General features: G+C 37.4%; 1 protein-coding gene across 5 annotated transcripts; it reads left to right on the top strand.

Annotated features, from left to right (window-relative positions):
* The first annotated feature begins 76,825 nt into the window (after positions 1–76,825).
* eya1 (EYA transcriptional coactivator and phosphatase 1) lies at positions 76,826–139,097 on the top strand. Of its 5 annotated transcripts, none has more exons than XM_036558505.1 (18): positions 76,826–77,334; positions 88,297–88,424; positions 89,717–89,782; positions 92,934–93,011; positions 94,887–94,953; positions 95,303–95,448; positions 98,611–98,733; positions 105,775–105,857; positions 106,290–106,473; positions 110,164–110,306; positions 111,330–111,413; positions 120,633–120,722; positions 134,052–134,110; positions 134,215–134,375; positions 134,567–134,681; positions 134,991–135,112; positions 135,779–135,879; positions 138,474–139,097. In XM_036558505.1, exons 2-18 carry the CDS (start codon positions 88,301–88,303, stop codon positions 138,552–138,554), a joined length of 1,827 nt encoding a protein of 608 aa, XP_036414398.1. In that variant the 5' UTR covers positions 76,826–77,334; positions 88,297–88,300; the 3' UTR covers positions 138,555–139,097. The 5 variants fall into 5 exon arrangements, with proteins under 5 accessions (XP_036414398.1, XP_036414396.1, XP_036414400.1 ...); XM_036558503.1 differs by having other exon boundaries at positions 98,596–98,733; XM_036558504.1 differs by lacking the exon at positions 76,826–77,334 and adding an exon at positions 84,888–85,126 and having other exon boundaries at positions 98,596–98,733.
* The last annotated feature ends 5,082 nt before the right edge of the window (positions 139,098–144,179 follow it).

Raw genomic sequence — 144,179 nt, 5'->3', positions numbered from 1 at the left:
CTGGAGAGTTTACAAAACCCTCTGTTTTCAGTGAATGTGGACAGGAGGCCAAAAGCAGAGAAAAAAACTGTTTTCAAAAATATTGAGATACGTGAGAGTGTTTGTGGGTCTGTTTCAATAGTTAATTTGATAAGTTCGCCACAACTCAGCGATCTGAGTCCAGTTAACACTTTAATATTGAAAAGCTTTTCCAAAAGCTGTTAGTTCACTCAGAACTTTAAAGGTGGAGTTTAATTGTAAGTTGAGGTCACGTAGGGTAAACGTGGCCACTGTTGAAGCTCATCACTGTTGTAAAGATCAGTGACATCAGATAATGAGCGGAACATCCAGACACTGAACCGTGGACACGAAACCTCGCTGATCTTAGAGCTGGAGAGAATGGGGTCAGGACAAAGGTGGACATGGGTTCTCTGTCCTACTGGACCAGAGCATGACCAATCAGCCTGATGGAGCATGATGGTTCTTAATCAATAATCCATATTAGTCAGTCATCACACACTGTCTTAAAACCATGTAGAGTTGGTAAGTAATCTCCAATAGATACATAATCTAAAATATGCTGATAATCTCTATAGACATATAATCTCAAATAGGCTAATAATCTCAAAAGACAAATAATCTCAAGTAGACTAAAACTAAAGAAGCCAACTTTAGACACCAAGCATATCTTGGCTGATTGACTACATTAGGTTTTGGGGGGCACTGGGGGGCACTTTTCTCCTGCCAAACTATCACTTTAAGGAGTTAAAACACATCACTGAGGAATAAAGTCATTAAAGTCAGTACACCCCACATCACAGACTGTTTTATTTACTCCTTGTCCGGAGCAGGAGTATGTTGATAAATGAGGCGGAGCTCGGGGGTCTCCCTCTGTTAGGGAAACGGGGGGCTTTTGGGATATTTATGACCACTCTCTCCAAGCCTTCAGGATGATTAATACAGGTCCTGTGTCCAGCGTAGCCCAGCGGCCGTGGGGCAACACCGGCCAGCATGTTTAGAGAGGCAGATAACATCAAAGCCGCCCGCTGCGAGTGTTAAGAAAATACTGCACTGTGGGTCAGCGCAAATGAATCCACAAGGAGCCTGAAAGTATTCCTGATGACAGCGCCATCTATATATTATCACTTGCGTGCAGATCAGGACAGTTAAAGGGCCCATATCATGGAAATTTGTAGTATGGAGGTAGTATATGAACATTATCACTAGTTTCAAAACGTACCATTCACTCCTCAGTACATAATGTCTATACGTGGAAACTAAACTGCAAAAACAGCTCATTTGGAATTCAGTGTTTTTGTGATGTCACAAAAACCAACTCATTTACATATATCCTAATGTTCAGCCTACAGCAGTTTAGCCTTCATGCTCACTCCATCCCATTGTTATGATGTCAGTCTCATTAGCACTCAGACCTTTCAGGTGTTTAAAAGTTTGGACCAATCCTTTTTCAGTGCACCTTCACACCTGTCCCATTGATTGTGCTCTGACGGCACTGTCCTGGGGTAATGGACTCTCCGTTTGATCTCTCCATGCAGCCCAGAAGCTCCACAGGGCCAGCCTGGGGGTGTTACAGTCAGAAATTTCCATCAAAGCCATAACAACAGCTCCTTCTCCTCCATACTTCTGCTCTTTGAGGTTTCACTGTTATAAATCTAATCAGATTCTTTACGTCTGAGGTGCATTTTGCACAAGTCTCCTACACTACTAAAAGTAAAGCTTCCTATAGGGTTTCTGGCTTGGACATGAGGTTCCAGGAGGAACCTTTGTCTGGAATCAAAGTTTTACATTATGTGGAGTTTTTTAAGAAGGTTTTTTACACTCACAGATCTTATAGAGAACCACAAAAATGGTTCTCTAAAGAAAAATCCATTGAAAAAGAGGTTCTTTCGTGGCATTTCTTCAAAGAGCTCTTTTTGGCACCTTCATTCTCAAGAGTATATTGGCAAAAATGGCAAAAACTCTGTGATGTTACTATTTTATAATGTAATGACAAGATGCTCTAGCTGATCAGTGGATGTTTCCTGAGCAGCTATGTTAGCCAGTGTGTTCTGTCTTTGTGCTCTTACAGTGTAAAATACAGCCAAAAATTTAAAAACATCAGCAACAAGAAGCTGTTCAATGTTAAAGATTTCTCAGTAAACTCACTCCATTCCACTCCATGAAAACACTGCATAACTTACATAATGAGTGACTGTCCAATGCACAACATGTTGTTATCCAATTTGTATTTTTGTAAAGCAGTCATTCAAAGTCTGACTTTTTCCCGTAGGAATGCATGACTGAATGCTCAAAAATGATATTGCAAATGTTTGTACACTCCTTTTATGTAACCATGACACAACACCCCATCAAACCCCTGGGATACTGTAGCAACCACCTAACAATACCCTAGCAAACACCTGGCAACTCCCTAGCAACTATGAGAGATGCCATAGCAAGCACCTAGCAGTGCCATAGCAACCATCCATATTTCACTGTGCAGTGAGACTCACTTCGCTATGCACAGGACACTTAAAGGGGAATTGCATTATTTTTTCAAAACTTCTACATAATTAAATTCTTAAGATGTAAACAAAGTCATTCAGAATGGTTTGAAAATGTTCCATTTTTAGAGAAGCTTACTGAGACAAAATTGTTCACAGTGGTGGTGATAGGAACCAGACATCTGAAGTGTTTAACGCCTCCACAAAGAGTTATTACATGGAATTATTCTGGATACTGATGCCTGAATCATTTTTTATGATCATATTGAGAAGGTTTTGGCCTAAAACATGATTTTTTAAATTTATTCATGATGCAGTGGTACATGGAGAGTGTTATGAGGCAAAATAGTCCCTAAAGAAAAGATGTTTTTTCAACTTTACTATTTTATCATCATTGACATTATATAAATAAAACCTCGAAGAAATGTGTATGCTTTTGTTTTGGATAACAAATAAAATGGCTGTTTGTGTTGTAGACAGTGTGATGTCTGGTTCCTATCACCACCACTGTAAAGGAATCAGAAAGAAAGAGTCGGTAACTTTCTCTAGAACGGACCTTTTCACATCTGACCATTGCAAATGACTTTGTTTACATCTCAAAAACTGAATTACACAGAAATTGTGAAAAATTTATAGAATTTCCCCTTAAAGAACTTATCTTGATTTTTTATACTAAGTAAGTTCTATCAATTTTCCTAAATAAGTCATAACATGACAGCCTACAGCGAGTTTACTCACAGTGAGTATATTCATGCTGTTGTTTTCGGGAGGAAAAGGCCATCCCTTAATGCTTTCACTTAAACTCCGGTGTGTCATTAAGAGTAACCCACACTTCCTGAACCTCCTGATGGCTGAATTCTCCTTTATTTCTCCTCCTTCCTCCACAACTACTTATAGCTTCTACTTAAGTATACCAATTTAGATGAATTCATGACATCAATGGCTCACTGTTAGCAGCCCATTGATGTGGAACTACGGGGCTGAATGGCCTTTCCCATGCCTCCACTGGGGGACCTGCGCAAGTAACAGAGGGAACACCTGTTTCCCAGGTTTCCGAGACCACTGCACCTGAAATCTTAGCAAAGACCCCCACTATTGAAAGCTGGTCACGATAAGGCCGCCCCAGAGATGGACGGCGGAAACCCGATAATGAAAGAAGAGGCCTGATAGACAAATCTAGCAGCATTCACCAAAACGCTTCTACAGGAAATCATCCACACTTACAATAGAGAGGACTTTTGCTGTATGCATATCACAATTAATGGGCCAAATTGTAAAATTATACATGTTGGAAGAAACTATTTGCTATTTTTACTTATTATTTCATTAAACTTCAAATCCAACAGTTCAATTTAGTGTAATGAGGAAAAATGTTGCAGAACTGGTATAAAGTGATGAAATTTTGTATAGTTTTACAAAATACCCATTTGAATTAGTTTGATTACACATTATTTTTGTTTTTTTCACAATTATATAGAAATTTTCTATTGGTTTAGGAAAAAATTCCCTATGCAAAGGAATATATATTTCCATGTATTTTTTAAAATGTGTTATGTTTGTAGTATATTTCCATATAGGTTTGACATATTTGTAAACATAAAAAATAGACCTTATTACATACATTTTCATGAGCATATATTTCAATATATTCACATATATGTGTATGCAGTGGCATATATTTAAATATGCAAAAATGGCACATGTATTCCCTTCAACATGATTAGAAACTCACTTATTAGACATTTTGTTTTTGATCAGTTTGAAAAAATTCTTCAGATTTGTTTTCAGGCTCAGTGAATATTTTTTTCATTTTTTAGACATAATTTCAAAATGCCTGTTGGCATTTACATTGTGTGTAAATTTCTTGAAAGATGGACTAAAAGAAATGGTCAAAAAACTACTTGGTTTTGTCCAGACAGCAGTGATATGAAAATTCAGAAGACAATAGCAGTATGGACATAAAAAGACAGGGCTAGCATCAAGCTTTTTTGCAGCTATTTGGTGGTCAATTAAAAAAAATACAGCCAGTAAATCATTTTCACAGTGCACGGCGCATGCTTCAGAATGCTGTTTATTGAGCTCTATCAATGAAAAAGTGATGGCAGTAAAAGTAAATGTAAAAATATCTTTCCAAAAAACAACTTGAGCAGCTCAAAAAGATACTTAAGTACTAAGTAACTTACAGAATTTCAGTGGAACTTTTTAGACCATACAGCGAAACTACAAGGGTGAAATTGGCTTCTTATTCAAATTTCCATTCCACCTTAAAAGCTGAAAAAAAGCCTACAGCTTTTAAGGTGGAACAGAAAATTCGGAGAAGAAAAAGAATCTGTATAAGAAGTGAAGTTTTTCTGGCTCTATTCTTCTCTTTTTAGATCCTTTTGGTTTAAAACAAAATGCTAAAGCAAAAATACTCCGTTGTAGGCTTTGTCTCGGCTGACTGCTGTCGGCTGTGAAATTAAAACTGTCACTGGAGTAAATCAGCGTTAGTAGATGAAGCAGAGCTGCAGAAAAGTCTTAAGCCTTTACAGAGTAAATCTCTGTTACTCAGACTGCCTGATCCGGCCTTGTGCAGCGTAAGAAACTCGTCGGCTGCAGGAAATTGACTGAGACATTAAAATGTAAAGAGGTTTATTCTATGCCTTGTTTAAGTTGAAGGCAATCTGAAGATCAGAAATCATTTTGAAATGGAAAATCAGCATAAAATATACCCTGTCCTTTCAATACTTTGCATGCACTATATAGAATTTTATAGTGTGATGTACTGTTCCTGTGGAAAGTGAAGTGGTTATGGTTATCAGCATATATATTTGCTGCTGAGCAAAAGAAAACTATAATGAGCCAACAACTCAGTTCACTGTATTTCTTAACAGAATAAAATGGAATAAAAATTGCACTCTAAGCTGAGCTTTAAAGGGCCTGTATTATATTTTTTTAAAGTAATATAACCTCCACTTATACCCTTTGTATTCTTTTTTTTACTAAAAACACTTTAAAGTCATTAATTTTTACATGACCTCTCTTTATCTCTCAGAATTAAACAGGCTGTTTTTGTTATTTGTTATTGTGCCTGTAAGTGACCTTTGTTCTATTTGGCTGCCCTCGGTTATGCCTCTTTCATAAAGCAGTCCAGGCTGAAACACTTCTTGGCTGTGTCTGAAATGTAACAAACACTGCTTACTCAGATAGTGTTCTGAGGCAGGAAGGCACCCAGTCAAGTCCAAACCGACTGTTTGTATAAAATGCTGCCTGCTGAGGTTCCTCAGTTCGGCTGTTTTTTCAAGGCGGTGTAGATGTGTCCTTTGCTGCCTTACATATCCCATAATCCTCTGTATTAGTCGACGCAGTTAGAAAAAATGGCAGAAACCAGCACTGACATAGAGGTTTGTGTACAAATACAATGCTTTTCATTTTGGTTATACAAAGTTCAGCATGCTTGCCTTCTTAAATAGACATTTTTCTGGGTAAAAGATGCTAACGTCTAATGCTAACAGCTAGCAGTGAGCTGTCATATCTTGACAACAAAGTGACGTATAACTGCCTTTAAAGTGTGTCTCAAATGCGATTCAGTTGCAGCCAACACAACGTCACCTTTTAAAGAAACATTATGTAACTATTTTACCTTATAATAACAGCTACAAAATCATTTTCATGGTACACTGGCTTATAATAGGGAGAATGGCATCTGTGTCATTGCCACTCCGGGCCCAGAATGCTTGCTATAAAGCTATGTAGCTTCGGAGGAGTGGTCATGAGACCTAAACTGTTGTAGAGTGAATGGGTGGGGCTCAACTGCTATTGGCTCAGTGGGTGGGGCTAAACTGCTGTACACTGAATGGGTGGGGCTAAACTGCTATACACTGAATAGGCAGGGCTAAACTATTATAGACTGAATGGGTGGGGCTAAACTGCTGTACACTGAATGGGCAGGACTAAACTGTTGTAGACTGAATGGGTGGGGCTAAATTGCTGTAAGCTGATTGAGCAGAACTAAACTGCTATAGGCTAAATGGGTGGAGCTGAACTGCTAAAGGCTGAATGGGCAGGGCTAAAATGCTGTAGGCTGAATGGGCGTGGCTAAACTTCTGTTGGCTGAATGGGGGGCTAGACTGCTGTAGGCTGAATGGGCCGGGCTTAACTTCTGTAGGCTGAATGGTATAAGGTTATAAGAAATTGTGTTTGTTCTCATCACAAAAAGAGTGAACTCAGAATGGGCCATAGTTTCCATATATGGACTGTATGGACTGGAGAGTGAAGCTTATGTTTTGAAACTTTAACAGAGTTTACATTAGGAGTCACAAAAGTGATGAACACTTTGTTTTGGCCTTTTTATTTTCCAAACTTGAGGATTTAATAAGGAAATAGTTTATAATTAAGCCTCATTTGTGTCATTTTATATTTTATTCAGTCATTTTTTTTTACTTTAGATATTATTCTAGACCTCATATTTATAATTTTTTAACTGAATAAGGTAATATTCTGTCGTTAGGCTTCATGTTAATGATCTTATCTTTAATCAACACCTTTAACTGAATAAAGTAATATTCAATACTTAAGCCTCATTTTTATCATTTTATTTGCTGTTGTTTTCTACTGAATATTCTGTTTTCAAGCCTTGTATTTACGTTTAGTTCATACAGCTAAAATAATATAGTTCCCCTTCCTTTACTTTTACATTGTGATGATTATTGCTGTAGCAACACCGCAGTTGGCCTGTGAATACTCTCATATTGTCTCTGTGTATTTTCTCTGCTGGTCATATATCAATTGCACCCTTCTGAGGGTCAGTAACCTCCTCTGTAAGGCCTTTGATGTTGGCGGGATGTTGAAGCACTATCAGTGATCTCCACTGAGTGCAGCTCCGCCGGGACAGCGGCCTCCGAGCAGAACGGCCGTCAAATGCAGGACCTTTAGGGGAAGTTTTACACCCGTCACCCATTTGTTATTGTACGGTCAGAGATGGCGACACCCTCGCAGACGCGAGCTGCATAAATTACAGTTTAAAAACGTCTCTGTCTTCATGATCGCTCCTCCAGCTTTGCTCACCGGTGGGTGGTTAAAGAAGAACAGCTACTGAGGGGCTCATCACTCACACAAACTTCAAGGGGCCTCGGTTCCTGAATGCTCTCAGTGTCTCAGAGACAAGGCCTAAAGACTGGGAGATACAGTTTATGTGGACAGAGGTGAGTTGCTATGGCAACCGTTTTTCAAAATTGCCTGGATCCATTTAAAAGCAGATTTGGTAGTAAAAATGACTGAGGACTGATGTTATGATGAAACTAAACTGTTGATTGTAATGGTTGTATACTGTGTGGGTAAGAAGCAGCCCAAGCTAGTTTGAGAAACGTTAGCTACACAGATACACATTGAAGGAATCTTTCAGCTAAAACAGCTAATGCTGCTAATAGCGAATGAAAGTGAATAGCCATGAATTAGCATGGTGCAAATAGTGTGATGCTAAAGTAGGTGATGGCTTGCATTCTGATTTGTAGGGGCTATTTTTTTTTTTCCAAAACTGTTTTCTTTAACACTGACTTACTGACGAATCGCATGCGTAAGCATAAATGTGAGTAAAGCTCTTGATTTTGGCCTGAAATTCCCACAGTGTATTTTTTAACACTGTGAATTTGGAGCTGTTTGTTATAGATAGTATTCGATTGATGTCACACTTGTCGTTGCCACTATATTGTTAACATATCAGCGGTCAATGCAGCGTTGACAGTTAAGAAAGCATGACCAATAAAATCTATCAATGGTGGTCTGTGTGGTTCATGGTTGCACTAACAACAGCAATAGAAAATGAAATAGTATAAGCTTTTTTAGCATCCCGGCTTTCCAACCTCGTGAGGGGAAAGAGGCTGAAGACTTGAGCCAGCGAAGGAGAAATCTTCAATAGCAAGAATGAACGAGAAAATTAAGGCCGCCTTTCTACACCAAAGTCTGCTCTTCTGCTCTCTTCAGTTTGTCACAGGTAGACAGTAAGGTGGTGGATGAATTCTGTAGTTGATCATTTTTGAGAATTATTACAATTAACTGCTGACACTGATTGATAATTGACTGTTGCAGTCTAACTATTTGTGTCTAGAGCTCTTTGCTTAGCTAGACAGTGAATGCAGTTAAATACAAAGTTGTTACTTTCTTTTGCCATCACGATGAGATTTGATAGTGTAGTTGGTGGACAGAATATCTCTAGTCCCCAGACGGAATAATGACTTGTAGTGATTTGTATGCTTTTAGCTCCTGTGAAGGGTAGACTGATGCAGTATTCAAGGTGATTATACCTGTCTGGATATGTTATCACAAGCAATAATGCATAAACGAGACTCAAATATAACGTTTTGATTTGGTGCAGATCAACACTTCAGATCAAACTGAATTTTTCCTCTTGATTTGGAAGCCTTAGCTGGCACTGACTCCTTGTACATAGTATGCTGACGGGATGTCAACAGTGTGACTGCAGGACGCTTGTTCTGGGTTTTACAAGTGCTAGCTATGTTATAACAGTAGCTACGTTTCTATCCCAAGGAATTTCAACGAAAAATATTTTAACGCTTCAAAAATTTCGGCCATGTAGACTATGAAAACAGAAATCGCTACTAACTTTATGAATGCTGACAAAACGTTTTTATGTTCAACTTAGTGGAAAAAGTGTTTGTTGATAACCAAAATGTTGTGAAAACCTACATTTGGGAACTTACATACATACATCATCTAAACCGCTTATCCTTCTGGGTCGCGGTGGGCGAAAGGCAGGATACACCCTGGACAGGTCGCCAGTCCATCGCAGGGCAGACAGACAGAGAGACATACACAGTCACACCTAGGGGCAATTTAACATGTCCAATCAGCCTGACTGCATGTTTTTTTTGGACTGTGGGAGGAAACCGGAGTACCCGGAGGAAACCCATGCAGACACGGGGAGAACATGCAAACTCCAGACAGAAATGACCCTAGTCGCCCAGCCGGGAACCGAACCCAGGCCATTCTTGCTGTGAGGCGACAGCACTACCCACTGCGCCACCGTGCCGCCCTCATTTGGGAACTTTTTTTAAAAAAAAATATCTATATATTTTATGCATAAATTTAGTGTTGTGTGACAGATTTCCCCTCACATGTCTTTTAGACCAAATGCAAACAAACCTAAATCATGTGGTGGAGAGGTGGAGCTGGACTGAAGAGATGGCCACTTTTCAGCTCTTATGGAGAAAGATGAGAGGAAAAGACTACAGCCTTTCTTAGTGGAAAGAGCTCAAGCAGCTCTATACAGCAGAGAAAGAGCATCTCTCACAGAACAGATCTGATAGAAGAGTAAAAAGAAGGATAATAGAATAAAGAGAATGTCCTTATAAGTAGGTTGTGGGGGAATCAAACGTACACAAGTTGCAACAGATATGAGATTAGAGACTTTTTGATTGATAAACCAGAACATACACTGATCAGACAACCACCTCCTTGTTTCTACGCTCATTGTCCATTTCATCAGCTCCACTTACTATATAGGTGCACTTTGTAATTCTACAATTACAGACTGTAGTCCATCTGTTTCTCTGCATACTTTATTAGCCCCCTTTTACCCTGTTCTTCAGTGGTCAGGACCCCCATGGACCCTTTTAGAGCAGGTACTATTTGGGTGGTGGATCATTCTCAGCACTGCAGTAACACTGACGTGGTGGTGGTGTGTTAGTGTGTGTTGCGCTGGTCTGAGTGGATCAGACACAGCAATGCTGCTGGACTTTTTAAACACCTCAGTGTCACTGCTGGACTGAGAATAGTCCACCAACCAAAAATATCCAGCCAACAGCGTCCTGTGGGCAGCATCCTGTGACCAGCATCCTATGACCACTGATGAAGGACCAGAGGATGACCAACACAAACTGTGCAGCAGCAGATGAGCTATCATCTCTGACTTTACATCTACAAAGTGGACTGACAAGGTAGGAGTGTCTAATAGAGTGGAGAGAGAGTGGACACAGTGTTTAAAAACTCCAGAAGCACTGCTGTGTCTGATCCACTTGTATCAGCACAACACACACTAACACACCACCACATCAGTGTTACTGCAGTGCTGAGAATGATCCACCACCCAAATAGTACCTGCTCTAAAAGGGTCCATGGGGGTCCTGACCACTGAAGAACAGGGTAAAAGGGGCTAACAAAGTATGCAGAGAAACAGATGGACTACAGTCTGTAACTGTAGAACTACAAAGTGCACCTATATAGTAAGTGGAGCTGATAAAATGGACAAAAAGCATAGAAACAAGGAAGTGGTCATAATGTTATGCCTGATCGGTGTGTACGACAACAGTTTCTTACAGGTCTTTATTGCTAAAGTAGTCATCTGTCTGTCTATCTGCTGCCCACACTCATTCAATTCTTTTGAAACAAAGTATACAAGTTTTAAGTGCTAAATCTATAATCTTGTAACCCAGGGCTTAACTCTTTGTCTTTGGGGGCCAAAGTATAATGTGTGTTATGGGCCGTGCTTAAAAGACTGCAGTTCTCTAAGTAACGCAGTACCTCTGTAGAGTTTTAAGCTGCTATTTTTGTACTTGTACTGAAGCTGTTCTTTGGAAAGTGTACTTTTACTTTTATTCCAGTCATTATTTTGCTGTAGTAACAATACCTTCACAGTGCTTATACTAACGGATGGGTTTAGGATACTCTACACCTCTCTGGACTTAATGTTATCGTTTAAAAGTGTATTAAACTGTCCTCACCTTTGAGGTTTGTTGTAGGGGTGAAAAGTTTTTCTGTCTTATAGTCTCTGGGGTGTCCTTCCTCTTCCTCCTTCCTCCTGCACTGACTGTGGGGCTGATTTATGTGCTGATGTGTTGAAGAGGAAATTTTAAGAGCAAGGTATTGATCCGCAGAATCAATTAGAGAGAGAGAGAGAAAGAGAGAGAGACAGAGAGAGAGAGAGACAGAGAGAGAGAGATTTTTACCCTTCCTGCAGACACTAAACCTTGATGGACACTCACCAAGAACACAGAGGTATAATAAGATAACCTCTCTCTCTCTCTCTCTCTCTCCCTCCCTCCTTCCCTCCCTCTCTGTCTCTCTTTCTGTCATTGCCTTTTCTCTCTCTTACTCTTTGCCTCTCTATCTTCCTTTCTCTCCTCCATTAATCTCTCTTGCTGTCTTTTTTGTCTTTCTCTTTTTCCACTTTCTTTTCTCTCTCTTGCGCTTTGTATCTCACTTTCTTTTATCTCTCTCTTTCTTTCTCTCACTATCTTTGTCTCTTTCTCTTTTTTCTCACTTTCTGTTTCCCTTTCTTTTGTTCTTTATTTTCTGTCCATCTTTTTCTCTGTCTTCTTGCGCTCTCTCTCTCCCTCTCTTCCTCTCTCTCTGTATATATACTCTTCCCCTCTCCTCTCTCTCTCTCCACTCTGTAATCCTTACTCTCTCTCTCTCTCTCTCTCCCTCTCTCTCAGGGGATCTTTTAAAGATGCTATCAGTGAGTTCAGTCTCCATCTAATGCTGCCGTCCTGTCGCCCTCAGTCTGCTCTTAATCACGTTTGTGGATCTTATGCGTTTGCAATATATATATATATATATATAATATACAATACAACACAAGTCTTGAATCTTATTTAAAATAGATTTAATCATCTTAAATCTTCACTTTTTTGCTTCTATTTATTTATACATTATTTGAAATAATGCTTACATGCTTGTTGCTCTTTATATTGTGTGAACATTTCATGACGAATGGACCTTTGGGTCCAGATGTTTTCTCATAATGGGAACATCTGGAGACATCCATGAGAATTTTTGTGGTAAATGAGTTGGAACTTAGACTTTTTAGGGGGGGAACAAACTGAGAGTGAAATTTCTAAACCAGTCGAACACCTTGTGAAGGCGGAGCTGTAAGTGTGGCCGAAAAGTCACACAGAAAGTTGCATTTGCGGAGAACACATTACATGCAATATAAATAAACATTCACAGATATTCACAGTCATGATTTGATGTTAAATAAACATTGAATAGACTACATTAAAAGTATAGGGAAAAAAAATTAACACCAACACTATCTCAGTCATTTTTCAACCCTTGGAAAATCATATTACTACAGTGATCACCGTGAAAGTTCTCCTGCATTATCTACAGCAAGATCACTTTAAAGGCCTAAAAAACACTTGCCATTAGTTTTTTTTTACTCAGAGTGGGTAACAATAACAACAAACTCACAACAACAACAACTCATAAACGTCATAGGACTGTCATAGTTCACAACATCTTTCTCCTCGGGTGCTTTGAAAAATAAAAGCAAGACAATGTGCTTTAAACCAGAATATTAGGAATTAATTCTCTTCCTTTCTCTTTTATTTCAAAAGTAAATGGTCGCATTTCTCAGCTCAACAAATGACCATTAAATAGTTAATGCTCACTAGTTAGCATAGCTAATGTAAACCGTCACAAGTGGGGATTTTGTGCATTATTACCCCTAATAACATTTCCAAACATCTACAGTTACCTTACCTGCATTAGTGTGCACATCGCAAGAGCTAAAATCATACAAATCACTAGAATCATAACAATTTGGCTCTAAGAGCGCCATTGCCATTACCATGTTGGCTGGTGATTTGTCAACAATACGGTGCAGGCAACAAGTGTGATATTAAATGAATGGCATTTATACTGTGTGAAACATTATTGTACAGTAAAATTACTGTGGCAATATTAAAAAAAAACTACAGTATCATCAGCTTTACTGTAAAACTAGGCACCAGAAGTATTTTCTGAAGCAGCAATGAAGCACTGTCTTCACTTATTTGTTTTTCCTTTATTTAGTTGTAGTGGTAAAGTTAGTAATCATTAGCCTAACTATCTACCACAAGCTAGCTATCTAATAGGCTGCTAGCTTATATAACACAACCTGTAAGTGTACCTTTTTGTTCTTTATAAGTATCTGATTACCACTGCTACAGTAATGCTTATTTTAGCTAGCTATGGGATTCAGTTTCGATGGGATTTGCGGTGTCATGTTAGTATCAGGCTAACGGTGGTGTACATTCACTTCCCCATAGCCTATTTAATGCTATACAGCTTGAACAAGGGATGCAAGAAGTGGTGGTGCTGATTTAAGTTTACAAATGCAGATTTAAGGGTTGGTAACATTTTACTGTTTATATTAATGTATTTTCTGTGCAAGCTATTTGTAGGCTATTTCTTAGCCCAAAAGCTGCCTAATATTGTTTTTTTTTTTTTTAACTACAAAAAGGTAAAGATGTTCAGCGCTTTGTATACATTCTTTTTTATTTTTTTAAATTAACAGTTATATCTCCCGCTCAGAGTGTGCAGATACACAGGTGATTACCGCGCCACACTTCAATAATCTAACTGGGCGTCACTCAGCTTATTTGCATAAAGTTTGTTCGGAAGGAGAGAGAGCAGAGAAGGGTGTGCATTAGTTGTTTGATTTGTCAGTTATGTGGGTATATTTTGGTCTTCGTCATATTACGGCATGTCACGACATGCTCTGTTTGATGTATATTAACAAAAAAATTGTAATAAAAAAGGCAAATCATTTCATGCATGATGTCATCGTTAACGTCACAAACATGATGCTTAAAATTTCAATACCCCCAACTTAAAACACCGTCCAGCATCCCTGCTCAAGCTGGAACACTGACTTTTGGAGCTTGTAAGACAGATAAGCAACATAATTGTACTTTGTATATTACAGATTTTCAGTGAATCCTTTAGTAAACACTTCAACTTAAAGCCAAACTGTGAGTGTTATTAGAGGAGCCTGTTAGCCTGTTAGCTAGAAAGAATAGCTGTTTGTATTATTGAAGGACTTTTGACTCTTCAAAAAGTATTTAAGATGCAATTTAGCTTTAAATCTTTCATTTCCTAACATGTGCATGCATATATATATAAAATATTCAAAAAAAGATATTGCTGATTACAGTAGAATATGGCATTACTGTAAATAGACATTACAGTAAAATTACTGTAAGTATTATATTATATATATAATTATAGTAACTAAATATTTTTTACAGTGCAGTTTCTGTATTTAGCAAATATTGCAGGACTTGTTAGGTGCATCCACACAGAGAAAAGGCTGGCAGTAATGCTTTAATGTAAATGAAAGTTCTCACTGTGTGGTCTTGTGCATATAGCTAACTGTGCCCAAAACACCTCATACAAGAACACAATATCCGTGCTCACTAAAGATGGCGCAACTCGCCCCTGCCGCCGAACATATTTGCGGTTCACTCACATGCACCGCACGTCTGTTTTGCAGAGCATTCACTCCGCATTGATTGCGCTCATTTTAAGAAAGCTGAGAGCGCAGGCGAGAGCTGTGCAGAGCGCTAGCCGCTTCCACTGTACTAACCGCCAAGGTCATGTCCCTTTCGTTTAGTCAAAAACAACGGCACCTACACATCCATCCGTCCAAATGGCTCGGAGCCCGGTCAGCTCTGAACCAGAGCCATTGTTCAGGAGACAAATACGATGCACAGCGTTCTCCAGACGGCCTGAGTGGATAACCATATGCTGTCACTGTAGACCAACATAGTCCTGTATTGAGTGTTGAGTTGAGCTGGGACTGTGTGGGAGTTGTTTTGGGGGGGTTGGTGGGGGGAACTTGTGGGATTCTGGGGGAGAGTAAGGTACAAATCAACGTTTTAAGGCCAGCCATCCTCCTGTGTTCACTTTCTGGGCTGGACGTTAGCATGTGTGAAGCGGTAGCTCTGCTGCCATTCTGGTTGAACATAAGTGTATAAAATGTTAGCTCCGAATAACTTCGTTCTAATAAAATTAATTTCCAGAATTCATATTTTAAATATTTTAGTTATTGCTGCACATGAAAGAACTAAATGTTAATATGGCAAGTAATTCCAAACTAAACAAATGTTTTAACATTTAAAAGTAAGTATGCAGGCTGCCTTTAAAACGTTCATTGAATATCACATAGTAAGTTCTTATAAAATAACATTACATAGTGTTTTCTGTGCGCTTATTATGAGAATAATTAGAATAATTAGAGAAATTATGAGAAATATTAGAATAATATTTGGTTCAGCACCGACCTAACTGTAACATCTAATGCTAATGCAAGCATCTGTATCTGACAACAGAAATGTGAGTCAAACTTTTGTTCAGATTTCTAAAAGCTGAACGATATTTCCTTTTTTTAAAAGCTGATTTGAAGCTATTTCACATAGCATTGTTGTCGCTAATAGTTGCCATGCTAACAAGCAGGAGCCAGGTTTGTGGAGGGCTGAGTCAGTTGGGGGGTCTTGTACAGGTGCTGTCGTCCTGTATTCCCTTTCTGGGGTGGATGTTAGTGTGTGTTAGAGGGCTTGAACTAGTAGCACTGGTGGACTGTTGGAGTTAAAGCTGCACTATGTGTATTTTATGCTAAAAACATAGGAGGTAGCAAGATGTCTTTGCGCTGCTCTAAGGACATTTGTGCTTGTGCAGTGGCTTCATTGTGATTCGTCCCTGATTTTCTACTAATACGAAAATTAGCTTGATTGGTTTAACTGGCTATTTAGTCAGCTGACATTAACACAAGCTGTCTGAATGGCTCTGTGTCCTCCTTTGTTGGCCTTTTGCTCTTTGCATGACATAAAAATGACACAAAAATGCAAATTTATCCTAAATGCCACATTTATGTAACTTTCATGATGTTTCTTTTGCTCACAGCTTGGATTTTGTAGAAGCAACTTCACAAACAGGTCAAACGAAACCTTTTTTTAATATACATATATATTTTGGAGGGATTTTTTCCAATTTAGTCATATCCAATTCCATCCTCAATCACACGATACCACCACTAGCAAACACAAGCTTCGTCCAAGTGATATGACGCCACTGCGTCTTTTCAAACTGCCACTAATGCAACACCACTGAACAGCTGAATGAGCTTGGAGGAGAATGCTAACATGCTGGGTGATGAGGAGGGCCATCCAACTCACTGAGAGAGCGAGAACAATTGTGCTGTCCTGGACTCACTTGGACAGGTGGCTGTAGCATTACTGGGGATCAGACTCATGATTTCCTGATGAGAGGGCCAACACTTAGATGGTTGCACCACTTAGGAGCACCTAAACGAAGCCTTTTAACATTTGTCAAAGAGTTGCGGTGGCTGGAAAGGCAGAGACAGCAGTGATCACTCAGATGATTTCAATCACTTGTGAAAGTTTACAAAAATCGTACAGACAGTGGATAAAATAATGCTGCCTTTTCACTTTCTGAAAAAATCATGTTTGGTGTGAAAGATATCATCAGTTATACATGTGTTCCAATTGATTTATTAATGTCCAAATAAACCGCATGAATAAATCGTGTTTGGTGTGTAAAGGTTTATAAAGACTTGCTTGTAATTACAAGTTTCCACCAGAGGGGTCTCCAAATCCCCAAAATATGTGCCGTGTTTAGTAGCTTTAAATATATTTCATATGCTGAGAGTGACTTTATCTCAGAGCTGTTGGTGTCTCTGCTGTTCTTTCTTCAGCTTTCGCCAGACAGTCTAAACCACAGCACACTGAACACCTCCAGGCCAGGAAACAAACCATCTGTGTGCTGTTCTGCAGAAATCTCAGGATTTCTGTAATGTGTTATGGATTTGCTATGGAGAGCAGAAACAGTGCAGTTTATCACAGTCATAAAAACACTTGAAATATGAATATTTGCTGCGGGACTTTTACTTTGAGAGATTCTAGTATATGTCTGCCTTTATAAGGTTTTGTGTTCTTTATATCAATTTATGTAATTTATTACAGGTTATTGTGAATAAATTTATTATTACATACTTAAAATATGTTTTAAAATGCATATGTATCAATATTATGCAAATGATGTGAAGCATATTGTTTAATTTTATTATATATATTTGCCTTTATAAGCTGGCATTATGCAGCATTATGAGACTTTATGCTGTGTTTCTGACTCTTGTGAAAAAATGTATTATTACTTTATCCTTTACTGTAGTTTTGAGAAGCAGATGTACTTGGATTGAGAGGCAGATTATAAATCCGATTTTATTCATTTTTCTTCAACTCTAGATTAGATCTTCAGGTACGACAGCCCCTGATTTGAGCTGGTTAGGATGATTATTTCTTTAATTACGTAAAGCAGATTTTTTGTATTCCTATATTGAGCACCGGTGAGTTTAATGGTGTCCAATTAGTTCCACCAGGTTCTGCGCAATGGAACCTCCAGTCTGATTACTGTGAATGGAGGCTGTTTCCTGTCTGTGAGTTCACATATGGATTCAGTCAGTCAGCGGCAGATAGACTACTGTTCTCTCTACATCTTCATCCAGTTCTGAAAAAACACCTCTCTCTCTCTCTCTCTTTCTCTGTTCTCTTTCTCTCTCTCTCTCTCTCATTTATAATCTCTCTTTATCTCTTTCCTCTTTCTCCCTCCTCTGTCTCGCTCTCTCCCTCTTTTCTTTCTCACTTTCTCATTTACACACTTTTCTCTCTTCCTCTTTTCTTTCCCACTTACTCATACTCTGTCTTTTCTTTTTCTCTTCTCTTTCACTCACTCATACTATCCCCCCTCTTTCTTTATCTGTCTCACTCACTCATACTATCTCTTCCACTTCTCTCTTTCTCCTCTCTCTCTCTCTGTCTCATTCATACTTTCTCTGTTTATCTCTTTCCTCTCTCTCACTCTTCTCTCTCGCTATCTCTCCCTCTTTTCTTTCTTACTTTCTCACTCATACTCTCTCTCTCTTACTCACTTACTCATATTCTGTCTCTCTTTCTTCTCTCTCTCTCTCTCTCTCTTTTCTCACTTAAACTCTCTCCTCTTTGTCTTACTCATTTACTCATACTGTGTCTCTTTCTTCTCTCTCTCTCTCTCTCTCTCTCTCTCTCTCTTTCTCACTTATACTATCTCTCTCTCTCTCGCTTATACTCTCTCCTCTATCTCCCCCTCTCTCTTTCTCTCTCTCTTCTTCTGACTCACTCACTCATACTCGCTTCTCTTTTCCTCTCTCAATCTTATCTTCCCTCCCCCCTCCTTCTCTCTCTCTTTTCTCTCTTTTCTTTTCTCTCCCTCTATTCTTTCCCTCTGTTCTCTCTCTTCTCACTCTCGCTCACTCACTCTTTCTCTCTTTTTTCTCTCTCTCTCTCCTCATGTCTCTCTCTTACTCACACTCTCATACTCTCTTCTCTTTTCTCTCTCTCTATGTGTGTGTCGTCCCTGTAGACGGCCATGAGTAAATGGACTGCAATCCACATGACCACACCTACTGACCACTCATTCACAGTCTTTTATTCATCAGTCATTTATTCTTATTTGTTTGTTTGGCTCTAAACAAGAAGCTGTTTAAAGTGACAGTTTATCATAAACTCAGAGTGTAGAGTTTGATGTGTGTTTACTTCGGTTCAGTCTGTTAGTTATCACACCACTTCTTCAGTGTGTTTATTATAGCATTTTACAGAGATCTTTATTTTAATAAATGTTGGTGACAAATAGAGAGAGAAAGAGAGAGGGAGAGAGAATAGAGGAAGAGTAAAGGGAGTGAAAAGAGGGAGGAAAACAGTGTTCTGGCAGTTTACCCTAATGTTGCCTCACTGGTGACACTTCATTCTCAGGTTGTTTGTCCTCCATAAATCATATTTGCTCCAGTCTGAAGCCAAACACTCATGATGCAAAGAAACAAACAGAACAAGACGAGACGTTGATTCGACAGGAAGTGAAAGTGATACAAGTATGTAATCTAAAGGTAAAAATCGGCACGTACGCTGCGGAGCAACAGGTGATTTACATAGCCAACTTCACATTAATACAGTACTGTCTGATAAAATCTGCTCCGGTGTTTGATTACAGTACCAAATAAACTGTTGCAACAGCAAGGACAGTCCCTCCGACATATTCAGTTTCTGCACTGAAAAATGATTAGTGTGACTTTTTGAACCACTAAGAGCAGATAATCATTTCATATCTGAGCAGTAGTCAAGGTCAACTTGTGACAAGTTTTATGCACCATAAACATTTTTCAGCCTCTCTTTATCAGTGAAAATTAAACAGCCTGTTTTAAAATATGTAAATGAGGTCTGTTCTGATTGGCTGTGCCTTGATCAGAAGGCAGTCCAGGCTGAAACGCATTTTATAACTTCTGTGTGAATGGACGGGGCTTAACTGCTGTAGGCTGACTAGGTGGGTAAATGTAAACACGTTGTTGTTTTGTGAAAAACAACAAAAACTAAATTCAAAACTGTTTTTGCAGTTCCAAGTATGGACTGGAGTGAATGTTACTTTTTGAAACTGAAACGCTTGCACACTACATCAAAGTCTTATTTCATAGAAATGAGGACGATTTGGTTTTCCATGATCAGGGCCCTTTAATGTTTATTAAAAGTTGATTTTTTTTTTCACATTAGCCCTTTAAATGCATGGATGTATAAAAAGTGATTTAGACAAAGCAAAATCTGTGATAGCTTATTTTTTTAAGTTTAAAATGATATAGCATGCATTTACAGTGTCATATTTCTTTGCTAGATAATGTAAAGAAGATTTTTTTTCTATTATTTCATTTGCTCCTATACAATAAAGGAATTTTATTCTGCTTTGTAATATAATGAGTTTTTTTATTCACTGTTTGTCAAGTCAACCTAAAACATCAGCACAAGCTTCCAAAACACTTCAAATCAACTTCTGCCCTGTTCCACTTTCTTTAGTGTTGTTCTAGAGTTCTTGTGTTAATGTTGTGAAGGAATAAATGTATTTTTAGAAGGTTCTACAGTATTTTTATAGCTTTAGAGCATTTTGGGTATAAAATTAACTGTTATGCCGAGCTGCGTGTGTCTGTAGAGAGGGGAGTGAATAGTTTTGAAAAAGTGAAATCGGCATTGAAAAATGCTTCTCAGTGATTGTAAAAGGCTGTATTGACAAAAATTAGAACACAATTTGTTATGTTTTAATATTTTGTTTGCATAGGAAGGGAATGGATGAATTAAGGAGGGAGAAATTAGGTCACCTTGAGGAATGAGCTTAGTGCTTCAGGAATACGGTTCATTCAGTTTTATCATTTTCTTGAAACCACTTCAAACTCTGACTCTTGAGAAAAGACCCCAGGGCTTTAGGCAACTTAAAGGGGATCATATCCTACTTTTGTCTTATATTTTATTTTTTCTCTCTGAGCTCCGCTTATAACGTTTCTGTGGTGTTTTGTACCAAAATTCATTTTATGACCTTTTTTCAACCTCTCTGTTTTTGTTACTGTGCCTGTAAGACTGATATATTTGAATGAGCCCTGTTCTGATTGGCTGTCCTGTGTTGTGTCTCTATTAAAATGCAGTACAGGCTGAAACACTCCTTGTAACTTCAGTGTGAGGGGGCAGGGCTAAACTGCTGTAAGCTGAGTGGGCAGAAACCTGTAAATACATTGTTTTTGTCACATCACAAAGCATGTATGGTCTATACAGCCTGGAGAGTGAACAGTACCTTTTAAAACAGTATTTACATACTACATCAAACTCTTTTATTCCATGAAAGTGAGGAAGATTTGATTTTCCATGATGTGGGGCTCTTTAAATAAAAGATGTACCTTTTATTACATAGTAACCAGTGCAAAAACCTTATTATTGATCATCGCATGTCTGTTTGGTGATGATGTTGCGGTGCTTTAAAGTTCCCTTAACCCACAGTGTGGGAAATACAAGGTTAGAAACCCTAAGGAATGGAACACAACTCCTGTCTTGTTTATGCTGCTGCTGCATGAACTAAACTAATCAAATTAATCATTTGCTCCACCTGTTTTCCCCGTTTTTGTACTAACAATGTTTACTATCCGGTGTCGACCAGAGAAGGATGGGTTCCCCTTCTGAGTCTTGGTTCCTCTCAAGGTTTCTTCCTGTCTCTTAGGGAGTTTTTCCTTGCCACTGTCGCCACTGGCTTGCTCATGGGGGTTTGGACCCGGATTTCTTTCTGTAATGCTGATTTTTTTTGTTTTGTAAAGCTGCTTTGTGACAACACCTGTTGTAAAAAGCGCTATATAAATAAACATTGCTTTGCTTTGCCTTTATAGCTCCGCCTCCTCGTTATCACTATCACCCGTGTTTAGTTTGTAGCCCTTCCCAGTAGTTAATGGTTCCCAAGTGCTTCTAATCTGTGTATTCATAGCCTTCATGCTTCTGTGTGCTGTAAGCTGTGTTCCAGAAGCTAGTTTGCGGCCTCAGTGAGCTGCGCTTCTAGATTGCTACTTCATCAAATCTGTTCTAATGAGAAACATCCTTCAAATACAGCCAAGAAATTTGGTTTGCATTCTGGTACAAGGCATTTTCCTCTGAGAGAAATGCTGGCAGATGAGACCACCACATCAGCAGAACTCCTGTTCAAATGTAAGTTTGTTTATGTAAACTGTGTTCCAAACATTGGTACAGGCTGAGGAGTTTAATGTATTTTGTCAGCCGTCTAAAATGTTTAATGATGGATTATGAAAAATGCTGTGTTTGTAAGAAGTTCTAAACTTCAGCGATGGGAAAAACAAAACTTTCTGAAGCTATGAACCAATCGTTTCGAAAAATTTTCAAAGCGCTCACACACTGGTGCCACCTGGTGGTCAGAATGGTGTATGAGCACTGGCACTTTATCAGGGTATAATATTATATATTATTATGATTATTGTTGTGATACTGAATGTGTTTACATGATGTAGGCCCAAATAAAAAGAATTAGCTCAAAATACAAAATAAAATATTGTTTTTTTTACTTACTTTTACAGAAAAAGTGGCGTCATGGTACGCAGTCCTTGAAGACATTGTATTTGATGGTATCTTTATTTTATTGTTTATGGAAGATGAGCTTTGCAGCTTGCTAACTGCTAGGTTAGCTTCTTGGTTAAATGCTGCATTAGGGTTGCTAGATTTCATCCATGGCAAAACTGGCAGTCTCAGTGAGCTGCGCTGCTACATCACTGCGTCATTGAATCAGTTTCAATCAGAAACATCCTTTAAATACTGTCAATTCAGCCAATGTTCTGGTAGTTTGCAAGGAGTTATCTTTGGACACCTTCAAGATGAAGAGCACCACTTCAGCAGAATTCCTGTACAGATGTAAGTTTTTTCATCTAAACTCAGTTCCAAAACAAAGTCAGAGTGATTTAGTGTGAAATAGTTCATTGTAGAGACTCAGATTGCTTTACAGTGGTAATAGGAACCAGGGGTCTCAATGTCTACAATGCAAAAATAGCCTTTTTTATTCACTATCCAAACCCACCAGTGAACCTACACGTGTCTTCTGAGTTTTATATGTAATGTTGATGATGGTAAAATAGTGGAATATCCCAAAAATGAGTTTTCTTTGGGGACTATTTTGCCTCACAACACCCTGCATATACCCCTCCACCATGAATGGATTTTTAAAAAGAAAATACCGTAAAATAATGTCTCAGATGTCCAGTTCAGTCACACAGTCCATCTAGAGTACTGTGCAGAAGTCTTAGGCACCCAAGGCAATTATATTTAAAAAGTTATTGATCTAGGCAGTAAGCATTTCTTTGCTCAGGAAAACAGTAATATTAGAATAAATCTAATACATTTAATACAGTAAGTAGTGATTGACTGTCAGTGTGTTTAAACATTTCCTAACAGATTTCTACTCGAGGAAGCCCAGTATTAAAGATAATCATGATCCAATACTTGCTTTATCTAATCAATACTTAATAATGTTAAAATGTAGAAACAAACTTTGTACTGCAAACTAGCTCAGGAGATATCAGCTAATTCTAATTCAGCTAAATTCTTGTTACTTTTTCCTGTGTTTCCAACACACATAGTGCTGAAATGGCTTCAAACTCAATGTCTAAGACTTTTGCGCAGGGCAGAATGTTTCTGTGATGTCACAAAAAACAGTGTATTGCATATATCTTCATATTCAGCCTACAGTAGTTTAGCCTTGCCCATTAATGCTGAAATTATAAGGAGTGTTACAGCCTGGACTGCTTTTTGAATGAGGCACAAAACAGGATAGCCAATCAGAACAGAGCTCATTTATATATATCGGTCTGAAAGGCATAGTAACAAAAACAGCCTGTTTAAAACTGAGGGATAAAGAGAGGCTGGGAAAGCATGTAAAAGTTCATTATAACTATTTTTGGTACATAAAAGCAGACAAATAGTCAAAGTGGAGTGCAGTGAAAAATAAAATCCTTGTAAATATATGAGGCAAGTCAATATTTTATGGGGGTTTAGTTATTAATTATTTTTTTATAATTGACAATCTTTGTTTTTGAGTTGTGTCCCTAAAAGAGAGTTTTGCATGCCAACAGTTCTGGGTTCTTTTGTGTTCTGAGGTTTCTCGCGGTTCTGGATAAAGTGAGATGTTTTCAGCGGTGATGTATTGGCTGGTTGTTTGGCCTCGGCCTGCGGAACGCGCTCCGTGTGAAAGCGTAACCGAAAGGTGCGCCGGCTCTCACCTCCTCGGGTTACCCTGGCAGGTATCCAGGTATGATAAATGTCCCTGTCTGACGAAAAGAAAAGAGGGAAGGGAGGGACACAAATGACGAGAAGCAACAACAAAAAAATGACATTAATATCTCCCCTCCTGCTTTTGTGTTTTTAAAGAAAAATCTGCACTTTTCTCCAGGTGCGTGTTATTTCACATTGGCAGTAACACGATCGGACACTAACACAGAACACCTGCTCTGGAAATGAAATACAGCATAAAAATGTTATGAGTGTTTTCTGATTGGTTATGGTAATCACTCTGTTTAGCCCAATAACTGCAGAGGTCCAAATAAAATCACAAAAAACAGATGTTTCCTTTATGGCCCAGATAAGAAAAGGTTGTAATGTAAAGTATGAAGGACGCTTTAAAACAAATGCTGAGAACTTGACGGAGGAGCTGAGATTAAAACAAGACCTATCTGTGTGTCTCAGACTCATTTTCAATCATTTTTCTCTGTAAAACATATCGGCCTAAAAAAGTCTCATCAAATCAACATTTATAATTAAAATCGTGAAGAAAAAGAATAAAAAAGGGAAAAAAACAAATAAAGCTATAACGGCACATTAATGACAAAAAAAAGGACAGAAAGTAGTAAAAAATAGTTTTTAAAAAAATCTTTAAAAGTCTGGGGGGTGGGGCCTCAGCAACATACAAGAAAACACAAACAAACACACCTAAATAAACTGTAAATAAATAAATAAATTTGAATTCAACAAAGTGCACTTTCAAAATTCCTCTCCATTTTTCTCTCTGTTCTTCTCTTTTTTGCCACTCTTCTTTCTTTCTCTCCACCTTTCTCTTTTCATTCTTCTCTCTTCCATTCTTTTAATTTTTTTCTTTCTTTTTCTCCATTTTTATCTTTTTCTCCATCTTTCTCTTTCTCTCCATCTTTCTCTTTTCATTCTTATATCTTCTTTCTTTTCTTTCTTTTCTCCATACTCATTTTTCTCTCCGTTCTTCTTTTTTGCCATTACTTCTTTTTCTCCATCTTTCTATTCTTCTCTCTTCTTCTCCATTCCTTTCTTGCTTTTTCTCCATTCTTTTTTCCATTCTTTTTTTTCTCATCTTTCTATTTCCATTTTTCTCTTTTTCTCAGTTATTTTCATTTCTTTTCATTCTTTTCTCCATTCTTCTTTTTTCTCAATCTTTCTTTCTCTCTGTCTTTCTCTTTCCATTCTTCTGTCTTCTTCTCCATTCTTTTCATTTGTTTTCTTTCCTTACTCTTCATTTTCTCTTCATCCTTTTTTCTTTCTCTCTACATTCTTCTTTCTCTTCATCCTTTTTTCTTTCTCTCTACATTCCTCTTTCTCTTCATCTTTTTATTCTTCTTTCATTTTCTCTCCACTCTTCATTTCTTTTCTTTCTTTTCCTACTTTCTCTTAGTGTTTCTCTTTCTCTCCATTATTCTCTTTCTATCATTCTTCTGTGTCTTTCCATTTATCCATGAATCCTTTTCTCTATTCTTTTTTTCTCTCTATTTTTTCTGTCCATTCTTCTTTCTCTCTCCATTTATCTCTTAAATCTTTTTTCATTCTTTTAATTTTTTCTCTTTCTTCTCTTTCTCTCCAGTCTTCTCTCTCTCTTCATTCTACTTTCTTTCTCTGTCTCTTTGTCTCTCAGTCTATCCTGAATTAAAGTTGCGTGCGTGTTCATAACTCTAATATGAGGTGCTGATATACTGTTTCAGACTCTGTATCTGAGGAGTGTTCGTCTGACCGTTAGTCCAGTGGAGCAATCTGATCTCTGGACATCACCATGACCATGAAAACATCTCCATTGATCACATCAATAACACATTTATTGATCACAGAGAGTCCAGGCTAATCCAATCGGCCATTGGTTTGTTTGAAGTTAAAAATGGTGTTGACCCGTTCCGCTTTTGGACTTTTGCTCTGGCCGCCCACTCAAACGCACACGCAGGCAGGGAAAGTGTTATTTGTATTGTTACATTTACATTAAGTCCATTTTAATTGCATCAGCCACTAAACAGATCTCACAGTAATGGCCCTCACTGAGAAAATTGCAATCATCTGTTGGCTGGCTGGCAGTGTAATGGACAAACCTAATTAATCTAATCTTGTTGTGTTCCATTATAGCAGCACTTTATCATTTCAACAGATGGAGCATGAAGAAGTGAAGAACGTGCTCCAGCTCCAGACAAACAGCTCCTGCTTCCTCTCGGCTGCTGCTGCAGCGTTACTGTCAGCCTTTACGCATCATAAACACACACTTTAACCCGAACAGTGTGCAGGAAAAGCAGTAAATAAACTGCATCATTAATATCCGTTTAGGACACTCAGTCAGTGTCATTTGTTATAAAAACATGGCAGTAGACACGACCCGATTTACCTCCTACACTTAAAACTGCTGCTGCTGCTGCAATAATGCTTATATGCTGTTAAAATAGTGCTATGTTAATTCATACTGTAGTTCTCTCACTTTAAGCTTGGCAACTTGGCGCACGTAGTTTATATATATGTACATTTGGACAAATATACAGTATACCGTATATTTATAGCCTTTATTTTACTGTCTATGATTATTTTCAGCAATAAGCATCAATCCAGTACTAATAAATCTGTTCTATTCTCTTCTGTCATAATATTTTTATTCTATTCTATTTAATCAGTTTTAGTCTATTCTACGTACTTTGTTCTACTTTAGGCTCTTCTACTTTGTTTTGTTATATTATGTTATATACTATTGTATTATAGTAAATTTTGTTCTAGTCTCTTGTATTTTAGTCCATTCTGTTCTTGTCTAGATCATTCTACCATGTCTTATTGTATTCAATCCCATTATGTTCTGTTATATTCTATTAAGTTGTAGTCTAGATGATTCTACCTTATCTGTTTATATTCTATGCTGTTCTATGATGTTCTGTTACATTTTATTCCACTGTAGACTATTCTATTCTATTCTATTCTATTCTATTCTACAACATCTTGTTCTGTTCTATTCTACTATACTGTTCTACTATATTTTGTTCTAGTATATTCAGTTCTAGTCTATTCTATTTTTGGATAGTCTATTAGACTTTATTTTGTTCTATTCTTTTGTAGTCTAGACTATTCTACTATATCTTGTTCTATTCTACTGTATTCAATCATATTGTAGTCTAGACTATTCTATCTCATTCTGTTGTATTCTATTATAGTCTAGACTTTTCTACAATATCTCATTCTATTCTTTTCTATTTGATTCTATTCTATCATGTACTCTTTTGTTCTGTTCTAATCTTTTCTAGTCTAGGCTATTCTATTATATGTTGTTCTATTCTATTCTGTTCTATTCTATTCTATACATTTCTAGTCTAGACTAGTCTTATCTATGCTATTCTATCATGTCTCGTTCTGTTCTGTTCCAGTCTGTTCTAGTCTGGACTAGTGTACTATACCTTGTTCTATTCTATTCTATTCTATTCTATTCTATTCTATTCTGGTATATTTTGTTCTATTCTATATTTTGTTCTATTCTATTTATTCTATTCTCTATTCCATTGTAGTATTTTTGGTTGTATTCTGTTTATTTATATTCTGTTCTATTCCATTAACTGAACTGGAGCAAAATATGCCCACTGGAAACTCTGTATCCTTGTTTCAGTCAATGCCTGGTCTTTTGGGTAGTATTTGTGAAGTTAAATTGGTGAATAATATTTAATAGTATAAGATACTGTAAGTGTATAATATCTGTTACAGTGTGTTATGGAGAGCCTCTAGGGGGCACATTATGTCCAATATGAAACTGTGAATACAGTCTGCATGAGGAGTTTGGCCATTAAAATGCTACTAAGCTGCTGTCCAGTGGCACCACTGTATGTGATGTAAATCAGATCTTTCAAAATCAGTCTTTGGGCCTAAAACAGATGTGTGTACAGCACTATACTGGCACATGTCTGTATATTCATCATAATCACTGGCTTCAACAGCAGCAACAGTACATTTTTGCACTACTGTTTGTTTTCAGATAAACAGACGAGGGAATTCAGTTCAGTCACATAATAGCAATTGAGTTTGTAAATTTAACCGTTACTTCATAAATTATATAGAGATCCTCTCATATAGAGACTAGTAAAATGTTCTGTCAGGTCATCTACTGCTGAAAAACAAGCTTTATAAAGATCTGTAAGTGGAGAAAGAACCTGCAGTTTGTGCAGAATAGCATGGTACTAACTGCATACTTAAATCATGACATGCTTGTCTCAAACCATGTGGAGTTGTTTATTAATCTTTAATAGACTTGATTAGGTGGTTTCTGACACTGTATGACACACTGTTGTCTATAAACATGGACTGAAGTGCATTAGCTAAGTTAAAAACAGAGGAAGCTGGAATCACTTTCTCAGCAAACAGTTTGGTATTAGTGGCAAGCGGTAGGTATATGGTAGGTTACAAGTGATTTGTAATTATATGTATTGGACAGTATAGTTCCAACTGAATTTTTATATTCAAATTTTGGTATTTACATCATATATATATATATATATATATATATATATATATATATATATATATATATATATATATATCAATATACATTTTTAAAAATTAATATATTCTGCTATTTTATGAAACTGTTTCCATACAAATGGTAATATTTAGCCATTTTTGAAGCAAGTTTCTGATGACATAGACATGCAGTTAGCACCATGCTAATTGCTGATGTTGTTTCCAGAAGCAATTTGAAAGTCTTTAATGAGTTATTCAAAAGAGAATTGGCACTGTTTGCTTCAGCACTCGGCGACTCCACTCGTGTTTGAGTTTGCGTGGTCTACCACATCGTTGCTAGGCTGTTGTTGCTCCTAGGTGCTTCCATTTCACAATAATAGCACTTACAGCTGACCGGGGCAGATGTAGCAGGACAGAAATTTCACAAAGTGACTTGTGGCAGAGGTGGCATCCTATGACAGAGTGCCATGTTTTCAATGCAAAAGTCCCTGAGCTCATATATATATATGGAGTTTGAACCAAGGTTGGAAAAGTTGTGGATGTGTTGGCAGCTGTATCTTCCTAAAAAGGAACTAAGAGTAGTATACATTCGTTAAAATATAAAAAAATAAATAAATCTGTACACAGTTTATCACTGCAGCACTCCCAATTCCTCCAAAACGACTGGCTATATATAAGCCATCCAACCAATCAACAAACACAGTTAATCTGATTAAGAGTAAGAAAAGTGAGAAAATCATAGTATTATCCTTACCATCATTTGCAGAGCTGGATTAAGACAAATTGATAATAATATTTATTGGTATCTGTCACATATAATAATTGCAAAATGAACTACAAACAAATATCTTTTTTTTCTGCATATTTAATCGACCATGACACTATTCAAAACAAACACTGTCCATTATGCTTGTTTGTACAGAATATTGTAAAAAATGCTCTCAATTTTAAGTTGACATGTTTTTTCAAGTACTTCTGTTCTATTTCATTCTACTCAGTTGTTCAATTCATCACAGAAAGTAATGGACAACTAAAGCTTTCAAATAGTTAAAAAACAAACAAAAAAAGTGGGTTTTGTTCAGGGAGTGGTGATATGTAAATATTACAGCCTCTGCTGCTGAACCTTATAGGAACCTTAGTTTTAAGGGTGAAGACCATGCACTAGCACTGATTTAAATTAATTAAAAGATGTGTTAACGACACTTTTCAACTGAACATTGTCTAGTCTTAGGAACTGGTGTAGAAGAACCCTTCTGTGACGTAGAAGTTCTTTAAACTTTAAAAACTTCTTCACACTTGCACATCTCAGCAGTGGTTCTTTTAAAGTACTTTTGCAGCTTCTTTAGGGAACCAAAAGTGGTTCTGTTATGACATCACTACATAGAAGGAGCTTTATTTTCAAGGCTTCAGCCCTTTATCAGGGTTTTGGTCCATTACTTTAGTGCTGTAGAGTCTTTAACTGCCACTGTTTCACATCCAAGAGCCACTAAACATTTCATCAAATGAATTATTCTAAATCAAAATGTGTTTTTCTTACTACTTTGATGTCGCTTTTTCTCCCCCGTCTTTTCCTGGCGCCCTGCTCTCTCTGCTGTAGCTCTGTGTCCTTGGACAGCCTTTCATGTGCTGTGAAAATAGCATGCTCCATTTATCTGGAATTGTCTTCATGTGCTGGTTTGGGATTATTCATCCCCCTAGCTCAGACTCCATGTGTGGTTTAGAGTCTCTGGGTCTCAGGCTTAGTTGGCCGATTTTATTCTGTTGAGTTCTACTGAAGTGATTACATTGACATTGAACATATCCTTCCCGAGCCATGGTACTCTACATGTCCAAAAGTATCCAGACAGCTACTTTTAGCTGCACCCATTGCTGACACCTTGTATAAACTCCATAGTAAAGCACTGACCAGTAGAATGGGATACTCTGAAGCAGCCGAACATGACCTAATGTCACAATGCCCGGTGCCAGGTGAAGGCTAGAGGGGTATAAAGCCTTGAGCACTGGGCTGTGGAGCAGTGGATGTGTTCTCTGGAGTGATGAAGCTCCATCCAGTACCTTTGGGATGAGTTGGAGTGGTGTTTGTGATCTAGAACTAATCATCCAGCATCAGTACCTGACCTCACTAATGCTCTTGTTGGTTAATGCAATCAAATCCTCACAGCAATGTTCCACCATCTGGTGTAAAGCCTTCCCAGACAAGTGGTGTAATAGTGTAATTGATCAAAATAACTCTTAGCACTAACAACACTGGATACCAGTGCCTATACCTATAATTACGGTAAAATACAGTAAAATTCAGTAATAACACAGTACTTACTGCAAAATTGCTCCATATTCACTCTTGAAAAAAGGCCCCACAAATGGTACCTTGAGTAATACAGTTCTGCGGTTTAAGAACACGTCATGAATCTGACGTAGACATTTTCTTAGGATCTTTCTCAAGAACAAATTTAAGAAAAAAACTTGGGAAGGTGTTGGTGAATGAGGCCCTATGTTCTTAGATGATATGTGTGAGGTTGACGAACCTTTAAAAGGTTCAAAGAACCAATTTTATAGGTTCTTACTAAAATCACTAGATTATTTTAAACTTTAAAGAAGGTTCTTTGTGCTCAAACATCTCATTTACAAAAATGGTTTCAGAAATAACTATCCATTAGAAGGTTCTTTAGGGAACCAAAGTAGTTCTTTTATGACATTGTGCAAAGGTCTCTTTTTTGCACCTTAAAAAAAAGGTTCTTTGGAGGGATCCCATAGAAGAACCACTAGTGCACGTTCCAATGGATGAACCATTTTTGCATAGCTCATGTGCAAGTGTGAGGAACCTTGTTTAAAGTTTAAGAGACCTCAGTGTAATAAAAATGTTTTATCCCAGGAAGAGTTTTTCCTATAACTCCAAGAACCTTATAGGAACCTTAGTTTTAAGGGTGAAGACCGTGCGTTAGCTCTGAATTAGTTGAATTAAAAGATGTGTTAATGAACCTCCTGAAGTGAGGGTTTCATGAACTCCTGCATATATCTTACAATAGATTGTCACGTGGGCTCTCTTGGTCTGTGTTTATTAATTGATCTGATTCAGCACAAACTCAGCTTTACAGTTCCACAGTTTAAATAACCTCCATGTAATGAACAGGTTGTACATCAATAAATGGTTCTTAGAGCCAAGAACCATGTAGGAAGGTTTATTGTTAAGAGGTAACTCATATGTATATGTACGTTCTGTTAAACCTTTAATACGGACTCCATAGTTATTATAACATCTAGATTCAAATTTAGAGAAAGTTTTTCTGGCTCTCTCTGTTGAGCAGTACTGGAACCAAACACGCCTAGCTTCCAAGTGGCTAATTCAGTTAGCATTGCTGTCCCTCTGGTGTTTTCCTTCCTGCGCTCTTCAAGTTTCGGTGTTTTTCGCTGAGACTAATTTGCTGTCAGACGTGGGGTGCTTTCACAAAAGCAGGCAGACTCCAGAAATTAATTTATCCAAATAACCGAGCCCATGGGCGAGCGAGGCAGGGACGCTGGAGCGGCCGGAGCGGGCAAAGCCTCCTTTTGAAGTCTGGAATGTTTTGACTGACTTAAAACAGGCAACTGGACTGAGCGGATCGCTTTCACTGACCCGCGGGATTTTTAACCATTTTCATACACGAGGAAGAAAACAAAGAATAAATGCCTTGGCTGATACGGGCTGACTTGACAATCAGAAAAGAGGGGAAAAAAGCATGAAAAGGAAAATAAATGTGCAGCCGGTGGGTTTTTTGGTGGGTTTCGTCAACAAGGCTGCAGTGAGATGTTAAGGGGAAATTCCTGTGTTTCAGCAGCAGAGACTGTAATATTTACATATTGTCGCTGTCTGAACAAAACCACCAACTTTTTTTTTTTTGTTTGTTTTTTAACTCTATTTGAAAGCTTTAGCTGTCCTTTACTTTCTGTGAACACTCTGTGATGAATGAAGGATTGAATAGAATGAAATAGAACAGAAGTACTCGGAAAACATGTCAAATTAACTTAAAATTGAGAACATTTTTTACAATATTCTGTACAAACAAGCATAATGGACAGTGTTTGCTTTGAATATTGTTGTGGTCAATTACATATACAGAAAAAAACTGATATTTGTTTGAAGTTCATTTTGCTATTATCATATGTGATAGATACCAATAAATAATATTATCAATTTGTCTTAATCTAGCTCTGCAAATGATGGTAAGGATAAAATGTTTTTCTCACTTTTCTTAGTCTTAATCAGATTAACTGTGTTTGTTGATTGGACTCTGGTTGGATGGCTTATATCTGGGCATTGAACTCACTTAGTCAGACTTTAGCTACTGTATGCATGCAGTACTAAACATAAAATAGAAGACAGCACAAATTAAGCTAATACTGGTCTCACAGAGCCAGATGTGATGTTGTGATGAGGAATTTTGGGGTAAATATGGGTGGAAACATAGATTTATTAGGGCAGAAACAAACCTTGTAAACCAATCCAACACTTTGTGAAGGCAGGCTTACAGTAGGGAGCGCTGTTAAGCTCATCTGTGTTGTCCAAAGAACATGCCTGTTGTTAGCACATGTATGTAGTGTAAGTTGGCTGAAAAGTCCCCTGAAGACTCCAAATAAGCATGTAGATGTGAGTTGCATGTGTGAAGAACATATTACATGCAGTAAACATAAACAATAGAAAAACAGTTCTGTTAGCTTACAATAGCATTTTTGCTAGCTGGCTTGTTTTTGTGCATGTAAACTCTTACTCTGATTTCTTTCAGATTTCTCAGTCTGCGCATGTTTAAAACAGAGAGATGGCAGCAAAACACTTTTGGAGCGACGCTGAAACCAACTACATTCTTGAGCAAGTGATTGATTTAAATATTCTTCATCTTCTAGATAATGTATGTTCATATATTCAGGTAAAGTGGTGCTATGTGTTTTAAAAAAAGCCGCGACATAAAGTTTGAGTTTACGTTATGTTTACGTATGTTACGTCTTCTTCAGTGAGTTTATTGGCTGGTTGCAAAGCAGAAATCCGATTACTGCCTGACTCATGTAGACCCAGAGTTTCCCCATTATCTGATTACTCAAGAGCATGTAAACGCATTGATCGGATTACTGACAAAATCTGATTTTTTTTAGTCATTGGATTAAGTGCATGTAAACATGCTCGTTGTTTGATGTAATATAGCCAGATTTTTTTTTTTTAAGGGAAATAATTTAGCATAATATGCAGCATACATGACACTTGACAAATATTTATGAGATACACATTGTAGTGCAGAGCATTTCCACATTATTCCTCATTTTGTTTAGTTTTATGGATTCTTGTAAGCAATGGTCAAAAGTAACAGCTTGTCCTGCTCGCTGCCCATTTTTTTTTTTTTACCCAGGTAGGCAAGTACACGGCTCCAAGGGAACACACGCTCAGTTAATCAACACCTATGCTTTATTAACTGGAGTTATGTTTTGAATGACACACTCAGTTGGCTTTAATAAAGCAGCAGTAAAAATCTTGCGTTATTAAATCAGCCATATTAAACCTCCAGGGTGATAATTAAGGCTGGTGTAGTTTAAAGAGGCCAGCACAAGTAACCCAGAGAAACAGGCCGGCCTGAGTAAGGGCCACTTAAGTTTCCACCTCAATAAATAATTCAGCGCTCTACTGTCCTGTTACAGCGCGCTGAAATCCCCAATGACAGCTTTTTATAACCTATGACTCAGAGAGCCATTATAATCCTGACATCTCTACACAAACCACACCCCCCCGCTCTCTCTCTCTCTTTTCTTGATCTATCTATCCTTTCTTTATCTCTTTATATTTTTTGCTTCTTTCTTTTTTCTCTCTACCTCTTTTTGCTCTTTCACTCTCCATTCTTTTTTTCTCTTCTCTTTCCCTCTTTCATTGCCATCTCTCTTTTTTCTCTCTTCATCTCCTTTTGCACACACTCTCCTTTATCTCTCTCTCGATCTCTCTTTCTCTTCTTTTCTCTCTCTTCTTTCTCCCTCTTCTCTTTACCTCGCTCTTTTTCTCTCCTTTCTTAATCTCTCTCCCATTTCTCTGTCTCGTGTCGTTCTATCTTTGCTTTTTCTTTCTTTTTTCTCACTTCTTCTTCATCTCTCTCTTTCTCTTCTCTCTCTCTCTCTCTCGCTCTCTCTCTCTCTCTCTCTCTCTCTCTCTCTCTCTCTCTCTGTCAGATTTGTTTGTTCAGGACTTCAGCCTGTGTTTTGTCTGAAACTGTAATTAAATCCTAATTTTAGGAAAATTGATGAACTTGTCCTACATACACCATAATGCTGTAACTATGGTAAACATTTTGACTGTTCTTATATCGTCACTCTCAGTTCAAAACCTTGTATCAGTTTTTTTTATCATTTAATATATTTTCACCACAAATGGACCAATAAAATGGACGAAAATGACTTGGAATAAAATCTCATTACATTAACTGAAATTGAAAGTTTAAAACATTGTTTTTCTTCTTTAATGATGGAAATAAAGCAAATCAGTGGAAGCTGTGGTGAAATACAGCTCGGACTGCAGTACATTAGCGGTTGTTTAGGCTGAGAGAACATCAGACCACATTCAACCCCATTAAACTGAAGGCTTATTGTGCAATTATTACTCATTACTTATTTTTCAACCACCAGACTTTTAAAAATAAGGGTCCATGAAGGGTTGATGCAACAGAAGAACCCTTCTCATTGCTGGTTCTTTGGAGAACAATTGGGTTTTCTGCAAGATATATTTATTGCTCATCAAGTTACAATGTAAATGTGCTCTCAAAGGTTCAACAGTGGTTTTGAGGTCCAGCGGTGTGTCTTACGTGAGTTTTCCCCAGGTAAAAGGAAGTGTGAAGTGTCCCCAGTGTCCAGTGTCTCCAGGGCCACAGAAGAACCACTTTTGGTTCCCTACATAAACCCAATGGAAGGTTCTTTAGAGAACCATTTTTGTAAATAAGATGTCTGCATATGAAGGACCATTTTCAAGTTTCACCTCTTTAAAACCTGCTTTAGAAAGAACCCGGTAAAGAACATTTACATAAACTGGTACATTTTCTAAAGGTTCTCATACATCACATTTTAAAAGTGGTTCTTTACGAGTATATGTGCAGGTGCTTGAAACATTTTAAAGGGCTCTTCACATTCACAAATCTCTTTTCATTTTTAACATGGTTCTTTAGAGAACCAAAAGTGGTTCTTCTATGACAATTCATCAAACAGCCATTTGTGGCACCTTTTTATGAGTGTATGTGAAGGTTCTTCACATGAGGTTCTTGAAACATTTTAAAGGGTTCTTCACACTCACTAATTTCTTTTCATTTTTAAACATGGTTCTTTAGGGCACTAAAAGTGGTTCATCTATGACAGTTCATCAAAGAGTCATTTGTAGCAACTTTTTAAAGGTGTATTTGAACGTTCTTCACATGAGGTTCTTGAAACATTTTAAAGCATTCTTCAGACTCTCAATTCTTTTCTTTCTAAACATGGTTCTTTAGGGGACCAAAAGTGGTTCTTCTACAACAATTCATCTGAGAACCATTTGTGGCACCTTGTTACAAGTGTATGTGAAGGTTCTTAAGATATGTTAAAGGGTTCTTCACACTCACAAATCTCTCTTTTTTAAAACATGGTTCTTTAAGGAACCAAAAGTGGTTCTGCAATGGCTTCAAGTGGCAACTTTATGTGAAACTGATATGCAGGTTATATACAGACTCTCAGAGCTGATTATCTGATGGGCTGCAGTTTTTTGTATAATTTTGATATCACTAATATTGACACAAGTGAGAAAACCTCCACTCAGTAATAAAAGTGAGCAGAAAAGAGCTCATGACTCACAGCCGTACTGAAGTCATTGCGGAGGGGAATAAATCTCCCTCCGGTGATTAAGTGGTTGATGGTGGAGTTAGCGCAGAGCTAGTGGTAGTGCACCAGTGGAATTGGCCTGGGGAATGCTGGGAAATAATTTAATGTCCCATATGCAGGTGTGGCCTCCTACTGAGCGAGAGACCACCTCAGAAACGAACCAAACTATTAGCTATTAACAGTTCTTTTTACAAATCTACAGCACAGTAATTAAAGCCCCCGGCCTCCCAACACCTATACATCACACTGGAGCTTATTATTGATTTTCTTTCCCCAGTTCATAATTATCCTGCATTATTTATAACGAGAGATTGATGGCTTTTATATGTTGTTGACCCTTTTACGTCACCTCAGACCCCCTTTCCTTCCCTCCCTGCTACCTATTAATTATGAAATACTGTGGGGTTTTTCGGCCGTTTGCTTTTATGGGCTCTTCCTGTTGAACTTGGTGCTGTTTTTAAACGGCTGCAGAAAGTAAACGTGGACAAAGTCCCAGCAGTCTTAAGTCATTCGCATATTATGTCATAAGTGAGTGTCAAAGCGGCTGTGCTCCTTTGCCGTGCTGGGTTTTGTGAGTCGAACTGTTTAGTAGTGTAAATTTAACGTCACTTTCTGCAGCATTAATAGTTTTTCTCTATTGCTAAAACACATTTAACAGCACTGGGGTCGACTTAATCTCTCTGTCACTTTCTTAGCAAAGGAGAGGTGTCTTTTTGCAAATGTGTTAACACATTCTCATTGATTTCAGCCATTTTTTACATACGTTTTACTTTTTTTTTACATACAGAAAAACACAAAACTTCATTGGATGACAGTGTGAAAACGTCATGAAAACGTGTAGTGACAGCTTATAGAAAATACTGTCATAGTTACCGCTGCATGCAAACACCCCCCAGTCAAAATTTCTGTTACTGTGAATAGCTAAGTGAGAAAAAGATGACTTGATTTCCAAAAGGCATAAAGTTAAAGATGTTAAATTTCTTTAATATGTTAAGCAAGATTACTTTTTTATTTCCATCTGTTACAGTTTCAAAATAGCAAAAAAGGAAAAGGGCCCAAAGCAAAAAAGACATCCTCTTCATCCATCTTCAGCTTTTTTACAGACAGTGTGATGTTTGCTTCCTGAATTTGCTGGTGTTTAATTGAATCAAGTCTCACTCTACCAGTGAAATATTCCCTGTGATGTTGGCTGCAAGCCCAAAGCATGATCAATCCACCCTCATCCTTAACAGTTGGAGAGATGTTCTTTTCATGAAATTCTGTGCCCTTTGTTCTCCAAACATACCCTTGCTATTTAAACTTCATCAGTCCACAGGACCTGTTTTCAAAATGCATCAGGCTAGTTCATATGTTCCTTGGCAAATGTCTGATGACTCTTCCATGAAGGTCATATTTGTGCAGTTGTAAACTCTATAATCAGTACACCACCACTCTAGAATCGACTAAATCTTCCCGAAGGGCTTTTTGGGGTTTTAATTTGCCTTTCTAGCCATCGTACAAGCAGTTCTTGGTCGTCTAGACCTCAACTTGACCTCCACATTTCCTTTTAACTGCTAACTAACTAAATTTCATACACAGTGCATACAACAATAAAGGATTCTCATGCATCTGTTATACAATGGTGGAAAACACAGTAGTTCACAGAAAGTTCCAGTTCTAAACACTGACACTGATAAAATGATGCTATTGTTGCAAATGGGGACACCATAACTCCTCTGGCAGCAGATTTAAGTGAAAGGCTTTCTTTTTTTTTCTTCTCACTCACATGGTTAACTAGTCACACTGACACAATAAACAGTAACAAACAATATTACAGTTACTTAATGTGAATCAGTAATAAAATGATAATAAAACGGTCAGTAATGAATAACAAACAGTGGTAAGTATTAGAGCCCACAGTGCCACCTTCTGCTGGGTGCTCTGATGAATATACTGCCGGAGGTTGAGAGAGATGTTCCAGGCTTATCGGCTCTTGTTGAGGTCATATAACCGGGTGCCCTGCTGTGACCCCTGGAATAACTTACACACTCGTACACACTCCTGATCCTCACTGTCAGCGCCTCCCGCCGTGTGTGCGTGAGGTGATTTCATCAACTGCTCGCTCAGCTGGAAACTGCTGCTTTCCTCTATTCACTTTGGGCTAATAAAACAGAAACTCACTGCAAAAAAAGTCATTTTCCGCCTACAGAGGTGCAGATAGCTTTTTCAGCAAGTACTGATCAAACAGCTTTGTGGGTGGACCGAGTTTAGAGGCCGTTGAACTTTGGTTGTACTCCTGAAATTGGTACATTTTTAAAGGAGCATTGATTTTTCTCTCGAAGTTTCTATTAAAATTTGTACATTAAAATGTAAATAAAGTCATTCAGAGTGGCTTTTGCAGTGGTGGTGATAGGAATCAGGGGTCACAATGTCCTTAACACAAAAATAGCCATTTTATTTACTAACCAAAACAAGTGAAACTATACATGTCTTATGAGTTTGTATTTGCAATGCTGATGATAATAAAATAGTCATGAAATTGACAAAAATGAGTTTTCTTTAGCGACTATTTTGTCTCACAATGCCCCACGTGTACCCGTCCAACATGAATGGACTATTGTAAAATAATGACTTGTCATGTAAAAACTTTCTGTGAGGGAGCTTTTAGAGGTGGATGTTTTTTACTATCACAAACAAAATAAAGAAAAAGGCAAACTTTGCATCAACTTGCAGGTGATAAATTGTAAATGCATAAAAAAGCTGCTTAGCAGATTGCTTCAATCAGACTCACTTTTAGCAACAAAAATGGCTTACATAATGACATCATTTCCTACAGAAACTGTTGTCGTAAAAGTTTATTGATTAAAAGGTTGCATATGTAATGTTTCCAACTCTAATTTCATGTTTGTTGTAGTTTTGGCCTCCCCAACATCCTCAATACCTAGTGATAAGAACCAGTTACAAGAGGTATATCTCTGCCATATAGACCTGTTTGAGCTCTTTCCATTTAGAAAGGCTGTGGTCTTCTCCCTCTCTGTAAAGCCCATTTCTCACCACATGTGATGCCATGCTTGGTAATCTAGAACCACTCTAGCATCACTTGTTATTTCTCACTGGATATGACACACATGCATCATGAAGTGAAATTGGTTTCTGTTTGCTTTGCATTTTTATGTAATACAAACGTCTGTATTGTTCATTCATTGCTTAAATAAACTGTAGATGATATAAAAGGATCAACAATAAAACAACTGTCTTACTGCCGTGCCTGTTGCTAGCTTTCTCAGACTGTGGTGTATAGCTATATGAAGAAGACGAGATGCATGACATATCAACCTACTCAAGGGATTTCTGTCACCTCATCAAGAGTAAAAACTACATTTGTTGATTTGATTTATTAGACCAGATTTTGTATTATAGCATAAACACTGCATTTCTTAATGATTTCTGCCTAGAAACTGCTAGCATGCTGCATGTGTCAAAAATAGACCCAGAGCGTATTTTTTGTGTCCCGTGGTGTGAAAGGCTATGTTGATTAGCATAAGAGCGCACTGCTTGCAACATGTCATGCAGCGTGGTTACTGCGTGTTTCACCCTGTGGTGTGAAATAGGAGTTGAAAAAGTGAAACTTTGATGCATTATTGCATGTTGTTAATTAATGCTCATTGCATGTTGTGAGTTGCCTGCAACATAATTTCCATGCAACTTGACATTCACATGAAGCAATTAAATTAAATCATGTTGCACGCAACACATTCAGTCACTCCGTTCTGTTGATTTGGCTAGTTACAAATTAGCAGCTCATGTTTTATACAACGTGTTGTTCTCGCTATAAAATAATCCGCAAGGTGTCGTTTTAATAAATTAACAGCATTTTTAGCATCTTCCATTTTTTCCACCTGTCATTGCCATCCATTCTTTCTCTTTCTATACCTATATATCTGTTTTTAATCTATCTATCCAGAGATTTTTAATATACATTTAAGTTTCTTTCAAGTTAACCTTTAAAATTGGGAAGAAAAAGAATCTAGCTATGTAAATCACGACAACAGCATCTAAAGAAGCATAAACAGTGAAACAGATAGCTGTTTAAACAGCTATTAGTATTAGCTGGCTAGTAAAGCGAGCTTTTTAAAGAAACTTTAGCTTTAAGAAATTCTCATTTGTTGTAATGGCTCAGAAAACTAACCAATAGAAAAAGTACCAACCTTGAGTCGGCTCAACCATCCAATAAACCAACTGTTTTATGCTCTTGTCAATAGATCTGGTATATCCAGTATGTTGGTTGATGTGATCACGTGATGCATTATCAGCGATTTGATTGGCTGTTGTGTGAAACTCATTTCACAAAGATAAGACAGGTGCAGCACACTTTAGAATATTCAAATCAAGTGCAATTTAGTTTCATGTAAGTTTCAGGCAAATGAAGTTTTATGAAAGTTAATTGTGTAAAGCCAGGCTAAGAGCTGGAAAATGGCAGCATTCTTTTAAAAATGCTTCTCAGTATAACACTACCTCTCAGCCAGGAGCGTAACTAGAGGATGGTGGGGCTAAGCTTTTACTAAGAGGATCTGGGGGCATGTTCCCCAAAATGATTGTTCACTGTCAACTTTTATAGTAGCAATTGACAGAAAATTGATCACAAAATGGCTATTTGGTCAATTTGGCACAAAGTAGATCTGTCTCTTTGTAGTTTTTATTAAGCACAGATCTAGGTCTACTTAAAGGGTAATTCCACCATTTCAAAATTTCTGAATATTTCAGTTCTTGAGATGTAAAAAAGAGTCATCAGGAGTGGTTTGAGGTGAAATGGTTCATTGTAGACAAACTTAATGGCTCAGATGTCTTTACAGTGGTGGTGATAGGACCCCAGGGTCACAATGTCTACAACACAAATATAGCCATTTTATTTACTATCCGAAAGCACCAATTAGCCTACCTAGGAGTTTTATATGCATTGAATTAAAATAAATGGATTCAAATACATTTTAAGTCAAATCTATTTCACAAAGCTATCATAAAACAATGTGTCAGACATCACTCAACATATTCATAACCATTTCTGTGGGGAGCTTTTAAAGGTGGACATCTGGTTCCTATCACCTCCAGTGTGAACAATTGGCAAGTTTCTATAGAACGGAGCATTTCACACCAAACTGCTCTAAATGACTTCGTTTACATCTAAGCAGTTTAATTGTGTAGGATTTTTTGAAAAATCGGTGGAGTTCCCCTTTAAATACTACCACTTAGAATGTGTACTGATCAAACAAAGGTATTACGCCTAGCAGTGCTATTAGCTGCATGTTCTATGTTATTCAACTACACAGATTATAGATCGGTACAGTCTCAGCTTGTGCAAGCTAATAGAGTGTGATTTTGTTCTGTTGTTTAATAGTTTATTCTCACCTGAGTGGCCTTCTATGGAGCTGCCACCTCTTAACTATCATCTACAGATTGAACATGACATGAAAACATGAAAACAAAAAACACTGAGAGCTGTCAATGATGTTTTTTGTATCTCTTCCGCTCATTCACACGCTCACTGCGAAGGTTCTTAAAATCCTTAAAATATTTGCCTCTTCAGCTAGTGAACGTTTGTGCTTTATGACCTATCTCCTTTTCTTTACCTCACATAAACCTCAGGCTATCTAGCTAGCTAACAAGCAACTGGGTAAAAACTTGATAGCCAGCTATACTGACCACAGTTTGCACAAATCCATATTGTAATAGATATCTTCACTCCATCTACTTGCTGATTCAGACTGTATTGTACTGTGTTCAAGAAATGTGTTTTCATGTTTATTCTGGGTTGTTTGCTGTTATTCTCTGGGTTTATTCTGACAAGGACTCTTATTGTGAAGCTTTCCTTTACTGTGTTTTTGTGTTAGAACAGGAAAAACTAGTGAGTTGGAGCTTGGAAGTGAGAGTGTGGAGCTAGCTGTTAGCCTAAAGCCTTGCTTATTGTATGGCGTGGCTGTGGCCAACTACAGCCCGCCAGTAAAGCACACTGACTTATGCATAAGCTTTGGGTCTTTTTTCCCAGTGGAAAGCGCTACATTATATTATATATTTTGAATAAGGCCTAATCTTTACTTTAGTATGCTTTTACATAAAATCCTGTCACAGCATCAGCGGGCTGCTGACTGATGTTACTCCGCAGAAGGAATAGCAGCAGAGCCCCCCTCCCCCAGCTCTGATATGATTGGCTTACAACTTATAAAGTCTGAAATGATTGGCTTAGAACTTACGAGGTCTGATATGATAGGCTTAGCTGCTGTTTCCCCAGTGCTAAACAGCAGAGGACTGACTTCAGTGGTGGATTAGAGCAGCAGAACCACCTCCTCCAGTTTGTACCCTGTTATCTGACTATATTGTAAATTTGGAGACATGATGGCAAAGTTTAATAATGAAGAATCAATGAAAAATACTGATGATGATTTGAATTAATAATGTGCCTTCATTTGGAGGGTTAAATCATATTTAAGGGTCTAGCAATGCGCCTGCTTTCAGCCATGTTGTTGCGTTTATTGTAAGAGGCATGTGAGGGAAATCTGCCACATGACACTAAAGTCACATATAAATGCATTATTTGTCTAATGTAAGTTATCTGAAAATTTCAGGTGTCTACAGTTTTTCAGCTAAAGCTGAATGGAGAAAAGCTTTGTTGACATTTGTAAAGTATTACCCACACTTCTCGTTTCCGTAGCCTACATCGCTAAACTTATTAAGATAAAAACATTATTCGTAAAAATCCTTTGGATGGAAATAATGGCTAATGAATAGCTAATGATTGCTCTTCAGTTGCATAAAGAGGTTTAGACTCAGTTCAGTTAGAAGATCTGTTCCTCACTAAGGCCTCATATGTGCTGGTCTTATTTTAACACTTATCTAAAGAGAGAAATACATGGTGTATTTGTGGAGCAGATGCAGCATGACTTCATCCTGAAGACAGATCCTGTACGTCCACAAACATTTTGCATTCTGATTGACAAAGGATTAGGGCTATTATTCTTGCGACGCACAGCGGATATTATTACTGTACAGGACGCAGCATTAATGCTCTTATTTTGGAGGTGATTATGATTTCTATTTTAATGGCTTACATAACCACGCTGTGGTAGAACAATCACCATGTTAAATGTTATCTGCACTACCAAACTCATCCTGCATTAGAAGTTCTGAGTGCCTTTATGTTGTTGTGGCTGTTACGTTTAGTAGGGCTGCACAGTATATTGTTTGTTAATTGATATGGCGATAGACTTTTGCAGTACTGATTTGGAAATGAGAAATTTAATAAAGCACATAATTTTATTTCATACTATGAGCAACTTTGGATGTTCAAGTGAATGTTTGGAAGGAATCAAAGAATTTTTTGAGATTCAAGCGTAAAAACAGTATAAAGTAAAAGAGACCAATCTTTAATCTTGTAATATCTAGGTGAATGAACATCACATTAGTGATAGTGGTCATAGACCACCTTCATTTATTTAATTTTCTGTCAAAACAGCCATCAAGTGGCCATTTTTCAGTGTCAGGAAAAAAGCCAAAAATACATATTTATCAAAATATTGCACAGAAGTATAAACAACTAAATACAATATCAGGTTTTCAGTATTTAGTGTGTCCACTCTTTACCTTTACTACAGCTTCCATTTTATGTCAGTAGACTAACTTTCAGTTTTTCAAAGAAATCTGCAGGGACATTTCTCACACCTTCCAAGTTCAGTCTTAGAACTCATTCAGTGATGTTTAGGTCTGGGTGGTCAGTCCATCGATCTGAGAACAACAGCAGCTTCTTTTTTGGTTTGCCAATGTCTTTTCTCAGTAAGAGCTTCTAGATCAGCTTCACATCCTTTCAGACCCAAAGCGCTGAGTTGTCGTCTTACAGTGGGTGGATGGACAGAAACATCTGTGGAGCTTGATTTTCTCTCAAAGATGACAGCTCTAAGTGCTGTTTATCTGATAGGGACAGTTTTGGAGGGCTACCTGGTCTTGCAGGTGGTTGTTAGGAGTCCCATTTTCATCCGTTTTTGAATTTCAGTTTTGGAAAATCTTGTTTTTTCAATTAACTTTCTTCTTCCTTATGCAAGCGATTTGTTTTCTATCTAACTTCCTCAGATATATCTTGTGAAAAATGAAGAACTTATGTTTAATGATCACTTTGACTGGAAATGAATTGGTCTCTGACTTCTGCACAGTCCTGAGTATCTATATATTGTTCATATATTTCCTTCTACTTTGTAGACAAAAAAATTGCCAGTCTCTTTTAACTTATAATATGTTTATATTTTTACATATTATTTTATGTATTTAGGTTTAGTTTAATATTGAAATAATTGTGTTTGTGTTGATTTACCAGACCTTTCTAGTGACTGTTGCATCAAGCCCCTCAGTCTATTCCAGTTAACCTCACTATGTGGTAAGTTGTCACATTTACACTTGCACCACTTTCAGTCTACGCTTTTGTTTGCAGCGGAGATGCGTAGGTTACTATTGTAATTATTAATCTTTCACAAACATTTAAAAAATGACCAAACAAAAGCTTCATTTCTTTTACTGCAGTCATTATTTCACTGAAATAACAATGCTTTAACTGGCAGACGCTTTTAGGCTACTCTGCCTCTGTTAACCGCAAGCTTTAGGGATCTCTACAGCTTTTAAATAGGCTGAGTCTGTCGCAGTGGGCCGTTTACTGTGGCCTGACATTGAGTGACATGTGCAAAGGCTGTTTATCCTTCATGTAACCCCCCTGACCGCCCAACTCGCTAAATTAGAGTGGCTGTTGCTACAGCCTTGCTTTTCCTTCTGCTTACTCACAGAAGAGCGGAGTAAAGGCAGCGGTTCAGGAGTTCACTGTTTGGACGCCAGCCGGAACTACTTAAGGGTGGTGACGTCTTTCAGGGACAGGTGCTGGCGAGAGTGACATAATATTGGCCGGAGCCGAGACGCTGACATATTACAATGCGATGGGCTGCCAGAAAAGTAATTATCCTGTCAATATACGTGAATGCTCTGTGACGGGAACATTTGCTAATACGTGCTTAAAATGCAGATGAAATAACCTTTTCTGCTCTTTATTAGATTACTGCATTTAATATTATTATTCTGATTGTTAGTGTTTTAACGGCAGTTCTCTCTCCTTGGGCGTCTCGTTCCTGAAAATGCTTTGGCTGAGGAAGCTATTTATGCCCATACACTGTTAACTACTGGCACGTATGCCTTGGAAGCGGAATGCCGTTCAGAATGCAGAAAATATATTTAGTTCTCGCCAACAGACAGCAGAAGGCACCAGTGGGTCTGGCCCAGTAGGGCAGCAGATACTTTTTTTGTCACAGGATGGACTTTCAATTACGGTAATGTGCAGCGTAGCTCCTTCAAGAACTCTCAGGCCAATTAAGGTCTTGCGTTTAAATTAAATTGAATAACTAGTGTGGGGCAAGTTTCCACAGATTCAAAGAACAGTGATGGATGGAAATGTGTCATGTTTGTTTCCATCCAGTCAGGATATTTGTACTTTAGTTGGTGCACATGGTATACAATTTGTTCTAGCATTCAGGCGGTTTATTACTGTTATCATTATGATTATTATTAGAAATATGAGCATTCATTATTCCTTCATAGCAGAGATTTTGATTCCATTACCATTTACAACAAGAAAATATATGAATAGGAAGATAAATCACACATCAGTCAGGTTTTATTGTTACTCTGATTAAACAAATCAATAATAAAAGCTCTTGCTGATCTGAACTGTGCTCTGAATGAGCTCAGATGCATCTTTTCATACAATTAAATTGTCCAACTAGTGTTTGATTTATAGTCCAATGAGAAAGAAATCCCTGTGCAGGTTTAGTTTGTCATAAAGCAGCTCTGTGCTAATGCTAATTATATAAATCTTCAACACTAAATATCATGTTCATCAAGGTGTCTTAATTGGTGACAATTCATAATAGCTAATAAATATTGCATCATACAAACTGAATAATTCACTGTTGATATGGAATAATTCATAGTATGTAATGAATAATTCACCATGAATACAAAATAATTCATAGTAGTTAATGGGTAATTCACCATAGATATGGAATAATTCATAGTAGGTACTGAATAATTCATTATAGATACGGAATAGTAGTAGATATTGAATAATATGTACTCAATATGGAATCATTTGTAGTTGAAATGGCATAATTAATAACAGATATTAAATAATTCATTGTAGCTACTCAATATTTAACAGTAGATACTGAATAATTCACAACATACTAAATAATTCACTGAAGAACTGCACAATTTGTCACAGATACCGAATAATTCATGGTAGATATGGAATCATTCTTAGTTGAAACAGCATAATTAATAGCAGATATTGAATAATTCATTTTAGCTACTGAATAATTCATAGCAGATACTAAATTATCATTCATGTCCAACTAAATTTAGTATAATGAGAAATAAATGCCACTGAACTTGCTCTGATTGCTTTAAAATGTTAATGTTGACATGTATATAGTCATCTAATATAAACACCTAACAGAACTCATTTGATTTCTTATTCAATTATTGATTTATTTCTCTACTGTTTTGTGAAACATCAGGCACCTCATATGACCAGAACGTTGAATTTAATATGATATGAACTTTTTAGTCATTTCTTCTTAGAGAGAAATTATGGACCAAAGAATGTTTGGGAAAAAAAAATTCAGTTGACATTTAGTGGGTTAAGATGAACAGAAATAAACCTGCAGTGTACAAGTTTCATTAACTATAATTCAGCATCTCTAACTGCAAGTGTAGCTAAATCATGTTCATCACAGGGGAACTGTGTTGAATGGACTGACCGCAGTCTCCTGCAGCGTACGGCTTGTTTAAGCAGCAGCTGTATTCACGTTCAGGCCCAGAACTCACGCTGGGAGGCTTTTGTGGCCCCAACAAGCCTCAGCAAATCGTCCAGCAAATCCAGCAGCTCAAACAGGAATGAAGTAAGAACAATAGTCAGATAAATGAATTACCTGCATGGGAGGAACACACAGGAGCATTCGCTTCAGCCACGGGCAGCTGAGCTCAGAGTGTTTGTACTGGAGACGTTAAAGCTGCTTTACAGACGCTCTTCATCCAGCCTGATCGGTAGGGAATTGTTCGGAGCTGCTGTTTACTCTGGAGCTGTTTGAGTCACAAAGCCAGTCTGGATGTGACTGTTAAGACAGAACAGCCAACTTCCCCCTTGAGGTGATCAAATAAATGAAAGTTGTAATTATAAAAAGTAGATTTTTTTGGTTTGTGTGCTAGAACGCTTTTCCTGTATATATTTAGTTGCTAGACAGTTGCTATATGTATCTCTTATCTTTGCATGTGTACATGCATGCATAAGACTAAGCTAAATGTATATTCGAATTTCCGCTAGGAAGGTCATGGTGTCTACTGTGTACTCTCCAACAGCCTTGAAGAAGCTCTATGCTTTAGAAAAACAAATTTGTTGGCATGGCTGCTAACAACATGAGCGCTTTTTTACCCATATGCAGAATGTCAGGTGGATGCGTTGCCATTTATGTATATATTAGGGCTCTCAAAGTTAATATGGTAACAAATTATTTACACCACTGATCCTTTAATAGCATTCTTAACTCATTTTCATTGTAGACTAGAAGGACTTTCTTTCTACAGTAGATCTATAGCAGTGCAGGCTGAAGCCCAACTGCAGCGTGCTCTGTGTTGCTCTGATAGAATCCTTGATTGTAGCTCTCACACAAACACAGTTTCTAAAGCAATACCTTCAGTCCCTTCAGCGGATTACACTGGCATTGCTTGCAGGACAACTTGGATAAATCAATGAGCAGCAAACTAACAAAAGAAGCAGTAATGTGTAGCTCTGGTTCCCTGCAGTATCTCCAAAATGGCAGCTTTACAGAAGGAAGCAACCACATTCTTTACTTTAATGAAAGTTTTGTAAATATATAGCAAGAAGTTTTGCAGCATTTTTATTCATCCATTCATCATGAAATTATGTAAAAGGTAGAAGTATCAGGAATACCAAGAACTTTTTTAAAAATGAAAAATTTGTTCTTTTTATTGTATTTATGTTTCTTCACAAACAAAAACTCGCTCATTTGCCAGTTGTTTAAAATGCTTTTAAACAATGTGCTAAGGTGTGACTTTTGCCCAGTACCACCAAAATAATCTCTGGTCAGGGATACCCTATGGAGGTCCCTTTCCATTGATGGATGGGATAGAGGGGGGCCTGATAAAGTGTGCAGCAACAGATGAGCCTGTTTGCTGTATATACATATATAATGCACTTAGCATATTGACAAAACACCAAGACAAGTTCCTAATACAGGATAATGTATATAATAAACGAGGAGGATTCTAAGTCAATAAATGTAAACAAATAAAAACTCTCAATGACAGATTTCAGACAAAACAGTCCCTAAAGCAAATCAGCTTTTATAATGCAGTCTTTTACCACAAAGTCTGAGCTTCATATATTAAATGTTGGCATTTTCACCCGAGTTTCCATCACTCCTGTTAGCCAAAGATTTATTTTACACCTCTTTTTTTTTTTTATTTTATTTTTAATCATCTCTGGCAAGTCGTCCTTATTAGAGTTCCACAGCCATTGAGATAATAAAGCATTTCCCCTGCAGGCAGGCATCTTTTTCCCTATGACAGTAATTTACATATGATTTATTTAGAGAACAAGAGGCTGGGCTAATTTTATTTGGAGATTTTCCTTTGTTTTAGGAGTCATTAGCAGCTTAGCCTAATCCAATTTGGACAATTTCATCAGGCCATTTTGGAAAACCTCTCCGAGCTCATCAGAAAGATGCATTTATTGCTAAGTGTGCTCTATTGCATTAACACACAATAAAGCGAGCGGGGAGCGCTGCAGACGTTTGAGTGGAATCCAGTTAACACTCTGACAATTCGCTTTTTATTGGGATGCAATCAATTCTTATTCATTTTAAAACCTAAAGGCTTTCTTTCATTGTGTGCCGTCTCCAGCTTATTATGAGGATAAATAAATTAGACAGTTGTTTGCGCAAAATGCTAATGTTTATGGTCGTGATTTCCTTTTTTAAATGCCTGCATTTGCATTATGGATAAATATGATTCCGGGGCAGATTGTCCTTCGCCCTTCATATTCTGACAAAGACGTTTCTATCATGAAGAGTTTGCGCACGTTTGCGTACTTCTGTTCAAAATGCCTGAATATAAATATAAAACCAGTTTTGTTGAGGATATATGTTCAAAAATTAAGAACTGTTTATTAACAAACAGAGCTGTAGATGATTACATAATAATGCACTTATTAAAATGAATATCCAGAATAGGCTGCTAGGCTGTTATTCCCTTTTTCTTTATCTCTTTACTTACTTTCTTTACTTCCTTCTGGCTTTCTCCTTTTCTGTCTCTTTTCCTTGCTTCCTTCTCTGCTTCCTCTCTTCATTTCTTCCTTTCTTCTTTCCTTCCTTTATTGCTGCCTTCCTTCCTTTCCTTACTCCTTTTTTTCTTTTTCCCCTTCCTTCCTTCCTATATTTCTTCCTTTTTTGCTTCTTTCCTTCCTTCCTTCCTTCCTTCCTCTCTTCTTTCTTTTCTTCTTTGCTTCCTTCCTTTCTTATTATTCCTTCCTTCCTTCCTTCCTTCTTTCCCTTCTCTTCTTCCTTCCTTCTCTCCTTCTGTCCTTCCTTTTTCATCTTTCCTTTCTTTTGTTTTCCTTCTTTCTTCCTTCCTTTCTGTCTTCCTTCCTTGCTTCTTTCCTTTCTTTTTTTGTTTGCTTACTTCCTTCCTTCCGGCCTCCCTTCCTTTCTTTCTTTTTCTTCCTTCCTTCCTTTTCTTCCTTCTTTCTCTCCATCTGTCCTTTGCTTTTCTTTCAGCTTTTCTTCCCTTCTATTTCCTCCTTCTTTCCTTCCTTCCTTCCTTCCTTTTCTTGCTTCCTTCCATCCTTCCTTCCTTTTTGTTTCTTCCTTCCTTTCTTTTTCTTCCCTTCTTCTTTCCTTCTATCCCTTCTTTTTCTTCCATCTTACATTTCTTTTTCTTTCCTCTTTCCTTTCTTTCTTTCTTTCTTTCTTTCTTTCTTTCTTTCTTTCTTTCTTTCTTTCTTTCCCATTTTACTATTTTTGAATTATAACTCATTCCTTACAAATATTATGATATTTTCTTCTGGAAATGCTAGTTTCTAGCACAACAGATCTTGTTCCCAAAATACTTTAAATTGTGAATAAACAGTTTGTTTAGTACACAGTCTGTAACATTTCAGTCTGCATTGTTTACATTTTTGGTTAAGATATTATTGAAAATTAATATGACAAGTGACTCCAAATGTTTTAAAGGCAGTGTATTTATTTTTTCATCTTTTTTCATGTTTTGTTATTTTCTTAGTTGTATACTTTTATAAATGGCATCTTTATGTATTTATAAGGTGTTCTGTAACCTGATACGAGCTGGTCATGTTTATATATGAATATGTAACAGTTTGAAGACAGTAATGTTATCCGTCCTGGTTTAATAACACAGTCACTCCTCTAACTGTGGACACAACATTCTTCAGCTCGGTTCTCCTTAAAGCAACCTGTGTTCCCTCTAATTTAGTTACAGTAAGTGCGTGAAAAACTCTTAGCACTCGATCTGTGGCTGCCACAAAGTGTGTTGAGAAGAGCATTACCTCGATCTGTATCAGAGACTCGGAGGAACACTTCAGCTGCTTAAGTGCTTCTGAAGACAAGACACGCAAAAAGCTCCTCTCAAAGAAAGCTTCCTAATGGCTCCCACAGGAACGTGATATCATTTATATTTCAGATCAAATATACAAGTTCTAGCCTTCACTGTTCTCAGTGAGGAACTTCTGACCGCAGTTAGAAAAGTGCCCTGAACTTTAACCCCAATCTTTCATCCATCATGCACTGGCTTTTTTCACACTTCGAAATATAAAGGTTTCTCAGCGGTTCCTGGCTCGAATGTTCTATGTTCTAGGAAAAACATTTTCATTGCTATGCACTCTTAGCAAAACTAAATCTATATAGAACCAAGGTTCTTTGACTTCTAATAATTGTAGAATAATTTTTGGTGCATTTTTAAACACAACACGTTCTATCAGATCTGTTTAGAACCTTGAGTTCTATATAGAACCATTTCACACTTAAATGGTTTTTTGCATGGTGCAATGGTTCTTCAGATTGATGGAGAATGTGTTGTATATGGTCCTAAATAGAATCTTTTTGAAAACGGTTCTATATAGCACCCTATACAACACGTTCTCCATCAAGCTGAAGAACGATTTCACCATGTAAAGAACCATTTATGCATTCAAATAGTTCTTTGTTTTTAAACAAGTTTTTTTTTTTAAGAATTTACAAAAGTGGTTCCATCCATTGTAAGGAACCATAAATGGTGCTTCTATGGCTATGGTTCCATTTGGCCCCTGCATTTTTTAAAAGGTTTTAATTGGTATAAAAGTTACATTATGTGAAGATTCTTCAACTGGTAAACAAAAATGGTTTCATCCACTGAAAGGGTAATTAAAAAAAAACCTATTATGGTTCCTCTGTGGCATCGCTTCAAAGAACCCTTTTTGGTTCCATGGCATCTTTATTTTTAAAAAGTTTTAATTGATATAGAACGTTTACATTATGTTTGAAGATACTTTGAAAACGTTGCTCACACTAATATATATCTCTTTTACAAAAATGGTTCCAACCACTGAAAGGTTCTTTAAGGAACATTTAAAGAAGTTGTTCTTTCATGGCATGTGCTTCAGAGTAAACGGCTTTCAGATTGTGCATCTCACGAAAAATGTCACATAAACATATGCAGAGCTTTATATTCTTAGACATGATCTTAACTGCACTTTGAAAAATAAAGGTTCCTAAATTGTTCTTGGCTTGGACATGAGGTTCTAGGAAGAACCTTTAATTACTACAAAACCTTTCCATTATGTGGAGGTTGTGTAAACTTTAAAATTGATATTTACATTCATCTCATTTACAAAATTGTTCTTCAAAGAGCCAACCACTGACTGGTTCTTTAAAGAACCAAACACAGTTCTTTTATGGCATCACTTCAAAGTGACCTACACTCTTAAAAAAACATGGTTCTTCAGGGGTTCTTCAGATTGATGGAGACTGTGCTTTATATGGTTCCATATAGAACCTTTTTGAAAATGGTTCTAGAAAGCACCAAAAAGGGGTTCTGCTATTGTTATGATGTCAAGCTTGTGACAATAGAATAGCTTTTACTAAAGAACCCTTGAAAAATGTAAAATACCAATGTAACACAATTAAAAACAAAAGTTCCTAAATGGACAAAAGGTTTTAGGAAGAATTTTTAATTGGTATAACAGTAACAAAAATGGTTCATCCTCTGAAAGATTCTTTAGGGAACGGAACGTGGTTCTTCTATGGCATTGCTTCAAAGCAAAGTACTTACAGGTTGTGATAACGTCTCATGAAAAATGACATAGAAATGATTAGTAGAACATTGACTTATATGAAGGATATTTAAATAGAACAAAAAGGTTCTTAACCATCATCCATCTCATTTAACAAAATGGTTCTTTAATGGACCATCCATTGAGAGGTTCTTTAGGGAAGAACCTACAAAAACCCCTTTTGGCATCTTTTTACTTTTTTAAGATTGCAAAATATGCATGCATTTTTTTATTTCATGCACTTTATTTCTTTGCTTTTTTACTTTTTTGTCTGTGTGTGTGTGTGTTGGTGGTGGTGTAGAGGGGCTTCGTTGTGATTTTGGATCCTCTGGCTGTGGAATGCTTTCAGCTCATTGATGAGATGACAACTTATCATTGATCTGTCCTTACTTAGAAGGAGCCATTAAATAATGTATGGGCTCGTGTGCATTAACCTCCACTTCCGCATCCTCTCGGCCCATTAGCCCTCGCTAAAGCGCTGCTATCTCTCAGCCCCTCAGGTCCTCCAGCTTTCATTTAATTAAATTATCCCATAATGAAATCCTCCTATAACGAGATTAATTTTAATTATTCATCAGTGGACGGTTTAAGCAAGAGAAGCCGTTAATAATGCATAAGGCCGCTAAACATTTTTCAATTCATCACCTTCTCCTTTTGTAAAAGGTGCAATTTATTAAGAGGACGGCATTTTACAGTGATGGAATCGGTGATGGGGTCAAAGATATCTGCAGGCTAAACTTTAGCAGGGTCAGTAACTGACTGACAGCACTCGAACGCTCATAACGCACATTAATCCCTGTATTTTTTTAACTAGAAGATACTGATACACTGCTAAAAAACATAGATTAACCTTTCTGCATTCATGTTAAACCAACACATCATTTTTTATTGTTTAAAGCAGATTTTTAATCTATACTAGGCCAAAGAAGATGCACAGAGATCACTGTTAAACTGTAGTAAAGGTCAATTCACACAGATTAAGCTGTGGTAAATGTTAATTCATGCAGATTACCCTGTAGTATATGTTAATATATATCAAATGTTCATATGCAGATTATGCTGCAGTCAACTTTATTAATGTCAACATTAATAGATTACCCAATAGTTAATGTTAATATACACACACTACACTACAGTAAATATTAAAATAGACTGATTACGTTGTAGTAAAACTTAATTCATGCAGATTATGCTGAGTAAATGTCAACATATGCAGATTACAATACAGTAAACATTAATTTAGACTAATTATGATGTGGTAATTCATGCAGATTACACTGTAGCAAATGTTAATACTGATACATAGATTATTCTGTAATAAAGATAACACGCACAGATTAAGCATCCATAAATATTAATTCACACAGATTACACTGCAGTAAATGTTAACATGCATTAAAATTCAGATTATGCTGTGGTAAATGATAATTCATACAGATTACAGTATAGTTATGGTAAATTCTGTAAACATAGATTATGCTGTAGTAAATGTTAACGTACTTAGATTATGCTGCAGTAATTGTTAGTATATGCAGTTTATCCTGCAATAAATATGAATTCATGCATATTTTGTTATAGTATATATTAATATATAGTAAATGTTGTTATGTAGATTATGCTACAGTGTCAACATATGCAGACTACACTACAGTAAATGTTAAAAACAGACAGTACAGTGTGGTAAATGTTAATACTGTATACATACACATTACACTGTAGCAAATATTATTGTATGCAGATTATGATGTATATTAATATATAGTAAATGTTAATATGCAGGATATCCTTCTGTAACTGTTAATATTCCACTGCAGAAAACGTCCATATATTTAGATTACTTTGCAGTTATTGTTAACATACAAAGATTACACTGCAGGAAGTGTTAAAATTTTGAAATTGCATTTCGATAAACCTGCAGCACATTATGCTGAAGTAAATGCTAATATACGCAAAATACACTACAGTAAATGTTAATGTATGCAGGTTGTTGTGCAATATTGTTAACATACATGCCGTATTCTGCAGTCAGTGTCAATATGCCCAGATTACCCTGTAGTAAGTGTTAACATAACAACAAAAGACAAAAATCCCTCTTCTGTTAAAGTAGCTCCTGTATGTGTGTATAATGAATGGGCTTGAAGACAAGAAAGTCCAGCAGGGCTCTGTTATGAGAGCTCATCAATAACTGATCAATTATTCAGGCCTGGTTCAGGCATTCAGTGGGACAGAGTTTCAGCTAACTTGTAATTTTGGAAATTGCACCGTCATCATGTGACGGGCCATTCCTCACAGAGCTGAACTGTGGAGGAGCTGAGGCAATGTAAGAGGCTGGAATAGTGAGCATTTCTGTAAATCAGCCTACAGATAAACTAATTATATATATAAAGATGTATACCTCTTACTATATATATATATCTATATATCTATATATATATATATATATATATATATATATATATATATATATATATATAAAGTAAGATATATACATCTGAGTTATTGGATCAAAACCTTTTTTAACACCATTAAAAACACCAGCTTTACATTGTCCTTTACATTGCTCTTTATATGGAAACAGTTACATGAAAACATGAAAAATTAAAAACATTTATTTCATTTTTTACAGTTTCAGTGATATGAGGTTTCATTCCACTAGCAATGACATGTTTCTCATGATGGTAGATAGTAAGAAAATGACACTTTTTGAGTTTTACTGATGGCCATTAATTCATTGCATGAACAGAAGCAAATAATTATGTACCAACAGCAAAGACTACTGTAGTTCTGTAACAGGAAATCTGTTTATCTGGGCTATATATGTGTTTTTGCCAGTATAAATACTTTACCACATTAGAATAAATACAAATAAACAGAAATATAGTAAAATGTAAGAAGAACGGCTGTTTCCAGTAAAAAAAAAAAATATATAGTCATCTTAAATCTTAGAAAAATTTGTTCTTAAAGCTTACTGAATTGATTTGAGAGAGAGTTGCATTATTTGATTAACATAAAAGCATAGTAAACAGAAAAAATATTCATGACATGCTTATAAGTAACAATGATGTAACTTATGTGTGTACGAATGTAATAATAATGTAATTTGTATATATGCAACAATGTTATGTTATGTAACATCTGTATGTAAGAATGTAACAATAATTGAGCTTTTATGTATTTAAAAGTATAAAAATGATGTAATTTATATGTAAGCAATAATGTAACTTATGTGTTACTCTATAGACGCTTCAGTTGTCCAAATCAATTGGTCTTAACTAGCTTTACTTAAGTAACTAAGGCATTATACAAGAAATAGTAGGGGTTACTGAATTTGTATTAATAAGTTTAACAAATGAGTAAACTAAGTTTAACAAATTAGTAAAGTAAACCAAAGTAAACGAAAATGTGCAACTATTCTGGTTCTTGTTTTCTCGCTGCACTCTAGCCGTCGCATAGATTTGTTTGGTCACCTGATTTAACCCCTTAAAATTGCAGGCTTATTACATACTAAGGCTTATTATTCAGTAGCAAAAGGCACTTCAGTGCAAACTGGCTGAGCTATTCTTAGCTTATAGAAGGGTGTAATAAAACGTTGGGCCTGCTGCTGGGCCATCTAAAGGGTTAATTTGGTGAAAGATTGATTAGATAAATTAGGGATTGGTAAATTATAACTGTAAATGTTGGACTTACTTAAGGAGAGATTTGGAAATGGTTAAGCAGGCAAAACTGCTGCCCTTTATGTTGTGTGTAAATTTCATTAAGAATGGACCAAAAGAAATGGCCCAAAATGGCTTGGGAAAAAAGTCTGACTTACACTAAAAGTAAAGTAGTTTTTTTTTTTTCCTGTAAAGTTATTATTATTATTTTTTTTTGAAGAAATAGGCATTTACTACAGGGCCACATTTCCCAAAAGCGTCTAAGTGTTAAGATCATCTTAAATGGTATAGAGAAAGTGTTCAGTGTGATGCTCACTCTACCATTTAAGAACCATCTTGCTGCTAAAATGCTTTTGGGAGACCCAGCCCAGATAAGCAGCTTTATAGAGCATTTTCTCAGAGTTTTACACAGTACTGTATGGTGCAAAACATGAACTGAATGCATTAAAACAAATTTTCCTTACGTTTTGATATGGGCTGTGAAACAAGGAAGTAGAATATTGGGAATTTGTTGGAGAATCAAGGCCTGCATTACACTGAAACATTTTCTAAGGAAAAGAGAACAGCAGTGTTTCTTGAATGCTCGGTTAGGTTCAGTGTGCGTCTCATTGTTGTGGTTGGCGTAACCCAGGTGCAGCCAAGAGGAAGAACAATTCGAGCTCAGTGAATGAACAAACCCCCCAATTACCCCCACCATCTCACTGATAGCTCCCATTCAGCTTAATGGATGCTCTAATTGGCCTGACCAGTCCTACCTGTTTCACATCCAAGACCTGCACTGTTCTCAGCACTGTATCCACAGCAACAGGAAGTTTTGTGACCTATAAAAAGTTGCGAGTCGTATAACTGAAACTTGGCAGGGAGCGTCTGTGCTTTTCTCTATTTATAGACGGATGTAGCTGGGAGAACCGACTTACTGTTCTAAAGCCCTCAGCGGCCTCACTCTACTGAGGAGTAGAGCTTGAATTGGATTTTTGAAAATAGTAGTTTTTGAAGTATTCATCAATCAAGGGTATGATGTGCAAAATAAACGGTTGTATGAACTTAATCAGAAGTGTTAACATTTGTAATGTTGACATAGTTTTGGTTTGAAAGTTAAACAACTTCTTAGATCTTATTTTAGTGTACTGTTAAATTATTTTTCAAAGAAAAAGAAACATCCCTCTTATCTACAGGGTTCCTGAAGATCCTTAGAATGACTGTTTTTTGTGTTTTCATGTATTTACTGTAATGCGCTGTTCTAATAAATTAATTCAAACTTTGGTCTGACAGTTAGAAACAATTAAGTTTTCAGATCTTACATATTTATAAGAACTGTGTTATGATCTATTTAAACTCATGGCATAAATTGAGATAGTAATAAGGTAATATGTAGTAATAAGGTAATATGTAGTGTGCTTTCTATTGGGTGAGTGGCTGTCCCAAACCCTAACCTGCCCTTTTTTAAAGTTTTTCTTAAAGATGTTTTTGATTTCTTTGAAGCCAAAATATTTAGATTTATCATGAGTTAAATTTTTAAGTTAGTGCGTGGGTGGGTTCAGACATCTTTTGAATATCTGGAGCACTTTCACACATCTTTTGAATATCTGGAGCTTCTAAAGGAACATTCACAGCAATGCTAGCTCACTGCTAAAAAACTGAAAGCTTGACTAAGGTAATGGCAGACAGTGTAATGGTTATTAAGCAGTGACTGGAGGAGAAAACAAAGTGGACGCTTAGCAAAGACATGGAGAGCATCAGGAGTATGAATAAACGGCACAACAACAAATTAGTTCATTTTTTCCATTATGCCGCTAGTAAAGTTCCGAGCAATTATGCTAAACAGCCGTTTAGTATAACTGCTTGCTGGGTCCCCCTCAGGGCTCAGGCCCCTGGGCACACGCCTATAAAACCTATGGGATGCAGACCTGATTAAGAATTGTCATTACTGAAACACATATTTTCTGCGATTCATTCATAATTACATAAAAATAATAATAAATTAACAATATATTTTTTAAATAAAAATGATGATTTTATGTGTCTAACTGTTCAAAGCTGTGCTATCTCATTATGTACCAGCTGGCTTTTTTTTAATGCTCAAAATTTGCTGAAGCTGTTACCAGTGAAGCTGTCATACTGAAACCTTTGGTAAAGTTTTATGATCATTTTAGTAGTAACAAAATGAAATGTCAATCATTTATTGTAATAAAATAAACTATAATTAAGGTATAGGGTCACTCAAAGCAAAAGGATTTTAGTCTAAAGCCTTACTCAGTTCAGTAGAAAGATCTATATATTAGTCTTAAAATAGATCAAAAATTAAAGTTCATAAAATTAAAAAGATGAATTAAAGCCTAAGATGATGTCTAAAGACCAGTGAGTGCTTGAATAAATGATCTTTTATGTGTTTATCTTACATTAAATTCCATAAATATCACAACTGCCCTATCAAGAAAGTCCTGTAACTTAAACTTGTGGTCTAAATCTCATTTAACAATCATGTTTTTTTTTCACTTTCCACTTAAACATTTCCCTGAATAGATTTTATACAACTCGCTGAAGGTAAAAGGAAAGCTTAAGGCCACAATTCACTTAAAGTGTTTTATGCAAGTGACCGCAGCATATTAAACTAATTTCAAACAGTACACTAAAAATCTGGAAAAAGAAAGACAGGTTAGTGGATTATTAGAGCTGGAGAGGAGGACTAGTGTGACCACCACATAAATCCTAAATCCTGTATCTGTGTTTGATTTTCAATCAATGTTTGAATAAAATAGGCATAATACAGTGTATCCCAGCAGCATAGGCCAGTTTTTTGGGGTAGGCCAACCAGGAAGTTAGTTTCCAAACATCCCGCAATGTCATAACATCAGGCCATAGCCGATAGCTGACAGCAGTGAGGCCATCACCCTACCTACACTTCCATTCCATAAAGCATAAAGCAGTGGTTCCCAATTTGGTCCTCAGGGCCCCCCAGACAGTTCACATTTTTCCTTCATCCCCATGTGTTGTAAGTTGGGCTGGAGCAAAAATATGGACCGTCTTGGGAGGTCCTGAGCACCAGGTTGTGAACCACTGCCCTATAGTAATTCAAAACAAGAGCAAGACTATGTATATATCAACCAGAATGCTAGATTCACATAAACACAACCAACACTGCATTCCCCTTCACTCAAGAGCATGCGTCTAATGAAGACAACATAACATAAGTTCAAATCAGGCAGCTGAGATGTCGAAAAACAACACAGGAAACAACACTAGTTAGAATCAATATGCATAGAGCCAGGCTTAAACAGGTCTGGTATATACCATTTTTGATTTTGTGTGCATTGTTTCTTGGTGGAAATTGTATTATATTTTTATTTATTGGTCTTATTATGCTATTTTAAAACATTTTGAACTCTTGTTATTTATTTATTTGAAAGTTTTACTATTTATAGCAGCCTCTCTCTCAGCCTCAGTGCGTCTTTAAAGCAGTCGAGTGGAGTAGAGCTGAACTTTGCTGATGTCACCTGAGTCAGGTTTCATCTGTCACCGAGCGCGTTCATCATCAGAGCTTGGCACTCGCTGGCAGGCCAGTTATTTTGATTGGATTTAGATTTTACGACCGCGCTGTGATGCCATTTGAGCTAGACCTCTGTCACTTTAAAGTCTTTCCTGCTTTCTCAAGTCTTTCTGTTTCATACTAACTAAAACTACATTCTTATGTAAAACTACATTCTAACGTAATGGTTCTATTTTGAACCTTGAGTTTTTTATAGAACCATTTCATGCTCAAATGGTTCTTTGCATGGTGAAATCATTCTACAGATTGATGGAGAACGTTCTATATTGAACCTTTTTGAAAATGGTTCTATATTGCACAAAAAGGGTTTGTTCTTCTATTGTTACAATGTCAAGCTTATAACAACAGAAGAACCCTTTTTAGTGCTATATAGATCCATTTTCAAAAAGGATCCATACAAAGCATGTTCAACACATTCCCCATCAATCTGAAGAACCATTTAAGCATGAAATGATTCCATGTAGAACTCATGGTTTTAAATAGAACCATTCCCTTTACTAAAGATCCCTTGAAGAACCATCTTTTTAAGAGTGTACAGTGAACAGCAGAGTCATACCAACATCACTTTAACAGCTTCATCTGTAATCTCAGCACTGAGTTCTCACTTTAAAAAAATAAAAGCGCCAGAAAGGGTTCTGAGGCAGAGCCTTAAAAAACCTTTCTGTTGATGGTTCTTCAGTGAACCATTTTTGTAAATTAAATAAATTTTTAAGAACCTCCACATAATGTATAAAACCTACACATAATGTATTAAATCTTAAAAATATGTGACGGTTCTGGAAGGTTCTCAAGAACCATTCGTTTCAAACATTCCTTCAGGGAAATTTTTGCATCAAAACTCTAGACACCACAGTTTAGAGTCTTATTGGCTATGTGTAAGATTTTCACCAATCTGAATTCATGAAGTTAAAAATGAGGTGTTTACACTACAAGTGATCAAATCCAAAATTACACGCATTTGTAGAGTATTATTATTAATTTACTGACATCTAAAGAAATCACACAAATAAATTGCACTCTGTGTACTTATATGCTTAACAATGCAGATAATTCACCCAGAAATACAAAACTTTTTTATAGCTTGCTTGTATAATAGCACATTCCTCTCAATGGAACTTGTAAACGCTCCGTATCCACTCTGCCCTCATGAACACTTTCTCTGAGGATCTGTTGACATAGTTCTGTGGGCTGATCGTGGCAGAAGGTCAGGAGGCCTGGTGGAGCGGATGCGTCATCAGGTGAACTTCAAATACTGTTTTTGATACAGTTTTCCTCTCTGTCGTCTCCATTACCAGGAATTCCTCATGAACATCCCATTCAGAAACCTGAAGCATTCCAGTGAAGTCATGCAGTGAGTCTACTGTTCATCTGAGAAATCAAAACTTTCACTGGAAACTGTAGTAACTTAAAAGTGGTTCCTACAGAGAATGTATCAGAACCTTCAACGCTCTTAAAAATAAAAGTGTCAAACAGAAACAAAGACTGTTCTGTAGAGCAGGTCTATAGAAATTCTTATTGTGGTTCCCTAAGGAACATTTGGTTATTTAAAGGACCATTTTGGTAAATGGGATAAATGAGGCAGAAGAACTTTTGTACAGGTTGGATACCCATTAAGAGTGTTCCTAGAACCTAAACTATGAACCTTTGGGGAACCTTTGTATTTCAGAATGGTTGTCGTTTCTGTCTTTGAAAAATATAACCATCTATGAAAAGTTTTCACAATGTAGAAATGTGTAGTTTGTAATGATTTTAGAAATTAAGGTTCCAAAAAAGGGCTCTTTCGAAAAATGCTGTAGTTTCCCAAGAGAACCATTCCTTTTAATGGAAAATATGCAAGTGTACAAAATCTTTTTAAAGTTTAAAGAACTATACCAAACAACAACAAAGGTTGTTCCGTGAATAGTCTACTGTTGTTTTGATTATTATTATTATTATTATTATTATTATATAAAATAAAGAGAACATCTTATGACTGTGACTGAGACTGACTGGAAGATTGCTGCAGTTAGCAATCTAGCTAGCTTGTTAACTATAAACATTGATGATAAAGTTATATCAGATAGTTATATACTCACGAGAACACAGCACTGCGTGCTGATATGTAGCAATAAAGTGTAGATAACTGGTATAGTTGGCAACTGTGTGCTGATGCAGTTAGCCATGGAGCTAACATTGCAGTTAATGTAATAATAATAATAATAATAATAATAATAATACAGTTTTCTGACTGACCGTTTGTCATACAGGCTCTCTATATGTGTTTATAGTCAGTGGGGAAGAAGTGTTTAAAGGGTCATTTTTAAATGCTACAAAAATTAGCGTTAGCTCCAGTTTGAAGGTTCAGGGCTGCTATATAATGCCCCTTCACATTCAGGGGTCCACAAAGCCAAAGCAGTAGTGCTGTCAGTATGTGTGTAGTAAGGAAAATTACTGCCAAACCGGTACAAAATGAATAGTTTTTAGAGAATGTTTGTGCAAAATTATAGGGCGTCTTATGCTTAGTCATTTTTTGTGTAGACAAAATATTTTCTTAACACAGAGTAGTGAACTGCTTTACTCAGCCAATGAGCTGATGAGATTGCCAACCAGTCAGCACTCAGTAGCAGTAATGCTAACCAATAAGCACTAAGTAGTAGTATTGCCAACTGGTAGTAATTGGCAGTAATTTTAACCAATCAGCGCTCAGTAGCAGTAATTCTAACCAGTTTGCCCTCAGTAGCAGTAATGCTAACCAATCAGCACTCAGAAGCAGACATTCTAACAGGTCAGCCCTCAGTAGCAGTAACGACAACCAGTCAGCACTCAGTAGCCATAATTCTAACCAGTCTGCCCTCAGTAGCATTAATGCTAACCAATCAGCACTCAGTAGCAGTAATTCTAACAGGTCAGCCCTCAGTAGCAGTAACGGCAACCAGTCAGCGCTCAGTAGCAGTAATGCCAACCAATCAACACTCAGTAGCAGTAATGTTAACATCCTGTCACCGAAAAACCCTGTTTGCTGTAGAAAAACAAAAATACACTGGTGGTTTTAAAGGAAATTCCTGCACAAATGATTAGAAGTTTAATTTTTCATTTTTAGCCATCTCCATTCACTCACATGTAGGGCCCTCTAGCACTTGGCAGTCATTTTTTTAATATAAAAAGAGGAATAGGAAGTGGCCAGGCTTCTCTTAAATTGGCCCTGGCACTATTGATTGAAGACACAAATTCACATTAAAGTTGAACTTGACAGAAAATTTCACACGCAAAATTAATTATGTCATGTATGATGTCGTTTAACATATATTGAAAAGTGGTCCTGCTTACAGAATAGATCACCTTTAGAGCTGCAGCACTGGCGCTGAATTATAAAACGAGTTTCAATTTTACAAAAAAACAAAATTGTAGCTGTGTTGGAGATTTATGCTAAATAAGAATCAATCCAGGTCAAGAACATGGATGAAAAAAATGTACAGTAGTAATATAGGTGTTCTTCAGGCCATGCTGTTAAGATTCTGTATTGGGGTAAAGCTGTATCTTTTGATCCCTGAAGTTATAAAACTTTTGCTGACATCATTAAGAGTATCTTTTGTCTAGTTAGCTAGTTAGTTTCTGTAGCTACCATAGCTAAAAGTCTGCTAATGTGTGCGTAAATGCTCTCCTCTACAGTCTTATTAACCTCTGGTTATTTCTGAACTTCTTGCCATGCCTCAAGTCACTTTATGTGACGCCAGTGTGATGGGAGGTGACCACCAGCTCTGCCCGGACGCTAATAGTCCACAGTCTCTGCAGCTGAGGGAAAATCGTTTGCCTCAGCATCTTCCCATGCCCAGTAAAACGCTCAGCATTCCACACTCGGATAATCCCAGCGTCACTGTTGAAGAGCACACATGAGGAAATCAAGGCAGGAAATTTCAGCTGTTAAAGATCTAACCTAGTTAAAAATGAAACCTGGCAGCACATAGCAACACACCCTGATATTATATATGGTAAACAAAACTCGCTGACTGATTGAATTATGCATCCCAAATAGCCTCCAGCAGAACAAGTGTGGAATATTTTTAGTGCAGATTGTTTCTAGAAGCTTTTTCAAGCCATTCAAACCTTACTAAGTGTCATTACAGCATCAACTGCAGGAAAGCAAACTATTGAAGAGGAATACCACAGAACTTACAAAATTTCTGCACTGAGATGTAAACAGTCGGTTAGAGTGGTTTGATTATAGAGAAATATACAGTGCTGGTGATAGGAACCAGGGGTCGCAAGGTCTGCACACAAATATAGCTATTTTATGTACTATCCAAAGCCAGCAATGAGCCTTTACATGTCCTCTGTGCTTTTATATGTAATCTAGGTTATGCTAAAATAATGATTAAATCTGAAAAATAAGTTTTTTGGGGACGATTTTGCCTCATGCATGTACCCGTCCACCATGAATGGATTTTAGACCAAAGCCTTTGCAAAACAGTAGTAAAACAATGTCTTAGACATCAGGCAATTGGGTAGCACTTTACAGTAAGAAGGGTTTATAAATGTTGTAAAGTTATTTATTAACTAGGACATAAACACCTTAAAACTCATTAAAAAAAGCAGTTATAACACAGGTCAGTAACCAGCAACATCCGAGCTTTAGCAGTACAGATGAATGTAGGCTCACTGTTTGGCAAGCAACAGGTTGCTGTTGCCCTTCTATTGTCTTATAACTGCTTAATAACTGCTTTTAAGCATTTTATAAATGTGGTCTTATTGTTCCCTGTAGATGTTAGTAACTGTTCATTTATTTGCAAATAGAAAATCAACTTGTATTTTTGACCCAAACTTTTTCTGTAAGACTGTCCTGTTGTGTCCTTTCATTCACCTTTTCAGGTATTTTCTCAGCATTTCAAAGCAGCTGAAAGGCTGCAATGTTGCCCACCTTTCCAAGAAGGACGCTTTTTTTTTTTCTAAGCTCCGGTGTCGTCTAGCACATTTGCACCGGCTGCTGCTGAAACGCACTCTAATCCCATTCTCTCTCTCTCACACACACACACAGGGACAGAGAAACTCTCTCCTCCTCTACATTCCTTCCTTTTGGCCTAACCTACCCCCCCACCCCCCAGCTCTAACTAACTGCCCACAGCTATTGTGCAGAATGGCACTGCGCCCCAATCAAAGTGGCTTTCATCTGGCCAATTTAAACAGACATCCCGGACCAGACATTTGCCTAATGTGTTTTTGTTATGTGGGCTCCTGGCTTCGTGAGCGTCCGGCGGCCGGGCCGGGGGGAGTTTGGGGGTTTTCTGGGGCTGGTGGGGAGGTGGTTGGTGGGGTGGGGGGGGGTTGTAACCTCTGCAGTTTCAGTGCTCTATCCCCCGCTGGGAATTGTGCTGGGTTGAAACTAATCCAGACCCCCCCACACTCCCCGGCCTCCCCCTCCCCACCAGGGGGCCGGGGAGTGGCAGCCTGACCACAGCTTTCTGACCCAACTGCGGGAGGCAGCTGCGCAGGCTGGGAATGTCCACATTTCTGGATGTGGATGGCCAGTGAACAGTCCGGCTCCAACAAATGTTCCCCCTGCGTGCTCGTCATTAGAAAAAGGGGCCTGAAAATTTATTGCTGAACATATCGGTATTTTAGGGTGCAGCTGATCTGAATTTAGTGCAGTCAGTTACAGCTCACTCTCTTTTAGGAATTCCAGCTTTAAAAGGCTGCCTTGCTGGAAAGAGTCAACAAAAGATCCTGTTTTATGTCCGTGGGCTGTGCTCCCTGTCTGTGTTAAAGCATATTTCAACCTAATAAGAGCACAGACACTTTTAACTAGCAATGATATGATGTTGCTGGAAGTCTAATTTAATTGTGAGCACTGTGTATTTTGTCTATTTAGCTTTTTTGCTTATTTGCATTATTATCACAGCATTATATACACTATTGCTACACTATTGTTAACGATGCTTGAGTCAATATGTAGTTAAAATTTGAATCTCCAAACAGTTATTTGAATGAAGGTTAATGGCTCAAGATTTTTTTCTATTTAATTTTAAAGCATTAAATAATTTAATGCTTTAAAATTAAATGAATTTAATAAATTTAATTAAAAGCATTAAATAATTTTAAAGATGTATAATGCGATGTATAATGTACCATTTTCTGTTTTTGAAATTTATACTTTATACAGTTAAAATGTATACTTTAAACAGAGGTTAATACAATAAGATTTTTTTCCCAAGTAATTTTGGAGCATTACTATTGGTCCATTCATCATTACATTTTAACCCAATAAAGGGCAATTTCCAAAGTCTGGGAAAAAAAAAAACAATTTTATGAAGAATTTTCATTTTTCATTTTCTTAATGATATATCGTGCTGGGAGTGGACTTTACAAAAAATGTGTTTTCTTTACACATCAGCTATTATTCTTTTCAAAAACTTGCTATATCGAAAAGTGTTACAAATTGCTGTTGTTGGAAGAAAACCTCATATCTCCAAAGTGGTAACTTTACAGGAGAAGGAAAAAACCTACTTTACTGTTAGTGTAAGTCCATGGAACCAGACTTTTTTCCAAGTAATTTTGGGTCATTTCTTTTGGTTCATTCTTCATGAAAATTACACACAATGTAAAGGACAACATGCATTTTCAAATTACGTCAAAAACTGAAAAACGTCAAAAATGGAGATACAAGGTTTTCTTCTGACAGCAGCAAAATGCTTATTTGGAATAAAACTATACATATTAGAGGTGTAATGATTCACAAAATTTGGAATTTGATATGATACGATATGGTAATTGTGTTGAAAATGTTTGTGAAAGTTTTAAATTTCAGTTTATTAGAGCATTCAGCATTATATATATATATATATATATATATATATATATATATATATATATATATATATATAAATCTATGTGTGTGCGTAAACAGAAAGATGCAGATATATATAGATATATTTATTTATTTATTTGATCTTTTTTCTCTTCCCTATATTTTACTAAAGGCAATTTTTACTTGGCTACAGCAAAAATCATGAAATCATGTGACCTGCACCTAACATATACGTCCTCTAGCACTCTTACATATTTCCTGTACTAAATCCAATGTGTCTTACTTTAAAAGTATTTGCTAATGTAGAGTATTTACTATCCACAGCAGAATCCATCACAGAGTTGCTGGGTTACTTGTAGCTTCTTCTTGTTAAGCTCACACATGTCTATTGCTTCAATCTTGCTGTAAGTTTATAATATTTGATTTAATCTAATTTTTATGTTTTTCAACCCCTGCATTAATTTATATCTTACCTCTACTTTTATAACAGATTTTTAAAATCCAACTGAAAATCTGAATTAGTGTGGAATGTAATCTAGACTGTCGCTTTAGCCGAGTCTGCAAACTTCTTCCAAGAAAAAACACTCAGAATATCAACTTAAATGAGTTCATACTGGTGTTTACAGTAGAGACGTATTCACCGCTGAATTGAGTGCCCTCTTTAAGTGAATATTGTCTAGTGGGAGATGTATAAATGCCGCCAGGTTCCTTCCTGATGTCTCATGGTGAGTAATAAGTCTCTGTAGTGTGCTTGTTTTGCTTTTTTTTTAGAGCCATGGGGAGCTGTAAAGTTTCTGCTGTAGGATCATGAGGCCCACAGAGCTTGCCCAGGTATGCTAAAGCGCTAGTAAAGACGAGCCTTCACAGACCGCCAGGCCGTCATGTGGACATATGTCCTCCAAACCTTAACAAAATACTCTTATCTCTGCTCTTCATGTTAGCATTAGCTTGACTGACACACGGTTACTGCTGACTCAGTGATGACAGAGATGCATATTTGAAAATATGATTACAGTGACAAATGTGCTGCATTCAAATATGCACATTATTTTCACATAAAAATATGTTCTACATTAACACTACTTTATGTTTCATGTGGAAATGATGTGCGGATTTGAATCAATATTCATTCTTCAGCTTTAGGGGAAAAAAACAGACACCTATTAAACAGATAATTACTCAGAAACCTTGACAACTAAATATAATATCAGATTTTTTAGTATTTAGTGTGTCTACTTTTTATCTTTTTTACTGCTTCCATTCTTTTCAAGAGACTCACTTTCAGTTTTTCAAAGAAATCTGCAGGGATATATTTACACCTTTCCAAAGTTCAGTCTTAGAAGTTGGTTTAGCATTTTCTGCTTCTCACAATCCAAGATGCTTTCTGTAATGTTGGGATCTGGACTCTCCATCTGGTCCATCTGGGTGGTCAGTCCATTGTTCTGAGAACACCAGCAGCTTCTTTGTTTGATTTATCTATTTCTTTTTCTGAGTAAGAGCAAATCTCATGCAAGAGTGGAGCTTGATTTTCTCCTCTCTCTCAAAGATGCAAGTTTTAAGTGCTGACTATCTGAAGGGGACAGTTTTGGTGCTCTACCAGGTCTTTCAGGTGGTTGTTAGGAATCTTATTTTCTCTGCAGCTTTTAATCACTTTTTGAACTCCAGTTTTGGAAACTCCTTTGACTTTCTCCTTCCTTATGCAAGGGAATTATCTCTAATCTAATCAGAAATATCTCCTAGATGAAGGGTGGTCTCTGAATTTTGCACATTTCCTTAGGCTTGTCATGCCCACAGAATCTGGTCAAAAATATCTTCAAACATTTTCTAATAAGATGTTTATAAAATTTGCATCTAGTAAATATCCAAACATGGTAACGTGCACCTTTCTGTATGGTGTCAATGAGAGCCTCTGAGCTAAAGCTGTAGCAATAGCATTGTAAGAGAACAGTTGCTAAGTTAGCCTAGCTAGCTAAAGTATTCTTAACTGAGTGTTGATGCTGCTATGTGTGTAACTAGGGTTATACATTAGGTTATTAATGGTGCTAAGTGTACAACTAAGTCTATATGCAATGACTATATCTGAAAATATCAATTAAAAGACTTCTTCATTCAAACATGCTAATAATGCTAATTTCAAATAAAAAGTAATAATAGAAGTAGAAGTCGTTTCAAAACCTCCAGTTTCTTTCTGTTTTTTTTACTTGCACATTGTGGAGATGGATTATGTAACATCTAATCTCAGAAACATGTCCTGAAAAATGGAGTTGTACTTAAAAGCTGTTTTGACTGGCTGTTGATTTATTTTCTGATTTCAGCTCTTATGTGGGTTATAAATATATAAATAAATATATAGTGTACATAAATGTAGAAAATGTGGATAATAACTGTGACTACAGCACTGCCTGAGAAGTAACTTTGTTTTTTTTTTGTTTTGTAACTTCTTCACCGTCTCTACTGTGTATATTTCAGGAATGCTAAAGTTCGTCACTGTAGCTTTCGTAAACGTATGTTGTGTCTTCTATAACCAAAGTCTTCATTCCTCCGGTCGTATTTCTGAGTAGGAGGTCCTTAAAATTTTCCTATCAGCCTCACAGGCAGACAAATGTGATGTTTGTTTATAGAGAAATGCGGCTTCGCTGTAACTTTCATTCACCACTTGAAAGCACTTTACTCGCTACTAATTTACCTTAGGGGGCTTTAAAATGATCTGTCTACACTGCTGAAATCTTTTTTGTGGTGATGGCTTGTCATCGTCATCAAAAATTGGCTTGCAGTCACATGCAGCCCGTGCTTGGGTCGAGCGGTTGGAGCTCTGCTGGTTTATTGCTTTACTTTTAGTTTTTTTTCTATTCTTTTGGAGAAAAGTGTTGCAGCAGAAAGGCTGGATCATCAAATGAGGTCATTTGAAACACCAATCAATTCTGTTTCTTTACAGTTACTTTCACTCAGAATCAGAAAAGAGTTCAGTTATTTACAATATGATATGAACTTTATCTCCTCTGACCATCAGTGCTCTGAAGAATTTCCTTCATTTCCAAACACAGAGCAGAATTTGTCAGTTTTCAAAAGAGCTGATAGTATTCTGTTCTATTTTCCAACAGGCATCTCGTCCACTGAAATACGAAGTGCTTCTTATCATTAAACCCTTCAAAAGTTCACCTAACAAGCTATCACATTTAGCTACATATTGCTAACTTTCCCCTATTAGATTTTAAAGTTTGATTTTAAAGCTTGATTTTATTTATACATTGCTATATTAGCCCTACTAGTTTTTACTTTATAATTAGCAACATTAGCATGTTGGGGTAAATCAGTGTTTCAATTTATATTTTAAGACATAATCATTGTATACAGACTGATAGCACTTAGCACAATCAACGATCAGCTAAGAAAACTTTAGCTAACTAAGTTAAATAAGCAATTGTTCTCTTGCTATGCTATTGCTACAGTTTTAGCTCAGAGGCTCTCATTGACACCATACAGTAAGGCGTACGTTACCATGTTAAGATATTTACTGAAAGCTAACTTTAAAAACATCTCATCTTGATTCTGTGGGCATGTCAAGTACTGTGCAAAAGTCAGAGACCACCCTTCTCAGAGACTACTTTCAGATGTTTCTGATTAGACTAGATATAACATAATCTACTTGTATAAAGAAGGAGTCTTCTATGTAGTATTCTGCCAAATCGCTGTTGTTGGATGAAAACCTTATATCTCCAAAATGGCAACTTTACAGGAGAAGAAAAAAACCACTTTACTTTCAATGTAAGTCAATGGAACCAGACTTTTTTCCAAGTCGTTTTGGGCTGTTTCTCTTGGTCCATTCATCATGAAATTAACAAACGATGTAAAGGGCAACAGGCATTTTCAAATTATGTCAAAAACTGAAAAATGACAAAAGTGGAGATACGAGGCTTTCTTCCGACAGCAGCGAAATATAGGTTTTCTGCTTTTTTTCTTGAAATGAACACCTACTGAATGGCCAGTTTGACTGGCAATTAAATAAATGAAGGGCAGTGTCTGACTTTTCACAGTACTGTATGTAGCGGCCACCTAAAATATTTAGCACTGAAAACATAACTCTTCCGGTAATGTCTGCTCTCTCTCTAACTTTAGACAACTTTAAGGCTCTGTAACTCAAAGAAGAGAATATGTCCACTGAGATAACAGGACGGCAACAAAGAAAGGAGAGGATATCCAAGAGAAAATGACCATCCATATGAAAACGGAAGTCCAAAATATAGAAGAAATGACACATAATTTGAGTATGTTAAATTTTTCACTGAGCAGTTAACAGATAAATTACAATTCAGCTTTCACAGAAGTGTCAGAGGCCTGAGTAAAGCGTCGAGGTCACTTCTTTCCTTTTGTGGTCAATAGGGAATCACTTCAGCTGGTGGTGTTTGGATAAATATGTAAAAGTTGTTGTTTTTGTAGGCCCGAGTTCAGATTTCCTGTCCGTGGGGTTTGCAGCATTACGTTCGGGGACTAGTGGCAGAAAAAGAAACTCAATCCCACCGACCCCCACCGCCCAAAGCGTGACGTTATATAAACACTGCAGTGGCCCTAAATAAGCATGCAGCAGTATTTTCAAACTTTACTTTTACTTCTTCTGAAGTACATTAGTGAGAAAATTTTCCTCAGTTCCATTTTAGTCACATTTGCTCCCTGCTGGTGCAGCTGTTACTTTGTGGCACCTCAGGCAGTTATTTAGTCCCTTGAGCTTCTACTTTTATACTTCTTGTACTTGTTTTTTGGAAAAGTGCTTTTACTTTTACTGCAGTCCTTATTTCACTGCAATAACTACTTTTACTGAAGGAAGAGTTTAGGATACTCTACGTAGAGGTCTGTGAACTGGACTGAGCTCAAAGTATCAGGTTTTGGCCAAAATATTGTGTGTTGAGCTGGGTTTGGGCCAAAATATGGTGTTCATATGAAAATATTGGAGTTCAGCCCAAAAATATCAGATTTAGAGCCAGGTTCAGGCTAAAATATTGGGGCTTGGGCCAGGTTCAGGCCAAAATATCAGGGTTCAGACCAGGTTTGGATCAACACATTGCAGTTACGGTCAGGTTCGGGCCAAAATATTGGGGTTTTGGCCAAAATATTTGGCTTTAGGACAAAAATTTGGGTGCCAGGCTGGGTTTAGACCATAAAAAGGGGTTCAGGTCATGTTTGGGCCAAAATATCAAAAAATCAAGATCAGTCCAGTTGTTCACATGTAGCAATAACCTTGGTATTGTTTTGTAATTAGTATTTTTTTTAAAATAGATTTGTTTTTATTTAAAGGAATTTGCCTCTGCAAATTCCACAAACTTTCACACCTTTTCTCTTGTGCCATGTCTCTCAGGTTCAGGTCCTATATGGGTTTCGAATTTAGTGGTACCCATTTGCATCGGGTTTTAAATTTGCGGGTCTGGGTCGGATTCATGCCTGTGCAAACCTCTACTTTGGCAATCTTAAAGAGCCCATATCCTACACTTATAACATTTTGCATTATTTCATGTGCCAAAAACAGTCATAACTCATTTACACCTGACCATTTTCCAGCCTCTCTTTATTTCTTAAATTAAACATGCTGTTTTTGTTACTTTGCCTTAAAGCATATATATATATATATATATATATATATATATATATATATATATATATATATATATATATATGAGCTCTGTTCTGACTCACTGTCCTGTATTATTCCTCATTCAGAAAGCAGTCTGTGCTGAACCACTCTTCATAACTTCAGTATAAATGAGCAGGGCTAAACTGCTGCTGGTTGAGTACTTTGAAATATGTAAATGCACTGTTTTTGATCTGTGTTTGCAGCTTCCTTTCTATATGTGGACTGTATTGCCTGGGCGGAGGGTGAAACTCTATCAACACTTATATTCTACTCTCCAGTGTCAAAAACATGAGAAAAATGAGTTACTCCATGATTTAAGCTCTTTACTTCATATATTGAAGCTGTTTGTTATAAAACTGTAACTTCCACACCATTAACTTTAACTAACTTCTGTGCAGATTAGGCCTACAATTAGAAGTTAACTGCTGCGCTGATATGGAATATAATTAGAGTTATGACTCAGGGCCTTTAGCACAAGCCTCCAGAAAACGTCAATAATAACACTGCACATATTTGCCTTCAATCATCTGATATTTAAAGCTGAATCACTTTAGTGAGCTGTGAGTAGGCAGCTCAGCTGTAGGCAAAGCATGAATCATGCCTTAATTATGCATTTGTGACATAATTTGTCGATAAGCTCCACACAGTGAGGACACAGCAGATCCCCTGTAGCCCCCCACCCTCTACCCCGCCCCCAGCAGCCTCCCGGCAAAGACCGCAGGGTACCATCAGGATAATCCTTAATAAAGAACAGCTTCACTTTTAATCTCACTCCACTTCTCATATTTCTTGCTTGATATAGTTCTTGGCGAGTAGCGTTTTAGCGCTGATGTCAGTCGAACAGCATCAATGCATCTTTGTTGAAGCCCAGCATGGACACATAATGAGCACATTGCAAAGTTGATTGTCTAAATCTCAGATGCACCAGTTTCCAAAGCTTCTTTAAGCTGAGATAAATAGCTAAATAAATAAAAACATGCACTTCTCCAAACCAAGTCAAATGTAGTAAAAGGATGGAAATATATATTTAAATGCATGTATATTTTACTCAGGTATGTTTTGGTTGATGTTCTAGGTTCTAGGCTAAATTTCTAGGCTAAAGTTCCTACTGTAGCATATTACATGTTATAACAGATAACGTTTCATTACTGTAGTACAGTTTTTATGCTGTTATTGCTTGTTTTGTTTACAATTTAGAAGTTATAGCCGAATACGTATAAATAAATTGTTATTAACATATTATTATTGTATTATTAATGTATTATTACAAAATTATTACTTATACACTGTTGATTTTTCTTTAAACATGGATGTAATTTGCCATTTCTATGCCATTCATACTCATACCTATGTAGTTATCAAACTCAAATATTTCTAACTTCCTCTAACTGTGGTGTGAATTAGATTCCTCTCGTTAGCTCTCTAGTTAAGAAAGAGAATATGAGCGTGTTTGCTTGGGAGACATAAACAAACTCCTGGTAATTATGCCGTGCAATTTGAAAATAACTCACTTGCGAAATTACATTGAAAGTTAATTTCATACAGCTGCTGAAGGAGAGCGGGGCGAGCGGCGTAACTCGATTGGCCGGTTTTACCCCACAGCTATCGCGCATAGTTACTTGAGAGTCCCCCAGCATTTATTAGCCTATTGAGTTATCAAGAACCTCTTTAAACTGCAATATATTTAATTTTCTGAGGCTGAAATGTGAAACGGTTGGTTTACCTGTAGGCACAGGCTTTACCCACAGAGACTGCATGCGCATCGTGACCACATCAGCAGCACAACACAGATTAGCAGCAGTGCAGAGCAGCGTATTTATACAGGGAGTGGAGGGGGAGGGGATCACAGAGCTTCAGAACTGTTCTTCATATACTGCATCCTCTGTACCGTAAATATTGATATTTTGCTTCTTTATAAATCAGATTCTGACCAGCAGATGTAAATGTGATCCTGCACTATTAAATATAAAGGACTGTCCTGAGTGATGCCATGGAGAACTCTTTCAATGGACGGTTCTCTAGCAAAACGTGCTTGTAAATGAGATGAGTGTGAAGAAACTTTTTAAATAGCCTTCTAGAAAGAGCTCTTCAATTGATATACATCAACGTGCCTAAAGTGCAATGTTCATGAGTTCTTTGTGCAGTGCCATAGAAGAACCAATTTTGGTTCCCTGAAGAGTGGATTGTTCTTTAGCACACTGTGCATGTAAATGAGATTTTGGGAGTCTTTCTAGAACCCCTAAAATAGTATACAGAAGCAGTGCCCAAACTTTTTGTCAAACTTTTTGCCATAGCAAGACCTTTTATGGTTCCCTCTAAGGAAACTCTTAATGATCCTTGGATGCAAAGGAGACGGGTGAATGTGAAGAACCTTTAAAGTTTACAGAACCTCTTCACAACAATATATTTTCTAGAAAGAACTGTTGAATTGGTAAAGAACCCTTACATTACATGTAGTTTCTTTAAAACTTTGAAAGGTTCTTCACATGCATAAATTTTTTATCAAGCATGGTTTCTTTAGGGAATAAAAAGTCATTTTTCTATGACATCGCTCAAAGAACACTTTGTGGCATATCTTTTTTTTAACCCCTTAAAATCCCAGGCTTATTACTCGCTAAGGTTTATTATTCAGTAACTACAGAGACTCCAATGCAAACTGAGCTATTCTTAGCTTATAGAAGTGTGTAATAAAACTTTGGGTCTGCTGGTGGGCCCTGGCCATTTAAGGGGTTAATAGTATAGGTAGGCTTAAAATTGAGTTTTAAAAATAGATTATATAATATTGTTAAAAAATTTAAAATGTTGTTAAAGCATTTTTATGAATAAAATACTTTAAAAATACCTTATGGGGTGACTTCACCTTGGGCAGCCCTCATATTATAGTCTTTACATTATGTGACCACATGAACCCAATAAGTGCAGTGCCAGCCCCATGTTTAAATCTGTTAGCAGCTACTGTGTTTCCTATCACTGCATAAAAGATGCACAAGAATTATTGTTGGATGCACTGTGACTTTTTCAGAGTTATTTCAGAGGTTGAGTAACAGTGAAGATGACTGATGTGTGACATGTTCACTATTCTTGTTTTTACTTGTTCTAAAAGTTTATTTGTCACTCAAACTTAGTAGAAATCCTGGAATTTCCAGCTTTGTTAGACTGCATTCTGTACAGCAATATAAATGCAGCAACTGGATTCAGAAATCACATTATTAATTGAAAAGAAACACATGAAATGATCAAAAAACCTTGTATCTCTGGTTTTGTCATTATTGTTATTATTATTAATTGAAAGTTCTAACTGTCCTTTATACTAAGTCACACTTAGAATAAAATCTTGTTACATTAACTTATGTACATTTTTTCCTTCTCCTTTAAACATTTTGGTAATCGTTCCATACGTGCTAATGCTATTTTATAGTTAGCATATTGTAGCTTAAAAGCTAAAAATGCTCTAAAGTTTAATGCTGTCCGTTTAGATCTACATTGTTTAATTCTCATTCTTTCAGTGTTTTTCTTTTTTCCTTTATTGTAGACCTTTGTGCCCTTTTTGGATGATCTCTTTCCTTCTTAATTGTCTGCAGTGACAACATACTTAAAAATAAAGTTTCCTAAAAGGTTCCTGCTTGGATGTAAAGTCCTAGGAAAAGCCTTTAATGTGGAACTTTTTGTGGAGGATCTTTAAACCTTAGCTCATTTATCAAAACAATTCTTTAAAGAACCATCCATTGAAGGGTGCCATCCACCCCGGATCTTTGTTCTCTAGCATCTAAAGAACCTTTTGCCAATAATTATAGAGTGCTGATAGTTTATGGCTGATAAATTATTACATTTTAAAACCTTAATGGTATTTTTTGATTTGCATGCAAAACAAAGATAACATAGCAAATTTAGTCATGTTGTGAGATGAGAGAGAAATAAAAGATAAATATCTTAAACAATAACATTGTAATAACCCAGTTTACCTTTAAACAAACTGCAGTGACTGTTTGCTGATGCTGCCGCTGATTAGATAAACCAGCCAGTCCCAATAAAACAACAATAAAAGAAAAAATAATGAATTACGCTCTATATTACACTGATATTTACCTACACAAGTCAAACAAACTGATAAAAAGGACAGTGGGTCCGCGGTAGAAAGAAAAAAACGAAAATAAAAAGAACAGAAGACGAAGAGAAGCCTCACCCAGAGGCCATGAGTGCACGAGTGGATCAGTGATAGAATCTGGAGAACACTCTAGTCCTTAAACCTGTGAGTGAGTGAGTGAGTGACATATGGAGAGTGAAGGAGAGGGAGAGGAACACAAAACAACTCCCTCAGTGCCTCCTCTGGTCTAAAGAGAAAGAGAGGGAGAGAGATAGAGAGCAAAGGGAGAGAGAGCAAAAAGAGAGAGGCAGGAAAAGGAAAAATAAAGAGGAAGAAAGAGAGGAAAGAAACTATAGTGTGAGAGAGAGGGAGGAAAAAAGAACTATAAAGAAGAGAGAGGAAGAGGGAGAGAAGAAAGAAAGAAAAGAGAGAGAGAGAGATAAAGACAAGAAAGAGAAAGAGGGAGAGAGAAACAGAAATAGAGCAAGAGGAGAAAGACTGAGTGAGAGAAAGAGTAGACAGGAAACGAAACAGGAAAAGTGAGAGAGAATGGAAAAAAGAGGGGGACAAAAAGAGGAGAAAGAGGAAAAGACAGATAAAGAAGAGTGAGTGAAAGAGACAGAAGAGAGAGAAACTTTCTGTCTTTTCAAAACTCCAACTTCCCTCCCACTCCCTCTCCCTCTACCAGCTCTCTCTCTCTCTCTCTCTCTCTCTCTCTCTCTCTCTCAGACTCTCTCTGCTCTCTGCCCTGCAGCAGTAAAGAGGACGGCTCTCCTTCACTCACCCACTCTGGGAGTCGGTCTCTAGAGATCCAGTGAGCGAGCGACCGGAGCCCCGGCAAGTGGACCCCATGGCTTTTTCACACTTAAAATGAAAAAGAAAAAGACTCTCTGCCTGCGTGTGTGATCTGCGTGTTTTGAGTCCGAAGCGAAGAGTTTTCTGTGGAACACACTCCCGCGCTCCGTTTGGCTCAGGAAGTCACGGCCGCTCCGAAAAAAACGGCAGGAAAAGACGGATAAAAACGCGTTCGGATTCAACCAGAAGTGCAGTGAGTACCGCTCCAGTTCTGCATCAGCTCTTCTTCAGTTTCTGTATGGGCCACATGGGCTTCCTTCTTTTAAACCAACTTCTGTTATATATTTCAGTCTAGTGGCAAACCACCAAGATTACGAGTTTTGATGAAAGCAAAACATTTATTGAGGCATCGTTACACATTTATAACCTAATAATAACTACAGGGTTTAGATTTTCTTAATTTTTGCTAAATGTTTCCAAAGTAAACCAAAAAAAACAACATGCTTTTTAAATTTACAGATCATCTGCCTCACAGAGAAGTGTAGGACATGATTAGACTTTTATTTACTTATTTTATCAACTTTATAATTACAGAGTATTAAAATTACACCAGTTGGTGCTGATATAGTTATTAGAAATCACTATGTGAAGTATTGCAATAACATATTCAAAATATTTTATGCTAAGCATTATACAGTGAGGACAAAATACAAAGCTGAACAATGTACAATATATAAATATGCAAACTGTATTAATAAAATGAACACAAATTGCAAAAATAATAAAAATGAATAGGAAATATATAAATACTGTAAGTGCTGTGGGCCACTTAGTAAACTATCAGAAATATGAAATTTAGTTGAACCGTTAGGTTGCATAATGTTTTGTGCATGAGTATATATTATATTATATTATATTATCCATTTAAATTAACTAATGCTGTAATGTGAGTCAAGTAACACTTTATTTTGCTTCTCACATATAAACCCCTAATAAGATTTACCTTTACACTTTTAACCGCGTCCACCTTTACCTGCTATACCTTTATACAGGCCTTAATACTTTACTACAGGTGTACAGGTGTAAATTAACAATAGCACTGAAAATAGCAGCTCCTTTAACTGTTCCTGCTTTTCAGTAAGTTTAAATTTTCAGTGCAAACACACTTCAAAAATAATGGTGCTGAAAAAGTTGAAGCGACCATGGAATCTCTTTTGGGTTCCCTAAAGAACCCAAAAGTGTCCATATCCAGTTCTTTACAGAGCTATTTTTGTAAATGAGAGATTACAAAATGTCAAAAAATAAGTTTTGTTTTTTTTACGTTTTTTACATAATGCAAAGATCCTAAAGCAAAGCTTAGAAACGCTGAGGAATCTTCATCTTGTTTTAAGAGTGAAGTTGAGGAGAAAAGTTTCTCCAGTAAACAAAACCGGCTCAGTTCGAGTTCTAGCAGTTTGACGTTCAGTGCCATCTGCTGCAGCAGGAATGTACGGAGAGGAGGAACGGCTTCAGCCAACTGCTAACGGTGCTAACATTGTGCTTATCTGTCCCTCTAGAACACTTTATTCCTACACTTCACTTAAAAAACACAAATTGTTGTGTAAACGTTTAATGCAACTCAATTAATGCCACACATTTCTATTTAATCACATAGAGCCAGCATGCAAATGTCCTGATAAAGTGAAATGACCAATAAAGTTGCAGTATAGCTGAAACAGCCTCCTTTAGTCATTGACGTACTATAGCAGTACTGTAGTTCTAATCAGACTTCATTGTAATTAGATTCAATAAGCATAAGACCAGATACTGGACTTGAATTAGCATTTAACCCTTTGGATCCTTGATTTACTGTGGTTTAAATATGATAACAAAGATTACATATGAATAAAAAATATATGATAAAGTTTATTAGTTGGGTGTACTGGTGTAAAATTAACCAGGTCATTTCAAGCTAACTTAAGTAAGCTGCTCATTCTAAAGTGAAGTATTTCAGGATAAAATATGAATATTTCTGTCATATTAGCTCACATTTGCTGTTTACTTAGATTTGTTTGTTTGTTTTTCATTCATTGTACTTCAAAAGTAATATAGTAAGTATATTATTAGCATTTATTGTCTAAAAATATTTTCATAATTATGATAAAATGTCATTGAGTGAGAAACTAAAGTGCATAAGTTTTATTAAGATCATATTTTTGAATTCATTTCAAACTGAAACACATTTATGTTTAAAAATAAGGTGTCTGACGTGGGAGCCGATGATGAATTCTATTCCTCCGTTCTCTTCACGCAGGCCTGTGTATCGAATTATTTGCTAAAGAGCTGCCTGATTTGGCTTGTTGAGCGGCTGTATTTGCTTTAATAAGGTGAATGTTTGAGCGAGCCGAGCTGGTTGATAAGCTGTCATGGTCAGCGGTGCTGTTTGCTGAAGGCCCAGCGTCCTGCGTCCATCCGAGTGCCGCAAATGGTGCATGGTGAAAGACGTAGAGGGTTAATTGATCCTGTTTGTGAGACGCAGTGAGAGGAACAGAGCTGAAGAGCTGAAGGGCTGCCGAGTCATTAGCCGCTCAGGGCTGTTTGGTAAATACAGCAGGGTGCCATTATATTAACACCGCTCGGACTGTCTCGGGGAAAAAAAAAGGTTGCCACGGGAACAGGAAGTGTCTCCTGCTAGTGTTTGTTGAGGCACTTTGTTTACGTAAACAGAGGCGCAAAATTGTGAATTGACTGGGAATTGCAGGCTAATTCAGTTCAGTTCAGATGTGTAATTGGCTTTAAAAGGAGCTGAATGTACAGTGTGCACTGTTACAATATCGCTGCTACATTTAAAACTGGAGAGGTAAATTGCAAATGAATTGAGAATAATTGTCTTTTTAGCTTCTTTTGAAGTTCACACTAATCGTTGAAGCAAATAAAGGCAACTGGGAATTGAAATCTATTTGCTTGCACTTTATTCAGATTTTAAATTCAGTCTGAGCTTAAAAATAGAAACAGTTTGCATTCAACATCTTTATATTTTTGCAATGTTTCATCTTTTTTTTGGAAAGCAAATCACACTTTAGCATTTATTAATCTTATTATTACTATTATTGTTATTATTATGTTTAATTTGCACTGCGGTAGGGCTTGGAATCTCACTGGAGGTCCGTTCAAAATGAAGCGGCCTTCTGGAAATCATTTCAGAGCCTGAAGAGGTTCAGCATTAACAGATTCTCGTGTAGCTTTTCACTGCTGCATGTCAGAGCGAATAAAACGCAGAGAGACAAATTGCATGTCAACAAAATGAGCCACATCTGCCAGGAATTAACGTTTTAATTACATATTAGGCTTTAATCTGCATTAGAAACAATGGAAAGTGCCCTGCTGCGCCCTTAATGTTCCGACCCTCCGGAACAGTGCCCGTTCTGGTGCGCTCCGGTGAGGATTTTTATTGGGTTGCTTCTATTTAGGCTTGACTTTGAGTCTGATCTATTATCCTGAATGAAGATTTTGTTATATTGAGAAATTCTGATCAGGTTTTACATTGTAACTTCACATTTAATTTGCTTTCAGCACAAAAAAGGACAAGCTGATTTAGTCCTGTCTGATCACTCAAAGCACCTTTTAATTGTTTTTTTTTTTTAAACCTGAGATGTTCATATTCTCCTAAGTTTCCTGAACGACTCAACCGGCCGCCTCTCTTTAGCGTCCGAGCACTCAGAGACAAGTGCAGCGTAGCGTTTTTGTAAACTGTGTCTAATTCCACTCACATCTGTGTCCAATTGTTGTCTACATCGACATTCTCCGCGAGTAGATTTATTTTTCCTGGGCCACCATGTGGATTCAGCTGACCAGCTTAAGTGGGGATTAGTTATTTTAAAGTTATTTTGATTAAAGCATTGTTTTTGCAAACTACACATGGTTTTCGTGAGCTATAAAATTGGAAAGGAATATGCACCCTATGGCCTATAAAATAAAACTGGAGGCTGGTAAACTGGGAGAATTCTGGAGGAACTGGTGCATTTTTGCAGTTATTGATGCGTTAATCTGATGTTTTTTTTTTAATTCAGTGCAGTTTTGCAATTGTTTAAGGTTGAGATGTAAAATTGAAAGGAATATGCAGTCCATGGACCAGAAAATATACATAAAGTGGGAGATTTCTGTCATATTTCTTTATTTATTGTTGTTTTTATTCACCATTTTTTCACTTAAGTCCAATTTGTTTCAATTGTTGTTTTGATTTGTCCCTTTTTTATTTAAATTCAGTCCAATTTCTGAGTTATGTAAGTTTAAAAATAATATATATATATAGCTATAAAACTGCCATCATTTTTCACTTACATGCAATTTTGCATTTGTTCGATGTTAAAGTTATTAAAACAGTTAAGAATGTGGTGTAAAATTGATATTGATATTGATACGCACTTTATCGCTTACAAAATAAAACCAAGTGTGGATAAGATTTCAGGATAAACTGTTACATTTCTTTAGTTATTGTTTGAATTTGCCATTTTTTCATTGAAATGCAATTTTTGCAAATTGAAATGGTCTGTATGGCCTATAAAGGAAAAGTCCTATAAACTGCAGTTGGACTTAAAAAAAAATCCCTTTAATTTCTTCAGTTATTGCTATTTTTTCAATTAAATGCAAATTTGCATTTGATTAAGGCTGAGTTTATTAAAACTTTGAGAAAATGCAGTAAAATAATAATAAAAAAAAAAAACATGCATCTTTAATATAAACCCAGGGAGGGATAAACAGTACGATTTTGGCATAAATGGTTTCATTTTTCAGTTATTGTTGTTTTAATCTGCATGCTTTTCAAATCAATGCAAATTTGCATATGTTTAGGTTTGAGTTTAGTTAAAAATCACTTTCCATCACTTTCTCTGCTCTTATCCGTGAAGAATCAGTGACACATCTCAATCTCTTCTGTTCTTTTTTTTTATGTTGCTCAGAATGAAAGTGTTTGGCATCAGCATGTGTGTGTGTGTGTGTGTGTGTGTAAACGCAGTTCTGGAAACAAGCAAAGCGAGACAAAAACCCGAGCAAACACTCAAGAGTGACGCGCGCTTGGCTTTTTTGCTGAGACGCTTCTCTTTGTTGTGGAGCTTCAAAGCTGCTCTGTTCAGGTTCAATTCAGACCAACATCAAAGATGCTGAATGCACCTCTTCTTCTTCTTCTCTCCTTTTTTTTAAACAGTAAATATTCAGCCGTGTGGGAGAAGAGCTTGTTTTTGCTGTTTTTTAAGCCCCTCCCCCTCCCTCCCCCCACCTCACCTGGAGAGAATCACCTGCTGGTAGAGAGACAGACGTTTCAGGGTGAAGCCAAAAGCAACACGCTCTCTGCTTCATATGCTCACTAATCTCCATCCACCAGTACTTTATTCTCCTGTTTTCACTCTTCGTATCGCTCCTCATCATCTACGGTCATCAGAGTCACCTTCAGTGTCCTTAACCCTTTAAAGTGCAACTGTAGTCAGTTATTCTCAAAAAGTAGAAATTACATTTATTTTACTGCATAGTTGTGGAATAATTCATAGTAGTTACTGAATAATTCATAGTAGTAACTGAATAATCCATAGTAGATAATGAATAATAAGTATCTAAATTAAAATACTGAATAAAGATAATACACTGATTTCACTTAATTTGAATGTGTACATCATTTTCACTTCAATAAAATGTATTACTTCAGTTTATTTATTTTTGTAACAAGTGTGAATTATTCATTAACTACTACAATTTTTTCAGTATCTACTACGAATTATTCAACATAAGCTATGATGGTTAATTTGGTATCTACTATAAATTATTTGGAAACTAGTGTAAATAATTATTTATCCATTATAAATGATTTTCATATATGTTAAGTATGTTTGTGTATGTGTGTATGCCCTATATATGCTCATGCTGTGATTTTTGAGACTTCTCCCTCTTCGTGGTTTAGCAGTGAACCGTGTGAGGAAGGCAGGTCTGGGCTGTACGTGTATAGGGCAGGTTTTTTTTCTTTTTGGACGGTAAAGGTCATGGCTGGAGCAAGAGTGGACAGCAGAATGTATCTGCCAACTGGAAGAGTAATAGCAGATTTTGTGGAGTCATAGGAAACACATGCAGCTCCATATGTTCACCATTGCACTGTTTCTACTGGACTTTATTATCAGAGATACAGCACTGTACTCTAAAGTGCTCTCTCTCTCTCTCTTCTCTCTCTCTCTCTCTCTCTCTCTCTCTCTCCTGCAGCCTCAGGGCTGATGGTCGTTAGTGCCTGTCAGTGTGAAGGGAGGGAGTGCAGATGAATTTCAGATAGGCATCAATTGCAGATGAAAGATGTGCTGAGGATGCTGCAGGGGGTCACACTCCACTGCTTCTGTTCAACACATCTCTCTCTCTCTCTCTCTCTCTTGCTCTCTCTCTCTCTCCGTCTCTCTCTCTCTCTCTCTCTCTCTTTCGCTCCTTCCTCTCTTTCTCTCTGTCTCTTTTGTATCAGTTTAAGCTTGCTATGGTTTATGTAGTTTATATTTAGATACACTATTGTTGCCAAAACATCACTGAAATAGCCAGTATTCACATTTAGAGATTTCAAATGTCTCAGTTTCAATTACATACTAAACTCACTTAAATAGTGTGTCACTGGCATCGATGTTACGAGTCGCTGTTGATACACTGATACATGTGTATGTTATATTATTACTACATAGATGTTACATTATTATTACATTGTCACGCACATACAGCAGTGAAAAAGCCTCAGGCCATTTGGGAAAGCCTTTTTTTTCTGGGCCAGAAGCATGTAGTTGTTAAAAAAATTACAAACAAATAAACAAATGTGTGTGTGCAAGTATGTTAGCTCTCCTGTAGCATTTACACTTTCCATTTACCAGTACATAGTTTATCTAATTAGTACTTCATTAATTATATCAGGTGATGGAATTGAACTGTGTTCTTCTAACTGTGTTGTTCTTTCCTACATATTCTTAACTTTACTCAACACAACACATTCTGACTACTGTGTTTATGATTATTTGTGTTTATTCTAATATGGTGTTTTTACTGGAAAAACTGAATTACTGCTCAATAAATGGTTTAAAACCATTTTCATGGCATATACTTATGTTACACAAGTGTTACATTGTTACATACATATTAGTTACATTATTGTTACATTGTTGCATATAATTGTTACAGCAATTCCAAGGTGTTAAACATTATATTATTACTATGTTGTTACATAGTAACCATTAGTGTTGCTAGATACATGTTACTTTAGTATTACATATTAATTATATGTAATACATTATTATTACATTGTTACAAATGTTTAGGTTGCATTATTGTTATTTACAAGCTTAGTAGTTATTGACAATTCTCCTACCTATAAGTAGATGCTTTTATGTTTATCAAAGAAAACAAAACTCAGTTCAGTCCAGTTAAACTCAGTAAACTGTAAGAACTAATATTTTTCAATTTAAGACATCCAGATTCCAATTACAAGAAAAGCTATATTTACAGATTATCACAGGTTATACGTAGGAATGGCAGTGCATCTCTCTTGCTTTACTACCCTCTCTTGTAGGGGTATTAGCAGTAGTTACCCCACCCCCCCTTCACCAACTTTGCTCCCCTTGCTCCCCGGCCCCTCCCCTTCCTGCTTACCTTGGCTAAGCCGTGTTTGCATGTTGATTGGTTGAGAGCTAATCCAGTCTGCAGCTGTCCTCCTCCAATGATGAATCACCTTTCCGTCCGTCATTCCGCCTCTGGAAGGAGGAGGCAGAACCTGCAGGAGGAAGCAGAGGGGCCGAAAAAAAAACCTGAAAAAAACCCGCTCACAATGTGTCTCTGTTCGTCCGGCTCGGGCTGCTCCACAATAACAATAATGTTTTCTCAGACAACGGCTATTGTGTGACGGATGGGTCTGGACAGTGACACCAGGCTGGAATAACAAGGACGGACATTGTTTCAGAGGGACTGGCAGGTGGAAAAAAAAGTTTTTGGGGAAAATAGAGGGAAGAAAAGGAAAGAAAGAAGCTGTCTGACTCAGATGGTTGAGCTCCATCCAGTTTCAGGTAAGACAGAGAGAGAGAGAGGGAGAGAGAGAGAGAGAGTGGAGCATCACTGAGATGTAGATGGATATTTAGCAAAAAGTTGAGCTTAAACCACAAGTTCTGTCTGTGCTATAGAAGAACCACTTTGGTTCACTAAAGAATCCTTCAATGGATAGTTCTTTAAAAATGTAAAGAACCTGTTTTGTACGACAAATTTGAGTCTTTTTATAGTTTTAAGAACGTTCACATGATGGAAAGGCCCCAAAGTTTTTTGGGGGGTATAGAGGAGAAATGGCGCTCTGAAGGAGAAACTAAACTTTTTACCAAATTGTTTGTGAAAGGCTTAATTAAAACTTAACTAAGGCTTTTTAAATGTTAATTCTTATTAATAAAATTCACACTGAACTGAATTGAGCGAGAGTTAAATTGTTGTTTTTATTTATGTTCCTTGATCATTTCCAGCTAAAACTTTTCCCTTTAACTGAAACGTAGATTTTGTTAAATCTGTAAAAATTTCAGTCTTAGTATTTCAGTGATGCTTTACTGTATCTAACAGTAAATGCAGTCATACCATTGTATTGCACTGAACTGAGAGAGAGACAGAGCAAGAGAGGAAAAAGAGAAAGACATTAGAGTGAAAGAAAGAGGGATGAGAGAAGGAAATGAGAGCGAGGGGAAAAAGAACAAGAAACATAATGTATACTTTGAGAATTATTTGTCATTAGAATTGAATTGACTGAGAGAGAGAGAGAGAGAGAGAGAAAGAGAGAGAGAGAGAGAGAGAGAGAGACAGAGAAATGAGAAAGAATAAGAAAGAGAATAAGAATCAGATGGAGAATAGGAAAGAAACAGAGAGAAAGAAGAGAGAGAGAAAGAGAGAGATGGAGAGATGGTTCTTTTCTGTCGTTCTGTAATAATGTGCGTATTTGAATGCTGCTTTGCCTCTGTTTATTTAAGACTGTGTCATAGCTGAGCTTTTCATCAGAGCATCAAACCGAAACGTCCTTTACACTCTTAACTTCCCCAGCATTGCGTATTGCCGATTTCTTAGATGCTCTATCTGCTAGAATAAAAGTGCATGCAGTAGACTAATGCAGATTAATAACTTTTAACCTGTAAAATGTGAATGCTTTTGTCAGCTGTGCATTCAGAGCTTTATCTAATGGGCTGATTGCTTTAGAGTTTATTAAAAGTACTGCAAGAACACCTACAAATCAATGTATACTGACAGATATTAATTTTTTTTTCCTAATATAAATATTTTTAGCCTTATCTAATCTGCTTTAACCTTGTTAGTGTCCATTCATTTGCTGTGTATAGTGAACCATGTGGTGGAGCATTCAGACAGTAAACAGAGACACAATTAAAGGGTAAACAGCGCAGCGCCACGCTGAACTGTCTGAGCATGTAGGGAGGTTTATGAAGGCTGCCTGTAAATCAGGAGTGGACATAGAGTACGGTGCTCCACCACAGGAGCTGGTGTTTAATTATTAATGCTTAAAATGAGCTTAAAAAAGTCAATCAATCATCACATGTCTCATTAATTGTTAAATTTGGGTCAAATGTCACCGGCTGTGTCTCAGGGGAACGCCCTCGCTAGTTTACTCCTCAGCCAGGCCACTGCGCTCACGCTCACACTCACGCTCAAGATCACTGTGGTAACGAAACAGTTAAACAAAGTAACACTCGATCTGTGTTGATGCTGTGTTCATTTGTGCTGCTGTTTATTGTAGGACAAATTGCTTTAGATTGTAAAGATGGCTTTTATTGCTGTGATTCATTGCTGTTTTTGTCATATTGTAGCGTGAAAGCAACAGGTGGTGTATGGATTTAATTAATAGTGGTAACAACTAAAGAAAACAGAAACTGGCAAATATTCAATATATGCATAAGTGCTGGACTGTTGCGTTTGCATTTACTGTGGTGATGGAACAATTAATTAAAGGGACTTTTTCAATATTTTTTTAGGTTTTCAATATCTATATTCATGCTGGGTTTGTTGTGGAACAGAATGTTTTAGACTATGAAATTGGCTTATATTGTTATAATTCACTATTAGCTTGATAGCCTTATTTGTGGTTAATTACTGATGGTTTGAAAAATCATCAGGAATAGAAACAGTTAAATATTCATTATGTGTATAAATACTGAATGAATGTGTTTGTGTTCACTGTGGTTAAATAAACAGAATATATATTTAAGCTGTGTTAACTTGTTCACTCTTCCTCCTGTTTATTAAATGCATTGCTCTATAATATTGACTCATATTGCTGTAACTCATCATGGTTTTTGTTATATTGTAGCATGAAAACAAACAGTGTTTTGTGGAATCTATTAATAGTGGCAACTGTGGTGACATAAAACAATAGAATCTGTTAAACAGTCATTATATGCATATGCAGCTGTGTTTTAGTGCTTTGTTCACATGCGCCTGTGTGCTGTAGAAGCCTGTAAAAGGGTTTATATAACTGTAATTAATTATTGCTTACATCAAGTTCAGCAGTTTTATGTGAATTTATGAATGGCGTTAAGATTAAAAAACAAAGCTGTCAAATAGTAATATATATAATATATATAGTAATATATATATACAATATATATTCAATAATAAAATGAATTTAGTTTCACATCAGCTTTCAGATGATCAGCCGGACTCCATGAAGCTGTAAATATCCAGAATGCCTCATATTGTAAATCTTAAGAAGCTTAATTTAAAATAATATTGTAAATGAACTAATTACTATATGCTGGAAAAAGAGATGCAGTATAAATAATAATCAGATTTAAATGTGTATGTCATTTCTACCTGGAAAAAATATGTCAACATACCAAGTAAACTGGATACAGTAACTATGAAAAATAACATTGTTGTTAAAAACGGACATTTTCCATTTTTATTTTTCTCAGTCTCACATTGTGTGAAAATAATCATGTTGAAGGGGCCAATAGAAATGCTCCAAAATGACTTGTAATAAAATCTCTTTAGCATTATCTTACATTCAAAGCCTTTTTTGTCATCTCCTGAGTAGGCAAAGTAACTATTTTGTACAGTATTTTATGAAATGATGGACACATGAATATATGCAGTGAATTCAGTGTTTTTACTGTATGCAGAATCAGATAAAGTATATAAGTGTATGTGCAAGGAGATTTACTAGCTCTCCCCTGACAGTGAATGCGTGTGTGTGCAGGTCTATGGAAATGCAGGATCTAGCCAGTCCGCACAGTCGAGTCAGTGGCAGCAGTGAATCCCCCAACGGCCCCAACCTCGATAACACGCACATCAACAACAATTCCATGACACCAAATGGCACTGAAGGTAAGAACACCTTTTCATTTTATTTTATATCTTTCACTGATACAGGTCACAGTTCACTGTTATATATCAGATTTATTCTTATCTGATTAGACTGTCTAACCTGCTTCTACCTGCTGCGTGACCTTCTCCTCTTTAAATCCTACTCTGATGAGAAATCAGCTGCGAGAAAAGCGTCGTACTTTCCTAGAATGGACTGCTGTTCATAGAGCTGTTCCGTCTGTCTGCATAGACCAATACAGCTTCTATAAGAATGTATACTGATTATGACTACTTTACTCATCAAAGGAGGAATGTTTGTGATAGTTTTCACTCCCTGTCTGCTTTAAATAATCAGAAAAGTGCTCAATAGGCCTGTTATATTTTAATGTAAAGAGACAATTGGGGGAATTAGCATTGGTTTTTATTTTAAAGGGAGACTTAATGTTACATTTCATTATATAGAAAGAATTAACATTACATTTTATTGTATTGGGACAACTGATGTTACATTCTTGTATAAAGACAATTAACATACATACATTTAATTATGTGGACCTATCATATGGACAAATGATTTTACATTTTATTGTATAGAGACAAACTTGCATTATATAGAAAGAATTAACATTACATTTTATTGTATGGGGACAAGTAATGTTACATTTCATTATATAGAAACAACATTGCATTGTACTCAATGTTAATGTTACATTTGTAACAGTATGTTACAAATTATAATTAATTTTATAGGTTGTTATATAGAAATAATCAATGTTACAATTAGTTACATAGAGACAATTAACATTGTCTTGTATAGGGACATTTAATATAACATATTATATAGAAACAATTAGCATTACATTTAATTGTATGTGGACAATTAATGTTACATTTCATTATATAGAAACAATAAACATAGCACTGTATAAAAACAGTAAATGGTAGATTCCATTACACAGGGACTATTAACGTTACATTTGAATATAAATAGACAATGAATGTTACATTTCATTGCATAGAGAGAATTAATGTTCAGTCTCCGTTCTTGTGCCTAAAGTGAAATGTGCTGTATTTGAAGTAAAACTGTGAGTTTGGAATGACGTTTTGGAATCTGCCGCATTTCTGCGAGTGCTCGCGTTTCACTCCTGCTGGGAATCGTAATCTTTTCTTAAGTAAGCTCAGTTTACATAATGTAATGTTGCGTGTGGTTTTGTTGCGTTTGTGCAGTGATAAGCCCCCCGGCGGTGGTGGGGGAGAGGGGGAGGGGGTGTTGGTGGGGTAGACTGTGATGTGCCACTTTTTTCTCTCTTTAGGTGATAACATCACTATGCTTACCACAGCTGACTGGTTGTTAAGTTCTAGTTCACAGTCTGCTGCAGGTTTGTGCAGTTCTGGTTGAAAACAATGAAAGGACAATAATTGGTGTTATTATTAATGGAAAGAAACTTTTTATCCATTTAGTTCCACAGTCTGGAATTTGGAATGCTGTAACAGTGACTGCAATTGGACTCGATTTCATTTTGAAATATAAACGCTGCTTCAACTATTGTGCCTTTCATTAGGATTGTGTTTGTGTTGTGTTTGGTTTTAAAGCATGGTTTGAGGCTCTGAGAAGTGAATGAATGGTGAAATCTCATCAGCAGTTTACACTGTAAAAAATGAAATATGATGAATTTTTCTCAACCTTCTGCATAGTTTTTTTTTTTTCATAGTTTTCATGTTTACATTTGTTTAGTGCTGCATCTAAGTTACTGCCCAAAATACAGTTTAGGTTGAGCTTACTCAGTAAAAACTTTTTGAGTTAAGTTGACCTTAAACTGTTTTTATTGACCTAATTCAGACTAGACTACTTAAAGTTCCAGGAAACACGGTGTAGAATATTAAAAATGTTTGTGTTGTTGGGTAATTTACCAGAGGTTAAGTGAACTTAGAAAGAAATAGCTGAAGTAAAAACGTTAAAATAAATTTACATGTTAATCAATACATGGGGAGGTCACTCTCTTCGCTATGATACTAAAACTAAATGTTATACTAAGCATCCAGCAAACTTAGAATAAAAATACTAGAAATAAAATGAAGCACAACTTAAAATCCATGTATTAGGCCTATCTGAGAACTCTATGGGAGTGGCCTAATATTCTAATAGGCATGCCTGATTCCCAGCCTGCTACAGCACTGAGGTAGATCTAAACACAACAGCGCAAGTGAAACTATCTACATATACAGGTGGTGTTGTAGACCCCACTGTGTCCACTCACTAAAATCATTATCCCACTTTTATCTCGAGACGTCTTAAAGAAAATTGTTATTTATTTCACTGCTGGATGACAGACGGACAGATGAGGTAGCTGGATAGATCCGTTATGCTTGCTAGGTTAGCTTTGACTTGATGGTTAGCTTTCAATCTGTACATTTCTCTGATGTGAACAGACAGAAAGAGGCCAGAAAGCGGCTGGTGTGGGTGGGATAACTCACCTCATCCTTGTGATCGGTGAGGGTACTGCTTATGTAAGCACTACCCGAGACCCAAGATTAGGACCACCCAATTTACACAGAAAGAAGAGAATGTTGACGAAATCTATTAGCCATTTAGTTAGCATTGGAAAGTTATTCACATGACATGTTTTGTATATGCATATAGTGCGTAACCTATTTAGAAAAAAAACATTGGGCTTTTTTTTAACTGGTGGAGGAACTGAGTAAAAATCTGAAAACAGATGTATGTGAGTTCAGTGTACAAGAAGGCAACCACATTCACTGTTTTAAAGCCCCAGGCTTATTACATACTAAGGCTTATTGTTCAGTAACTACAGGGACGTCAATGCAAACTGGCTCACTTAATATGTAATTTGTAGACTCAGACGCAGTACTAAATAATGTAAGTTAGGAGAACTTTTGACTTCAGAAAATATAAAAGAACTTGCAGAAATTTGACTGTAAAATCTTAAGTTGACTAGACTTAAAAGAAATAAAACGTAAATTTTTTACAGTGTATTTTGTTTTACCCCCCCAACCATTTACGGTCTTTTCTGGTATGCAGCTAGCCTTTAGTGTGCTAGTTTGTGCATGCAGCCGTACCACTATTTTCCCTTTTTTACCCAAAACGGGGAAAATGCTGGCGTGTGTGTATGTGTGACACGTGTTTGAATCATGTTAGACACGAATAAGCCCGAGGCTGAATCCACCATGAGGGATTTCACTGGGCATGACTTTATGCCCACATGGTGAATTTCTGTTTTCATAAAAGAGCCAATATCTCTCTCTCTGTGTTTCCCTTTCTCTCTCTCTCTCTCTCTCTCTCTCTCTCTCTCTCTTTCTTTCTCTCCCTGTTTCTTAACTCTTCCCTCTCTCTCTTTCTTTATTCTCTCTCTCTCTCTCTCTCTCTCTCTCTCCCCCTGTGAAATCTCAGAGCAGTCAGGTCAAACTCATAACTATTTTATACACACTCCATCGCCTTGACAACTCAATTACACATGCTCACACACACTCACACACACACTCACACACACACACACACACACACACACACACACACACACACACACACACTCTGCTCTTTAAGATACATAATGATCCATGGTAAAGAACACAACAGCAGACACATCACAGACATTAACTGATACATGACACGTCATCTAGAACTGATCAATCAACCACAAGCTGATCAATAATAAATCAATTAACAGCTGAATTAATACCTTCAACTGGTAAAGCAGATTAAATCAATTTAGTGGTAAATCAGTGGCTTCATAATAGATATTATAAAATACTGATAAACAGTAACTCTACCATGATTTGATAAATCAGTTATTTAAAAATGACCTGATAAATCAGTACCTTCAGAATGATCTTACAAATCAATAACTTTATGATGAGCTGCTAAATCTATCATTTGATCTGGTAAATGATAGATGAACTTGAACTAATAAACCAACGAGCTGGTAAATGTTCAACATGGACAAATAATCAGTGAGCAGATAAATAAATAATTGATCAGGGTGGATCAACCTGAACTGGGTGCTTACAGTGATTTGACATTGATTAATTAAAATGTTCGTAGCAGCTGAATGGCAGCCCCTAACTAGCTGATTAAGCTGATCAGCTTCAGCTGCCAAATCAATTAACTGATGATGATTTGGTACTAATTGATTAATATGTTTCAGCTGAGTGAATCATCATTAAATTAACAGTATCTGCTGCTTTAATCGGCTCATTATTTAGTACCTACTGTATAACTACTGTGTAAGACAGGTATGTATGTGAGTCCTTAGAGTTTAAGGGTTAATCTTTAGATGTTAAAGGTATAAATGTTTATATTATGCTAAAGCTTGTAAACTCATGCATATGATGTTTTTGTGTGTTTCATGTTGCTTCGTTGCCTCAAACTGGGTTTTTAAGCACATTCAGAAACAGACACTGCGTGAGTGGATGTGGTATGATAGTGATGTGTCTTTCTCTTTCTCTCTCTTTCTCTCTCTCTCTCTCTCTCTCTCTCTCTCTAATAATCCTGCCTTCTCTTTTGCTTTCCAGTTAAAACAGAGCCAATGAGCAGCAGTGACATCACCACCTCTGTAGCAGACGGCTCGTTAGACAGCTTCTCAGGATCAGGTATGTATTGTCTCATTGGTATTATATATCTGCAAGAACCTACAGAAGTTGTATTATAGTATCTTTTTGTAATAATAATATGTCCTATATATATATGTTGTATGTGTAACATATAAAAGTGCAAGGGTAGCCCTGTTTCTCTGGTTTTAGTACAACTTTAGGACATTTCTGTCTTAAAAAGAACAGAAACAAACATACACAAACACGTTGATGCTATTAGTGGGAGATGAGTCCAGAAATGACTGTCTGATAACAGGAGGATAACCAGGAAGTGCACAAAAGAGTGCCATCGAAGCTTAGTCACCATGGCAACGAAATCTCCCTTCTGACCCCGAGCTTTAGGCTTTTACCTCATTGTCCCTCAACCTATCCTCCAGCCCCTCAGATCCCCCAAACACTTTCTTTATCAGCAAACTCCATTAGAATCATCCAATCAAATCACTTGCATTTCTAAAGATATAAAAGGTAAAATGTAACAAAAATGTAACAAGCAGTTTAAAGAAATACTACCATATCATTATTAAAGATAGATACACACAAAAATATGTACTATATATTTATATATATATTACATATTTTGTGTATGCTTATGTTGCATATTTAATTCAACTACACATCTTTATGAAAATAAAACATGGTTTCACACCGTATTCTGAACTGAATACCTGTTTTGAATGGACGACTATTCTAAGGCAGCTTTTGAGCCACAGAAATAGCTTTAGTTTCTGAACGCTTCTACACTCTGAACGGTATTAGTTTCAGACTTAAGCAAACATGTTTAGATAAGTGTTAGTGACTCCTCACATCGCTTACTAAGCAAATGTGTGTGCTCACTGCGGAGTATAGCATTGCTGCTAATTTGTCTTATTTCCCTATACCCATTTGACTAAGTATTTGATACCTTAATGTTAGACGCACATAAATCATAGCTGTGACTTCTGTCTCAGACAATATTAATGAAATTTAGTAATGTTAGAGCTCTGCACACTCTGGGGAGGACTTCGTAGCGGTGGCAGGTGCTGAGGTGAGGGGGGGAAAGTGCTCAGTGTTAATAAAGGGGCTAATAGCGTATAGTTTCATACAGTCTCCACCACTTGCCCTGAACTTTACTCCAACACAGAGAAGCATCAGAAAACACACAAACAGGCTTAGCATCAGACCTGCGTTTGGATTCAATCATCATAATTAAATGATTAATTTACATAGACATATGCTAACTAATGTTGCTAATCTGCTAACATCCGCAGAAAAAAGTAAATCAATAAAAAGTAATAATAATAATAATAATAATAATAATAATAATAATAATAATAATACACGGCATATTACACATATTATACACATTAAACATTATTATCACATAAGGATGCTTACGTATATAATACACACACACACACACACACACACACACACACACATATATATATATATATATATATATATATATATATATACATATATATATACATACATACATGTGTATAATGCATATGGGCATGTTACTATTACAAATATGTACTAACGTAGTACATAATCAAACATGTCACTGATTCAATGCGAAGACCCTTGAAGCCACTACTGACTACTGCTGTGAGTTTGTCTTTGGTGGGTTGTGGGGGATGGGGGGGGTCCAAAGCTGTCTTTGCAGTCTTAATAAAGTGTTTTATGTAGTCAGCAGAAAATGTCATGCATTACACTTGATTATTTTTCCTCATTATGGCTTAACCTGGAATAAGGTTAGTGAAATAAATGGAGTAACGCAGTATAATTACTGTTTCTGTGGATTCCAGCAGTTCTGTTGGCAAAAAACAATATTTATCTTATTTTTTAATGCTTAAATATGTGCTTGCCTCTTTTCTTTTTAACTCTGTGCAGCCATTGGAAGCAGTGGCTTCAGCCCAAGACAAACGCACCAGTTCTCTCCGCAGATTTACCCTTCCAAGTAAGGCTACTTTTATTTTTCTTTAAAAAATAAGCAGCATCCAGCTTCATTTTGGCCTTTAATTAGATCCTGCTGCCAGATCTGCTGCTCTTGTTTTCACTGATGTCTGCAGCTTGCATACCCTGAAATCTGTTGTAATTATTATCTTGCAAAAATTTCCTGTGTGATTTATTATTCTTTCATGTTGTGTATCAGCCAGAGGATCCTTTTTTCTGCCTCTTCATGACATTAGCGTTTATGATCAAGTAACAGAATCACGAAGAATTTGTCAGGAGGCAAACGTGACATTAGAGGCTTTTGAATAAAAGTATGTTCTTCGCTTTCTGTTCTGTGTTTTTCTCCCTAACAGCAGAACGTATCCTCATATTCTTCCGACTCCTTCGTCTCAGAACATGGCTGCGTACGGTCAGACGCAGTACACCACAGGAATGCAGCAGGCCGCAGCCTACGCCACTTACCCTCAGCCAGGCCAGCACTACGGCATCCCAGCCTACGGTAACTATACCAGCCTCTCTCCAGGTTCTTCTCTGTTATTCTGTGCTCTATAAACCGGGTTTGGCTTTGCTTCATACTTAAACACAACCAGAATTAGCAACAGGTCATTAGAGCACTCTCAGATACCAGTACTTTACGTTATAACTTTAAAATAGAACCTTAAAACATCTACATAAAGAACATTTCTGAATTTGCTTTTCATATATAACATCTAATACCTTAAATTCCCAGACTGGCCTGAACATTACAGGGGTTAAAGAGACATCAGTTTACTGCAATACCATTTAATCTATGAAACTACCTTGACCAAATTTATTAAACAATATATCACTCAGAGCTCCTAGTTTAATGCCCTAAACTTTATTGTTTAGTTATTAATCTTAAGACTGATTATTTGGTTTCTACTATGAATTAATATGTAACCACTATGAATTACAGAGTAATACTTTGAATAATTTAATGTCTACTATAAGTTATTCAGTATGTTTTATAAATTGTTCAGTAACCACTATGAATTATTCAGTAACTACTATGAATTATTCTTTGTCTACTATGAATTCTTCAGCATCTACTATGAATTATTGAGTAATGACTATGAAGTTTTCAGTGTGAACTATAAGTTACTCGGTATCTACTATGAATTTTTGAGAAAAGACAATGAATTTTTCAGTATCTACTATGAATTATTCTGGACCTACTATGACTTATTCAGTTATCACTACAAATTAAGCAGTATCTACTATGAATTCTTAAGTAACCACTATGAAGTGTTCAGTATCTACTATGAATTATTCAGTACATACAATGAATTATTAAGAAACCACAATTATTTTTTCCAGCATCCACTATGAATTGTTCAGTACCTATTATGAATTGTTCAGGATTTACTATGAATTATTCAGTTACTACTATAAACTAATGTGTATGTTCTGTAGTGTGGACCCCCATATAGACCCTTACAGTTTAAGGGGTTAATAAAATACCCGTCCAAAAAATAATCTCAGTGTTAAACATGAAAGAAAGCAGAACCTCAAACTGGAAGTCAGTGAGATGAAGCTCGGCGAGTTTGGGATTTGTTTTCCTGTTTCTAATTTGCATAGTTTTATGATCACTCATCATAATTTGACAGAGTGTTTCGCTTCTCCAGCATCGTGTTTGTTGGAACGCAATCAGCTTCCGACTGCCTGTTTTATTCACATAACTCAAGACTTGACTATATGACAGCAGTATATTTGTAGAAATCTTTATTTGTGTTGGAAGTGATGAATGAGTGACATTAAAATGAAATAATACTGTGCAGTCTAAACCTCTAGTGGTTGGAGTAAAAAGTACACCTGAAACTATGCACTGGAATTCCTCAAAATATGGTGTATATTGTGTTCTGATGTGCAAATGCACTTCAAATTAAAACAGTGATGTTTGTACACAGTGCTAATTATGCTGTGCGGCAGATTTGCAATCATTCAGATAAGGTTCATGTTTACTTTAGGAAATCATAGTGTTTTTCCCTCTAACACTGGGACTCTGCTGACCTTTTGTTTTTGACCGGCCAGCTCATGAGCTTTTCTTTTGTGCGAGTTAGACCGAGGGCCAAAGATTAGACAAAAGGATACCAAAACAAAAACAGTTTACACAGCCACTGAAAGAACAGAACACACGCTGAAAAAGTTCTCTTGTTTGTTCTTGGGATTGTGCGTACTTAAAAAGCGCTGAAAGAATGCTGAGAGATAATGCGGTTTAGAGCCAAACAATCTGAAATATGCTCAGGAGTTCAAAAGTTTGAGTGGGTGCAAATCGTAAACCTGCAGCAGGCCTGATTCAATCTAATCACAGAAATGTTCCGGCTCAACTAAGACCAAAAATGTGTGGAAGTCTTTATAGCAACATATACAGCAAAGCGTTTGATAGCAATAACTCAGTTAACCCTTAGAAGTACACTATTTAAATGTAATAACATAATTGTTTACATAGTTAATTATGTAATGAACACTGTTCATAAGTTCATAAAATACAATAATAATAAAATATCTGCTTTTCTACTTACAAACACAAATGTAGTGTTGAAACTGCACTTTCCACACAATGTATCCACTTCTTTTAACAAGCTATAAAATAAATCACATACAGTGCTGCGCAGAAGTCTAAGTTCACCCTCCATTTATCTAATTTCCAATCAAAATGGCCTTTAGGTACAAATAATTCATCATTCAAGAGATAGTAGGACTCCTAACAACCATGCAAGACTGGGTAGACCACCAAAACTGTCCCCCCTCAGATAGACAGTACTTTCATTTTACAGGAGAAAATCAAGCTTCACTCTTGCTTCAGATCTGAAAAAACCCACAGGTGTTTCTGTCCATCCTCCCACTGTGAGAAAACAATTCAACACTATGTCTGAAAGGATGTGTAGCTGTCAAGAAGCTCTTACTGAGAAAAGGAAACAGACAAATCAAACAAAGAAGCTACTGCTGTTCTCAGAACACTGGACAGACCACCCCCGAGTCCAGACCTTGACATCACTGAAAGTGTTTGGGATTACTTTGATTGTGAGAAGCAGAAATTCTTTTCTTCTTCTATGTAATTTTCTGATAAACTATAAAATGTAAATTGCAAATTTACAGTATTTATTTTGCAGTAAAATACTGGTGTGTTATTTTACAGGATCATACCGTAAAATTTAGGAGTGGGAGCATTTAGAGCAGTGCATTGGTTTACAGTAACATAACAAACAACAAAGGCAGGGTTTCTAGTAAAGTACTGTAAATTATAAAATACCATAAAATATTTACCTTGAATATACAGTACTTACAGTAAATTACTGTACATTTTACACTGTTTTTACAGTGTATGTTTTCTGCTCTTTTTCTTGATATTGAAAAATGAATATTTGTACTTAATGGCTGTGAAATAAATGAAGGGTGGTCTCTGACTTTTGCACAGTCGTGTAAGACTTCAGCATGTTTCTCCTGTAACTGTGACTTCTATGGGTTTCTAAGCCTCTAGCCTGTTTCTCCACTCGCTTCACCATTAGCTTAAACCACTGCCCTGCGATTAGACCGGCTGTTGCGTGTTGTTGTTGTTGTTTGATGTGAAGGAAGTGGCTCTGAGGACTGTGCATCATGGCTATGGTGTCACTAACTGATTTAGGTCCATTGTGGGCAGGCATCAAGACAGAAAGCGGGCTGAGCCAATCCCAATCTCCAGGCCAGAGCAGCTTCCTCAGCTACAGCTCCAGCTTCTCCACACCACAGACGGGACAGGCACCCTACAGTTACCAAATGCAAGGTACAGATCTTCTTATTCCTCTCCTCTTCCTTTAAATCTTCTTCTGGCTTCTCAACTGCTTTATGAGACTATGAAGTATAGACCAATCATACATTCAGGACAGCTGTATTCTTCGTTGTAAACTTCAATATATTTAATTTCAGTTATGTTTCCATTTACATAGCACAAAATACATAGCTTTCAAGAAATGTGAATGCAGAGATGACCAGTGGCCAATGGAGACTCCGAAAACTCTTTAGGAACCTCTGAGAGGAACTAGGACCTAAAAGGTGAACTGGTCCTCCTCTAGGATATCCTGGATTGTACAATTAGTATAAATTAGGATAACAAAGATATAACGGTAAACAGAGGCACTCAGTTTAGAGATGAAATAAAGAAATGACTAATGCTAGAAAGTCTTCTTCTTCTTCTTCTTCTTCATGCTGTGGTTTCTCTCTGGGCCCCTTCAAAGATGGCAGACAATTAATGGCAGCCGCATACTGATCCAGAACGTCTCTGAACATATGGCACTGTCTTTTTTTCCTTGGGTTTTCAGAGAAATCAACACAGATGGAAAAATAGCTGCATTTTACAATTTAAGGAAAGACCAGTCTTTTCTCCACGGCTTGGCTCAGTGCTCGGCCATGGATGTTCTTAAGTGTGTTTGTTTAAGAGGGAACACCAGCTCTCACTCCTTCAGGGATCTGAGAGAAGATCAGGCAGCCTGCCTGCCACCCATTGTTTTTGTTAGGGACTTTATTCCTCTCCCTCTCCCTCCCTTTCTCTCTCTCTCTCTCTCTCTCTCTCTCTCTCTCTCTCTCTCTCTCTCTCTTTCTGCCTGCAGCATTTTCCTGCTAGACTCACAGACACAGTCAGCGACAGTGCTGAGGCTGTTCAACCCCAAATAATGTGTGACAGTAGAAACATCTCCACATGTTTTTGAAAACTCTCCAGAGCATCTCACAATAAATAATGTTGCGCAGTGGCAAATGTGGCCCATGGACGCTCCTTCTCTTCTTCACCGCTTCGCTAAATAGACTCTACTGCTGGCCACCCCTGCCAATGGAAGGGGTTAAACCGGCCGTTAATCCTCACACAAGGCACCAAATCATTCAAACAATCTGGATCTACATGAGCTATGATCATTTTAAATACAAAAAATGTGGGGGTGCAAAATCTTTTCATCCTGGAAGCCCAAAATGTATTGGTTTTGGTAGGCCAAAGGCCAGAAATACAAAACAGTATATATATAAAAACGTAGGTAGACTTCAAGTTTTTAGAATTGTATTTTATATATTTTACTAAAATAGTTAAAAAATACCATTTTAAAAGGCAGTTAAGAAGCTAATGTCCTCCCAGGCCATCTTTAGCCTATGAGCTACAATTCTGGCAGCCTTGATGTACAGTATAGTGATGTTCCTAAAGAAATATACAAATAAACAAATAAACGGCTCACAAAGGTTGACATGCTGCAGATTCTTCTTCGTCTCACTGCCCGTCTGATCCATGTTATTTATTTTGACAGTAAATTTATTCTAACACATGTCTAATGAGCTCATGCACCACATGCAAATGAAAAGAGCTATGTTTTTATCCTAAGGATTTTTTTTTATTAAAAACATTTGAATGATTCTAAAGGTTTGTTGATATCAGCTATGGAAACAGAAATTGTCCATAATATTTTATGAATGTTGACAAAACTGTTCAAGTTTAGCAGAAAAATGTTGGTATAGCGAGAACCAAGAGGACTCACTACCAAGAGGAAGAATTGAATTGCTTGTATCTTGGCAACCTGTACTTTTCCCAAGGACTGGTTTAAAATCACATTACATCCAGAGCGCATAGTTTTGTGTTAAAAATTATTTTAGAACATTATTCAGTTTTACCGTGTTTATTTGCAAAGTGTAACAGCCTTTACTCTCAACTACAGCGTTCTGTGCTGTTAGTGGCTTGGTCAGTGTTACTGTGGGTCTGTCTGACTGCTGCTTGGCGCCTGACAGGCTCACAAACACACAGACACACCGATAAACACATTAGCCGCTGGCTGCAGGGACAGGAGACAGATGACCATTAACCAGCCCGACCGGTCAGCTTCGTTTAGCTCTCAGCTATTTGTATCGATCAGGCAGACCAACACAAGGAAAATGAGTGTCCAGTTCTGGTCTTCAAAAGGAGTTTGATTATTTTTCTGAAAAAACAAAAAACAACAAAAAATCAATAACACAATAAACGGGTAATATATTATATAGTTAATTACATTTATCTATTATTAAATTAGCTTTTTGGACAGGTTAAAGTTTTCAGGCTAGAACCACGAAACTTTCGCAGGATTATAGATTGTATACGGAATAGTGTGCTTGTGCTTTTGGGACAGATCGCATGTCCGTTTTTCGAACAGCACTTGTTCAAATACTTATTATACATGAAAAAAAAAATCATCCACTTGTGATACCATAGCGACAGCCCGGCAACACCTTAGCAACCACCTGGGATACCATAGCAAAGGCCTAGCAATACCTTAGCAACCTCCTGGGATACAATAGCAGGGGCCTAGCAATACCTTAGCAACCACTTGAAATGCCATAGCAATGGCCTGGCAACAACTTAGCAACCATTTGGGATAAAATGGCAATGGCCTGGCAACACCTTAACAACCATTTGGGATACCATAGCAATGGCCTCAATACCTTAGCAACTACCTAGAATACCATAGCAATGGCCAAATAACACCTTAGCAACCACATAGGATACCATAGCAATGGCCTAGCAACACCTTAGCAACCACCTGTGATACCATAGCAACAGCCTAGTAAGACCTTAGCAACCATCTGGAACAACATGGCAGTGGCTTAGCAGCACCTTAGCAATGACTTGGGATTCCATAGCAACAGCTTTATCAAGCCAACTTAAAGTTCACTCATGAGCGTTCCCCTTACATCTAGTACGGACAGATTTACATCTGCACTCAAACAAAAAATAACAAAAACAGTGAAATCTATGTAGGAGAAAAGTCCTGAACACAGTGGTCACGCTTGGTCACTTCTGGTCCAGCCCCCACCCCCACCTCCATATGATACATTCCCCAGTCTGAAGCCCCCTCAGTATGTCCAGCCTGCGTGCAGCTGTCAGAGGGAATACTATTAGATTAATGCTTTTGCTCTGCACTTTCATTTCTAACAACATTCCACTCTGTTACACTGCTGTGATTGAGAAATGTGAAGGATGGTGTTAGTTATTGAAACATTTTCTATAGATTTTAATATTGATACGCTGATGGATGTCAAAACCATCTATGATGTTAGTTGCCTTTATGTTGAGTTAAAATTGCATAATGAACAAACCAACAGAAGTGGGTTGTCCATAATCTTCTTACTTTAACTTAAATACAAAGTTTATAATGTTTTCAGCTTCTTCATAAAAGTTGCTGCTGGAGATTGACACATTGATTTTACTCGATTCAAATGCGCTTTATTTTCACATGAGTAAAATATATAGTTGACACAGTTATTGAGTGAAATATATTATTGACACAGTTATTGCCAAAAGGACAATAAAACTGTGTTGATGTAATATGTAGAAATGATGTAAAAGTTTCATATGTACAGAGTGAGTTCTATGTTGTTCAGTGAGACTAGAGTAGAATTTCATTGATTTTCACTTTAGTAGATGGTGATTGTAGCAGTAATCTGGTCTCTACTCTTGACACAATGAGAATAAGTCAGCACACTGCTTGTTTTTCTGTTTTTTAAAGTCCATCTGGACTTGATCGTCCGTTCCCCGGAGAGGCGTACGAAACTTCTGCTACAAATATTGTGCACTGATGATAGACGTAGCCCATGGCAAGAAGGACTGATCAAGCACAGCAAATGGACTCGCAATTGGAGAGTCGGTGTCTCGTCCTGAGTGAACTAAGTGGAGCACGACAGAGTGGGGGATTTTTCTTTTGCTTTTTTTTTTGGTCCCAGGGAACGACCAGGCCTTTCCCCAGCATGGAGTCATTCTTCATGGACAGGAGGGGGTCTTGCCGGGCTTTCATGTGGCTCCGCACTCTTTCCAGAGTCAACGGCCGTCTCGCAGCCCCCTGCTTTTATGACTTTTTGAACTGTAGGTTTAGCTAATTTGGTGTGCAATGGGAGTTTGATGTGCTGCTCTTTATGTGAGCACGTCTTTTTTTTTCATTTTTGTTCTGCTCCCTGACCTTCTTAGCACATTAACAAAGAAGGAGAGACAATGAGAGACACAAGAAAGAGGCATTTTGAGCACACTCCATTGTGGAAATGTCTGGTCAAATCTGGTAAATAAGAGGTCTCTTTAATCACGGGGACATTAAAGTGGCCATACTGGTGCGCTGGGCCACACACTGGCATGCTAGCAAAGCTGCTTCACATTTGTTACGGTTTCGGAAAGGGGGCGGGAGTGCGGGTTGGGGGGGGTGGATTTCTTGCTGATGACCACAGGATGAAAGACTCGCCCTCTGTTTGTTTCCCTGAACAAAGGTGTAATTACTCTTTTATTTAAGCCCGGTAAATTAATCTCTTGTGCGTTTCTCAGGCAGGAGCCGGCTAGTTCTCAGGGCTCCTGTGAAGCAGACCTGGCAGACTATATGAAGAAAAGAAAAAGAGAGAGAGAGAGAGAGAGAGAGAGAGAGAGAGAGAGCAGCTGTTCATTAGTTTAGAGCCTGTTGATATTAGTTAACCAACCAAAGCGGGAATAAACTTCTGGGAAAATATTTTCACGCTGACATATCGCTGAAATGAAAGCATTAGCATGGGTCATTTATATATTTTCGGTCCTTATTTTCAGGTTGCTGATCATTTTAAGCCTTGCAAGCTGCTGTGTCAGCTTAGCATGTTGCTAGTTCAAGCGCAATGTTCATTACAACATTTACAGTCATAGGCAAAAGTTGGAATCAAATGACATGTTCTACAATCTTAATATGGCAAATTAATAAAGTCTTTTCATTTCTAACCTTACATATGTGACTTTGCCTGTCAGTAAAGGCTTTTCCACCCACCTCTTGTGTGGAAAATTTGCATTAAAAAATGGATAGAAAAGCCAGACATTCTAAAAAATGCATAAATGTTACAAATTGAGTTTTCACGCTCGGATGAGCTGGAAAAGTTGGTTTATCAATGCAAAAAAAAGATGATAAAAAGAGATTTTTTGAATAAAGATCGACGTAGCGGGAACTACATTGAGGCGTTTGGCACTATGTCGTCTCAAAACACAGACGTTTGAGACTGTAAAAATGCATGTTGCTGATGTTGTGACAAAATAACAAAGCAATTTAAACTACAAACTCCACTCACAAACTGCCAGGCATGGGGTGCCAAATTACACCAATAATAAGAGTAATAAATAAATAAATAAATAAAAAAATGAAACTCTCACATGCTACATATTGTTGCTGCTGTAACAAAGTTTTCTATCTCAGAAACTTTAAAGTAGAAAGTACCAAGATTTATTAACTTTGGTCTTTTACTGTTGGCCCATTCACCATGAAAGCAACAGCTTATGTTCAAACGGTGTAAACAAGTAAAAAATGACAACATTATCATATGACAACAAACTTCAGACACCAAACATGTCTGAGCTGATCGACTACATTTGGGGTAAAGATAAAACTGTATATGTTTGATTTTGATTTCCTTGCTACCTGTATGACTCAGAAACTGAGAGAGAATGAAGGTGCTTCTTTTGAGCTGTGAGGAGAAGATGGACGTGTGTATACTTTGAGGGCAAGAAATTAGGTAAAATCCGCCACTCCTTCACCATCCTTCAGTGGTTTACATACAACAGTGGCACTGTTTTGGCCATTGTGGAGATAGCAATGGATAAAACACTCCACACCCCAAACCCCCCCCACCAGCCCCTTTTCTTCTCCACCATCAGTCCAGATGAAATCACTGATAGGGGCAGAGAAGAGATAAAGCCACTGTTATTCATCTCCCTCAAACCTCAAACACCCTTCATGCCCCCATTTTACCTGCCAGCGTTTTGGCTTTGGAGCAGGTTTATATGCAGGGTTTCACCTCCACTTCACCCTAAGAATCATTTCCTGTCTGTCACGTCCTTCTTTAATGCTCTTTAATGCCTCACTAATGCAGACATGCATCGCTTGAGGCTATAAATGCATATAGTATAAGCTGTTCCACCATTTGAGACTGCATTTCATTGAAGTGACAAAACCTTGCAGCTCTGAAATAGTCATTTAAACTACAAACTCCACCCACATACTGTCAATCATGTATGCTTAGTGACAGCAAGAGTGAAAGCAATAAATTAATTTAAAAATCTTTAGCTATGAATGGCAATAAGTCTCATTGGCTGCTTAGCTACTTTATTTAGTTCAATTAGGTTTGATGCAAAGTTTCATTAAAGCAAAGATTTTGTTGAAAAGTTTTCATTACAGCTTGTTTCATTGCAGCAAGAATTTTGGTGCAAAAGTTTTGTTGCAAGTTTTTCATTGTAGCAATAGATTTGGTTCAAAAACGTAATTGTAGCTAAAGATTTGCTGCAGAAGTTTAATTGCAGCAAGAGCTTTGGCGCAAATGTTTTACTGTAACAAACGTTTTGGTGCAACTGTTTCATTGTAGCAAGAGCTTTAGTGCAAATGTTTTATCGTAGCAAGAGTTTTGGTGCAAAATTTCATTGTAGCAAAGGTTTTGGTGTAAAAATGTCATTGTTGCTAAAGCTTTGGTGTTTGCAAAAGTTTTATTGTAGCAAGAGTTTTGGTGCAAAGGTTTTGTTGTTGCTACAGTTTTGGTTCAAAAGATTAAGACAGTTGCATATTGTGCTATGTGCATATTATTGATTGTTCCTGCTGTAACAAAGCTTTTTATCTCATTTTTTTGGACTTTTCCTACTAGCCCATTCAACTTGAAATCAACATCTGGTGTTTTCAAATGGTTTAAAAAAGATAAAGTTTTGATATGACAGCAGCAATATAGTAACTATTTAAATATTGTACCATTAACATCTATAAATGTACATCATATCATCTGTTACTGTGCTGTGCTGTTCTCTCACATAAATTCACGGTTATGTTTCTTGCTCTTGCAGGAGGCAGTTTTACAACAACATCCGGACTGTACGCAGGAAGCAATTCGCTCACAAACTCAACTGGATTCAATAGTACACAACAGGTAGCCATGATCTAATTTTCTAACTTTGGGTTTTCTCATCCATAAACAGGGTGTGCTGTAAATGTATTTCCTCCAGCTTTTACTGCAGCCTGTACAGAGCCGTCTGATGTCGGCATGTGCATGCTGGATTCTCCTCCGGGTTTCTGGAAGCCTTTAGAGGAGGACATGTGTACACTTGCATATTACCCACATGATATGAATCACTCTGAATGTCCTGACCGCTGTAGACATGGATTACCTCTTGCTCTTCGCACATATGAATTATGCCACGAGCCGAGAGGGAAAAAAAGAAAAAGAAGACAGATCGCTGTCTCCAGATGTAGCCCTCCAGAGACATGTGTTGGCGTTTACGTTTTTTGTAATGGGTTCGGGGAAGTAGCAGCATCCCTGAGCGCTTCTAGCTCACGTTTCGGCTCTGATGTTTTTATGCAGGATTACCCTTCCTACCCAGCATTTGGACAGGGCCAGTATGCACAGTATTACAACAGCAGCCCCTACACATCACCCTACATGACCAGCAACAACACCAGCCCCACCACTCCGTCCACCACTGCCACCTACATCCTGCAGGAGCCCCCGTCCGTCACCAGCCAAGCACTCACTGACCAGCCTGCAGGTAAAACCAACACACTGTTAACCAAATTTGCACCACAACGAGTTTTGGTGCTCATCTGTTCCAGAGGGTTTTTAAGAATTTCATTATGAAAGCTAGTAACAGACTCTTCAAAATGTACTTGGTGGAAAATATGAACAGTTTTTAAACATGAACACCTCTCATTTGACCAGGTGTGGGATGACCAAGCAATTTACAAACATTGCATTGTAGTTAACATTTTGGTACAAAAGTTTAATTGCAGCATACGTTTTGGTGCAAACATTACATTGTAATAAAAGTTTTGGTGCAAAAGTTGTTACATTGTAGAAAAGTTTTGGTGTTTTGGTGCAAAATTTCTGAGTAGTAAAAAATGTAAAATTTTGGTGCAAAAGTTTCATCGACAATAGTTTTGGGACAAAATTACATTGTAGCATATGTTTTTGGTGCAGAAGTTACACTGTAGCATGTTTTGGTGCAAAAGTTCACTGTGGCTAAATGTTTGGTGCCAAAGTTTCCCTGCAGCAAGAGTTCTGGTACAAAAGATACATTGAAGATGGTTTTGTTGCAAAAATTACATTGTAGCATACATTTTTGGTGCGAAAGTTACATTGTAACATGTTTTGATGCAAAAAAAGTTCACTGTAGCTAAAGTTTCATTGCAATACATACATTGGTGCAAAATTTCAGAGTAGTAAAAATGTAAAATTTTGGTTTCATTGCAGCAAGAGTTCTGGCGCACAAATTACAATGTAGATAGTTTTGGTGCAAAATTACATTGTAGCATATATTTTGCTGCAAAAGTTACATTGTAGCATACGTTTTGGTGTAGAGGTTACATTGTAGCATATGTTTTGGTGCAAAAGTTACATTGTAGCATATGTTTTGGTGTAAAAGTTACGTTGTAGCATATGTTCTGGCGCACAAATTACAATGTAGATAGTTTTGGTGCAAAATTACATTGTAGCATATATTTTGCTGCAAAAGTTACATTGTAGCATATGTTTTGGTGTAGAAGTTACATTGTCGCATATGTTTTGGTGCAAAAGTTATGTTGTAACATATGTTTTGGTGCAAATGTTACATTGTAGCAGAAGTTTTGGTGCAAATGTTACATTGTAGCAGTTTTGGTGCAAAAGTTTCCTTGTAGCTAAAGCCTTGGTGCAAATATTTCTTTGTATCAAATGTTTTGGTGAAATTATTTAAATATAGCAGAAATTTTGTTGCAGTTTTTTGCACTTGCCTTTAAAATGCTCAAACTGAAAGGGAATATCTTACACAAATCTAATCCAAATATATCAGAGCACATTTAAAGTATAGCAATACATTTTGTTAACAGTGTATAATGCCATGTTATTGTTTCTGCATGTCCGGTGCTATTCTGGAGGTCAAACACTTCAATGGAAAACATTGCCATTCATTGTTGGACAGCAGTATGCCTGCTAGTCCAGCTCATGAATGCTCTTGGCAGGGAAACAGCCATGCCGTGCATTCCTCCTCCGACCACTCGGCTGAGTAACGTCGGAATACTACTGTCAGTTATGAAGAATTAAAATCAAATTACCTTGGAGAAATGGAGGCGGGGTGCAAGCCTATAACTGTGCACTGCTGTAGTGATTGGCTGATTCAGTTTGAGCTGTGTTTTTTTTTCTCTGCAGAGCCAGAGAAAACACAGCAGGCATTAGCACAAAACCACTTTCAGCCTTATAAAGGCAATGGTGCAGCAATCACACTCAGTATGAGCCAAATTCACAGAGAGAAAATTACATATCTAAAGTCTAATAGAGGTCAGTACTTGGTACAACTTACATTTGGATAGTCTTAGTATGTTTGCAGATGCTTATCTTGTCATTAAGTTACATTTGAACTTCAAATAATATTAGCAGAAAAGGAGGCAGATTATTGTTCTTTCAGTTTGATGAATGAATGAAATCTTTTTCTTACACTCACTCTAGTTTCAGTCTCAGAAGCTCCGCCCACAGAGGTACAACCGCTGACTGATGTTTACTGTCATTAAGAAGGCCTCAGTTATTGAAGTCTGTTAGTTATACTGTAATTGCCTGTGCGCACTGCAGTGCCAGCTTGTCAACAGTAGCCAGCAGTTTCTTTTGCTGTGCAAAAATCAGCCTTTAAAAGCAAGATTTAGTTGCTAGGTTGAAAAAAGATAACAACATCATGCACTTAAGAGTTATTTAATAGTTTTAAAGACTTTACCACCACTTTATGTGAAATCCACTGTGTTTCCTGTGAGTCTGTTTTTCTTGTATTTTTCGGCCCTTACATATCAGTCTAATGGCCCAGTTCTGTCAAAATAGACAATTCTTAGCTGCGTTGAGCAACGGATCCCTCTAGACTCTCTGACAGTAGGTAGAAGTCAGGAATGCAAGATGACGCTCATGCTAATCTAATCATTTTCAATTTTTTAAAAATTTATTTTACCTTTATTATACGAGGATAACCATGTTGAGATTAAAAATTTCTTTTACAAGTGAGCCCTGGCCAAGAAGGCAGCACACAACAGCCACAAAGACAATCAACAAGGAAACAACATCACCACCAACAACAAAATCAAATTAGAATTAAAAATCAAATTAAAAACAAGAACAAACAGAATGATACTATTCTTTAACAATTATGTTGGTAAAGAAGACAAATTGCTCCAATTATAAATGTTTCTGCAGATCATTTCATGCAGATGGAGCACTGCAATTAAAGCTGCATTGCCACATTCAGACCGTACTGTCGGAACGTCCAACTGAGTATAACTTTTAGAAAATAAATTATACTCAGACTAATTTGTTGATAAGTAGTTGTAATTCATGTTTCTGGTCATATTAAGCATGATTCATCATATCATATATTTAAAAGACTACATTGTTGTTTTCCTTACAGATGTAATGACTTTTGTCTTGCCTCAACGTCTTTTGATTTTTGATTATGTCACCATGCACCAGTGGGCGGGGCAAAATAATATTAATCGAGAATATCATGTTTTACCACACCCACCTATCATGGAGGGAAACTTTACATCACAGTACAAAAGAGCAATGCTTTATGATTTCTGATTCATGCTATCTGTAAACCCAAGTATATTTCCAATCTTAGACTTGGTCCTAATTCTAACCCCCTGCTGAATCAGTTCAACCAGACACTCTCTTTATAAGTAGAGCATTTAAAGATAAACCAGTAGCTTCAGAGAAATGATTTCAGATTTCAGGCGCTCTTTCTCAGTTTCAGTGCAGTTGATAAAAGAGACCTGTTTGTTTGGGCCTCATTTCGCCGGCCGTAAACAGAGCTTCTGGCATGTGCTCCAAGCAGACTCCTGCTATTACTTTGCCGACCACAACTTGCAAATGAGCTGTTTATTTTCCCTCTACACGCTTCTTTCATTCTTTCATTTGCACTTGCATTTCCAGTAGCTTATTAAAGCTGAAGCTCTGCTTTGTAGTTGCGTTGAGTAATTAGCGGACACGGTGCAGATAGCGAAGGCCCGGCGTAACACAGCGTGCTCCCCACAGCCATTACTGCAGCCTAAATGGTATCAGGGGTGTAAGAGGATCAGATAAACAGAATATTAGCATCTACAGTAGCTTCAGCCCTGGGCTTCAGGAGAGGTAAATGGATCCAGCTGCAGCGTTCAGTTCTGAAGGTGAAAGGCTTTTTTTTTTTATTTCCCTCTTTTGATATGCTACTTTTTCTTTTTTCTTCCTGCAGGAGAGTACAGTACAATCCACAGTCCATCAACCCCCATTAAAGATTCAGATTCGGATCGATTGCGTCGGGCTTCGGATGGAAAGTCACGTGGCCGAGGGAGAAGGAATAACAACCCGTCTCCACCGCCAGACTCTGACCTTGAGGTATTGAAACTCAGCCAGATTTACACAGCATGGAAAGAAAAAGGGTCTGGCTCCATTAATCTCTTACACTTATTAGGGGTTTTTCATTGTTCAGGCTTATTATTATATAAGATTAAGTATTAATCAGCTGAGCAAAATGTACCAAGCAAAATGCATCAGTGTTTTTAAAAAACTAATCAGAATCACTTGTTAAGCTTGTAAATCACTTTGTTTGGGTTTTCAGTGTTTTTTAACCATAAAATACAGAAATAAATATTTTAATATATGTATTTTTACATAAAATATAAAAATGTAAGGGGCTTATTTTATTATTTTGGTGCCCTTTACATCATATGTAAATTTCATGATGAATTGTCTAAAAGAAATGACCCAAAATGACTTGGTAAAAAGTCTGGTTCCATTGACTTACATTAAAAGTAAATTAGGTGCATTTTGGAGATACAAGGTTTTATATATATATATGTATCTCCAGACTTTTTTCCAAGTCAATTTGTATTTAAACCTTACATCTCCATTTTTTTGTCTCTTTTCTTTGACATAGTTCAAAAATGCCAGTCACAGTCAAAATGTCAAGATAAACGGACCAACAGAGATGATCCAAAATGACTTAAAATAAAATCTGTTTTTCCTTCATATACTTTGAAAGAATGAGTACATTTCAGTTTTTGGGAGACAAGGTTTTGTTCAATAGCAACTATAGCTATACAATATACTATATACTACATATTATGCTAATTAGAAACAGCTTCACCTTTTCAATAACATGACCTAAAGCTTCCAGCTGATTGCACCCATTAGCAAGTCAACATCATGGCATGTTAACATATCTGCTTAATTAGTTTGTCGTTATTGATTGTGTTAATGCAGCAGACGGATGGTATGGTCATGGTGGTTTTGGTACTAGTGACCATGCGTCCTTCCAGTTCCCCAGGCTCCTAAACTCATGCACGCTGCAGATATTGACATGCGGCTCAGTTTGCATGCTACAGAGCACAGCATTGATTTAGCTTTTTCTTTCGCCAGCGCGTGTTCATCTGGGACTTGGATGAAACAATCATCGTTTTCCATTCCTTACTCACGGGGTCTTACGCCAACAGATACGGAAGGGTGAGTGACGTATTTTAACCCTATTAAAGCTACAGCATTTGTCCTCCAAGAGCCCATATATGGACCCACAATTTAGTTTCTCTCTGTATAATTTGATTTATAGCAACTATTTTTAATTATTTATAGAAACAAGTCTTCTTCATTCATATTTCATATTTATTATCATAATATAAGATAAATAGCTGCATTAGGTCTAGGGCTCAAGGGGTTAAAATTTGCCTCGAGAGTAGTTGGTGAGCATGCATGTCCACGTTGGTCAGTAAAAAGGATCAGCGTGTGGAATTGAAGCTTTTTGGGAGCTGCAGTGTTTCCTATCACTGTATAAAAGAAACTGCTGCCTTTATTGTTGGATGCACTGCACTGGTTTTTGAGCTACACATGCAGAGCGCAATTCATGTGGTAGTGAAAGCAACTAATTAGAAAATTAGATGTTTCTCTGTGTGTTAATATTTCTGTGATAATACAGTACAGAAATATGTTTCAAACATTTCCTAAATCTGTAGGCTCTGCACTTCCAATTCCATCTTATTGTTAGATCGTATGTGGCTCACCTTCAGAGTTATGAGCCAATTAAGAGAAGTTGAAACACACTGTCTGCCTCTCACTGTGTGTAACTGGTGGATTTGTGTATCCATCATCTGCCTGTAACCTGTATTTGGTGGATTCATGTGTTCGTCTATATTTTGCATAAAACACCAATGACCAATGGGCACTCAGGAAATCACTAAGACCTGACCTATCATGTTGGAAATCTTTCATTTTTCATTCAGTCGCCTCGGATACAGATGTGAAATAGTGTGTAAAAAGTTTGCAGCCACTGAAGTTGCGATGAGGATAACATTGAAGTACTATTTTATGTATACATTCCACTACTTTTGTGAATCTATGGCCTTGGTGAACCCATTTTAAGCACCAAAACAACTCTTCCACATCAGTAAAGCAATAAATTTCTAATACCGGACTTCAATTTTTCAGCTTTAGGGTCGCATTATCTCTTTACAGAGAGCTCCGGCCTCATTACAGAGAGAGCTGAGATTGTTCTGAACATTTTGATGTATAACGTAGATATTATGTAGTATGCAAGTGCCTTTAAAGGTGCATTAAAATATATGCAAAAATCAAGAAAATGCCCCCAGACCCCAGATGGTTAACTTGTAAAGAATGTTCATGTAACTGCATTTTTTTTTTGTATCTGCAAGTACTTTTGGACTGATTCTATTGCTCCATTCATTATGAAATGTTAACACAACGCAAAGGTCAACTGGAATTTCTAAATAATACAAAAAAGTCAAAACCGTCAAAATTGGAGACATGGTTTTGCTTGACAGCAACAATTTTCATGTTCATATGCTGCTCATAATGGTTCTCAGTTTGTTTGTTGATAAATGAGATAACCAAATGAGATGACCAAAATAGCCAGTTGCCTCTTACTTTTGATTTAAGTGACTAATTTTTCATTATGAATTTACACTATTTGGCTCATTAAAGAGCACATAATATTGTTTACATTACAAGATTGGCTAACAGAAAGTACTGCAAATGTGCTAGTATGTTTCAGATTGTGCTTTGGGTTTAGAAAATAAACGGCAGAAATGGAACGCTCATTTCTTTGCCTTGGCATTGTAGGGTTAATCAGAGAACAGTGGTCAATATTGCAGTGGGGCTTACAAAAATATACAGGAAGAAGGCCATTTTGGGTGCATGCTCTATCTCTCTGCTGTGTCCAGATAATTGTTTCTTTTTTTAATAGGCCCGACGAGGCCTTCCAGGCATTTGGCTCGGCCTGCAGCTGTCCCTGCTATGCGGCTGGTACGGGCGTGGGCCGCAAAACAGTTGCACCGCGAATGTCCATTGACACTTCTTAAGGGTTTTTTTTCTGTCCTTCAGAAATACTTCATTGTTAGTTTAATTAAGTGCTCTCCAAACCAAACCCACTCAGTGAGATTAGCCTGCTGGAACTTCCCCAGAGTGGCCTGCTTTACTACATACAGAGGGAAATATACAGCAATCATTGTCCTTTTTTATAGTTTTTGTATAAAAAGATGTTTCGGCAAAAGATATTTTGTTGAAGGAATGCCACACAAAAAAACACTATTGATTTATTATAAAGTCTTTCAAAATATGGTTCTTTGAAAGAAGAATTGCAGTAATCTTTTTAAAGTTTAGAAAACTTTTTTAATGCTTCATATAATGACATTTGGCTCTTTTCTCCATTGGGCTTGTGCATGAACATGGTGTTTTTAGTTTCAGAGATGAATAAAAAAGTTTTGTTGCAGTTTGGAGTGAAGAACCTCTGTAAAATTTAAAGAAACATCACATGGTGTGCTTTTGGTGTGGAGGTCCCATTATGTGGAGGTTCTTTAGATAGACTCTAAAAATAGTGATAATTATGGTTCCAAAAGGCTTACGGTGTTTTTTTTTTTTAATTTGAAATGTTCTTCACGCTTGCATATCTCCTTCACAGCAAGTCTTACTTCAAAGAACCATCCACTGAAAGGTTCTGTAGGGAACCAAATGGTGCCTTAAACAGTACTGTATATGGGAATGTTAGCGATGTTAGCAGGTTCAGAGGGCTGTGAATTGGTGAATGAGAAAGTGAATGAGGTTTACTTTTTGAGCTCATTGTATTTGTTATTTTATATAAACCGTCCCGATCTATATTTAAACTTTCGAAAACAAACAATTTGGGAAATCCTGCATTCTGCGATTCTCAGGACTCGGCTATGATCTCATAGGTTTATTTAAGTTGGACGACGGTTCAGTGAAATCAGCGGATTATAATTTCACTAATAACTCAGCGAGGCTGCTGTAGATCGCTGGGCATGTTGGTCTGATGATTGAGCGCCACAGTGCTGAGGTTTGTCGAAGTTGCTCAGGGTTTTTGTGGATGTTCTGAGGGTGTTGTAGGAGCGGTCAGTGTGCTCTCTTTGTTCCGTGCGCAGGGTGTTTGGTTCTCTTTGTTCTCTGCTCAGGGTGTTTGATGGCAATGGTGTTTTGGTTTTGGGGTGAGAGAGTCTTGCCCCTCGACCCCTCTCTGTTTATTTACTTTGCCTTTGGCTGAGCATGCTGGGTAAGAAAGCGAGACTCTCTCTCACACAGTTCGACTCCCACAGCCATGAAGAACGGACGCAGCTCTCTCTCTCTCTCTCTCTCTCTCTCTCTCTCTCTCTCTCTCTCTCTCTCAGTAGAACCCTCAAAAACTAAATCTAATATCAGATTGTTCAGTATTTTATGTGCCCACCCTTTACCTTTATTACAGCTTCCATTCTTGTCAGGAGACTCACTTTCAGTTTTCAAAGAAAACTGTAGGGATATTTTTCTCCAAAGTTCCATTTTAGAGGTTTGTTTAGCAGTTTCTGCTTCTCACCATTCAGTCCATAAAATCTCAGATATTCAGCTTGTAGTGCAAATATTCTTCTTTCCTCAGAAAGGGATTCTTGACAGCTGCCCATAGTGTTAAGTGTCTTCTCACAGTGGTAGGATGGACAGAAACACCTGTGGATTTTTTTTCAGATCTGAAGTAAGAGTGGAGCTTGATTTTCTCTCTCTCAAAGATGAAAGCTTTGCTGTTTATCTGATTGGGACAGGTATGGTGGTCTACTGGTCCTTTCAGTCCTATTTTCTCTGCAGCTTTTAATCATTTTTGAACTCCAATTTTGGAAACTATGTTTTTTTTTACTTACTTTCTTTTGACTTTCTCCTTTCTTGTGCAAGTAGATTATCTTAAATCTAATCTCCTCAGAAATATCATCTGAAAACTATAAATTTGTACTTACTGGCCATTTTGACTGAAATTAAATAATAATAATAATAATAATAATAATGATCTCTGACTCATGCTTAGTAATATAGATAGATAGATAGATAGATAGATAGATAGACAGGTACTTACTATAGACAGACAGACTGATAGACTGTTAGATAGTTCTTGTTGTTTATGCTGTAGTTTATGCTGTTGTTTATACTTAATGTAGTTTATGATTATTCACATACACATTTATAAGGTGATTTGCATATATTTGCATAAACATTGCATACAGATAAAGACATTTTATCTAATATATAGACATTTTCTTGCTGGAAAATTCCTGAAACAGTGTTTTTATGGTGTCGTTGTAGAGTGGGTTCTATAAATAGATCTGAATTGGCATCCCTGCTCTAGCGATCAGTTTTCTTGACCAGCGTAAAGACCACTCAGCTCACTTCCTTAAAGCTGACGACTCTAATCAACTGAGTGGACAGAGGGGTGAAGAGGGGATGTTTCAGTGTGTGTCTGATGACTGCTGATGCTCTTCCAAACTCCTGTTCTAGATATTGTATACCTGTTGTATTGTACTGTAGACCTGGTACATTCATTACCTGTTCATATTCATGATTCTTATAACTCTCATGACTGTAATTTTGCAATCCAGCGTTGATCAGAGCAAAACTGGTTCCAATTTTGAGCCATTTCTTCTTCTTAGAGGTGCTTCCTTGTGCTCTGAAAGTTTATCCTCACACCGTTGCCCTCGGTTATGCTCATTGCAGAAATAAAATCTTAAAGCTTCTTTAAAACAACATCTGTTGTCACAAAAACGTTTGAACTGAAATTAAATTCAGTCCCAAAAATAAAAGGGCCAAAAAGGTTCTTTGCATTACAAGAGCAACTTTTGGTTCCCTAAAGCCACATAGCTGTGTAGTCTTTACCCACGGTGCACACGTGAGCCTAACTTTTTTTTGCAGTCTCATATCTGTGAATGTAAATCTCATAGATTTACAGACATTCAAAAAGTAACATTTTGTTATAAAGACCTCTGGTCTGATGCTCAATGTCAGCACAGCAATAGCTAATGCCAGACAACAGCTTGGCCACACAGCTACATATTAGCAGTGTGCCGCCAAGCACTACTGGCCAATCCCTGTCAAATTAAAGACCAGATTTTGCACGCTGCATATAAACAGACTACCAAAATGGTAGCTAAGCACGATCCAGCATCTAAACAATCCCAACAACAGAAAATTCTCCTGAGTGCAGCGTTTGTTTTTGATTGCATTAAGAAATTGAAAAATTTACAAAGCCAGGACAGCAGTGTGTAATATTAGACTTGTGGGGGTTTGACTGAGTTTTAAATTATTGTTGAGTTAACTGATGAATGTTTAAAGAAAAAAATAATAAAATAAATACTGGCTGCCATGTTTAAAGGACAACAGTAACAGCAATATAAGGAAAAAATTAAAACTGTATTTATGTAAATAATAAGAGTTCAGAGTATGGAGGGGCAGGTTGGCTCATGGTTTTAACCAAATTTGACATTTTTACAATCACCCACCTGCCAGTTTCTATTAGGATTAAGTCTACAGGTATGCTAAAAAAACACTTTCAGTGGTTTCAGGATAATTTTTGTAAATGAGTGACATTTGGAACATTTAAAGAACCTTTGCATAATGTGAAGGCTCTAGGAAGAACCTTAAAATTGGTAACTTTACCTCATGTGAAGCTTTAAACCTTTGAAAGGGTCTGGAAACTCATACATTTTCAAACATGGTTCTTTAAGGGAACCAAAACGTAGGGGATTTTGGGGGTGGTATGGAGGGGGGTTTGGTGCATGTGGGGAGTTGGGTGGGGGTTGCCGTGGCGCCCTGTGGACGGCTCTGACAGAAGCCAACAGGTGTGGACACAAGCAGTGACAGCAGCGCAGGCTTTGGCCTTCTGACCGCTTGTATTCTTAACTCCCTTGCTGATTGATTGTTTAGATTTAATTGGAGAGGATTCAGACTGCACTTTACATTCCTCTCGCCACCAAACCTGCTTTTATTAACCATCGGATGCATACGCAGGCGTTTATAATGAGACCGTTGACTGCAAGGCTCAGAATAGATTATTACAGCAGCGTGGGCACATCCTGACACGCCATTCAGCTGTACACGGTTAGGGTTACCACTGTATTTAATATAGAGGGCTGTCGAGGGGGGTTATGTACAACACCTTCTATACCGGTAATCTTCACTGCCTGTCAAAAGTTTGAGCACAGAAAAATCAAACACTGCTCAGAAGATATGAAAAGAATTTTTGACAGGCAGCATATTTACACTGTTAGGTCAAACCTTGTATTTTGTTTTTGTTTGGTCTTTATACAAACATGTCTTCATGAATGGACCAGTAGAAATGATCGAAAATGACCCAGAATAAAACTTGGTTACATTAACTTACATTCAAATTAAGAATGTGGTAAGGCTTCCTTAATTAATGCTTATGTGCTTTTCAACCAAGCAGTGTAAGCTTAACTGAAGCTAATTTACCTACAAATAATGTTTTTTAACACTGCTGTATCAATAACAAGCAACCAGTGACTACTAGGTTTAAGTAGTTTTATTGTATGAGTAAGGGCATTGATTTTTCACTTTGCTAGTGGAGTAGTAATAAAGAATAAAAAGGAATAATAAGTAATATAATTAGTAAGTAACACAACATATGAGAAACCAATAAGTAAAACAATGCATTTTGACAGACATGCAGATCATATTCACATGTTCCCAAGATGTTCCAAAGTCTTTACACTTTGTCATCATAGTAGTTTATTATAGTGACAGGTCATTTATGGACTAATACAGTAACACTTGATTAGTTGATGAATTAATGACACAAATTAAGGAAACCTTAATTTTCAATAACTTTAATCAACATAGAAATGTAGTGTAGTGAATAAGTAATTAATGAAGGCCTAACACAGTACTAACGCTCGATTGCTTGAAGTTAATTAATGCCAACATAAGGATGTGTTACCAATAAATCCTTATGATGAATCCTTTTTTTCTTTTAAGGGCAGTTTAGGAAAAACCATTCAGAAATCACTGATCCGTCATCAATACAATACTAAAATCAGCTAAAGAAAAGTCAATCTTATGAAACACACTATACTTTGGGTTGTTTCTGTGTCTCTGGGTTGTGTTCTGCTCTGCCTGTGTGGTTCACCCACCCCCACCCCCACCCCCACCCCCCTGATCCCCCCCCACCCTCTCCTCCCGACCACCACCACAGAAGTTCAAACATTTTCATTGTTGAGCGCGACATGCAATCAGGAGAAAGCTCAGGTGCTTCTTCAGGTGGCTTTAAGACTAATCCCTGAAGCTGAACACCCTGACTCAGCACACAAACAAGAACAAATCCTCTCCTTCACCTGCCCTCCTCTCTCTCTCTCTCTCTCTCTCTCTCTCTCTCTCTCTATTAATGAAGAACAGGGGAATGTTCTCTGATTAGAAACCTGATCCCGTGGGTGGAGATCACAGAACAAGCTTTAAAAGAAAGTAATCGACTAATGTATGAATCCACACTTAATAAGTGCAGTCGTTTCCTTAATGCTGCAGTTTGGCTAGATGCTGCAAGAATTTCAACTGGCTGAAATAACTGTAGACAATATATCAGTATCTTACACCCTGATGAATAGACTGAAATGGGACATCTCTTTACCTTAACATCCATAAAAATTAAACAGCAACTTTACACAAATTAATCAATGAAGCTCGTATCAATAACAAACTATAGAGTGCTGAAATAGAGCACTGGAATTCTGCTTGTGAGATAATTTCAGTAGCACTTTACAGATCAGTATTAAGTGAGCAATGATATGATAATATTATGATGAGAAGTTAGACTTCACCAAAAAATGACAAGCTAATTTCCAAATTGTTACTAAATAATTCAGTTACTTTTTGCAATGTAAATAATGTAACAAGTTGTGCTAATCTAAAAGTTACATGCTAATTTCTAGTCAATAAGTTAAGATAAAGAAAGATAAACATTGTATGAAGATACGTGTAGTTTAGTGGGGAGGTTTTCCCATCACTGAACTTATTTTGAAGCCCTTTGCCTGATCTGTGCTTTAGAATACAGTAACATTGTTTTGTTAACAGGTAACACAAAAGGAACATTGTGTTGCATTTCAAGCCCTGATTCTGTGGAATCTCAGTATATCTAGCTCATCTGTTCCTGGCTAACTGTAAAAAAAGACCAATGAATTGTGCAGAATTACTCACTTTTGCTGTAACACTTGTACTAATACTTTATTGGAATTAGTGACTGGAATATTAACATTTTATTCATGGGTAATTAGATTTTGTCACGATTACTTTTCAATTTCATTAACAACTAGTTACCACTACATACAACTGGATAATTGCCATTTTTAGATTAGTACAACTTGTTACCACTTGTTTACTATTTTATTATCAACTCTTTTTTTTTGTTACCACTACTGACTTATCGTTTAGTAACTAGGAAATTAGCAGGGACTTTTTAGGTTAGTGCAACTTGTTACCATAATATTACCATATTATTACTATATTATTACCTAATTATTACTGATCTGTAAAGTAATGTCATGCCATAATTTCTTGAAGACAAGCTTTTTCCTGGATATGTTTAGATTTAAAAGGAATGCAAAGCTCAGTGTGAGATCTATAAACTACACAGAGTTTGGTCAGTCCTCTTTGTATTGACTTTCTCACAGCCACCTGCACAGGTGGGATTGAATTACTAAAGAAAAAAAAGAGTAACACTTTAGTGAAAGGAATGATTATTTTCATTATTCCTGATATGTTTACCTTACTGAAACAGCCATGTCATCTATGTGGAAAATGGATCTGTGGTTGGTTTTATGATTATATTGGCCATATTTTTTCAAAATAGCTCAAATCTCACAGTAGCTCATAGTTATATATCCCAAAGTAGCTTATATGTTCAAAGTAGCTCAGCTGTGAGAAATTCTTTAGTTGAGAGCTTCTATAAACTGCATCCTGTGTAAGATGAGCTTGGAAAGAGAAGATGGTGCAGAAGCTGAAGCAATGGCATGATCATCCACTCACCCTTTTTTGAAAGTTTCAGGGAGATGTAAACATCAGAATATCCAAATTAAGCTTTGAGTCATATTCAGGATCAGCATTTTGTGGGTAGTGAGTTGGATGTTGGATTATTTGAAAAAGATTTTATCATATCATACCATGCTGAGGCAAGATTTCTCTGTTTTTGTTTTCAGTCAGTGTTAATGAGTTCGATTTTAGATTCTCTGGATCAGATTTTATTATATTTCTTTCGTGTTCAGTCAGAAGTTTTCTGTTGTTGTTTTCAATCAGTGTTTTATGGGTATTGAGTTAACTTTTTGGATTCTTCAGAGCAGATTGTGTTCTATTTCTGTCACTTTCAATCAAACATTCTTCACAAAATGGCTGTTTTGTGTTTTCCAGGATCCTCCGACGTCAGTGTCTTTGGGACTGAGGATGGAAGAGATGATTTTCAACCTGGCGGATACGCATTTATTCTTCAATGACTTAGAAGTAAGTGAGCTGCGTTTGGTAAAGAGTTTCTTTTGTGCTCAGCAAAAAATGGTTTGTTGTTGCACAAACTCCCTCCTAATGCTGTGATAACCCTAACGCTGTGTTGTCTTAGCTGTAATGTTTAAGGCCCAAAGGCCTGAGATGAAGATAAGTCACAACAGAGTGTATACATTACATTATGAACAAGTGGGCAGTCCATTAAAGCTTCAGCTTTACCGTCAGCAGCCGTTTAATGGCAGGGTGCCTGTTTCTCCACAATGTTCCTCGCTGGTGAAGTATTACCTCCGAGCCCAGGGGACACTATGAATTTTACATGCGCTGTCAGTCTCCCCCGGCCTGCGCCCACCTCCAGCCCCCGCCCCCCTCCGGCCGGCCCAATTTGTCAGCTTCTAGTGTTTCTGAATGCTCTCTGGCTGTCTGCGTGTCGTGCTGTGTGTTGGTGTCTGTGCGCTGTGCTCCAGCCGCTCAGTCACGGTCGCCATCCTACAGCCCAGCCTGATTCATGTGGATCAGTGTAAAATCTGCCCCCGGGAGCACTTACAGAGCGGGTGTGTGTCTGTCTCGCCCGGTGAGGGGTGAACCTGAGGCTGGCTGGGTCACATTCACATGGGACAGCCGGCATGGTATAAAGTGGAGCCTAATTCCATACACTTTCAGAAGAGAGCTGCATTGTATCCAGCTCCATTTACTCTACTTATATTGATGTATTTGTACTTTCCTGAGTATTTTCAAGTTATACTGTTACTTCTACTTAGGTATGTTAAGATTGTTCTCACATACTTGATAAATACTGGAACTTGCAAAAGTGTAAATGTCTAAATGTTTTCATGTTTATCTTTTTTCATGTATTCAAACAATAATGTCAGGTTAAATAATTAAAATAAACCTGAATAATAAGAATTAAAGGCGTATCCGCCAGGTTGAAAATCATCTCTTCCAAAAACCTTTATATGAAAGACAACATAAGGAACAAACAAGAAACAAACATTTACTGAATATTAAGATTCCAGTGGACAACAACATTTAAAGGGGCATTAATGTCCAGACAACCAGCTGGACAAAGGCAGAACTCTTTTAGGTAGAAGCATTCCTATCAGTGGTAAGTTATAAGAGAGTGTACCTATATTTTCAGGGTTCTAGATTACCAGGGTTCTATGTTCCAGGGTTCTATGTTCCAAGGGTTTTGTATTCCTAGGGTTCTATGTTCACAGAGTTTTGTGTACCTAGGGCCTATATTCCCAGTGTTCTATGTTCCTAGAGTTTTTGTTCTCAAGGCTTATGTTTCAGGTTTCTATGTCCCCAGGATTTTCTGTTCCCAGGGTTCTATGGTCCCAGGGTTCTATGTTTCTAATGTTTTGTATTCCTAGAGTTCTATGTTCCCAGGGTTCTATGTTTCTAGGGTTTTGTGTACCTAGGGCCTATATTCCCAGTGTTCTATGTTCCTAGAGTTTTACTTTCCTGGGGTTTTATGTTTTTAGGGCCTATGTTCCCAAGGTTCTGTGTTCCCAGCATTTTGTGTTCCTTGGATCTATGTTCCCAGGGTTCTGGGTTCCTATAGTTTTGTGTTCTTCGGGCCTTTGTTTCTGGGGTTCTGTGCTCTCAGAGTGTAGTGTTCCTAGGGTCTATGTTCACAGGGCTCTATGTTCCTAGAGTTTTGTGTTCCTAAAGTTTTATGTTCCTAGGGTTTTGTGTTTTAGGGCCTATGTTCCCAAGGTTCTGTGCTCTCAGTGTTTTGTGATCCTTGGGTCCATGTTTCCAGGGTTGTATGTTCCCAGGGTTTTGTGCTTTGGTGGTTTGGTAGGAATGAGCCTAGTTACATTACCTGTACGTAATACTTCTATTTGTATAACATTTTAAGGGTTTGTTTAATTTCAGGATTTGCATGCGGACTCATTTTGAAATTTGAGTATCCGTAAGTGTTTATGAAGGGATATCCGGTTGAGTGAACAATGTCAGGCTGTAGGCTTACCTTTTGAGGTGACAGCACTGGTGTTGCACAGAAATATAGCAGCACACAGAGTAATACACCTGAAAACATGTTATATTATTCAAACATGAGGGAAATTGGTAGGTTGTCATGTTGGGTGACCAACAGAGGCTGCCTTTCAGACGAGTTGATGAGCTAACCAGTGTTAGGCTGGATGCTCATGAGAACCTCTCCTCAGTGGACAATGTGCGAACATGTTATCTGTTATGAGCAACAGTAGTTAGACTGGTTAGCAATGAAGCAGCACTACCTCTGTCTCAGTCACGTCCTCATGTTCAGGGACTCGTGTTTCAGAATAGCAAAGTATTACATAACTTGCTTACTCACAAATACACACAAAACCATCAGGTTTGACTGAAATGCTAGTCTGTATGTGAAGGCTTTCATTTCAAAATGCACTACAGACAACTTTCAGGAATTTTCTTTGTTTTTGTGAGGTAATGTAGTTGGGAGTTTTACACAAGCAAGAAATATCAGTACTGTATATGATTAATATCACCTTAATTAATTAGTAATACTAACTGCTAACTGAGTACTTAGTCAGCCTGTTTGACATGGAGCAAAAGAGTTTTATTTCCAACGCTGTTCAGAATTTGGTTTCGGTGTTAGTTAATTCTTTTTTGTGTCACAATTCTATAAACAATGGGTGGCCAGCACTGCACTGTGAGCAAACACAGATGCGACTGGTTTTCTAGTGGGTATACAGTGTGTACCTGCGTATAATGTAGACTACACCACTGCAGTGTGCTAAAGCACAGTCCATGTACGAATAGACTTGTCAAGGTTTTCCAGGCCTAAGCCCACATTACACCAAGCAAAGCCAAAGCCGAGGCCAGAGCCACCCAGGCCTCTCTCTCTCCCTCTCTCTCCCTTGCTTGCTCACTCACTCGTCCCCCATAATCCGACACCGCTGACCCACTGTTTTTCCTCTGCGTCCTGCTCGCGGCTGACCCCGCAGGAGAGGAAATGTTTTGTTTGATACTTAAGTGTGAAGAGAGCTGCAGCGAGGCTGCCAACTTTCATTAGTCACCGGCACGGCGCGGCCCTCTCGCCGGAGAGAAGCAGGGAGAAAGAAAATGTTTGTGCTTTCCCGAGACAGCCGAGTGACGGCCAGATTCCAGTCGCAGTGGCCATGATCAAAGTTAATGGGCAGCAATTGGCTGTTAAATATTCCCGTATGTTTGGCCACGTCGGATCACGCTCGCTTTAATAGACGCACTCCCGTCAGAAAAAGAAAGAAAATGAAATGGCAGTTTTGCAGTTTTGTGACAAAGCTTAACAGCTCGATTGAGGGGCTTTTTTTTTTTTTGCACAACATCTGTCCTATATTTTGATTCCTTTTTCATGTGTGATGAAACTGCAGACGAATTGGCAGTTCAAACCTCTTGTAAAATGATTTGAATGCGCGTCCTGCGGCCTGCTGTATCTCAATAACGAAATTATTACTTTTCGTTCTGACACTTTAAAGCTGATGGGGTTTTTCTCTTAAATCTGAGAGTAGTATGCGATACCAGAACAGTGGAGTTTTATGTTGCATGAACCTCTCGCTTACATTTAAATTAGGCTGAGTTTGACAGTAGAGAAGAGAAAAAACAGATTTTTGCATGATTTCAGTGTTAATTGTAGTGCTGCTTGTCTTCAGTAGTCTCTGATTATTTACAGGCTTCATCTAAACACAGCTAAACACAGTGCAGCTCCATATTTATGGCTGTGTAGAAATGCATACACTTCATCTAATCTAGTCAAAGCCATAAAGAGACCCCTGCTGCTTTTACACACACACACACACACACACACACACACACACACACACACACAACATTTGCCCAAAATACACAAACATAGACTCTGAGTACTGTAAAATGCAATAATCACTACTTTTATTTTTTTTGTTTACATTTTGCATGTTGGATGACACTGTTTTTTATTTGGTTATACATCTGAGGAACGGCAAATCATTACTTATTAATGATTGTTTTTATAAGAATTGTATTAAAATATGTACAGTAATAAAATATATATAAATAAACACACGTATATATATAAATATATATGTATATATGCATAATTTGATAACTGTTCTTCACAATAAATATATAATCTATAATAATTATTTAACTATATATTCTATAATCTATAATAATTCTAATCAGATCACCTGTTATGATGAAGTTCTATACAATGTGTTTTGATACAGGCCAAAATCTTGGCTAAGCACACTAATGCTAAGTGAGTATGTTATAATTTTGATGTGAATATTTTAGAATAAATGTATTTCTGCCTCTTTTCAAAATGTTAAAATGTGAAATGTTGATTAGATACAGTTCAGTGCAGGATTGTTAACAAAGAGACAGAAATTTGGGCTGTTTTATATATATATATATATATATGTGTGTGTGTGTGTGTGTGTACAACACACTATATATGTGTAAAACATACTTCTACACATTTTAATGCATAAACAGTTGTTTATTTGCTGAGTGTAACATATTGGAAGAAAAGTGGTAAAATAAAATATAAAATGTGCCATAACTTTTGCACAAGCCATATTTTATGTTTTATCTTTGCCAATATGTTAAACTCAGTAAATTATTAGTAATTGTGCATTAAAATGTGCAAAAGTGTGTTCTCTGTAGAGGATGTGTTCACTAATTTTCAATTACCAACAAAACATGGACTTTGATTATATGTTAAATGAATGTAAATGTTTCAAATATTCTACTTTTTACTCAAATTACAGTAAAGTAAAGCTGATAATATCATTTAAAATAACAAAACCATTGTGTTAAATTTAAAAAGAATGCAAAATAGAAGCATTTTTACTGGTGGTCTTACACTTCTGGACCCCACTGCATGTACAGTGGATCTTTTTGCCTTTGTTGTAAATGTGGGGGTGAATGCTGATAAGAGATGATAAGAAGGAATAAAAAGAAGAGAGCTGACTGGATGGAGGGAGTCCACTCTGCTCTGATCAACATTAAATCCATTCTTAGACACAGATATAAACGCGTGCGGTGAAACAGATACAGACTTTTCTATTATTTCGCTCACTTCATTATTGATATTTTACAGCAGCAGGACAGATCTCTGACACTCTGGACCGTCATCTGATCCCTCTATTGATTAGATGTGCAGTTTATTGATTTCTGAGAGAAAGAAAAGCTTGATCTGTGTTTTAAGGAAATTGGAATATTGAGCAGAAATCAGGCTGTTCAGCACAGCATAACTCAAACATTCATACATCAAGATTTTTAACGTCTTTAACATGTTCTCAGAGCTAATGCTGCACAGTGGTTATAAAGATGCACAGTTTATTAACCAAAGTTCACACATGGTGTTTCTAATTAGTGTGAAATTATTTTCTTTATTAAGAAAAATTTTGAAGGACAAAAAATGCATTTCTAATAAAGAAAAACATCACTGATTAATTATCACTTTAATGTGTCACATTGAAAGTAATGCAAAATAATTGAAAGTGAGGTGAAACAAATGTTTTACAATGTAATTTTTGGACCCACCAACATCGTTTCAGTTTGTATGAATTTATATTTATTTTACTATTAAATATTGTGTAACATTCATGCCTTGTTATATATAATATAATAATATTATATACAAATACTGTACAGAGGCTTTTTCAGGACACGTCTTTAATTCTAAAAACAATTATAAAATTATTTATTATAAAACCACTAATTATAACAAAACGCAGCAAATCCCCTGTTGTGTAAATCCCCCGTTCTGACATGTAGCTGCCGGTGTGTGCAGTTGCAGAGTGTGTGGAGTTTTGGGGATAAAAGCATTCCTCTGAGTGTGTGTGTGTGTGTGTGTTTCTCTCGGTGGGGAAGAACTGGAACCGTCCGGAGAAAAAACAACACGAGTCTGCAGAGCCGGGAACGCTTTAAATTAGACCGCCCCCCCCAAAACACACACACACACACCAAGGCTGATGCAGCGAAGTTACTGTTTACTGCCAGCTATTATTGTATTAATTATGTTATCTTATTATATTAACTATTATATCAACTAGCCATCAGCTCTGAGAGAATCAAGTGCTCTGAGGAATGTTAAGACACAAATAAGATTAAATATTCAAATCAGTAGTACTGCTGCTTGCTTTTTTTTTAGTTAAGCTCTAATATTCAATTATTCAGTTATAATTTGTTTGGTTTGGGTATTTTTAGATTTAAATTGTTTATTTGTCTCTTTAAATTGTCTATGTTTCTAGTTGTGTGTTTAATTTGTCTAACTGATTTTAAATTGTCTATTTGTGTTTTTCAGAACCATCCATCAAAATGTTCTTTAGGGAACCAGAAGTGGTTCTTCTATGGCACTGTGCAAAGAACCCTTTTAATCACTTTTATTTTTAAGACTGCAGTTGTTTTTTTGTTTACATTGTGTAGTTGTTTACGATATTAAGCGTCTTTTTTGTGTTTATATTAGCTAATTGTGTGTTTGAGTTGTCTATTTCTTTGTCTAGCCATGTGTTTAAATTGTCAGTCACTTCAGGAATTTGTGGTCACAAATTCAACCAACCCTCACAACATTTGTGATGACTTGCAATTTTTTTTTTCCAATCACCAATTATTACCACACTAAATTTCATATAAAGCAGAAATAATGAGGTGATTGGACAAAATTACTGTGAAAAGTCCTATGCAGAAGGGAGTTGGTTGGATTAATGATTGTGAATTCATGAAGGGCCTGAATAGTCTATTTGTGTGCATAGTGTCTTTGGGACATAGCAGGGGTAGAGTGTCCAGGCTGTTGTGTGGGGAGTGTCCCCAGGCCATGGTGTGAGTAGTGTCCCTGGGCTGTGGCGCGGGAAGTGTCCTCAGGCCGTCATGTGATTATTGTCCCCAGGCTGTTGCCAGGTCGAATCCCTGGACCAGGGTGTGAGTAGTGTCCCCGGTCCGTAGTGCAGATAAATTGGGCCATTGGGCGGGTACAGTCCCTGGGCCATTGTGTGAGCAGTGTGTCTGGGCCGTAGTGTGGGTACAGGCCCCAGGTTGTCGCGTGTGTAGTGTCCTTGGGCTGTAAGTCGAGTATAGTCCTCAGGCCATGGTGCAAGTAGTCTTAGAAGGTGGTTTTGCATTTTCACAGTCCAAGTAATCACAAACACATTGAGTGATGTTGAATTCTTGACACTGGGGCAGTCAGTTTATTGCTTTGAGAACACGAGCAGCTTCTTTGTCTGTATATATATTTATATATATAATTTGGAATCACTTTTCATATTAATTTTATATATGATAACAACTTTAAAAGTGGACATTTGAATGATTAAATTCCCAAAACAGTAATCAACAAAAAGTAGTTACAGGTGTTCTAGTTCACATCTCAGGTATTTTGGCAACAACAAGGAGACATTTATGGATAAATAACAATAACTATCTATTCATAGGATTTTTGCCAAGTTATCTGCCTTCTAAATCTTATTTATTTATTTTTTATTTACTTATTTGAAGTTTAAACTTACTAGTATAAAGACTAGTGTATTAGAATCACTTGTCACATAGCATTAGATTTTTTATTCAAAACACAACTTGCAAACTCTGTAGGTTTGTGCTGCTTCTTCATGCAGCTAAATTTTCTTTGAAGTCAACACCTTTGAGGTAGAAATGTAATTATTGGCTGTGTACGACTTCATCTGTTCTCAAAATATGCTCTTAACATAACTTGATTTTATGCATTAAAAGGCTGTTTCTGATGCTTTTAAAAGCATCTGTATGCTTTTAAAGCATCAAAAACAGCCTTTTAATGCACTAGCTGCATTTGCAACATTAAAAAATGAGCCTTTCAAAGCTTTTTCATACATTTATAGCACAAATAGCATCTTAAAGCATTTTCATCTATTAGAAGCACTGCAGAGAAGTCTTTTTTTGCTTCTCCTCGGCTAATGTATCACAGTCTTCAACGGGGAGATTTTCAAAGTGTGAAACCGTTCTGCTTGAGCTTACCTGCGTGCGTTTCTCAGTGAGGGTTTTGTGTGTTTTTTGTGCTGCTGTTTGAATTCCATGACTGTTCAAGCACAAATTGTAGATTGGAATGAAGTGGGGCTGAAGAACGTTCTTTGTTCTCCATATCCTGTGTCTGACCCACAGGTAAGCACTCGCGCTCTCTCTCTCTCTCTCTCTCTCTCTCTCGCTCTCGCCCTCTCTCTCGCCCCCAGCAGGGCACTGGGCGGTGGGAAGGGAATGGGGGGGTTTGAGTTAAATGTTGGGGTCGCGACCCCCCCTTACAGATGACAGACTTTGCGAATGGAGTCCAGCATTGAAAACCTGCGAACCATGGCTAGGGCTTTTTCACATGGCCTGAGCGTGTAGTGTGAGTGGAATGCTGTGATGATGGCTGTAATCGCTCACACTGTGCCATTGTTACTCAGCTCGCTCACCTGCGGGAGAGACTCCGCGACTAACTCTGAGGTAGCGCCACTTCGCTTTTGCTTTATCCAGGTTAGGTTTACAGGGACAACCAACATTAAAGGAACACTGCAGCGTTTTTAGCCTAATCTGCTGTGTGTGTAGCGTACAGATGAACATAAAATGCACTGACTTGAAACTCGTGTTTAATAGAAGCCAGTAGGCAGTTGCCAAATAGTGTGCGCTGCCAGAATAAAGAGCACTATACAGGTACACTTTTGTTCATAGAGGTACAAACAATCCAAATTTAGGCTTAAAGGTATAACATGGTCCTTAAGATCCAATTGTAAACTTTAAATGTGCACAATATTCACTTTCCCAGAGGAAAGAGGCATACTTGTACCTTTTCCTAAGCTAATGCTGTAAAATAGAAAAATAAAGCATGGTGTGTAGAGTCAGTCAATGTAAATATCTGCAGATTTTAGAGCATAATGCCATGTTATGTTTTTCACCAGTATGCAAAATTCAGCAAATAAATAGTAATTGTGCATTGAAATGTGCAGAAATTTGTTCTCTGTAGAGGATGCATTAACTTACTTTAACTTAGAAAATCAATAAAACATGACCTGGGGCACCCAAACTTTTGCATAGCACTGAGTGTATTAATATTTCATACACAAAGGCAATTCAAAGTGTGTTACATGACTAAAAAAAGCAAAATAAAAGCAATATTAAAGACATAAGAAAGACATAAAAGACACAAATTAAATATAGAAGTAATTCAAAAGAAGTGCAAAGTTTAGACAGTGAGAGTGTTCAAGTGTTCACATGCATGAGAAAAAGAAATGTCTTTAAGTCTGGTTTGTAGTAATTTCTGAGATCTTCTGGCAGCTGATTCCAGCCGTTTTCGCCTCACAATACTTGGTTCTAATTCTGGGCACTGCAAGCTGACCAGACCCCAGTGATCTGAGAGGACTATTGGGTTTATTTTTTGAGGCATGACAAGTATCAACACTTTCAGTTCAATTCTCTAACTAGCTAACTAACAGGCCAGTGCTTACCATGAACAGTAATTTCAGCACAGAACATAAAATCCACTGACTTGAAACTCACTTTTAATAGAAGCCAATGGGCAGATGTGAAAGCTAAGCATTTCTGCAAATGGGCCAGTTCAACCACGAAATGCAAGAATACAAGATAGCATATAAAACAGAGCAGAATGCAAGGCTGAAACTCTGGTGTAGTCTGCCGAGAGAGAAAGAAAAAAAACCTGGAAGGAGAAACGGAGGCAGCCAGAGAGAGTAATGCAATACGGATGTTTCTAGCTCAGGCAGTAGGACGAGAGGGGAAAGCGGGGTTTGTAGATTGAAATAATCATTTACTTTTTGACGTACTGCAGCTCTCCTCTGAAAAGTCAGCGGCAAAAGCCCTTCCTCTGGCCAACAGGAAGAATCGGGCAGTCCAGGCTGATTGCTTAATGACAGACGTCAGCGAACAAAGGAGCCTCTGATAGCTCAGCCCAAATGAAAAGCTTTCTATGGGCCTGCGTAGACTGAAAGAGAGGAGAAAAAAACTCTCTCTCTCTCGCTCTTTGGGTTCGTTTAGGAGAGAAGGTGAATTTCAGGTGTTTATTTTATAGTTTGTCCAGCACCTCTCGAGTTCCTGTGATTTTTTTTTCCTGCTCTTTCTATTCAGACGAGGACCTTCAGACAGTTAAATGAGGGAGATGAGGGGAAAATGTGACGAATTAAACAGAAAGACAAATTGTTTGCATAGGAAGTAATTATGTATGGATGGTAAAGGAGGATCTCTGTACAGTCTACAGTAGGAACATCTGGAGCGAGTTAGTGGTGATTGTAGGTTTTGTAAAGGCTGCTGAGGGAAGAGTTGGGGGGACCACGCAGAAGAACGCAGTAGAACGGCACACATTCGCTCTCGGTCAGATTCTTAGTGCTATTTTTAATTCGTAGATGATATTTATGGCCCCGTTCAAGACAACTGCTTGGGTAAGGCACCTCCAGCAAGCCGTCCTTCAGTATCCAGATACAGCAGCCTGCTGAAGCACTTAAAGCTGGCCCATCCCTAGTCATTAGGCTTAACTGTGTTTACGAGTGCTTAAGAAGGAGGCCTAATGAGTCTCGTGCATTACTGTAAGACACCGGCTCCATTAGAGTCGCTCTGCAGCTACCAGAGTGGCAGTCAAGTGGTTTATGAGCACTCCTGCTGTGTGCTGTAATTGTTCAGAGCTTGCTGCATTCTTTTTCTGCTCTGACCTTCATCCCGGAGGTCTGGCGGTCCACAATGCAACTGTTAATTGCGTGTTGTAATAAGCGCTGAATTAAAAGGCCATGTAATCATACAGCAACTTAGACAAAGCTGGGGAAGAAAGGATAAAAATGCTAACGAGTGTGAGCCAGCTGGGCCTGTATCAAGGACACAGTCATGTGTGCTGTAACTATGTTTTCAATATATCGGCGTTGGTGATATTGAGTTTGACATTCTGTACATGGCATGAATGATAAATGATACAGTACGTTGTCTTTGTTGCAAGAAAGGAACGTAGTATTCTGCAAAATTGTGGACTCCATTAATATCACAATGCAGCCATTTAGGTCTGAAATACATGGACTGTCCTGTAATTTGCAAAGGACTAAACCAGCTATGGATATACTGTATTCCTTAAAGAATAAGAGCTATTTCTTGGGAAAGAAGACATCTGCAGATAGAGTTCAGGGGAAAAGAACTGGCACTTTGTCGCATTACTTATAAACAAATCTTAACAAATTTTATTAGGTAAGACCTTAAGCTTGGCCTCATTGTGGTGAGCCAGTTCATTGCTTCAAATTGCCCAACTAAATTAAGGATTTCTCAGATACCTCAAGGCTGCCTGAAATCTTAATGCGTCCAGAAAATGAATTAACTTGTGGTTGGTATATTTTCACCAATCAGCAACTGTCTGAAATTGGTGAAGGTACAAAGCTAAATCAAAACCAGGCAAAGATATTCAGTTGTCATAAAATATCGGCACAATTTCAATACTGGTACAAACTTTGAGATATTTACCAATGTGGTGAGATCACTACATTTTCAGTAAAGTAAAATCTTGAGGTCTTATATGAGACCTGAATTTTGAGTTGAAAGTCATGTTCATAGACCCATATCAGCAGCAGAGGTTCTGATGCCTTCTTTAAGTTAACCACTCTATCATGTTGTCTTGATGCTATACTCTTTGGCACTATAATGATTATCTCTTTGCAAAAGAGTGAAAGAGCCAAGGTTAAACGTTTTGGGGGAGGCCTGTTTTTTCTGTAATGATTTTGCCCTGTCCAAAGGTCCTCTGCCAAAGACAAATTGGTACTTCACAAGTATTAAGGGTCCATCGCTGACTGTCTAGAAACAGATTACACAAACAGCTTGAGGAGTTCCAACTGGCAGTCCATCTTCTGGCCCCGCAAGGCTCAGCTCTCCATGTGCGGTCACCCAACCCCTCCTTCCACTGCCCCCTCCCTCCACCTCCCACCCCCTTATCTGAGTGTGTGGAGCCCTAGAGAGGAGGAGCAGGCCACCGGGTCAAAGTCTTTTCCTCTTTGGATCTTGAGGCTTGCTGGGAGAGGGTTGGCGAGAGAATGCCTGCATTAGAGCAGGGGTTGGGGGTCAAGATTTTAATTCTGTTAAAGAACAGCTGGTTTGAGTTTCTCCTCACGTCGCTCTCTCCTCCCTCTCCCCACAAATCCAGGGAGATGAAAAATTTGTTCAGAGGGGAACCAGTAAAATAAAAAAGGTTTACGGTCTAAAGCCCCTTACCCTTACCCTGCCGTAGCATTAGACAGGAATGCAATAACGTCAGCATTTGGCCGGTTCAGATTGAATTAAAACAAGGAAGTCCTTTTTTGTGTTTTTTGGTGTCTTAGCAGCCACTCAGAACTTAATTAAAAAGCTTAAGGAAACGATAAAGGAAATTTTACACCACAAGCAAAAAAAAATCTGTGAACCTCCGGCAAAACAGCACTAACGATTAACTGCTGAACTGTTAACCAAGTTCATCTGATTACTAACACAGATTGTTTAGCTAATTGCTTGGAATTTGATGCGGAGAAAACACACAAAAACCCTTTTCCCGGGTTCAATTTACTTTCACATCACTCTTCCACTTACATATTCCGGCACAGCAATTTTCTTATGCAGCTGATCCCACCTCTCTTTCCATTTGAAATCTCAGGCAGGACTCCCTAGCATTCATGCCTCTTTCAAGGGGAAAGTGGTGGGGGGGCTGGGATGCCTATAAATGGAAAACTAATAACAGATTTTCAGTCTGCTCTCCAGAAAGCCTGGGGCTGTGCTGGTGTGTGGCTCAGCAGCAATCAGAGGTCATAATTTCATTGGCGGTTAGCATCAGGTTCAATTTTTCTAGTATGTTACATTTAGCAGAAAGTCTGGTTTGTGTTACTGTGTACACTGTCTGAATCAGCTCGGAGCTGAGGAATGGCTCGGACTCTCCAAGAAAGCAGAGGCCCGGAGGGAGCACAGATGCGCTCATTATCCCAAAGCTATCTGTTTGGTCAGGCACTGGCCTGCAGACGGGCACACTTCACACTGACACACTAACATTGCTAACATCAACCCACGCTCATCCCGTCCCAGCTGATTTTAGGTAGCAGTGCATGAATATATCTAGAGATCCCCCTAGTGGTTGTGACGACGTGGGCTGGCCCCCGGTCCCCTGATGATGGTGTTTATTTTTATTAAGATTGAGCAGGTGGGGGCTCAAGCCTGGAAGTGGTTGAGGGGGCTGATTTCAGCTTTCCAGCGCAAAGCTTAGGCTTCAAATGGGAATTCCACAGTTGTTGACATTACTCACTTCATGGATTCAAGCTGCCAAATCGCACCCAATTTTGCACATGAAAACCATTAATCAAATCACTGTAGCCTGATTCAGCCTGGCTCAACATGTCCATCCTCTGTTTTCCTTTCTCTCCGCAGGAGTGCGATCAGGTCCACATCGACGACGTGTCCTCTGATGACAACGGTCAGGATCTGAGGTAAAGCTGGCATGGGTTTGGAGATTGTTTTTCGTTTTTGGTGCTGGCAGTGCACCGGGCCTAAGAGTACTCACATGTGTTGCTCTTTATCATCCTGCATCCAGCACGTATAACTTCAGTACAGATGGGTTCCACGCTGCTGCCACCAGTGCCAACCTCTGCCTGGCCACGGGGGTGAGAGGAGGAGTGGACTGGATGAGAAAACTGGCCTTCCGCTACAGACGAGTAAAAGAAATTTACACCACCTACAAAAACAACGTCGGAGGTAATTCGCCCCCAATAAACTGCTTTGGTCAAATTGCTCAGTAGGGGGGAAGGGGAGAGGGTGCGTCAACAAACACATGCCGAGGTTTTTCAAACAGCCCTATGCAGAACTACTTGGTCAGGCTAAATTTTGAAAATTCTGAAGTTATTTGCAGAATGGGCCAACTCAAACAAGGTTTCTGTTCATTGCAGGACTGCTCGGCCCAGCCAAAAGGGAAGCCTGGTTGCAATTGAGAGCAGAAATTGAAGCTTTGACGGACTCCTGGTTAACACTGGCACTGAAAGCACTAACATTAATCCACTCAAGGTAAGCCTTCGCACAGGAAAATTATATAGGAGTCCTGTCCTGTGTATACATAAATCGGCTCAAAAGAGAAAGAACAGTGCTATGCTCTATACTTTAAAACTTTGAACTCAAGAATTCAATCTTGTACCAAACTCTCAGTGTATGTGTCTTCATTTAAAGAAACAACATATTAGCCTGTAAGCAGTGTTAGCATTATATCATTTGCAAGCAATTAAACTTGATGAGATTCACCAGGGGATTTCCCGAGACCAAGCGTCAACATTAGAAACTCGTAACATCCCTGATTTTCTTTTCTTTCTTTAATTCCAGGTCGAATTGTGTGAACATCTTGGTGACCACAACACAGCTCATACCTGCCCTCGCCAAGGTCCTGCTCTATGGACTGGGAGTAGTCTTTCCTATAGAAAATATTTATAGCGCCACAAAAATAGGTAAATGTGCTTCTACCTGTGAGCGTGCATGTACTTACGCTGGAGAGAGTTTCCTGATGTCGTGTGGCTGAAATGAGTGTGATATTATGTGTAAACACATGGCTCATGATTGGGTTAGGCTGCAGAAGGGGCGGACACACGAGAGGGTTGATGTTCGGTTCTAAGGAAGAGGTCTAATCAGGCTGGGATTATTTTCTTGGAGCTCGGCCTGAACTGGGCCTCTCTTTTTCAGCCCTGCATATGAAACCACTTCGGCAAATTTATGTCATTCCACATGGACATTCCCCCCCCTCTCTTCCCTGCCTCCCCTTTTTCAAATGCAAAATAAACACCAACCTTCACTTTTGGGCCATCGTCAAGCAGATCAGCGGGGCTAGTGCCGAGATCTTCTGGTTGCAGGCTGCATGCCTCTCTAACTCTAGCATTAGCATGTGAGGCTGATTTAGCTCGTTAAACTCCATTTGTCCCAGGTTTGGGGAGGAGAAAGACACACTTAATGCTTTTCAGACTGCTTTTATCTGGGCATTGATCTTATCGAATCCCCTAGCTAAGGCTAAGTGTTTACACTGTGTAATTTTGTGTAACTTATTGCGTATTTAGAGAGCTCTCACAAAGGCTGGCTCCCTTGCATTTCACAGCACTAAAACCTGTTTCTATTCTCTGCAGGCAAAGAGAGCTGCTTCGAGAGAGTAATTCAGAGGTTTGGGAGAAAAGTTGTTTACGTGGTGGTGGGGGATGGAGTAGAAGAGGAGCAGAGCTCCAAAAAGGTAAGAGCTTATAATTATTATTAGTTTTTTTGTTGTTGACCTTGGTCTTCACCTCGCTCTTTTCACTTTCATCGGTTTATCCCTGACGAAAGCCCATTGGCCAAACAACAAAACGGCCGTCACCATTGAATCAGCACTTTTCTCCTGACAGCTCATGTGTAAAGGGGGCAAGATGGCATAATTATACATTGCTGCCCTGAGCCTAAGCGGCATGAATGCGTGTAACGCTAGACAAGTCCTTTCAGGCATGTTCAAGGGACCGGCCCTAAACAGAGCGCGCATTTAAGAAGCTTAAATCTTTGTTTGATGAATTCGGGATATTTTCTGCAGCGACAAGCAACCATGGGGGATGAAGAACAGGGGAACTCAGCTGGCAAAGCCTTTTGATGTGTTGTCGAACATGGCGGAGTAGCTGTGTCGAAGCACCTGAGTGTTGTATTTGCTCTCGTCTCTGCTGTTCAAAGGAGGAGATTTATGTTACCTGCTGACTGTTGACAAGGCCTTTGTGTCCAGAATGTCTGCCAAGTTTTCATGTAAAACCCAACGCTCTGACCATAAACCACAAAAGGATGGAGATATTCATTAGCTAATTAATTACCGCAGAGAACAAACATGTTCCCTTGACAGGTAAGAAACCTTGGAGCAGAATAAAGAATTGCAAAGTTGGGTGTTGACACAGTTCTTTATTATACAGTGCCAAGTATTCAGTTCCAAACTGTCAATTAATCATGCAAGGAATGTGCACAGAGGAAGTTAACAGAGGGTAAAGCACCTCCACAGTTTTGCATGTCAGTCTCTATTCAGCAGCGTTTGGATCTCATAAGCCTGTGGCAGAACAAGAGAGGGTAGAAGAGAGACAGATACTTTCTCCAGCTCTGGCCTGATATAAAATGAAATGGAAGAATACTGTAGGAGATGGATGTCAGAGGTGACATGGCGGATCTAGCGAAGCAAATGTCAAACCTTTTTTTTTTCGTTGTTGCTTTTCATCCCCGAATGAATCCCCAAAACAAATTCCCCTCCAGTTAATAACTCGGCCGAGGCGAAAAGAGATAAGATCTCCTGGCTTTTAAACTTAAAAGCAAAGACAATTTACAAAACAAAAAGAAAAGAGTCCTTTAAGGGTCAGTGCAAGCTTCTCTAAGCGGAACATATGCCTGAGAGAAGCTATACCTTTGATAAGGCTCGGTAATGGCCTCTGTGTGGAGGGACTGAGGAGTCCGAGCTGACAAGCTTCTTTCATTCTCGCAGACTCATATTTCCCCCGGCCTCTCTCAGGGAACAAAGCCTCATTTGCGGTGTTGTGTCCAGGGCGCTTTGGGCAGAGGTGCCGTACAATGCATTCATAGCTATTTCCCAGCAGGGCTTTTAAAAGCGCTATTGAGAGCATTAAGAATATTCAGATTGCGCTTTTCTTTTTTATTCATTAAAGAATGAATTACAGCTCCATGAGGACATGCAATTTGCAAATGAGGGTGGCTAGGATAACAGGAGAACTGAATTTGTCCTGGACTTTGGATGTAGCTTGGCTGCTAGGAGGAAATATATCGCTGTTGTTGGAACAAAACCTTGTATCTCCAAAATGGTAACTTTACAGGAGAAGGAAAAAAACCTTATTAACTTTTAATGTAAGTCAATGGAACCAGGCTTTCAAAGTTATTTTGGGCCGTTTCTTTGGGTCCATTCATGATGACATTTACACACAATGTAAAGTGCAACAGGCATTTTCGAATTATGTCAAAAACTGAAAAATGACATAAGTGGAAATACGAGGTTTTGTCCCAACAGCAGTGATATTTAAAAGGTTTACAAGCACCTGAATTTCTGGTGCATCTCTGGATCTACAAATATAGTCAGTAACATACAGAAATTCCACCAATGTTGCATGACAGTGTTCTTAATTCTTGATTTCAGAAAGCTTTTTTGCTCTTGATCGTTTTTTGAGGTAAAACATTTTAAGGAATCACATTTTGTCTGTGTGATTTCTTTTTTAATGTAAATTCCACCTTCTTCTGGACTGTTTCTCACAGTACGATTTTATACTAAATGCTCTACTTATGTGTTGCTTGAAATAGTTCAGGGACACTTAACTTCTTAAAATGTTTTTCAAATAATACTTACCATATTTTGTTTGTCAATTTGTGTTAATTTACCACCTTAAATAGAACACTATTTAGATCTTGCCATTTTTTCTTTGCAAAAACTGAAGGAACACCTACCAAAGGTACTAGCTTGGGGATGAAGATGGTGTAGGGAAGGTCTATACAGCAAAAATATAACTTCACAATCCTTAAAGACATTTTCACAATACTCAATATGTGTCATTATATTTGTGCATGGTGCCACATTTTAAACAAATACTAAAAACTAAAAGTACAATGATTTCTATTTAATGTTTCGGGACTATTTATGCTTTCTTAGCAAGAAATATGCATTTAGAGCTTTGCTAATACAGTATTAGCAAAATCCACAGTATACTCAGAAAAGCATATTGTGATGTGTAAAATTTATCACAATAATGATAAATATCATCATATTGCCCGCTTCTAAAATGGAAGTTTTTCAGTGTTTCCCATTTTTCTCTCTCTTCTCAGCACAATATGCCCTTCTGGAGGATCTCCAGTCATTCGGACCTCATGGCCCTGCACCATGCGCTGGACCTGGAGTACTTGTAGCACTGAGACAGCCTGTCCACACGGCCCTGTCCGCCCGTCTCCAGCCCTGTAGCCCTGTTTCACGCTCCAAAGCACCACCGAAATATCATCAATGCATCACTGGGTCAGCCGAGTGTCCACCATAAAAGCAAAAAGAAGATTAATCCGTATGTTCAGAGAGTGAAATCTGCGTGACCTGGTCAGCGCATTGATGTCGACCCACGATTCGTCTTAACTCTAAAGCTTGTTCTCAAAGTCGGAGGAGAGTGAATTTATGAGGCTGCAGCTGCTGGCCATGGTTACTGTGAATGAGCTTCTTTTCTAAAGCCGTCAAAATGTTTTACGGCCCGGCCCGCGCGAGGGTTCACACCTGTGAGGAAACCAGAGCTACTGGAGCTTTTGGAACTTCGCAAGGCTCCGACCCCACTGAGATTCAGCCTAATCCCCCCCCTACTCCTCGCCTTTATTCTGTCTCCTTTTCTCTCCACATATCTCTATCCAATGGTACAGAGACAGCGGGGCAGCTCGGTCAGCCCTGGGTTAAAAAAGAAAACAAAAAAAAAACACAAAAACCACTGAGCTGGACATCCTACGCTTCTTTATTTATAATCTGAGACTTTGTTTGAGGGCACTGTCAGACTCGTGCCTTTTTTCCCGCCTTGCAAAGTACTTTGATTCCAAGAAGAAGTTTATGGAGAAGAAAAAAAGAAGAAAAAAAAAGGATTTTCTAATAATTTAAGGAAAAATTAAGAAACTTTATTTGCATTTGCTCAGACAATCGTGTACAGAATACATCTTTTTTTTGTGTGTAAATTTTTAATCACTGGACTTATTCCTCCTTTACTCTGTTGCTTTTAGGTACAGCTCATCTTCAGAGGAGGCGGTTTTATTTTACACAAAAAAGGAGAAAGAAAAGTTGTGCAAGCTCTAAAAGTGTTGATGCGTTAATGGTTTCTTTGGGTAGAGAAGTGTAGATAAGGGATTTCTGTGATAATTTGTTTTGTCATGACCAAAAGCGTGGATGTCAAGTGTCAATGATTTCATTATTTTTTTTTTTCCTTTTTCTCCCTCGTACACTTGCTACTTAAAGTCGGTGAAACCCTAGTTAATTTCTTGGTAGCAAATTTTACTTTTTCGGTCAAGATTTCATGAGCCCCAAAAGGTAGCTCCCGTCTCAGAACGCTTGTAGTTATAATGTCAGTGAGCTTTACACACAATATAATACATGCTGGGTAATAATCAAACGAATGTTAAGCTTCAGTCTGAGTGTAAATGTCCACACCACTGTCTCTGCCTGGACGTTTAACTTCGCTTAACCTCCACAACCAGGCAGCGAGATTTAAGGTTTTATTATCTTTTGTACTGGCACTAAGACAGAAACTCTTGTACATTAAGTGTAATTTTGTATGAAGTAGTCTTTTTATTTTGATTTTGAAATGTGTTCAGTGTCCACTTTGAAAGGAAATCGCTGTAGTTGGAAAAACAATCATTGTGCTAATTCATAGTGCTTTAGGAATATCTGTGGAGTGGGAAACTCAAGCTGTTGGACTGTAAGAAAGCCACTACACACGCATACATATACATAAACACATATACATATTAAGGCACACACATAGAATAAACTACAGGCCAAACGTTGGGAAGCAACAGTAACTTGGTAAAAATAAATGTGAGAAGTTTATATGTATATAACAATTGGAATTATATGTAAGCAGCAGTGGTGGACAAAGTACACAAATCCGGAACCTGAGTGAAAGTAGAGAAATATTCCTTGAGTAAAAGTATAAGTGCCCTGTTTACAATGCAAAAAAATATGTCTTGGCATCTTAAATCTAGTTGATATATCTAATATTTCTCATTTGGAGTTTGTTGAAAGCTTACTATAAGATTATTTAACTCAAGTTATCTCACTGTATTGGCAGCTAATTTTGCTATTTTCAAGCATATTTCTTACAATAAGCAAAATTATCTGCCAGAATAGTGAGATAATTTGACTCGAGAATCATTAAAAAGTAAAAAATGTCTAGACGCAAGTTAAATAAACTTAAAATAAGTTAACTATAACTGTTTCAAAATTAAAACTATTAGATATATTGACTAGATTACATTTGTTGCAGTGTATATTTTTGACTTAAAGTGTAAAGGTGAGATAATCTATCAAGCCAACAGTTCTGCTCTTGTATCTTCAGTGTGTAAATGGGTGAAATTTCACTAGAATATCAAATATTTTAAAATACCACACACAACATTTCAGCCTTTTCTTCACATCTGAAGGCTTATCAGAATGCTGGTTACAGTAAGCTATAATTGGCCACTAGGTATTCAGGGTAGGGGTTTAGTGAAGAGTGTGCTATGATTGGTTAGATTTGTTTGTGAAAGTGTGTCACCATCTTTCAATTTAATTAAAAATCTAGTTTCCACTTCACAGAATCTTGAAGAAAGTGGTGAGTAAAATGTAGAATATTTTACTGTAAAATGTGGAATGATAATAAAAGTCTCAAAAAATGGAAATACTTAAGTACTACTGGTAGACAGAATATTCTGCGCTGCAAAAAATAGCTTGGCAAGTGAAATCATCTTAAGCTGTAGTTTAAGTATGTAATATTTCTCATTATACGACTATTGTAAGACTATTGTAACTTATTTCTAGACAATTTTTATTGTTTAAAGTAATTTTATCTAGTGAAAGTGTCATTTTATTTTCATAAATAATGCAGATAATGCTGATCTGCCTATGGAGTAAGACACATTCAACAGATAAAATTACTTAAAACAAATAGAAAAAAATATGTAGAAGTTATAATGTTACATTTTCAACTAAAAGCGGGAAAAGATGCAAAATTTTAAAATGAAAACAATGAAAAAGTGTCATTGTTTTACATTTTAAACATTGCTGCTTGCTTCCATACTTTTGACCTGTAGTGTACACTAACAAACACACATGCATAAACAAACAAACACGTTAAGGGGTTGAGAACATACATGTGCTCTTGACTGTGAATTTTCTCAGCAGGACTTTTAATCTGTTTGTAATTCCGGACTGGCGCAAGGTCCGGTGTTGCTGTTCCTGCAGGTGAAGTGTGTGTTCTGCGTCTTCTCTCTCCCCTAAACACACACACGCACACACACACACACACTCCGGGGAAACTCATATTGCTGCTAGTTTTGGTCACAGTAGACATGAGAAATGTTTTATACAGCAAGCTTTTTTTTTTAATAAATAAATGTTGCAATCATAATGCAAACTGGAAATAATTTACAAGACGTGGGCCTCATTGTGAACACACACAGTTTGTTGTGTCTGCAAAAAAAGATATGTACAGATGTTTTTGACATTATTATTTGATTGTGTTTAAATTAATAAAACATTGATTTGTGAACTGTTACACATACATGTTCCTCTGTGGAGAGACTGAAACGATACAGCAACTTCTTCTTCTTCCTCATTATTTCTTTTTCTTCTTTAGATAAAAGATTGTTGTCACTACGAGCTGCCTCACTGTTCCCTCATAGCATCTGTTTCTCAATGGTGTCATGTTCATAATTGGACGCATGGCCACAAGAGCCACAGGGGTGAGTGGGCATTTCACCCACCACTTTTCAAAGTACAGGGGTGATGCCCCACCAATTTTTGATTTGGTTCAGGCTGCTTACATAAAAAAAACTCCACTATCTCTAAACTGTACAGCCTGCTGGCCTACTAACAGACCTATAACATGAATAGAAAGTCAAACTCAACAGCAGAACCAATCAAAATCTCTCTTTCAGCTAGAGGGCGGGGCATTGAACAATAAAACCTTTGTGAGTTTGTGTTCGGTAAGAGGAGCTGCAGTTCAACAACACCTTCATTTAGCAAAAAGGTTTTTACTGTGACACACAAACTAATGCATTTGGTCAGTTTGTTAACCCACTATGTGAATTTACTATATGTCACTATCAATATTTCTGGCTGCCATCTGTGCTGAACCAGCGAGCAAGCAGGGTCAAAATATGAGCTGTTTTCATACTCATAATCCGGGGCATTTTTAATATACCTTTATTCCGGTAATGTTCAGGTTTGCATTCACACATGCAGTCCTGAAATGGTATTTTATCAGGATTCATATGTTCATACATGCTATGAAAGTCTGGTAAGCAGGAGTTCTCAGCATGAAAAGCCAACTGCTCCTTTATGTCTGAACCATGTACACAATATAGTGTCCACTCTCATATAACCTAAAAACTCAACCTTAAAAACACAAAAGTTCTGCTTTGTTGTTGTGCTGCATTGCTTTTGCGTAGAATCAGCCATGTATGCAGGCATTGTTAATTTGTACTGCTTCTCATGCACGATGATAATTCACTCGCCAAACTAAATTAAAAAAAAACTAAAAACCAAAGGCATCACAGAAACAATCAGAAGTCTTTGCATTTCATGGTATTCTGTTCACACATGAGCCCTAACAGTCATTTCCCAGGTACTGTACTCGGTCTCATGCAGGTTAATTGTTGTGTCAACTTTACCTGGATTTTGACCCTGGATTGTCTTCACACTGAAACCTTTCCTGTTTAGCTGCCACTAAATTCCTAGGCAAAAGTGCATGTGTGAAAAGGACTCACTGCACTTTTTTTCAGCAGTACATTTAGCCCCACCACTTTTGACACCCCTGATTGTGAACAGTAGATCAATAGGAACCAGGGATCCCCCCAGTTAAAAAAAGACAAAAACCTTCCCCCCTTCGAAAACACTGTCCCTCTTGGACTTCATAAGACTCTATTATCGACATTTTCATTCCATCCATTATGTGAGATTCTTTATGATCAGGACACAGCATGCAAATTTACAGAAGTGGTGGTTATATAGAATCATATGCTTTAACTTTTCGTTGGTTTTGCTGTTGAGTGTTGGGTACAGCAAGTGCGAGACCTGCTGCAGTGTTGCTCAGATTACAGTGATGAGTGTTAACATTGTGCCTGATATTGTAAATGTTGCTGGTAATTGCTGTGGAGAGTTTTTTAATGTACTGATTAAAGAACTAGTTGGTTGAAAGGCACTAATGAAGATGGCTGCATTAAAAAGCTGAGCATTTTGCCAGAAACCACAAAATACTGAAAGACCGCAATGCTAACTGACCAAAGCAGAGCTAATAAAGGGGTTTGATTCTAAATCTGCGATCAAAACATTTCCAGTCATTTTTCATCAGCTTTCTAATCACCTTAGTGTCCTCTTTAGGAACTTACAGTAATGGTGTACAGTGTACTGTTCATTTATGACTGGGGGGAATGAAAATGAGACAGTGTTAGCTAATAACACTAGCATTAGCCTCCTAATTAGCTAATATTACCGTAGCAAACTTTTTAAACAGTGATAATTCCATAAATAACAATCAAGATGAGCATTTTACACTGTACCTTTACATTGTAGCGATTGGTAATCGAGTAGCGAGCAATTTAACTGGTTATATTCAACTCAAATAAACACCTTGAATAAAACAATGCAAAGCAAAATTTACTTTATGATGAGCAGTATTTTACATCAATGACATAGGTTAGATAAATCAGGTGCCAAATCCTTTTGCAGTGCTTTAATTTTGAAGTTGTCTTAAAATTTGTAAAACATCTTCTCCTCTTCTCTGGCCAATGATGCCATGAGATACGTTACATGTC

The sequence above is a fragment of the Colossoma macropomum genome, unplaced genomic scaffold, assembly GCF_904425465.1.
Source record: "Colossoma macropomum unplaced genomic scaffold, Colossoma_macropomum, whole genome shotgun sequence".
NCBI lineage: Eukaryota > Metazoa > Chordata > Actinopteri > Characiformes > Serrasalmidae > Colossoma > Colossoma macropomum.
This window is presented reverse-complemented; position numbering and strand designations above follow the sequence as displayed.

Excerpts from the sequence above, each read along its gene's own strand:
- eya1 (XM_036558503.1), top strand. The coding sequence starts at position 88,301 with ATGGAAATGCAGGATCTAGCCAGTCCGCACAGTCGAGTCAGTGGCAGC. Across the intron at positions 105,858-106,289 it reads GATTCAATAGTACACAACAG|GATTACCCTTCCTACCCAGC; the intron begins GTAGCCATGATC and ends GTTTTTATGCAG. Across the intron at positions 120,723-134,051 it reads TATTCTTCAATGACTTAGAA|GAGTGCGATCAGGTCCACAT; the intron begins GTAAGTGAGCTG and ends TTCTCTCCGCAG.